At 44.6% G+C, this 142,964-nt stretch overlaps 3 protein-coding genes and 1 non-coding gene across 4 annotated transcripts; all 4 read left to right on the forward strand.

The window, feature by feature from the left end:
* The first annotated feature begins 1,218 nt into the window (after positions 1 to 1,218).
* On the forward strand, positions 1,219 to 69,894 carry OXSR1 (oxidative stress responsive kinase 1). The gene is made up of 18 exons (XM_090284516.1): positions 1,219 to 1,582; positions 14,602 to 14,714; positions 19,547 to 19,655; positions 26,038 to 26,179; positions 33,718 to 33,773; positions 41,960 to 42,069; positions 44,308 to 44,409; positions 48,835 to 48,968; positions 50,959 to 51,007; positions 51,848 to 51,913; positions 54,588 to 54,710; positions 59,634 to 59,666; positions 62,545 to 62,691; positions 63,979 to 64,043; positions 66,187 to 66,239; positions 67,926 to 67,994; positions 68,839 to 68,903; positions 69,316 to 69,894. The coding sequence occupies exons 1-18, from the start codon at positions 1,513 to 1,515 to the stop codon at positions 69,388 to 69,390; spliced, it is 1,581 nt and encodes a 526-aa protein (XP_090140642.1). The 5' UTR covers positions 1,219 to 1,512; the 3' UTR covers positions 69,391 to 69,894.
* Positions 42,825 to 42,961, forward strand: LOC150005265 (small nucleolar RNA SNORD94). The gene has a single exon (XR_016512568.1). It is a non-coding gene; the product is annotated as a small nucleolar RNA SNORD94 (small nucleolar RNA).
* A 7,300-nt stretch (positions 69,895 to 77,194) lies between the features above and the next one.
* On the forward strand, positions 77,195 to 85,727 carry LOC150005266 (solute carrier family 22 member 13-like). The gene is made up of 10 exons (XM_090283046.1): positions 77,195 to 77,592; positions 81,786 to 81,889; positions 82,091 to 82,245; positions 82,467 to 82,635; positions 82,864 to 82,984; positions 83,071 to 83,165; positions 83,409 to 83,623; positions 83,818 to 83,926; positions 84,495 to 84,710; positions 84,955 to 85,727. The coding sequence occupies exons 1-10, from the start codon at positions 77,215 to 77,217 to the stop codon at positions 85,046 to 85,048; spliced, it is 1,656 nt and encodes a 551-aa protein (XP_090139172.1). The 5' UTR covers positions 77,195 to 77,214; the 3' UTR covers positions 85,049 to 85,727.
* A 13,236-nt stretch (positions 85,728 to 98,963) lies between these two features.
* On the forward strand, positions 98,964 to 136,872 carry XYLB (xylulokinase). The gene is made up of 19 exons (XM_090284517.1): positions 98,964 to 99,084; positions 100,393 to 100,475; positions 103,804 to 103,873; positions 105,627 to 105,707; positions 107,731 to 107,817; positions 108,352 to 108,480; positions 109,235 to 109,300; positions 110,585 to 110,657; positions 112,664 to 112,782; positions 115,797 to 115,878; positions 117,426 to 117,466; positions 118,020 to 118,135; positions 118,863 to 118,978; positions 120,514 to 120,587; positions 123,033 to 123,129; positions 128,093 to 128,151; positions 129,531 to 129,618; positions 132,262 to 132,356; positions 136,564 to 136,872. The coding sequence occupies exons 1-19, from the start codon at positions 99,028 to 99,030 to the stop codon at positions 136,639 to 136,641; spliced, it is 1,611 nt and encodes a 536-aa protein (XP_090140643.1). The 5' UTR covers positions 98,964 to 99,027; the 3' UTR covers positions 136,642 to 136,872.
* Positions 136,873 to 142,964: the final 6,092 nt, after the last annotated feature.

A 142,964-nucleotide genomic window follows, 5' to 3' on the forward strand; every position in this document is an offset into this window, starting at 1 on the left:
ACCACCCAAGTGGAAACCTGCCAACAGTTTCGTGCCCACAGATCCTAGTGACGGCTTTGGTGTCGTGGTCAGTGGGCCTCCGACAGCAGAGATGGGCACAGGGCTCCCAGTGCCTGGCAGGGCCTTGGGGAAGGTCTCTTCCTTTAGTGACTGCAATGGGTCTGAAAGATGTTCCACTAAGAACAGTTTCGCACCTAGCTCAATCCACATTCCTACACTTTCTTCCATTTTGCCAAGTGCGTTCAATGTTCACCTCATTCATTTGCCCGTGAACCTAAGTGGTCAACCTGAGAAAACTGAAGTTCTGTGAGGTTACACAAAAGACAAAGCCTTTGAAACGGACCAAAGCTCACTTGTTTAATGGGCCAAGCTGCTTCAGGGCGAAGGGAAATCAACTTTCGACAGATGCTTATTTGAGCTCTAGATCCAAAGTAGAGAAGGGGCGGAATTCGCTCCCACCCCAGTGAGGTTGTGGAGAGAACCCCGATGGGCGCTGCACAGAGAACTTCCGCCTGGGAAAAAGTGTCGTCACGGGGCAAGCCTCCGGTTCCACTCCGTCCGTAGCCCAGGGCCTTTTATCCTAGTTGGCAGTCTTCCACACCCAAAGGCTACCCCACCCAGCTACTCCCTCGAGCTTCCCAACACCCCGCGGAGCCGTTTGCACGTCTCGAGGGTGTGACGGTTACGCTGTGACGTCGCTTCGGAGAAGGGCAAGGGAAAAGCTACGAGCGAATTTGGGGGACTGGAGCCCCAGCGCTGACGAGCGCGCTGAGAGCCTGGAGGCAGGACTAACACAGGACGGATATACACACACACCCATAGCCTTTCTGATTCCTTCTCAAACAAACCAATGAATGCGACAATGGAGACGTCAACGTGCCCCCGCCGCCAGAAGTGGCCCCGCCCCCTCCACTAGGCAGCCCTTGGTCGCCATGCTTAGTGTGGCTACCACCTCTGTGCTACTTTAGACTCTTCTCTGGCTCTCCGATGTCCTTGCTGACCTTCTTAAGCATTCCTTTCCTTGCACTGTCAACTTCCACCTTCTCGGGCTTCTTGCTTACTCGCTGCTAATCCAGCCACACTTGAGATGGCGGCGGTGGGGGGGGGCGGGCCCGATGAGGGGCGTGACCGGCGCGGTGACGTCAGCGCGCTGCGTGTCGGCAGGTGAAGGGAAAGTTTGGCCCGTGCGTGGGGCTGGGGTGGAGGGCGGGACAGAGGGGCCGGGCCCTAGGCAAAGCTCCTGTCGCTGCTGCAGCTGAGGCCGAGGCCGGGACCTGGACCGGGCCGGGCAGTGCCGGACGCGGAGGAGCAGGAGGCGAGGTCCGCCGGAGCTTCGAGCCCCCGCCGCTCTGCCGCGCTGTGACCTCGCACCAAGGCGTCGTCCGGACCCGTGGCTGTTCTTGAGGAGATTGTTGGGGTCGCGGCGGCAGCGGTTGGGGGTGGGGAAAGGCGCGGCGAGGAGAGAAGAGAGGTCAGCGAGTTTGAAGGAGGATCGAGAGCTTTCTTGCCGTCATGTCCGAGGAGTCGAGCGCCCTGCCTTGGTCCATCAACAGGGACGATTACGAGCTGCAGGAGGTGATCGGTGAGAGCTGGCGCCACTGAGTGGGGAGGCGCTGCTCTGGGCAGCGGGTGACACGCGGGAGCTCGGGGAGCGCAGTTCTCACAGATATTAATGGGCACTCGTGGGGCCCAGGGGTTGGTACGGCGCGTGGGTGAGGCTCCGGTTTTGTGCAGCGCGAGTGAGGCGGGAAGGGAATTTTGAGTGGCGCGCCTATGGGGCGGGGTAGGATGGGTTTGAGGGGCCCAGGAGAGATTGGTGTAGTGATAGATGTCTGAACCTGAGCGACAGATGTGCCTTGGAGAGGAAGAAAAGTGCGGGCGTGGGGCAGGCCTTTACAAGGTTGTACCACAAAAGGGCTATTAGTTGTGGCACAACCACCTATTTGGGGGATTATGGGACAGGGTGCTGTAGTTCATTCCCGCATCGGTGCGAGAAACCGTGCGTGCCCAGGAAATGCCAGGCATTGCTGGGGTGGAGCTGGGGAGCTGCGGAGCGGCAGGTACCGCGCCGAGTAACGTGGACGCAGCTTCCGACGGCTGCAGACTGACTTTCTAGTCCGGAGGGAGACTTCCAGTAAGTAGATAACGAAAAACAACTGCAGGTTTTGGCAAGTGCTGGGAAGGAAATAAGATGTTCTGATAGGGAGTAACCTGGAGACCTCGCTAGGGTGACCTCAAGGAAGAATCTTTCTTTTGAGGCCTTTAAGTTGAGCACTGAAGGATGAGAAGGAAGCTGAAGAGCCCAGGGGAGATTTTTCCTACTGAGGGATGAGAAAATGCCAAGGTCCTGAGGATGGAAAAAGCTTGATGTGCTTTAGGAGCTGAAGGAAGACTGGCAAGGATTAAAAAAAAAAAAAAAAAAAAAAAAAAGTAAGGGAGAGGCCAGATCTTAGGGACCTTCTCAGCCCTGGTAAGGGTTTTGGGATTTTAAGTGTTATTGAAGGGCTTCACGCGGGGACATCTAGTGGGTCTGGCTGTTGGTGTGGTGTGGACTTGAAGGTGGTCCAGGAAGACCCGTTGGCAGAGGCCAAAACTTGCACGAGCATAGATTTGTAGATTTGTAATTCTAGGAGAGGCACAGTGATTGAGGGGACGGTAGGGACTGGGGATGATGAGGGGAGTTTTTATTTATTTATTTTTTAAAGATTTTATTTATTTATTTTTACAGAGAGGGGAAAGGAGGGAGAGAGGGGGAGAAACATCACTGTGTGGTTGTCTCTCGCACGCCCCCTACTGGGGACCTGGCCAGCGACCCAGGCATGTGCCCTGACGGGGAATCGAACCACTGATCCTTTGGTTCGCAGGCCAGTGCTCCGTCCACTGAGCCACACCAGCCAGGGCATGAGGGGAGTCTTTGTTGACATGAAGATCCCCGTGTATTGGAGGAAGGAGACTGTCTCCTTTGCTCGATCAGCATCCTGTCCTAAAATTAGTTTTATAACAAAGACTGGCTGAAAAACTCATTAGCTTTCTTGGGGGTGTGAATGTTTATTGTACGGTATCTGTGTTTTAGAGAAGCTTTGTCATATTTCTTTTTTTCTTCACTTGCCTCTTGTTTCAGAACAAATCTGTGCTAAGTTTTATCTGAAAGACATCACATCTTTTTCCTTAAGTCACTTCATGGGCCTGTGTTCTTGCTGCATGCTGAGTCTTGACATGTACTGGTTGGTTCTAAAGACAGCCAGCTAGGCCTCTGTCTTGATTGATTGCTTCTGGGCCCCTCAGAGTTTCACACTGAAGAAGGGGATTAAGTGGGACATTCCAGAGTGATGTCTGAAAAGTAAAGAAGAGTCCCCGTGATGGTTTCAGAAGAGGAGTTTTGCTTTCCTATTTGGTGTACATCTTTCCAGGGTGAAGAGGATGCCTGTGGTCATTCTTCCTGCCTTTGCTGTTAAGGTGGCATAGGACTAGAAATTTAGAGGCCAGTGTCCTCAGACCAATAGGGTGTCTGTGAGCGGAGAAAGGGAAGTCTGAGTCGTCTGGGGTAGGGTTAGTCTGTGTCTTATTCTCAGACTGGTCCATGGGCAGAAGGTTAAGAACTCCACTACTGAACACCTTATGTTTAAAAGTAACTTTACTGAGGTATAATTTAATACCATAAAATTCACCCATTTTTAAGTATAGAATTCAGTGATTCTTTTTTTTTTTTTTTTAGTAAATTTACTATGTTGTGCACCAATCAGCATGATCCAGCTTTAGAATATTTTCATCACCTCATTGAGATCCCTTCTTCCTGTTACAATTGATCCCTGTTCCCACCCTCACATATCTACTTTCTGTCTATAGATTTGCCCTTTTTGGATATTTCATATAAATGGGATCATATAACAATGTGGTCTTTTGTGTTTGGCTTCTTTCAGTTAGCACAGTATTTTTCATTTTTTCATTTTTTATGGAGGTAGAAGTTATATACCATAAAATCCACCTGTTTTAAATGTATCATTCTATAATTTTTTAGTAAATTTACAGACTTGTTCCATCATCACCACAATCCCGTTTTAGAACATTTCCATCATTCCAAAAAGCTGCCTCATGTCCATTTGCAGTCACTCCCTGTTTCCACCCCCTGCTTCAGGCAACCACAAATCTGCTTTCTGTCTATAGATTTGCTTTTCTGGACATTTCGTATAATCATATAATATGCGATGCTTTGTGTTTAGTTTCTTTATTTGGGATAATGTGGTATTTTTATTTTGAAGTTTATTCATGTTGTAGCCTTTAGTGTGCATTATATTCCTTTTTTTTGTTTTTGTTTTTTTTGGACACCACTTGATGGACATTGGGTTTCTGCTTTTTTTTTCTTGAGTGGAATTGCTGGGTCATATGGTAAATTGATGTTTAACTTTTCAAAGTGATTGTACCATTTTACATTCCCATTAGTGATGTATGAAGGTTCCTGTTTCTCTATACCCTTGCCAGCATTTGTTGTCTGTCATTTTGATTGTAGCCATCCTAGTGGGTGTGAAGTGGAATCTCATTGTGGTTTTGTTTTGCATTTCACTAATGACTAGTGACGTTGAGCATCTTTTTATGTGCTTGTTTATTAGCTTTCCATATATCTTTGCTGAAATGTCTATTCAAATCTTTTGCCCATTTGGGTTGTGCTTTGGGAAATATTAATGGTGTCCCCTTTCTCACCAAAGCTCATACATTTATTTGAACTGAATTTTTTTTCATATGTGCTACTTAGTGCTGTAATATTTGTGGGGTTGATATTTCTTACATTCTTGTTTGCTCTCTCTTTGTGGCAAAGTCCTATAGAGAAAAGAAAATTTCCTTCCTTGAACAAAATCAAAGTGTGTGGGCTGGGAATTTAAAGGACTTCCTTAAAAAATTTTTTTATTGTCTTAAACATGCTTTGGCAAAATTTGAAGTTCTTTAAGTATAATTACTTGTAAAAAAATGTTAGTTTTGTTCTCATTATAAATTATTCATCTTTTCAGTGTTTTTGAGCTCCTTTCTAACCCCTGCTATTGTATTAGAATTTCTGACCAGGTACTTGTACTGTATTTGGCGTGTTGAAGCAATAGTAAAAATATGGGCTTCGGGGTTACACTGACCTGGATTCAGATTCTGGCTTTACCTGTTACAACCTGTGTGATCTTGGACAATATAACTGGTTTTAATGTCAGCTTTCTGTCTGTAAAATTGGATAATGGTACTATGTCATTGGGGCTGATGTGTGGAGTAAGTATAGTTGTTTGTAGTAAGTGTTTAGCTTATATTAAATGCTTCATAATGCTGTTATCTCTGACTTTCTTTTCCTGCTGGTCCTTACATTTCCTAATTTTTGATATTACCATGAAATATTGAGATACGATGTGATTTGAAATCTTGCAACACAAATATTTTAGATCTGTTTTAATGCTATTAGGACGTCATTGGATCTTTTTTTGTTACTTCCAGATCTCATTCAAGTTTAGATGGATTTAAGGATTTATGTTGGACGTGGTGATACAGCTGTCTGTGTAAGGCCCTGCCACTCATGGTGATGCCAATAATACAATATGACGGCCAATTGTGAAACCAGTCTGTCAAGGGCTGTGCCATGTGCCCTTTATTGGAATGCATCTTGAAAAGTCTCAATAAATACTTACTGTTTACCTCAGACTAGGTTTAGAAAATCTTTAAGGTCTGTTTTTAGTTAAGATGTGATTCATCTAGCTTTGACACTTGGGTGAAGATGACCCACTCCCATGATTCTCTACTTCCCCCTCTCCTTTATTTTCATTAATTATTCACTAGACACACATTTTCATGTCTAAAATAGTGGTTTCCAAATGCAGATTCCCGGATCCCACCTCTAGCCCCTCCATAAATGTGAAAGACATCATGTGCTATCAGTAGTGATGCTTAACAGCTCGTGTATTTTCTTCCCCTGATTGGTAGACTTAGCTGTAGTGACACTTTCAATAAGGCCAGCTTTGGGCCAACAGCTTTGGGCCAACAACCTCATAGGATTGCATTTGGCTGCTTGTAATGGAACATAAGTACTAGTAGCTTAATAAAATACTTCTTCCTCCTTTATATAACGAGAAAACTGGAGTGAAACCCAGGCTTCTAGTTTTTTCTCCACCACACTTAGCACATGACTCTCATTCTCATAGCTGCAAGATAATTGTTCCACCTAGAGCCTCGTGCTTGTGTTCGAAGCCGGAAGAATATGGCAAAAGGACAAAGGCATGTGACAACTTAGTTGGCTCCCTTTCAGAGGACTTTCTTTCCTGGAAGCCTTCCTCAGTGACTTCCATTTCTGTTTTATTGGCCAGAGCTGTGTAATTTGGCCATTTGCAAGGGAGGCTGTGAAATGAAGCTTTTTAACTGGGCACATTATTACTTCCAAGTTAGCTGGAAGTTTTATTATTAAAGAAGAAGGAAAAATTGTATATTGGATAGGCAACCAAAAATGTTGGTCTCAGCTGTTTTATTTTTTTCTTTTTTTAAGTTAAAATAGTTAAATAAGACATTGCAAGTAAATAATTTAACCTGACACATAGTAATCAGTTAATAAATGTTAGCTTTAACCTAAAGAGGCAGCTGCCTACCAATTAAGAGCATGGTGTTGAAACATCATGTAGTTCTGGTTTCTAGGTCCTACCCTGTCTCTTACTAATTTATGACCTAAGTCTTACACATGCTTACATTGCTCTTCTTACATTGCTTTGTAAGATCAATAATACCTAACTCGTGAGACTGTGAGGATTAGATGAAAAAAAGAAACACAAATAAAGAAAGTGTCCAGCACAGTACTTGGTACACAGAGCTAGTATTCAATAAATGTTAATACTCATGGGGGTAATCATGAGATACTGCCCATAAATATCGGGCTGTTTCTGTGTTTTTTCTTCCCCAAGCAGGTGGTTTTTTTTTTTTTTTTTTCTTCTTGAAAATGTTAATATATGCCACTGCTTGATTGATTAATTTGTTCAACAGATATTGAACTCTTGGCACTGTTCTGGATGCTGAAGATCCAGCAGTAAAGCAGACAGATAGAAATCCCTGCTTTTTTGGAATTTATAATCTAGTGGCGAAGGACAAAAATAAAGCAGGGAAAGAGGTTGGGGGAACTGCTAGGGATCGAGGTGAGCTTTAAATAGATCAGTGAACGCCTCACCATGCAGGTGACAGTGGAGGAAAGACTAGAAGGAGGTGAAGTGAATGTGCTGGTTATCTGCAGGAAGTTTGTTCCAAGCAGAGCAAGGCGCTGAAGTAGAAGCATGCTTAGTCGTGACTAAGGAGTAACAAGGCGAGAACGGCCTGAGCAGAGTGAGACCGGGTGCAGAGGCAGACAGGCAGGCATGTGAAGCCTCGTAAGTCATTGTGGGTACTTCTTTGGCTTCGAGTAAGCTTGAAAATCATTGCTGGGTTTTGAGCAGAGGATTAATATGATCTGGCTTATGTTTTGCAAGGATAACTTGGGCTGCTCCGTGGAGAATAGTTTTGTAAGGGTTCAAGGGTGGAAGGAGAGGTTATGCAGGAGAGAGATGTAATAGTTGGGGTGACAGGAAGCAGGCAGATGCTGGATATGATATATTTCAGAATTAGAGCTGTGCTGCTGGATTCGATGGTGAGATTTGAAGATTTTTGGCTGGAGCATATGAAGGATGGAATTACAGTCCATTGAGATGGAAGATCACCAGAGTGAACAGGAGAGGAAGGGATGATTCATTGCAAAACCGTCAGGCTGCTTGAATGACTACTCAAAGCATATGGCAGTGTGTCTTTATTTTCATCTTTGTGTGGAGAGGATAGCATGATATTTACGATGACTATTCCTACAGCTGTTTCCCCAGTTCTAGGAGCTTTAATTTTCAACTTGACTCTTGACAAGATGCCTTATTTATTGTAGAAAAAGGTTTATAAAATTGTAAATTCTAGTATTTTCCATGGTTCGGGTGACAATACCTTAGTCATCTTTCATAAAGAACAGTCTGGGCTGGCTCTTTAGTAAATGCAAAACCTTACTGAAAAATACTTAAAAACAAAATCTTTAGAATATGTATCTTCTATAATGATGGTTGGTTAAAATTTGGGGCAAAAGATCTTCAAATGATTTGCTTCATTTGATAGGAATAATATCCATTTTTTACTTTCTCTTTTAAATTCCTGGGTCTCGTAAAGTGGAGAGAGACTCTCGAGAGAGTTTTTAGTTTCCGTCATGCCTTTGGGCAGCTCCTTTTCTGTCTCAAGAGATGAAGTCACCCAGTTTCAAGGCTTTCAGGAGAAGGTTCATTTATATTTTTGTGCATTAATCCATTCTGGTGTGGAATGTACGCTAATTCTGCAGTTAAAGAATAACTAGCAGGGGACAGAAGATTGGAAGAAGTGGGGGTGTAGGGAATGGTGCATTGAAATGCACAACAGTGTAGAACAGTGAAAGCCTGAATTGGGACGTTTGATTGGAAATTGTCTTATACTTGCCATTACATTATTCTTCCTATTGGGTTAACACTTATTAGAGGCCATTGGAGGGTAGCTTTCACACCTTGGCTAAACCATTTCTAAGAGATACGTTTTACACATTTGCATGTGTATTTGTACTGAAGGGAAAGTTTTATAAAGTAACATTTTCTTTTATTATGTGCAATGCTTACAATCTTTTTCTGTTTGATTCTATTTAATCTTAAGAAAAATGATAGTTGAAGCCAGTCAGTTCACTGGTAGTTTGAAAAATTCCACATGAGGGCACCTGCTTTAAAGAAAAGATGAAATATTTTCAAAATTTGTATCTCTAATCCTGTTTGGTGCAGCCACTGTGGAAAGCAGTATGGAGTTATCGCAAAAAATTAATAATGTAACTGCCTTATGACCCAGTGATTCCACTTCTGGAATATATCCAAAGAAACCTGAAACACTAATATGAAAGAATATACGCACCCTCTATTCATAACAGTGTTATTTACAATAGCCAAAATTTGGAAGCAGTCCAGGAGCCCATCAGTAGATGAGTGGATAAAAAAGCTGTGGTACATTTACACGATGGAACACTACTTGGCTATAAAAAAGAAGAAAATATTGCCCTTTGTGACACCATGGATGGACCTGGAGAACATTATGCTAAGTGACTAAGCCAGTCAGAGAGACAAGTGCCGTATGATTCACCCATGTGGAATCTAATGAACGAAATGAACTGACAAACGAAATAGAAACAGACTGACAGCTCTTGGAGGGGGCGGGTTGTGGGACTGGATGAAAAAGGAGGGGATTTGGCAAAACAAAGAAATTCACAGACACTGGTAACAACAGTATGGTGATTCGCAGAGGGAAAGGCTGGTGGGGGAAAGTAGAAGAGGGTGTAGGGTGGGTAAACGGTGATGGAAGGAGACTTGACTTGGCTGGTGAACACAATATACAGACGATGTCTTACAGACTTATACACCTGAAGCCTGTAAGATGTCATTAGCCAGTGTCGCTGCAATAAATTCAGTGAAGTAAATCTTATTTCTTAATTACAATTTGCATTCAGTATTATTTTGTATTGGTTTCAGGTATATAGCACTGTTTTTAAATTCTTGCAAAAATTGATGAGTAATAAAAATCATAATAAATAAGTTTTTAAGGTAGTCTTCCCTGCTCTTATATTTACATGATTAGGTGTTATTTTCTGTGAAGTAAAATTTTTTCTAATAAAAGATAGAACACCACTGGCTGTTCTGAATCAGTGGTGTTGAAAGTGGCGAGTTTTTACAGTATTACCATAATCCTTTATGTTAATACCTTAAACTTTGGTGGCATACTTGAGAGCTTTATTGAGATATTCACATATCATAAAATTTTTCCTTTTGAAAATGTACAGATCAGTATATCACATAGTTGTGCAACCATCCCCGCTGTCCACTTCCAGAACATTTCATAGCTCCAGGAAGAAACTCCATGTCCATTAGGAGCAGTCCTCATTCCCCTTTCCTCTGTCCCTGCAGCCACTAATCTCTTCTCCGTCCCTGTTATGTTTACTCTTTCAAGAGTGTTATATAAATGGGATCATAAAATACGTAACTTTCTGAGATTGGCTTTTTTTCACTCAACATAATGCCCTTGATGTTCCTTCAAGTAATTGTGCATATCAGGGGTTCGTTTATTTTTTATTGCTGAATAGTATTCCTTTGTATGGATTTACCAGTGATTGTTAAACCATTCATCTGTTGAAGGATATTTGGGTAGTTTCCAGCTTTTGGCTGTTATGAATAAAGCTGCCATGAATATTCATATACTAGTTTCTGTGTAAACAAATGTTTTTATTTCTCTGGGATAAATACCCGCGCATACAAATGCTGAGTTCTACAAGTCCATTTTTAGTTTTAAAAGAAATGGCCAATCAGTTTTCCAAAGTGGCTGTATGAGTGGTCTAGTTTCACCATATCCTCACCAACATTTGGTGTTATCATTTAAAAAAAATAAAATGTTTTTTGCCATTCTGATAGGTTATCCCATCTCCATTGAACTGCTTTTGCACCTTTGCCAAAAATCAGTGGGGCACATTGGTGTGAATCTGTTTTTGGGTTCTCTGTTCTGCTGTGTGTGTGTATGTGTGTAGTTATCTGCCAATACTACACTATGTAGATTACTCTTAAGTATGTAGGTCCTGAAAATGGGTAGTATGACTCCTTCAACTTTGTTCATCTTTACTATTGTGTTGGCTATTCTAGGGCCTTCCCTTTTTACGTGAACTTTAAATATTTTAGAGAGAGGGGAAGAGAGGGAAAAGGAGAGGGAGAGAAACACGATGTGAGGGAGAAAAATTAATTGGTTGCCTTTCACATGTACCCCAACCTGGGACTAAACCTACAACCTAGGCATGTGCCCTGACCAGGAATCCAACCGACGACCTTTTGCTTTGCAGGATGACACCCAGCAGGCTGAGCCACATCGGTTAGGGTTCAGTTTTTATATAAACTTTAGAATAAGCTTTTCTGTGTGTACAAAATACTTTGCCAGGATTTTGATAGGAATTGTATTACAACTATATATAGTCAGTTTGGGGAGTATTGACATCTTTACTGTGTTGAGTTTTCAAATCCATGAACACGGTATGTCTCTTCAATTATTTAGGCCTTTATTTTATTGGAATTTTGTAATATTTAGCATATAGATTCCGTTCAGGTTTTATTGGATTTGTGCCTAAATATTCATTTTGAGGGAGTAATTATAAACGGTATTGTGTTTTAAATTTTTGCTTTCCACTTGTTTGTTGTGAGTTTACAAAAGTGCAGTTGGTTTTCATGTGTTGATCTTATGTCTTGCAACAGCTCTCTTTAGTCCTAGGAGCTTTTCTTGTACATTCCTTGGGTTTTTTGTTTTTTGTTTTAAATTGACAATCACGTCATCTACAAATAGGGACAGTTTGATTTCTTCTTCTCTGGATGACTTCTCTATTTATTAATTTCTTGTTTTTGTTTTTTTTTTTTAACAATAATGTTTACTTTGCCCATGAATCTGCAATTTAGACAGTTTTATTTTTTAAATTATTTATTTATTTGTTTTTTTATTTTATTTTTAGAGAGAGGGGAAAGGAGAAAGAGAGGGAGAGAAACATCACTGTGTGGTTGCCTCTCACTCACGCCCCTAACTGGGGACCTGACGTGCAACCTAGTCATGTGCCCTGACTGGGAATCGAACCAGCGACACTTGGCTCGCAGGCTGCCGCTCAATCCACTGAGCCACAGCAGCCAGGGCTAATTTCTTGTTTTATTGTGACGGCTAGGACTTCCAGTACTATGATAAATAAGAGTGATGAGAATGAACACATCCTTGCCTTTTCCCCAGTCTTCCAGGGAGAGCATTCAGTCTTTTATCATAAAGTATGTTGCTAGCTGTAAAGCTTTTTTGTACATGTTCTTTATGAAGTTGAAGAAGTTTCCATGAAGCTGAAGTTTTTCTCTATTCCTATTTTGCTGAGAGCTTTTTATCATGAATGGTGTTGGATTTTTTAAAAAGTATTTTTTCTGTGTCAGTATGATCATATGACTTTTCTTTCTTAACCTGTTGGTATAGTGCATTACATTGATTTTGATTTTTAAAAAATAGGGTACCAGCCTTTCATACCTGGAATACATACCACTTGATTGTGGTATATTACCTATTGCTGAATTTGATTTGCTAATATTTGTTAAGAATTTTGCAACTAATTTTGCCTATAGTATTCCTGTGATGTCTTGGTCTGGTTTCGATCTTGGTAATTAACACTGGCTTCATAAACTAAGTTGGGAAGCGTCCCACTTCTTCCATTTTTGGAAAACATTGTATAAAATTGCTATTGCCCTGGCTGGTGTGGCTCAGTGGACTGAGTGCCAGCCTGCAAACCGGAAGGTCGCGGGTTTGATTACCAGTCAGGGCACATGTGTGGGTTGCAGGCCAGGTCCCTAGTTGGGGGCATGGGAACGGCAACCAATCAATGTATCTCTTGCACCCTGAAGTTCCTCTCCCTCCCTCCCCCTCTCTAAAAATAAATAAATAAAATATTTTAGAAAAATGGCTATTAATTCTTTTTTCAGTGTTTGGTAAGATTCTCCCTTGAAACCATCTGGTGATTTTTTTTTTTTTTTGAGAACTTTTAAATTACAGATTTGATATTTTAAATAGTTAACAGGATTATTCAAGTTACCTACTTCATTTTGGCTGAGTTTGGTAGTTGTTTTCAAAGACTTAGTGTATTTTTTTCTAAATTGTAGAATTATGAGTTAAAGTAACATGTAGTATTTCTTTATCTTTTTTAAAAATTGAGATAAAAGTCACATAACATAAAATTTACTACTTTTAAAAGAGTACAATTCAGTGGATTTTAGTATATTCACAGTGTTTTGCAACCATCACCATTAATTCCAGAGTCTTTGCATCACACCAGAAAAGTCCGGGACCCATCAAGCAGTAATTGCACACTCTCCTCCTCTCCCAGCTCCTGGCAATCATTAATCTATATTCCGTCTCTACGACTTTGCCTATTCTAGACCTTTTACGTAAATTGAGTCATACACTATGTGGTCTTCTGAGATTTTTTTACTTGTCATAGTATAATGTTTTCAGGCTTCATCCACGTTGTTTCATGTGTCAGTACTTGCTCCTTGGCTCATGGCTCTTCCCATCCTGACCCTTCGGATTACATTGGGCCCACCGAGATAATCCGGAACAATCATCCTTCCTTAATGTAACTTGATAACACACACAAAGCTTTTGCCATATAAGGTAACATTCACAGATTTCAAGGATTAGGACCTGTACAACTTGGGGAGGGGCATTATTCTACCCACCACATGAACTTCAGATCTTTTGCTGTTATCGCACTGTTCCCTGAGGATCTGTGGGATTGTTTTTTGTTTTTGTTTTTTGTCTGTTTTTTTTCTCTGTTTATATTGACTGAACTCTTGGAAATTGTATGTTTCAGTTGTCTAATTTTCATTCGGTACTTTTTTATAACGTCTGTTACCTTGCTGAGATTTTTCATTTTTTAAATTTGTGTTAAAAGAATTCCTAATTGTTGAAGCATTTTTATAACTGCTGCTTTAAAATTCTCCGGCATGTGATTCATTTTGGTGTTGACATAGTGTGAATGTCTTTTCTCATATAAGTGTGTTTTTCCCGGTTCTTGGTATGATATATGCTTATAATTATTATTTTTTTTAGTGTCCTGGACATTTAGGACACTAATGTTAGGAGACTCTTGATTCTGGTTAAGTCTTTTGTTTTAGTAGGCAGTTAATCTATTAGATTTAGTGTGCAGGCCCTGGCCTACTTTTGTGAGCTGTGTAATTCCTATGATAATTTAGTTTTCAGAGCTCTTGCAAGTGCTAGTCTCTGTTGCTTTATTCTTCTGGCACCACAGGGACTCCTGTTTGATCTGCACCCGCGTCACCTGGGCTGACTGGTGGGCGTGGGTTCCCTGGTCTGCTACTGCTCAGGGCAGTTTGGCTGGATGCTGGCCCAGGTGTGGGGCTGGACCTCGTTGCCCAGTGGTGACCCTGGCCTGCTGCTGTCTGGGTTGGGTCTCTGCTGTCTCCCTTGGGGTCTCTGCTGAGCTTCCCTTTTCACAGTCCTTCGGCTGGAAAGCGGGATTTTCTCATGTGTTTGTCTGTCTATCCCTGTTGGTAGTTTCCGGTTGCAGGCTGTCCTGGTGCCCGCTCATGGATATGTGGGAGATAAAGGGAGAACCCAGGGAACTCACAGGGGTGCTTTTCCTCACACTCTGAGGTCCCTAGCAGTATGCCTTCTTTCTACACGTCAGAGTCATTTAATGACTGTTGAATTATTTCCAGTCTATTTAGTTGTATTTAGAGCAGAGGAGCAGGGACACGTGGGCCTCCACCATGAAATTATAGAACTGGAAACCGAGCAGTTTTAATTTTTTTTTTTTGTACTGATATTTATTGGCAGTTCTATGAAATGCTTGATGCTTTTGCTGTTATAGACACCCTGCTTTTTAAAGAGCATCTGTTGAGTGTAGGAACAAGATAAGGATTAACTTCTCTTGTTTAAATTGTGTGGGAATTAGAAATGTTATGTTTTTATCTACCCATCTATTTATTTACTCATTTATGTATTTATCTTTAGGGAGTGGAGCAACGGCTGTGGTCCAAGCAGCATATTGTGCCCCTAAGAAGGAGAAAGTGGCAATCAAACGGATAAACCTTGAGAAATGTCAGACTAGCATGGATGAGCTTCTGGTATGCACGTCTTATATTTCTTAAGGGGAGAGGTATAATCTTGTACGTTTCACGTTAGAAGTTTTTGATTCCTTTTTAAGAACACTAACATTTACAGTAATGTTTATTGTAAAATATATTAAAATTCAGGTAAGTAGAAAGAAAATACATTGTTATAATCTTCTCATTCTGAGATTAACAGTTGCTATATAATCTTTCAGACAGCACATTTAAACATCTTTGTATATTTATGGTAATGTAATCATATACTTGTTCTTTTTATTAAAAACCTTATCACAGAATTCTTTTTGTGTATGCATACGAATTACTATAATTTCAATATGTGTGTAGTATCCCATTGAATAGGCAGACCACACTTTATTTACTCTATTCTCTGGTATTGGACAATTACCTTACTTCCTCTTTTTTATTGTTATAAATGATGCTTGCTTACTTCTCTCTTTCCTTAAAATAGTATCATGCAGTTGTAATTCCTGGGTCAAATAGGATATTCTTTGAAGGGCTTTTGTTCCCTAAGAACAGGGTTCGAGTCTGTGTTCTGACCGTTGATGCAAGATGAGAGCTAGAATGACAACAGGCAGCTAGGGAAGAAGAGAAGAAAGGGAGTCCCAGGGACCCACAGCTGCAAGAGATGTTTTGTGGAATTAAAAGCTAGTCACACATGGCTTGTTTTGGACTTCTTTTATGCACCATGACACCCAGATTAGTTTTAAATATGTTATAAGTGCTCAGCAAGGGAAAGAAGAGTGTTTCAAGTCATTTTTTTTAAATGCTTGATTTCTTTGGCTTAAAATGGATTTCATGAGGTTTTTCTTGAAGATCAAGTGACATAGTACTTGAAAACTATGTAAGCTGTCGTACAAATATGAACTAATACTGCTGTTTTATTAAGTAATTTCTCTGAGATCGTATATAGTAGTGATAGAAAGAGCAGGAATTAGGACTGGGATAATCTGACAGTACAGAAGTTTTTTCCAGTGTACCAGATGGGATTTAATTTCTGGTGTATTCTGTACTGAGTATTAGGGAATGATTGGAATAAAAGGAGAAGAGGGAATAGAATTATATATTGAACTTTTAGAAGCTGCGACAAGTGTGTTTCTTCAGCCATTGGTAATGCATGGGCAGAAGCTGAAGAAGTCGGTTGCTGCAGTGACCTTGAGCTGCCTTTGGTAGAAGAACATACACTTAGAAGGAGATGCTGATTCAAATCCTGTTTGATGGTCTTGGGTTTACAGATGCCAGTAACACCTTGGAGCATCACTTGGACATTTGAAGTCTAAATTGTAAACTTCTATTAAAGAAAAGTAGAATTTTTAACTTACATATTAAGCCTGGAATATGAATTCTTATCACTTGCCAGTTATTTTGCATAATACATAAAGATAATATAAAGATGAGTGAAAGTTTTATTTATTACTTCATGACTAAAGAAACTGTGGCTCAAAGTGTCAAAGTGTAAACAACTTGACTAAGTTCACATGAAGATAATAAATAGCAAACATCTTTTCAGTGCTGGGCACTTCCATGTACTTTAACCTCGTAAAGATCTCCGTGAGGCAGATAGTGCCTCTGTTTCATAGGCAAGGAAAGGAAATCATATGATAAGTGACAGAGTCTGAATTAAAACTCTGGTCTTTCTGACTAAAGTCTATTGTTTTCTACTTTATGTAATACTAACAAAATGATTATAATCTTAGTTCAAGATTAGAAAGAACATCGCTTCTGAAATATAATTTGACATTCTTGAAAGTAGTATTTGTGGTATTACTGTAGGGCCTTACTTTTAGAGGAGTGGAAATTTGACATAGCGCTATAAAAGGAAAAACATTAGTTAGACCTCCGTAAATTTTGGCCACATATTCAGTAAGCTCTATGTTGCAAATGTAGTATTTATATATTTGGAAAATAAGTAACTTTTAGTAAAGCAAGTTTAAGATAACTGGCTTTATTTTGGGCGGGTGGTGGGGGGAGCAGGCAAGATCCCACTAAACCCCAGAGACACGTGGGGAGTATAAATAACGCCTGATATTCGTGGTGTGCATGGTGTCAGAACCAGAGGTCTGGGTGCCAAGGGCTCCATTTCTGCGAGAGAGGAAACCCTTCAGTTTACCTTAAAAAATCCAGAGAGCGCTGAGGTCGCCCGACGACAGGTGTGTAGCGTGTGTGACAGGTATTACTGAGGAGGCAGGAGATGGCTCCTTTCTCTTGTCAAAACATGTTCTTGTCTGACAGCCTTTGCTAAGGGTGGTGGGAAAATCAGCTGTCAGATCTTACTAAGTTTGTTTTCCCCAGAGATTTTACTCACAGGCATTTTTCTAAGAAAGGTGCACAGTGCAGTATTTTGAGATTTTTCCCTCGTAGGTGCTAGGACTAGATTCACTGGACAAACCTCTGAGGGGAACATTAGGAGGCTGCAAATGCCTTATCTTCCGCCAAGAGGCTCACAGTGTAGTCGAAGACTAGGTGCTCTGCTGTCCAGAGCAGAGCTTGGCAGACGCCCAGGAGGGGTATCAAGTCCGGCGCACGTGAGAGGGGGCAGAGAGCGCCCAGGTGCGGAGATGAGACCGTTGTGGGGACCTGTGCGTCTTGGGCCACCTTGGGCCACCAGGACAGCGGAGGCTGAGCGGTGTCGGCGGAGTCAGACCTCATAGGAAAGCCTCCCTGCCAGCTGCTCCTCTGGTGATGATTTGCCTCTCAGAAGAAGCCCTGGAGTATCTTCCAGTCCCCCTGTCAAGCTGTTTGTCAGCATGTGTTGTATATTAGTATTTGTCTAACTTCCTCACTGGCCCGAGTCGCATGGGGGCTCCATCGTGGGCGAGCCCCTCGCATTGAGCCTGGCACACAGCAGGCTCTTCTTGGTAAACTCTGTTGAAAGCATGAACTGTTTATTCCAGACAGGTTTATTCATTGTTTCCTATACCCGCTCTTGCATATTCCATCCTTTTTTCGTAATTATGTATGCCTTTCACCCCATACTGCTGTCAGATCTTCACATCCAGCAGAATTAAACGTGGTCCCTGCCTCCTGGGTGAAGACTTTTACCTACCTTAACTGTTTCCTGTGGATTTCTGTAACATTTGTTATCTTTACTACCCACTTGGCATGCAGGTGCTGTGCTCTGTATTCTCTCCCATACACACTTATCTCTTCGAATCCTGTAGAGCTCTATCAGCAAGCAGGTGCTCGTTTTAGTTCCTTCTTCCTTTTCCTTCGTGTTTACTTAGCTTCTAGTACCAAAGATTGTGCTGGTGACTTTGGGGGTTGCAAAACTACAAACAACAAGGTCCTTGCCATAAAGCAATTTACATTCAAATAGAGATGATGAGGAAAGAAACACTGGCATTTACTGAGTACTTTGTATGAAGCAGGGGTTATGGGCCACTTTTGCACAATTGATTTACTGGACAAATACCAAGGTCATATACATGAATCAGTAAAAAAGGCTATAGGATTCACTCATTCAACAAATATTTACTGAAGGTGTAGTGTGTGCCAGGCACAATGATAAGTGCCAGAAGTACAGTCTTAGCCCTCATTGAGCTTACGATTTTTGGGGGACACAGGAAAAGGAACAGCAATTACAGTACAGCATGTAAGTTTCACAACGTTTAGAAATCCACTTTTTTAAAAAGGCTGAGTCTTTATTTATTTACTTTAATCCTCAACTAAGGATATTGATTATTAGAGAGAGAGAAAGTGGGGAGAGAGAGAAACATCCATCTGTTGCCTCCTGTACATGCCCCAACCTGGGATGGAACCCATTACCTAAGTATGTGCCCTGACCAAGGATCAAACCTGCAACCTTTTGGTGTATGGGATGACACTCCAACCAGCCGAGCTACCTGGCCAGGGAAGGAATGGACTTCTAAGTACTTGCCTTCGTGGAACTCTGTGTCTTGGAAGGAGAGACAGACAAACAAGCACCCAGGCTACTATTTAGTTCATATGTGCCATGATGTAAGGATATACACAGGGAGCTTAGAAGCCAAGAGAAGGAATACCTAACTCAACCTGAGGAGCTGGGAGGAGATGATACTTCAGGTGAGTTCAGAAGGAAGAATTGGTGTTTTTAGCTAGGCAGAAACAATGAGGGAAGTGTGTTTGAGGCAGAGGGAACAATAGGGTGAAATGGCCATGGTTAGAAGGAGCATGGCTCAATTGAAGTTACTAGGACTGGGGTATGCTGTGGTGTGGGGTGTGAAGGAGTAGGAATGAGGCTAGAGAGGTAAGCAGGGCCTGGTCACACGGGGCTTTATAAGGCATTTTATCATACTTAATCTATTTAAATTTATTAATGAAGATGGTGTAAGCTTAGACTTTGGCACAGGTTTCTACTTTGGATTTAGTTTATGACCTTGCCCTGTTTTCAGTATGTTCCTCTTTAGTGTGAGAATTGTTGATCCTTTCACAAAAATGGGATGAGACAATATTTTGAAAGGACTAAAGAACCAACATAAACCACCCTTTGCTGATTGGTAATTATCCTCTCTGGCTATAAAACCAGATTCCCCAAGATGGTTTCTCAAGGGCACCTTGAAGTCCAAACGCGTGCTTGTGGCGGCCTCTGGTGCTGTGCCGGGCCAGGGCGTGATATGTAGGGCATGTTTCTAGTTTCAGAGATTGCTAGTGCAGTGAGTGGAAGACGTAAGGCCTGGGTGGACCAAGGGAAACCAAGCGGTTTTGGCTTTAACCGTCTGGAAGAGGTCAGAACCATGGAGATCTCAGAAGGGCTGTGACATAGTCTTGGGATCCCCAGCCTGTATTCACTAACTTGTAGTCTCGCTTTATGCTTGCAGATAATGAGTGATCATGTTTTCTCTTCTTTGTAGAAAGAAATTCAAGCCATGAGTCAGTGCCACCATCCTAACATTGTGTCTTACTACACGTCTTTTGTAGTAAAAGATGAGCTGTGGCTAGTCATGAAGCTGCTCAGTGGAGGTGAGTAAAATACAGTGGAATACTAACTTCCATGGGTTGGGAAGTTAATAAAAATGTTCTTTCTATTCTGGTCTGGTTTTCATGGACATTTGCTTTTAAGGAGATACTGAGAATTTAGTGTCTGCTAACAGTGCTAGTGTGTGAACTGAGACAGCTGTCACACTTTACATTTGGTTGTCACGCCTCTTGAATTTCTCCTCATCTAGGATGGTTCCCTCCCACTTCCTGTCTTCCATGACACAGATTTGTTGAAGGGTCTGGTCTGAAAGGTCTGATTGGAACTATCTTTCAAAATGTCCCACATTCTGGGTTATTTCTTTATGGCGATGTTTAACTTGCTTTATATTCCTCTGTTCCTTGCGAATTGAAAATTAGATCTAAAGCCTTGATTAGATTTGTTACCCTTTTTTTTTTTTAAGGATTTTATTTATGTTTTTTAGAGAGAGAGGAAGGGAAGGGAGCAAGAGAGGGAGAGAGACATTGATCAGTTGCCTCTTGCACACCCCCAACCGGGGACCTGGCCTGCAACCTGGGCATGTGCCCCAGCCGGGAATTAAACCCACGATCTTTCAGTTCATAGTCTGGCGGGTGTCCAACCAACTGAGCCACAACAGCTAGGGCTAAGTTAAATATTTTTGACACAAGATTTTGTAGGTGATGCTGTGTACTTCACATTGCATTATGTCAGGATGTATTTATTATCTTATTTTATCTTTAATGGTGATGTTAATTTTGATTGCTTAAGATTATGGTAGCCAGGCCGCTCCATGGAAAGGTTAACGTTTTTCCCCTTTGCAGCTAGCAAGTAATGTGAGATGGTACTTTGGCACTGTATCTAGTTCCTCCTAAGTCTTTTGTCCAATGATTTTAGCATCTATTAACAATTGTTTGAATCAATTGTTTTGCCAGGGACTGCAGAGCGAATGGTGGTTTTTCTTATTGTATCCTCTTTTACACTTATAAACTGTACTCTTCTGTGTAAAGGAACTTTACCTTATTAACTGGACTCTTTGATTAATCAGTATTGTAGTTCCTACTGAAAAGACAGGATAAATAATTGGTTTGTTTTTTTTTTTTTGTCTGCGGCGCTCCGGGAAGGTGGCCACCCCTCACCTCCCCGCACACCCCACGCCCACCTGACCGAACGCCTGGTTCTTTTTTTAAGGACCAATTTTTAGAGTAAAGAGTTAGTTTAATAATTACCAGTGGTAGCAGAAGGGAGGGTCCCTCCACCCCCAGTGGGTAAGGCTGTCATTTTTTTGAATATAATTACATAGATTCAAGGATTTTTATATATTCAATGTCTTTCAATCAATTATACTCTATTCCTTTGATGCTCAGGCTGGCCACAGTTTTGTCAGTGGGAGTCCCATAATTTAAGCTTACTGTTGTGTCCTTTGGACATGATTCATCAATCTTTGATAACTTGCTTGTTTTTCGGTTCAGGATTTCCTAGGCTTATGTTTCTATTGCTCTTCCCAGACTCAAACCAGCCAGTGTTCTATGGAGCTCTGATCTTCTTTATGGCGAATGGTATTTAGAAAGCATATCTTGGATGCTTGGGATGCTCTTTGCTGCTCCTTGTTCATTGCTTCCAGTTGAAAGAGCTTGGAAATACAGTGTATTAAAAATAAGTCATGATTTGACATTAATACTTCCAATTCAAGTTTAATATTACAGACCTTTAAAACGTTCGAATTACACTTGAATCTCATTTCTTACATAGAAAATCTTGGTCCCCAGCATTAACATGATTAATTATGTGCTTTATCCTGCAGTAAATATGCAAGTTATTTCTGCTCTAGTCCTTAGAATAAAATGTATTGTGATTGCAAACAGTGGGCCCTTGGCATGTATAGATCGGACATTTTTTATGGTGTCCTGAAGGCCATGCTGTGTAATAAATCAGACATTGTGCTGAGGCATGGATTTGAATCACGTGGCAAGAGGGAGAGGGCGAGCGAGTGACGGAGCCAACTGACTTTCCTGTCACTGTGCTGCTTGGTTTTGTTTGCATATGTATTTTGTGTGGGAGCATGATTTTCCATCTTAGAATGCAGGGTTACAGAAAAGAGAGTCCATATTTGTTTGCAATTGTAGTATCATACCTTATTAAACTCTACTTCCCCAGAGAGGTTTAAAGGAAAGAGCATAGGCTTGAGAATTAAATTCTCACTTCCTTACTTAGCAGTTATATGTCATCGGACAAACTGTTTCAACGCTTCGAATCTGCTTATTTGCTTGTGAAATGAGGATACCTTTCTGCATTTCGGGGCATTGGGGAAGAGTAAAGGAGATTGTATTTGTAAAGCCTCCACCACTGTGCTGACATGTAGTAAGGTGCACAAGAAATTTTAGTCATTAAAAATAATAATCCCTTGTTATTTGATGCTTTTCAGTGTAGCCAGAATCACCTTTTTGTTTCAATCCCATTAGTGACACACTGGAGAAACTGGATTGCTTTGTTAAAGGCCCTGTTCATATGATGGTTGGAAGCCTTGCTAACACCAACCACCTTTCAAGATGGTGGTCAAGCATGGTTCTTTCAGTATGGACAGATATGGGAATATTAGGTAATACTGTATCTTTCGTTATTGATCATTTATAGCATAATTTTATTGTCATTTACAAAAATGTATAATACAAAGTTTTCAATGTTTTGCTAACAAGTCCTCTGATGAATAGGAATAAACTGTCTGCTTAATTTTCTCATCCATACTTGTATGCCAGCCTATCCTTTCTGCTACACTCCTAAGCAGAATAATACATATTTTCAAGAATCCATATTCTCTTAGTGAGTATATGTCCTGATCACGGAAGGGTAAGGACATGTATCTGGGTGGTGTCTTTTAAATGTAGCTCTCTGTCCCTCCTGGTCTTAGGACAGTGCCAATTTTTTTAGCCTAGCATTCAGAAGATTATCTAGGGGATAATTTTCAAACATGTTTCATGCATTAATTCTTTTTGTAATTATTTATGTTTTTATGAGTCAGCATACTCTTACATCTAAATCTTTTAAAATATTTAAAAATTTGCATTTTTTTAAGGAAAATGAAATCTTGCTTTTGCAGTTATAGAGTTAATACATATTTAAACTTGAGATGTACATTATGCAATATTAGAAAACAATAGGTAGAACTAAGCACAACTTTTAATTTTTTTAATAGGAGGAAACTGTCAAGGTAGCTCAATTAAAATTTCAGTCATCAAATACTTATTGACCACCAATACATTGGTGACTCAAACTGTTGGTTCCTTGCTCATATGGATCTCATAGCTAATAAAGGAAAAATTGCACTTAAATAACTGTAAGTTTGTAGAGAGCCATGAAGAAGTAACAGGATCCATAGGAACAAGTACCAGGAGAACGGAACCTTATTGAGAGAGAGTGAACGTGATGGTGTTAATGAAGACTTCCCTCAGGAGGTGATATTCAGCTGAGATCTGAAGAATAAGTAATAATTAGCCAGGTGAAATCGGAGGTGGAGGTGCTGTCGGGGGAAGAATTGAGAAGGGGTCCAGACAGAGGGAACGCTGTGCAGAGAATTGTCTGGAGGCAGGATGGAGGAGTGTGGTGTGTCTTGGGAATTGACTGGGGAATCACAGCTGGAGCAGGGATGGTAACGGGACCTTTGAATAGTTATAATACATATAACCAGAGTTAAAAGGAAAATGTATAGGCTACCTTCTTTCAAATCAACTTTTTCAGCCAAAATATTTAAAACAAGAATATTTTTTGATTTAGCAACATTGTATTGATGTAAAATTTAATGAGCTAATTAAATCGTAAAATGAATTGCAGCTGTCACTCTCAAACCCATCAATCAGGTAGACATCATGGTTAAAATAAGTGTGTGTGTCAACATTATAATTATTCCACAGTGCTTCCTTGTAACTATGATATTCTTACCTTTTCCTAATTAAAACTCTGATATTGAATAACGAGATTTATCAGTATAGGAAGTTAATGTTTAGAAATTACAAGCACTTTTGATCTAAATAGATATTGCTACAATTTATAAACTGCAATCTAAGATTTTTAGAAATCAAAGTATTAAGAAAGCTTTTAAAAGGAAAGAGAAAGAAGTACCTGTAGGATTAGATATTGCAACATCAGGACCAATATTTTTTCAGTCAAGGATGATGATCTTCGTGGAATGATCATCCTTCCACTTATAAAAATTATATTGTTGGGAGACCGAAGCTGAAAAGACCTTGTTATCACAGGGGCTTCTTACATAGCCTTGTTTAGCACGTCTGCTCTGGATGTAGACTGGGGATGTGCATTGCTTAACGTCCCCATTGATCATCAGATGATGTGAAATTAATAAAAATCTTCTAAGATTTTGAAAAGGAGTTCCTGCTTCAAACATTTTTATGTGCCCTTCGGTCTTTGCTGATCGGTTTCCTTGGTCCACCAGACTGAAGTTTCTTGGAAGTCAGCAGTCATCCCATATATATTTTTTTGACATATTCTGTGGCACTCATGTCTAGATCTTGCATATAATATGGCTTAGTTCTTGAATGAATAAATTGTGTTAATTTTTAGGTCCTAGTAGGAATTTCTCCCTTTGCATTCCTTGTTTTAGATCTTATTTACATTACAAACGTGTAACTCAGTTGGCATTTATACAGATGTCTTCCTACTAAGCAGTTCTTACGTGGGCTGGATTTTTCAGAAGAATGAATTATGTGGCCTCTTAGTGTAGTCACTTTGCTTTGGGGATTAATGTGTGATTGGTTAAAACAAAGCAGAACAAAGGGTATCCCTTAGGCCTCCCCCTTTGTGGAGATCAGACACCTTCAGGGGTGGTATGGCCCACCCGTGGTGTCCCCCTTTGTGGATCAGTCTTGTAAATCCCAGCAGTAACGAGAGGGGAGCGGAAGTACTAGGAGAAGTTACCTGGTATCTGGAGCCCCCCTGATTCTTTGTCTAGGGAGAGTAGACTGCCTCCTGCTGGGGGTGCAGAGAGTGGCCTGGCTTCCACTGCGGGGAGGCTAGGTCTGCGAATCGCATTCTCCCCTCAACTTTCAACCAGTTTTCCTGTTGTCAGCCGTTTCCTTCAGTTCCCTCTCATTTCCCCTTCTGTGGTCCTTACATTCTGAGCCTTTCTGAAGATCTGGGTAGAGATCTTTTTTTCCTAATTGGCGTACCTCCTCTGTAGATGTTCAAGTTTCAGGTTTCTCCACTCTGCTTAGTCAGTTACTTTTTCTTTTTCTGCTTTTCTTCTTCCAAAAAATTATTATCTCTCTTCTGTTATGATTCTTGTTTTCTGCTTTGTTCTGGGCTTATGCCCTTTTTAAAAAATCAAGTTTATCAAATTAGTGGGTTTCAAATGGGCGCTGAAGTAAACATGGGGTTCAGTCCTCTGATATTTGCAAAGATTTCATCTAGACTGCTCTTTTCATCTATTTGGAAATACGTTTTTCTTTTTTAAGTTTGTGAAATGAAAGGGACCCGCCAGGGCAAGTTTTCAACAGAGTTGTGTGTTTGTTTTAATTTTAGTCCTGATCATTAAGGTCTTGTGCCAAGAAATGAGCATCCAGTCTTTTCAGTGTGGTTCCAGAGTTCTTGGTACAGTTTCTGACATTGGAGGTTGTTTTGTTTTGGTTCTGTGATCTTAATGGGCCATTGTACTGACAGAAATCTTACAGATTTCTAGCAAACTGTTAAAAATTAAATAATCAGTTATGATACTCAACTTTCTATGATTTAATTACTATATAGGTAGCTTTTCCTTCCCTTTCCCTAATTTTTAGTAGGAGTATTATTTTCCATCCTGGTAAGAATGGGATTAATAATACATCTGGGTTGCTATTTAAAGAAAATTGCCATTATAATTTTTTTCATATTCTTCTTTCCCCTTCCTATTTTATTTCTATTATTTATCAACCTGAAACAATTTCAGTGCTCAAGTTAGTTTGAATACACATGTGACCTTTACTTTTCAAGTATTTCTTATATAATCTGACTTGTATTTCAATTGTAGTTTTCTGTCTTTATTTGCATAATGTTGCATATTTTAATTTGGTGTTAAAGCCTAAATTGGTTTGTGATATCTTATATTAAAGTATTAATTGATGGGCCTGGTTAACCTAGGTATTCTTCAGAGGTGGTTAAAAATTCTCATTAGAAGTCTAGAAATGATGCATGTGTAACACTGCTATTTGGATGTTAGCAGTCTTCTTTCTGTTTCAGCTAGGCATTGAGAATAAATTATGATTAATTTTAAACTTTTGCATTTCCTTTATTTTCTATTTTTTCCTTTCTTTCCACACAATTACATTTATCAAAAGGTTTACAATGTGTTTTGATTTCAGAATGATTCTGAATCATTGAATAAGTTAAAAATTTATGGAAAACTGTGTCTTGTGTTTTCAGGTTCTGTTCTGGATATTATTAAGCACATTGTGGCAAAGGGGGAACACAAAAGTGGAGTCCTAGATGAACCTACCATTGCTACTATACTCAGAGAAGTGTTGGAAGGCTTGGAATACCTGCACAAAAATGGACAGATTCACAGGTATGTGGAAGATTCCACTCTTGCCTCTTGGTAAGTGCAGTGGTAGTTGTGCTGTATCATTGCATTGAGACCATTTCCCATTCATTTGCAGAAGAGTGTTAATAACATGGTTTTTTGTATTGCTCATTTCAGTACATTGTGGTTTGGGTTTTAATTACACAGCTAGTAAGTGTTTTAAAATACAAAAACAGGAAAGATTCCCAATTTCTTATCAAGAGGCAGTCATTGCAATCACTGATAACATTTTGGTTATTTTTGTTTTTTAATTATTTTTTATTGATTATGCTATTACATAGTTGTCCCAATTTTACCCCCTTTGCTCTCCTCCACCCAGCAGCCCCTACTTCCTCAGGCAATCCCACACCATCGTTCATGTCCATGGGTCATGTATATATGTTCTTTGGCTGCTCCATTTCCTATACTGTACATTACATCCCCATGGCTATTCTGTAACTGCCTATTTGTACTTCTTAATCCCCTCATCTCTTCACCCATTCCCCCCATACCTTCTACCACCTGGCAACCATCAAAATGTTCTCTGTATCCATGATTCTGTCTCCATTCTTCTTGTTTGCTTAGTGTGTATTTTTAGATTCAATTATTGATAGGTATGTATTGCCATTTTATTGTTCAATTTTGATCTTCTTTTTCTTAAATAAGTCCCTTTAACATTTCATATAATAATGGTTTGGTGATAGTGAACTCCTTCAGTTTTTTTCTTGTCTGGAAAGCTCTTTATCTGCCCTACGATTCTAAATGATGTCTTTGCTGGTAGAGCAATCTTGGCTGTAGGTCCCTGCTTTTCATGACTTTGAATAGTTCTTGCCAATCCCTCCTAGCCTGCAAAGTCTTTTTTGAGAAGTCAGCTGACAGTCGCATGGGACTTCCTCTGTGGGTGAATAACTGCTTTTCTCTTACTGCTTTGAAGATTCTCTGTTTATCTTTAACCTTTGGCCTTTTATATGATGTGTCTTGGAGTGGGCTTCTTTGCATCCATCTTGTTTGGAACTCTCTGTGCTTCCTGGACTTGCATGTCTTATTTCCTTCATCAAATTAGGGAAGTTTTCTTTCATTAGTTTTTCAAATAGATTTCCAGTTTCTTGCTCTTTCTCTTCTCTTTCTGGCACCCCCGTGAAGTGAATGTTAGAATGCTTGAAGTTATACCGAAGGCTGCTTATACTGTCTTGATTTTTTTAATTTTTTTATTCTTTTTCCTTATTAGTCTGATTGGTAGTTGTTGTTTTTTTTCTTATATTCCAAATAATTGATTTGATTCTCGGCTTCATCCACTCTACTGTTATTTCCCAGTAAATTATTCTTTATTTCAATTAGTGTATCCTTCATTTCTGATATGATCTTTTTTATGCTGCTGAGGTCCTCACTAAGTTCCTTGAGCATCCTTATAACCAGTATTTTGAACTCTTCATCTGATAGATTGCTTACCTCCATTTTGTTTAGTTCTTCATCTGGAGTTTTGATCTGATCTTTCATTTGGGCCATGTTTTTTTGTCTCCTCATTTGGCAGCCTCCCTGTGTTTGTTTCTGTATATTAGGTAGAGCTGCTTTGACTCTGTGTCTTGGTCGTGTGGCCGAATGTAGTAGGTGTCCTGTAGGGTCCAGTGGCACAGCCTCCCCTATCACCTAAGATGGGTACTCGAGGTGCGCCTTTTGTGTAGGCTGGGTACACCCTCCTTTTGTAGTTGAGCCTTCATTGCTGTTGGCAGGTCAATGGAAGGGATTTACCCAGGCCAGTCAGCTGCAAGAGTGGCTTGGGTCACTGTAAAGCAGTCTAAGGTGGCTTCTACTTGTGCTTGGCTTGGAGATTCCCAGGTGAAGCCAAGCTGTGCACCTTGGCTGGTTGCTGCTAGTGCTGGGCCAGGGGTCACTTAGCAGGAGGTACGGAGACTAGGGGCTCACTGAGACTGGCTGTTGCTTCTTTGAGTTTTTAAGGACTAATCAGAATATGGAAGGAAAAAGCAAGGTCCCTGCCCCTGATATACATGCAAACTTTTGATTAGGTTACTCTAAGAATAGCAGCATTTTAAAGAAAATTAACACAAAATACGTGAAATCAGCCATTTATATGAACATCTCATTCTAGGAAAAAGTGGGTGATTCCTTCTGGTTGTCTAAATTGCCCAACCTGCTGTAAGTCTTACAAGGAAAACAAATTTCTCTTTTTATGGAGTTGAAGGCAAACAGTTAACTCTAAGGAATAATAAACAAGCTGGAAATCTTGGAAACACTGGAAGTATATTCTTAAGACAGTAAGATTTTTTATCTAAAATTGTACCTAATCAATTGTTTTGTACAAAATTAAAGTAAGGTATTAAGAAATGACATAAAAAAGGGTATGAATAAAGAGTAAACATTTGGGGATGTATTTCCCACACTGTCAAGAAGAAAAGGTGCCCTCAAAACGGGGTTTCTGTCCTTTGGATGGTGACAGTCCTGTGAGTATATACCTTGATTACTAGCTAGCAATGAACATAATTCAGTTAATACCTGTGTTTTGACTCTATGCTCATTAACCAGTCTTCTCAAAAGAAATATGCCAGAGGCTGCTTATTGGCCCCCAGTATGTCTCTCCTTCTTGAATTAAAAAAAAGACAGAAGGGAAGACATTTTTACTGGGCACATGAACATCCGTAAGAAAGGCAACGTTTCACAGCCACCCACGCAGGCCAGATAGGACCATGAGACTTAGTTTCCAGCCACTGTGGTGAGAACGGAAGTGTTGCGTGCTGCTTACCAGGTCTTATCGATCCTAGTACTACTCACATTTGTGTTGGGCGGTTCTTTCTTGTAGTGGCTGTCCTGTGCATTGTGGGATATATTTAGCAGCATTTCTGGCTTCTACGTATCACATCAGTAGCACCTCCCCCAAGTACCCATTGTGACAACCAAAAATGTCTCCAGATATTGCCAAATGTCCTGAGAAACCACTGCTACCAGAAAGTGGCATAACCTGTATTTCCCCTTTCCTTTCAAAGTCCCACTGAAATGTGTATGTGGTAGAAAGCCATCTGGACTGTGCATCAAGCACTCAGAGATGGTAGAGCAATAAAATGGAAGGGGCCCAAGTCCCTGACTCTGTGGAGTACCATATTGGGCATATGGACTGATGTCACTTATGTCTAGACTATTATGTGAGAGAAAAAATTGTTTTTCTACAGCCATGGAGATCATTTGGGGGCAGTGTCTCTGTTCTGTCTCTCAAGGCTCACTGTTGTGGTTCTTAACTGTCCCTTTTTAATTTCTAGAATTTTCTTTTTTATTTTGTGTTCAGCTGTGTGACATGTTTTCCCCTAATCTAGCCAGCATTTCTTTGTTTGTGGCCGGGGAATGGTGTGTTTGGGGGCAAAGGCCTGTGCAGTAGTGATGAAAGCCTGTTTGCCGTGCATCGTTTGCCGTGCTGCTGGAATGGATATTCTCTATGTCACTCTTTAACTCAGAGTCTCTCAACCTTGGATACACATTGGGATCACCTGGGAATTGTAATAAATACCAATTCCTGGATCTACTGCCAAAAATTCACTAAATTGGTTTGGCATGAGATCTTCGCACTGGAACTTCTCAAAGCTCCCCAAGTTATCCTTATGTGCAGCCAAGGCTGGGAACTACTACTATCTGAGCTGAGATACACTGAGACTTCGCAGGCTTGGGAGAAAGCTGTTCCACTGGGAAACAGAGATGGCTCTTTTTAGTAGGTTTTGATACTTCTTATATCTTTAAAGTCCAACTTTTTCAGGTGGATTTGTGTCAGCCTGGTGAATCAGGTCAGATGGTTTTCCTTTACTTCTGCTGTGTTTTCCCTTGACCCTCTGGACTTTAGAGGATTTTGACTCAGGCGAACACGTCTCTAAATTAGATTTTTACCTTTTTCTCTGTACCTACCCCAATATTTTTCCTATCAAAAGAGTTAGCTGTAATAGAAATGTTACTTAGTTTAAGAGGACCAAATGTAGTGTTTGCCAGCTTTTGTTTTGATTTGTTTATTCTTTTGACCTTTTTCAAGTTTTCCATAAACTGTTGATTAATGAGTCATAGAAATGTTATGGGGAGAAACTTGTGTTCTGTACTCATGAGAAAGTCAAGCATGTCTGTAATATTCCTTCTAAATTTAAAAGGAATTTGTAACATTGGTGCAGTAGTGACATGTTAGAAATGGCATTAAGCTGTGAAAAACAGAATTCAGCGCTCTTGCTACTCAAGAATGCATGGAGGCTTTAACTGTTGGGGCTGCTGGGTTGTTTCATGTTCTTTGTGGCAGAGTAAAAGCAGTTCTTGCCAGATACTTAGTTAAACTCTTTTTCTTGAAAGGTCAGTTATCTTGTCTTGTGTAAGGACAGAGTGTGGTGTGTTTGATTGTCCAATGAGCCATTACACTGCGTGATATTCCTCTGCTTTTACTCCTGTAAGCTGTTCTACAGATTGTACTTTTGGTTTCAAAAAGGGAAACATGAATTGCTCAGGAAAGGTGAAGGTTCTACTGAAAATGGATGACTGTCTCTTCACTTATGAACGATAAAGACTTAGGAAACATTATTTAAATGTACTACATATACATGGCTTAAAAAGTTCAAACAGCACAAAACGATATATGATAAGAAATGTCTTCTCTGTATCAACTGTGGCTAAATTAGGTTGATACTATGTACTCTTGCTCTGATGTGATAAAATGGCACTTTGCTTCTGTGGTTCTCCTTCCAAGAACTCATAACATCAGTCTAATACAAATTCCGTTAGATGGTCAGCCTACAGAATACTAGACCATTATTCCTCAAAACTCTGAAGGTCATCAGAAACAAGGAAAGTCAAAGAAACTGTCACAGACAAGAGGAGCCTAAGGAGAAATGACAACTAAATGTAATATCATATATTAGATGAGATCCTGGGACAGAAAAAGGGCATTAGGTAAAAACTTTAAAAATCTGAATAAATGATGGGCTTTAGTTAGTAATAATGCATCAATACTGGCTCATTAATTGTGGCATAATTACCATACCAATGTAAGATGCTAATAATAGGGGAAACTGAGTACAAGGTATATGAGAACTCCTTTGCACTACCTTCTCACTTTTTATGTAAATCTAAAACTGTTCTGAAAAATAAAATAGTCTTCTTCCTCCTCTAAACCTCTAGTACCCTGGTCTAAAGATAACTCGCTTCTTACCATTTTCTTGTGACTCCTTTGAGAGAGGTTTTGGTGAACATAAAAATAATGTACATATATTCCCTTTCCCTCCTGCTTAAAAAAAAAGAAAACCAAGCCAAATGGCAACATACTATATGTAATATTCTTCATTTAAGAACATATTTGGAGATGGCTCCATGTCAACACATATATTCATTAGTATTCATAGTATTTCATTATATAGGTATACCATCATTTAACTGGTCTCCTACTGATTGGTAGTTAGGGCTGTCCTGTTAGATTGCATTGTATTGATTTATAACCCAAAGATCTGACACGGAGTTAGGAGGTGGGAGTTGGGACAATGGGGAAGGAATAATCAAGTTTTATTTTGTTATTTAGTTAATTACTTGATTTAACATTCCACTTCTCTCCAAAAACAATCAAATTTTATTTTAGTGTTTTGTTGGAATTATTTATTTATTTATTTAACAGCACACTTATCTCTATAAGAGGATTTGAGACAGGTTGTGTCCTATTTGGTTATTTAAATCTATTTGATCAATATCTGGGAGATGCTCCTATGTTCTAATCATAATACAAATAAATGCAGGTGATCCAAAAATGTATTATTATACAGGCCCAGATATGGCTCATAATGAAATGAGAGAGCAAGATCACATTTCCATGATCTGTATTAACATTGTTTCATAGCCTGCTGTAAAAAAAACAGGAGGAAGTGACTAAACTAAACATTATTTTTTCATTGAGTTTTAGGTGACATTCCAGATGAACTGAGAAAAAAGGGGAGTTGAAGGTTCACGGTTGACTCAGTCGAATAGCCTTTGTCACCAAGGAAAGGGAATGTCCTCAATTTTTTTCTCTTTGTAGTATCTCTAGAGTCAAAGACTTCAGATGTGGAGAACAAAGTGAGTTAGCCTCCACTGAACATCAGTCAGCCTCTGGAAAGGTGTCCTGTAAATTGTTGGGATTTATAAGCAGTACAAAATAGTAACATAGTTTTCTTATGCTTTAGTATACATTGGGGAAAGGCATTGTATACTCTGGTGTGGTGATGCTGCTACACACAGTTGTGAAACTGTTGTTTATTATTTACCAAGTATTGGTTATATCTGAAGATGGAGGAAAACCAGATGGACAGGAAAATGGGAAAGCAGCATGCTTTTTACTGGGCTCTTTTCATGACAAAGAAGGCCTTCCTCCAGGAGCTAGCCTTGCTTTTCTTTCTTGTCTAGATCCGAGGGCTGGCTCTCTTTTGTTTATTTAATTATATTTATTTTTAATTACAAAATAAATAGATGAGTCTATTCCCATTAAATATTCACACGGTTCCCCTTGACTCCAGTCCTATTCCTCTCCACAAAAGAAACCCATTCACTGCTCTCTGTTTGGTGTATATGGGTGTGTGTGTGTGTGTGTGTGTGTGTGTGTTAATGGTGTCATGCAGAATGCACTGTTCTGTTTGATTTGTTCCATTAGCAGTGTGTATTAGAGAGCATTTCATGTCGTAACATGTTGATTGACCTTGTTCCATTTCACGGATATAACAATTAATTTAACCTTCCTGCTGTTGTTGGCTTTCTAGGCTGTTACCATTTGGGGTTGTTATTACAAATAATGCTGCAGTGAACCCACTTGTACATTCCTCTTGAGAGTTTCTCCAGGTTATCAAGAAGTAGATTTGCTACTCGTAGGATTTGAGGATTTTAAATTTTACCAGATACTACTAACATGTTGTTGAATGAGAAGAACAAGTCGTAGATTGGAATGGATAGTATGATATCATTTATGTTGAAAGAAACACCCAAATATGTTATAGGAACATTCATTAATCAGACTGATAACAGTTGAAAATTAGGAGAGAATAAGAGTGAAAGGGACTTTGGCCTTTTCAGTGATATTTTAGGTTCTTATAACAAGAATGTATTCGTGTAGTTCTTGAGTTGCTATAGTTACCAATAAAATATAGAGCTGTTTGAATAATTTATATCTGTTTTTGTGCTACAGCCATAGAATAATCCCTGTTTTCAGGAACATATATTAGGGTGAAGAAAAAAGTAATATATTTTACAAAGTAGAATTAGGTGAGGGCCACATTCTTTGGCCACTATTATTATCCCAATATGATAATTAGTCACCTTGGGTTTTCTAGATTTTATCCTAAAATGCTATATGTTATTCTAGCTGTTTGTTTATAATGTTTGGATTCTAGTACAAGTGAATAAAATTTTTAAAATTTTACTACTGGCCTTAATAACATTTAATGCCAATATAGCACTTAAATGTTGTCATTTGTATGAATATAGTAAACAGTTGTTTAAATTATGTGACTCCAAAGAATACATGTTATTTTAATATGTAATTTTTGTTTTTCTTAAAGAGATGTGAAAGCTGGAAATATTCTTCTTGGAGAAGATGGCTCAGTACAGATTGCAGGTAATGATCAGTAGTTCTTATTTTGATTTAATGGTTAATAGAACCACATTACTCATGTTCATGTTTCTTAGTCAATTTGCTGTTTTATGCATCCTTTGTTGGCACATCCCTCCTGACTCTCAAGATATTCTTCACTACTCAGTCTTCATTTTCGATCTCAGATATTTTTCTGACTATTACTCATTACTTTCTAGTTATTCACTACTTATTCCCCATTAGGGTCTTCTATGGGTTCTCATAGCATTCTGTACCTTCCTTTAAAGGAGAAGTAGTCAAGAAGCCTCATTGTGTTTAAGAATACATATGCTACAGAAAAGTGATACAGAGCTGCTTCTGTACTGGGGGAAATGGGGTATTTGCCAGTTAGGAAGAGGCATCTGACAGGTGAAAGTGCACTCTTGGGAGATGCAGAACTGAAGTGATAAAACAGTTGGAGTCCAGAGTCTGCCAAAAGTGGCTCTCCTGGTGAAAGAACCTTTGCTTCAGACTGAGACTCCAGAATGATGGAACGCAGGATTGTAGAGCAAGCAGATGATCTGAGAACACCTCAGCTTAGTCCCATGAACACTGTTACAATAGTCAGGTGTTTGATAGGAGCCAGATAATGATCCAAAACTTAATTATTTCTTCAGCTTTAGAAGATAACTTAGATAATTTTCACATCCTAAGGTAAGGGTTGTCAGTATATGAATATAGGAAACAATTGCTTAAATTATGTGACTCCAAGCCACATAATGCTCTAACATAAGGGAAAAGATTGATAAGTTTGACTCTTAAAATTAGCAACTTATATTCATATCAATAGAGGGACCAATAGCTTACATTAAGAAAAAATATCTGATTAAAAAATAGACATAGGACTTCCCAAATGAAGACTATCAAAACATAAATATAAAAAAGGTATTCAACTTCACTAGTAATTAATTAAAAGCAAAGTAGAATAACATTGGGATACCATGTTATACTGACTGAGCTGGCAAAAACATCTAACAATACCAATTGTTTGTTTGGATGTAAAGCAAGGAAAAATTTCATACTCTTAATTGCATGAGTGTAAATTAGTACAAACATTTTATTAAGTTAAAAATATACATATGCTAAAACTTTGGCTTCTAGATGGATGGCCTAGGAAACTCATGTGTGCCATGGTGCTCATAAGCACTGAAAGTTTGAAACAGCCCCAAGCCCTTCATTAGTAGAATGGATAAATAAATTGTGGTTAATTGATACATTAGAATACCATCTAGTGATGAAATTGAATAGAATTACAACTATTTTCAAAAGCATTAATAAATAATAAAAGCATAGGGTTAATTAAAGCAGCCAAAATAGAATACAAGGTTGGGCAAAAGTAGGCTTATAGTTGTGAAAACGTGAACAGAGTTTATTCTTTTATTATTATTTACTTACTAATTATTACAATATTTATTATTATAATTATTAACTTATTTTTGCTCACCCCTGTATATAGCATGTGATTCCATTTATATAAGTTCAACAACAGGGACAATTATGCTGTATTGCTTAGAGAAGCAAAATGAAGTGGAAAAAACTTAAGAGGATTCTGGGAAAATGGTGAGTAGGAATCACCAAGAATCTGTCTTCCCACTTAGACATGAATTGAACTGACAGACTCTATCTGATGTAGAGCAGGGTCCTCAAGTAGCATTTTGTTCGTCATCTCATTTTATAACATTGATGAGATGCCGTAGGCACTTAAGTCTTGTTTATATCAGTTAGCTTATGGTTAAATTGGTTTCATTATACATTGTTTCACTTAAAGTCACAGATGTTAAGTGAGGACTTACTATAACTGTTTTGGAATTCTGTAGAACACTGAAGACTTGAAAATTCTGGGGAAGGTCTTAGAAAGTAAATTATAGTTAATTGGTCAATTTCAGAGCCACTCATTCCTCACCCATCAGCCACATTGTAGGCAGCTGTGCATACATTTTATGTTTTTGGAGCAGTTTGCACACAGCTTTCGAGAACCATGGTGGGCAAAAAGGATTCTGTTCTCCAAATATCCAGCATCTGTGCTTTGATCACTGATTGCTATTTCTGATCTCAAAGGTGCAGGCAACAAGCCAAGTAGCCATTATGGTTGCATTCCCCCCACACCCTCACCCCCCTCAAGTGACTTCCAGGAGACATAACAGGCCAGCACCTTTTTTTCTTCCCTTCGTTTTTCTGTTCTTTCCCCTTTTGGAGCCAGACATTAAAGACCAGGACATTTAAAAACTAAATTTACAGGAAAAATTAGAAGGTGACTGTACATGCCAAGGAAAAAGAGCTGAGGAGAACTTAAGTTTATACCTCAGGCTGATGCTTGACACAGACACAGTCTACAACAACCGCCACCTGCCCCCAAAAACACCCCCAAAACATTAACAAAAAACAGCAAACCCTAGAAAGGGGGTAGAATCTAATCTCCACAGTTGCCATATTATTAGATTCAAATCTCCAGTTTTCAACAGAAAAATCACAAGGCCTTCAGTGAAACTGCAAGTATGTCCCGTTGAGAGGAAATACATAAGTCACTGCCAATGAAAAAGACCTGATAGCAGATCTACTACAGAAAGATTTTAAAACAGTCATCTTAAAGAGGCTTGGAAAAGTAAAGGATGATGTACAGAAACCAAAGGAAACAATGTGTGAACAAAATGAAACTATTAATAAAAAGAGAAAACATAAAAGAAACCAGAAAGAAATTATGAAGCTAAAAATTACAGTAACTTGTACTGCAAAATGAAAAACTCACTGGAAGATTTACTTGCACATTTGAATTGGCAGAAGAAAGAATTGGTGAACTTGAAGATAGGTGTAAATGGAAATTAACAATCTGATAAATAGAAAGGAAGATTGAAGAAAAGTGAACAGGGCCTGACGGCCTAGTTGGACACCAGTCAGTGGACCAACATACACATTATGGAAAGCCCAGAAGGAGAAGAGAGACGGGTACAGAGAGTATTTGACGAAATAATGGCTAACAGCTTCCCAAATTTGTTGAAAGACATGAATATAAGCATCTAAGAAGCTCAACAATCTCCAAGTTTAAAAAAAAAAAAAAAAAAAAAGCCCTAAGAGACTCACACAGAGACACATTATAATCAAACTTATAAAAACCTGGGACAAGAATCTTGAGAGCAGCGAGAGAAATGACTTGTCACAAGGAATACTGAGTAAGGTTGTCAGCAGATTTCTCATCAAAAACTTCAGAGGCCATAAGGCAGTGGGCCAATATATTCAAGTGCTAAAGGAAAAAAAAAATTGTCAGCCAAGAATCCTATATCTGGTAAAAACTCCATGAAAAGTGAGGAATAAATTAAGACATTCTCAGGTAAATAAAAACTGAGAGAAAATGTTTCCACTAGGCCTGCCCTGCAATAAATGCTCAAAGAAGTCCTGCAAAATGAAATGAAAAGATGCTAGATGGTAACTCCAAGCAGTATGAAGAAATAAAAGATCTCAATAAAGGTAAATACATGGCAAGTATAAAAGCTATTATTGTAACAATGATTTGTAGCTCTACTTTTTGTTTTCTACATGATTTAACAGACTAATACCATACTAAAAACAATTACTGGCCTAAAAGTTAGTATTATAGTAACATTGGTTTGTAACTCATCTTGTTTTCTACAAAATTTAAGAGACTTAATACATTTAAAAGAATTATTTATTTATGTCTTTAAGCACACGGTGTATTAAGATGCAATTTTGTGATATCAACAACCAAAATGGGTGGGGACAGGGCTGTAGAGAAGAGTTTTTCTATGTATTGAAGGTAAGCTGGTATAAATTCAAATTAGAGTATTATAACTTTAGAATTCCTGTGTAGCCACAAAGAAAATTAACTATACAATATAGACAAAAACAATAGCAACAAAATGTTAGCTTTCACAACAACAACAACAACAAAAAAAACACAGCTAAGCACAAAAGAAGTAGTGCAGGAAACAAGGAACAAAACTATAAGACAAAGAAAATAACACAATGACAAAATCCTTATCAGTAATTCCTTTAAATGTAAATGAGTTAATTCTCCAATCAAAAGACAGAGATTGGCAGAGTGGATTAAAAATAGATAATCCAACTATATGCTCTCTATACAGGTTTCCCCACTACCCTGAAGAAGAGAATTTCTATGAATTTTTTATAAGCCATAATGGTGTAAAGCAAAGAATATCTCTTGCTTTTAGAGAACTGATTTTAAGCCACTTGCTTTCACAAGAAACCTACATTGGTATAGTAATGCCTTTGTTTTTGGAAAAGTGAAAATCCTCTTCGAGTTTCTTTTGGTTAGTGAAAACAGGTATTCATGTAGATCTATTGTAAAAGCACAAACTAAAAGCAGGGGATACCTGTATTGTTAATATGTCAGTGCTACAAATTCAGTGCAATCACTGTCAAAATCCCAGTGATATTTTTGTTGTGCAGAAATAGAAAAACCCATCATAAAATTTATATGGATTCTCAAGTAACCTCAAATAATCAAAGCAATCTTGAATAGAATGAGCAAAGCTGGAAGATTGATATGTCCTATTTTCAAGACTTAATGCAAAGCAACAGTAATAAAAATAATATATTGTGGACATAAAGATAGACTGATGGAATAGAAAAGAGATCCCAGAAATAAACCCTCACCATCAGGGTGTGACAAAAGTAGGTTTACAGTTCATATATAAAATAATGCAATAACTAATAAATAATAATTCAAGAATAAACTCTTATTTTGTGTATTCACAAATGTACATCTACTTTTGCCCCACCCTGTATATGCTGATATGGTTTTGACAAGCATGTCAAGACCATTCAGTAGGGGAAAGGACAAATGACGCTGAGAAAACTGCTTATTCCCATGAAAGAGAATGAATTTGGACTTCCGGCCAAGATGGAGGTGTAGATAGACATGCTGTGTCTCCCTCACAACTAAGAAGGAATTTACAACTACCTCAAAACTAAAAAGAAACAACTAGAAGATTCAGAAAATTGAACTACATGGAAGTTCAACAAACGAAGAAATAAAGAAGAAATACTCAGCCAGACAGGTAGGAGGGGTGGAGCCAGGGCAGAGGGGATGCAATGTGGCAGCAGTAGCTGTGGCGCAGGGGATATAGCCGTGGTGAGAAGCACAGTCATACATTTAATTTAAAAGTAGGGAGGGAAACCTGGGAAGCCATCACAGGCTAGACTGTGCAGCTCACGGTTCCAGTGTTAGGGAAAATAGAGCCACATCGCTTCTGACTGCAAACCAATGGGGGTTGGGGTGGAGGAAAAAACTGCTGGTCTCAATAAAATCAGCTTGTTTAGGACAGGAAGTGGGAGAAGTGCCTGGAAAAGGGGCGAGTGCGGGGGAAGCAGCATTCTTCCCTCTCAGACCCCTCCCCAACATACAGCACCACAGCATGGTGAAACGAGTCATCCGCACTGATGAATACCCAAGGCTCCACCCCTTACAACGTAACAGGTGTGACAGCTCTACCTAAGACACAGAAGCAAACACAGAAAGCTGTCAAGTTGAGGAGACAGAGAAAGTGTGGCCCCAAAGGAGGGGTGGATCAAGGTTCCAGTGGGAGAACTGAGTGATGAGGAGATAGCCAACCTAACATGTGCACAGTTCAAAACACTGGTGATAATGATGCCCACAGACAACAGAAGATTAAGCATGACAAACACAGAAGAAATGAAGTTTATGCTAAATGAAAGGAGGGAAAACCAACACGAAATGAGTGGTGAAAGAAAGGAAACCAGGATTCAAATCAGTGAATTGGAACGTAAGGAAGAATTAAACAGTTAACCAGTACAGAAGAAGGAAACAGAATTGAAAAAAATGAGGCGAGACTTAGGAACCTCTGGAATAACTTTAAACGTGCTAACATCTGAATCATACAGGTGCCAGAAGGAGAAGAGGAAGAGCAAGAAATTGAAAACTTATGTGAACAAATAATGATGGAAAACTTCCCAAATTTGGCGAAGGAAATAGACATAAAGCCCAGGAAGCACAGAGAGTCCAAAACAAGCTAGACTGGAAGAGGAGCCCACACCAAGATACACCATAATTAAAATGCTAAAGGTTTAAGATAAAGAGAGAATCTTAAAAGCAGCAAGAGAAAAGAAGAGAGTTACCTACAAAGGGGTACCTATAGGACCATCAGCTGATTTCTCAGGAGAAACTTTGCAGGCAAGAAGGGACTGGCAAGAAGTATTCGAAGTAATGAAAAGCAAGGATCTGCAACCAAGATTGAAAGGGCAGATAAAGTGCTTTTCAGACAAGATAAAGCTAAAGGAGTTCATCATCACCAAGCCATTATTATATGAAATGTTAAAGGGACTTATTTAGGAAAAAGGAGATCAAAACTATCAACATTAAAATGACAACAAAATTAAAACTGTTAACAACAGAATCTAAAAACAAAAACAAACTAAGCAGACAACCAGAGGGGGAATGGAATCATAGATTTGGGGAGCATGTGGAGGGGTGTCAGCTGAGAGGGTGATGGTGGAGAAGCGGGGAAATGGTGTAGGGATTAAGAAGCATAGTAGGAGGGTGCAGAATAGACAGGGGGATGTTAAGAATAGTACAGGAAAGGGTGAAGCCAAAGAACTTACATGCACGACTCTGGGACATGAACTCCATGGAATTGCTGGAGGTCAGAGGGGGTGGGTGGAGGGGAGCAAAGGGAAAAGAAATTGGGACAACTGTAACAGCATAATTAATAAAATATACTTAAAAAAAAAGAATTTGGACCCTTATCTAATAACACCTTGTACAAAAATTAAGTCAGAATGGATCAGAATTTTAAATGTTAAGACGTAAAACAATGAAATTCTTCAAAGAAAACATAGGGCAGAATTTCATATAATTGGATTTGGCGATGATTTCTTCGATGCTATGCCAAAGGCACAGCCTAACAGAAGAAAAAGTAGACAAATTGGCCTTTATAAAAATTAAGAAATTTTGTGCATAAGACTCTACTAACAGAGTAAAAAGGCAACCCATCAAGTGGGAGAAAATATTTGCAAGTGATATACTTGATAACGGACTAATAATATCCAGAATTTACAGAGAACTCCTAAAACTTAACAAAAGAACAAGGCCTTTAAAAATGGGCTTGAATAGCTAGTTCTCCAAAGAAGATATACAGGTGCTCAATGCGCACATGAAAAGTTTCTCAACATCACTAGTCATCAGGGAAATGCAAATCAAAACTAAAAGCACATGCCTCACATCCACCAGGATTGCTACTATCAAAAAACCAGAAAAAAAGGATGTGGAGAAATTGGAACCCTTGTTCACAGTTAGTGGAAGTGTCAAATGGTACAGCTGCTGTGGGAAACAGCATGGCAGTTCCTCAGTTAAAAATACTGTGCGATCCAGCAGTTGCACTTCTGGGTATATAACCCCAAAGAACGGAAAGCAGGGACCTCAGCAGGTATTTGTACACCTGTTCTTATGAAAGCATTATTCACAGTGGCTAAATTGTGGAAGCAAAGCAAGTGTTCATCAGTGGATGAATCAGTACACAAAATGTGGTACATTCATACAACGGGATGTTATTTATTTTACAAAGGAAGGGAATTCTGACATGCTACAACATGGATGAACCTTAAGGACATCATGCTAAGTGAAATAAGCCAGCTATAAACAGACAAATACTGTACGATTCCACTTATATGAAGTACTTAGAGTAATCAAAACCACAGAGACAAAGTAGAATCCTGGTTGCCAGGGCCAGGGGGAGGAGGCCGTGGAGAAGTATTGTTTAGTGGATATGGAGTTTCTTTTGGGAAGAAGAAATGAAAAGAATGGAGTGGAACAAGGAGGAAAATCTGAGGCGATGATGATGTGTTAGAGTGGAGAGAAATGGATAGAGGACCTGACCTGTTAAGCTGTGTTTTATTTTTGTCTAGACGTTAAGCAGAGGCGCCACTCTCGAGTTGGCCCATGTCCGTGTCCACTGAGACATGTACTTTTCGCTTCTTGCACAGCAGCACCTGCGCCCTGGCCTCTTTCTTTTTCTACCTGAATAAAACTCGCTTTGTTCTCACAAGAAAAAAAAAAAAAGTTCAGCAGAAAGAAGAGGTCACGTTGTTTGTATATAGAACTATAACTACATTATATTGCTTTCCTGTTCATTTATGTTACTTACCGTACTTGTAATAGTTTGTGTTGCATTCTATTTCAGACTTCGGTGTTAGTGCTTTTTTAGCAACTGGTGGTGATATTACCCGAAATAAAGTGAGAAAGACCTTTGTTGGAACCCCTTGCTGGATGGCACCTGAGGTTATGGAACAGGTACTGTGTCTTTGTAAAATGGTGTAGGGTTTTGTTATGAAATTGAAAACCACCGAGTAGTGTTTGCTTCTGTTTGGTATATGACCTTAGCTTCAGGAAGTACACTCCTGTTCCTCGGTTAAGACTTTCATCCTCTATTTGAAAAAGACTGGAACTTTACAAAGGACATATGAAACTCAGGATTTATGCAAAGACAGCCTGAGGAATAATATAATGAAGATTGGTTTCGTAATATTTTCTTCAGTACAGGCTATGACCAAATCTTTTTACACGTAGTTTTGCTGCTGGGTTTTTGAGGAACTAGTTTTCTCCGTGTGCCCATTTCCCGTTTCCTCTCCAACAACTGCAGTCTGATGTCACTCGTCCCATCACCTTACGGAAACTGCTGTTCCCATTTCTTGTTCCTTTTCTTTGTGGCATTTGACACTTTTGGCCATCCCCACCTTTCAGTTCCTTAGCTTCCCTGTGGTAGTTTTCTTACTTTTTTCTGTTTGTCAGGCCAGTTCTCTGACTTCTTTTTGGCTTTCCTTCTACTTCTAGACGATACTGCTTCCCATGACCTTGATCTTGAACTCCTCTCTTCTCTCACATACTCACTGACTATTCTCTTTGCTTCCCACTTACTAATTATTTCTAAATTAGATCCATTCCAGTCTTGTTTCCTAAGCCTCTAAATAGATGTTTTCAACTCTCTATATGTGTTTTGCAGAAATGTCTTATTGGTAAATCAAATTTAGTGCGTAGAACTGAATTTACGGGCTGTGATGATTGGCGCAGGGGTACGGACCTCAGCTGAGTCATGGGAGCTGAATGTGTGTGGTTCTCCCTTGTCCTGCATGTGGCAGGATGGTGGCGAGCACACGCATGAGACTGATGCCTTAATCTGAGCCTGAAAAAAAAAAAAAAAAGCACTGAATTTACGTTTCACTCTGTTATGATGCCTGTATTCCCCCTGTTGGTGAGGGCAGGATTCCCACCCTAGGGCTCTGTGAATGGTTGAACACACACACCTGACACTAGGCTGAGAGACTGACAGTTTATCAGTTGCATACCCGCATAGCTTCGGGGAGGACACTGCATGCCATACAGGTTTGATTTCAGGAAGATAATGAAAAAGCAGTAATTATGGGAGACAGGCTTTATAGTATCGAGAGTGAGGTGCCCCTTGGTTTCTTTGTGAAGACGTGATTAGTTTGTTTGAATAATTCCAAGGGCTGGCATGGAATGGAAACCTGCTACTCAGGAATAAGCAGAATTGTTGGGCTAGGAGCAGAGAGTGGAGGGGAAATTGAGCTAAGGTTTTTCTGGTTGTTGTTGTTGTTTAAGATTATTTATGTATATATTTTTTTTTAGAGAGGGGGAAGGGAGGGAGAAAGGGAGAGAAACATCGGTGTGCAAGGGGAACAATCGGTTGCCTCTTGCACACCCCCAACTTGGGATGTGGCCTGCAACCCAGGCACGTGCCCTGACTAGAAGTTGACCAGCGCCCTTCAGTTTGCAGGCTGGTGCTCCACCCACTGAGCCACACCAGCCAGGGAGAGACCCTCTTTTTTAACAAATGTCAAGGCAGCACAAAATATGGAACTTTAATTTTAGGTCTCATTTGTTCCAAAAACCTATTTCTCCTCCATATATATTGCTTAGGATGGAAAATTAAATAAAGTAGTTTTATAATTTTTCTGGTGGCGGTATAAGAGGAGAGGAATTTGGCAATATATTCACACCAACAACTTTAAAAATATTCACACCCTTTGTAACTTTTTTCATTATAAAAATTAAGATGATGAAACAATACTATAGGAAATTTTGAAAATAACTCCATTGTCTAACATTTAGTTCCAAATAAATAAAAAAAATGTATAGACTATATACCTGTTTGTAATAATAGTATCAAAACTTAAGAAAAAGTTTGTATTTTTTCCTCATGTTTTATCACAGGTAGTTTTTCATATTTTCATAAGAAATTCATTAACTTTGCATTTGGTTACCTATATAATATTCCTTGAAGTGAATATCCCATACTTAATTTCTTCATTGTTGGTGAATATTTATTCAGATTGCTTTTTTTTTTTTTTTTTGCTGTTCTCAAGTATATTTAGCTTTTGCCTACTTTAGATTATTTTATTGGTTTAAAGCTTATAAATACTTTCATGTTTCTTGATGCATATTGAAATCTACTTTTTAAAAGTGCTTTGAGGGTGTTGAAAGTAATTGTGTACCTCTTTCTGTTCTTTACAGGTTAGAGGTTATGATTTCAAAGCTGATATCTGGAGTTTTGGGATCACCGCGATTGAGCTGGCCACAGGGGCAGCTCCTTATCATAAGTATCCACCAATGAAGGTGAGGCTCGTATTCAAAATGCTACCATGTGTCAGTTCTGTTTCCAAGCCTTTCTTTATTTGACATTTTTACTCATAGAATTCTGCCCTGCATTCTCTCTTAACTCGTATTGCAGTTAAAGTCTGTATTAGATATTTGGTGTTTAGTATTGAACAACTGTACATTATAGTTGACCTTTTTAGATGGTGACTGTCTCATCTCCTGATTCTGACAAGTTTGATATTAGGGTCTGATGTCTCATTTTAGTGTGTGTGCCTTATAGGCACCTTTAATGGGGATGAGCAGCCTTAATAGGGATGATGATCACTTCTACTTCATAAGGTGATTGGAAGGGTTACATATTAATATAATAATCATAGCTAATGTTCATTTGGCACTTATTTTTCCAGGCACTGTTTTAAGTAATCTTCCATTTCTAAAATAAGATAATCTGTGCAAAGTGTTCATGTGTCAGATGTGTACATTATTCTAATTTTATTAATAAAAGTTCAAATAAAAGTTTGCTTTGTGGTAGGACACTAAGAAGCTTTTAAAAGACCTATTATTACTTCCTGAGATAGTAGTTACCTAAAATGTAGTTGTTAATCCTGTCCCCAACATTAGTAACACGGTGCGTTTTGTGTGTTTAAGATGATGCTTCCAGCACTGCTGGTAACAATTTTTATCTGTGTGACCCCTTAGTTATGTTATACATACGAATTCTGTTCTCTTCATAGTTGTAGCAATTGCTTATAGTTCTTCTTGCCCACTTTACCAACATATCCTATCACTGTTTATTATTTTATTGATTATGCTGTTACAACTATCCCAATTTTTCCCTGTTTGCCCCCCTTCACCTAGCACCCCCAACTCCCTCCAGCGATTGCCCCTCCTTTTTTCATGTGCATGGGTCATGCATGTAAGTTTTTTGGCAACTCCATTTTGTATCCTTGCTCTTAATGTCAACCTGCCAATTCTGTAACTGCCAATTTGCACTTCTTAATCCCTTCACCTTTTCCTGCATTCCTCCAGATCCCCTCCCTGCTAGCCACCATCCCAGTGTTCTCCATATCTGTGATTCTGTTCCTGTGTAGTTGTTTGCTTGGTTTGTGTTCTATATACAGTTGTTGATAGTTATGTATGTATTGCCATTTTAATGTTCATAGTTTTGATCTTCTTTTTCTTAAATAAGTTCCTTTAACATTTCATATGATAAGGGCTTGGTGATGATGAACTTTTTTAGCTTTACCCTGTCTGGGAAGCACTTTACCTGCCCTTTGATTCTAAATGATAGCTTTGCTGGAGAGTAGTAATCTAGATTGTAGATCCTTGCTTTTCATCACTTTGAATACTTCTTGCCAGTCCCTTCTAGCCTGCAAAGTTCCTTCTCAGAAATCAGCTGACAGTCTTACGGAAACTCCTTTGTCTCTTTCTCTTCTCCTGGCACCCCTATGATGCAAATGTTGGAATGCTTGAGGTTATCCCCGAGGCTCCTTACTCTATCCTCATTTTTTTTTGTATTCTTTTTTCTTTTTGCTTTACTGATTGGATGTCTTTGCTCTCTTAAGTTCCAAGTCATTGATTTGATTCTTGGCTTCATTCCCTCTGCTGTTGTTTTCCTGTAAATTGTTCTTTCTTTTTTAATTTTTTTTATTTCCTTGATTCATTTCTTTTTTTATATATATAATTTATTTGTTTATTTATTTATTTATTTTTAGAGAGGGGGGAAAGGAGAAAGAGAGGAAGAGAAACATCACTGTGTGGTTGCCTCTCACTCTCGCCCCCAACTGGGGACCTGACGTGCAACCTGGTCATGTGCCCTGACTGGGAATCGAACCAGCGACACTTGGCTCACAGGCAGACACTCAATCCACTGAGCCACAGCAGCCAGGGATTGTAAATTGTTCTTTATTTCAATTAGTGTGTCCTTCATTTCTGATTGGATTATCTTTATGCTGTTGAAGTACCCAGTGAGTTCCTTGAGCATCTGTATAACCATTTTTTTGAACCCTGAATCTGATAGATTGCTTATCTCTGTTTTGTTCAGTTCTTTTTCTGGAGTTTTATTCTGTTCTTTCATTTGGGCCATATTTCTTTGTCTGTTCATTTTGGCAGCCTCCATGTGTTTGTTTCTGTGTATTAGGTAGAGCCGCTACATCTCCTCGGCTTGGTTGAGTGACCTAATGTAGTAAGTGTGCTGTAGGGTTCAGTGGCACAGCCTCCCCTATTCCTCAAGCTGGGTACCCAAGTTGTGCTCTCTGTGTAGGCTGAGTACTCTGTCCTCTTGTAGTTGAGTCTCAATTGCTGTCAGCAGGTCAATGGGAGGGATTTACTGAGCCCAGACAGCTGGTGGGACTGGCTGCAACCACTGGCCAGCTACCACCTCCCGCCATGGTTTGTGGAAGTGACTGGGTGGTGGTGCTTTGACGTGGTCGGTGACTGCTGGGTGTGCGGCTCTGCCGTTTACCAGGTGGTGCAGGTCAAGGTTAGCCACCACCTGTGTTCTGTCTGGGGCCCCTTGGCATGAGCCCTAAAGTGATCTGCTGGGCCTAGGGCCACTCGATGAGAGGTACAGGGGCTGGGCTCAGTCATCACTTTTTTGAGTGGATTTAGGAATGTCTGAAGCCTGTGCCTAGCCCAGCCATTCATGTGGCAGAGCCAGTGTTACCATTTTGGGTGGGTCCATAAGTTGGATGGGGCAGAGCCTTAGGTAGTTGTCAGTACGGGGCTAACCATGTGAGCCAGGTTGATGGAGACTCAGATATGGTGCCACTGCACTGTGGCTCTGTGAGGGGGAGGGCTCAGCAAAGAAGCAATGGCTGCTGTCTGCAGTTCTGTCCAGGAGGAAGCTGTCCCCTGCTCTAGGCCTGATGGCAGATACTTCGTTCCTCCCCGTGTGCCAGTGGCCCCCTTCAAGGTGCTGCCCTGATGCTGGAGCCTACAAGGAGTAAGTCTGTGTGCAGGGCCACCCAAGAGGAGGTGCCAGAGATTCCTGCAGTTTCTTCCGCCAACCAACCCCCCACTGGTTTTTCTAGCCAGCTGTTAAGGGGACTTATCTTCCTGGCACTGGAGCCCTGGGCTGGGTGGCCTGGTGTGGGGCTGGGATCCTTCACTCCTGAGATGTCCCTCTGTTTTCTATCCACCGCATGTGGCTTTGGGACCAGCCTGTTGCATCGTCTCCGCATCGCTGCCCCTCTGCCCCTCCTATCCATCTGGAAGGATGTGGTTTCTTTAATTTCTTAGTTGTCGGACTTCCACACAGCTTGATTTTCTGACAGTTCTGAGTGATAGTGTGCTGCGGTTTAGCTGCAATTTTGCTGTGGTTGTGCGAGGAGGCAAGCCACGTTATCCTCTGCTTCCATCTTGACTGGAACTTCTGATATCCTGTGACTGTTTATAATGGCAAATCTCTATTGTGAATTGTTGTCATATTGATGGTATTTACATCTATATGAGTGTGGTGCGCTTTAGAGCCTTTAAGTCTCTAACAATGTAGAGGAGGGACAAAACCAGTAAACGTATATTATGAAAAACCTCTTAACTCGCCGTATTCAAAACGTTGCATACACACCCCACACACCCACACACACACCCCTACATGTTTGATGGATGAAATTTTGATTCTGTGAAAGGTAAGTAATATTTTAAGGCCATGATATCCCTAAAGGTTAAGGACTCCTAGGAGAAAGTGGATATTCACAAGATTTTAAAGAAGATTTTTTTATAACTGTAAGATCAAGGAAATGGCTCATTTTTAAAAACTAGGTTGGTAGGAAGAGGATGAGGTTTACTTTTAATCCATTGTAGGCAGTGACTCCTACAATTATTGACAGATATACACAAGTTAACCTATTTGCTCAAAATAAGAACTATCACCAACCTTAGTAATTTTGTTTCAGTAAGTGTAAATCTGAAAAGCAAGTAATAATTCTCATTGTAACCCCCTTTTATTTTTCACTGTTGACCTTATGCTTAGTAAAAATGGTTGATGCTTTTATAAAAAAGTCCAACAGTAGAGAAAAACACAAATCACCCTAAGTCCTATCATTAAATGCTACTTTCATTACCTCCATCTCTGTGCATTAAGCTAGTATGTTGCCAGATTCCAAGGCGTCAAGTTGAAACAGAGCCATATATAGGTAAAGCCAGCAAGTTTACACTCTTGAGTTTTGCTCTGGTTTTAATTTTTTTTTTACAATAGGTTGGTGGTCTAGGAGTGGGGATATGCACTGTGGATACAGTTGAGTCCTGGGAGGCCCATCATCTGGGAAGCCAACTTTTTGTAGGATATTGTATATGTGAATAACTTGGTTCAGAACAACTGGTCTGGATGTGAACTTTTAGAAAATAAAATCTGCTTGTATGTTGGGGGTTGTTTATATTTACAAGTCTTGGCCACAATATTTGAGTCTTCAGAAGTTATTATTATATTGAAAATCCTTACAGGTTTTGATGCTGACACTGCAGAATGATCCTCCTTCTTTGGAAACTGGTGTTCAAGATAAAGAAATGCTAAAAAAATATGGAAAATCATTTAGAAAAATGATTTCATTGTGCCTTCAAAAGGATCCAGAAAAAAGGTAAAATATGAGATAAAACTTACTTTTCACTTCATCTAATATGCAACTAGAATCACATGCATACATGCACAGGAAATATTCAAAGGAACTAAATATAAACTATAAAAAAATATACAGAGACTCTAGATTGAAAATGAATAAATTATTTTCTTCTTTTTAGTATACAATACACCCTAAATAGTTCAGCTATTTCCTGGTAATTTCTTACAATTATATATTTGTATGTTGTGAATTCTCTATTAATAAAATATCAAGTTAAGGATTGGGGTCATGTTAAATGTTCATTTAAGAGCTATAAGTAAACAAATATCTTAATGCTGTTTATAATTTTAATAAGAAAAGAAAGATACATAGTAAATATATGTCAAATAATCTCTCCTTATTGGGAAAATATTTTAATAAGTGGGCCAAAACTTCAAAGAGCTTATCTTCTTAATAGTAGACATATTGGATGACAAGCAAGTAATAAACATGGTCATCTAATGTGCCTATATTTAGGAATTAAACAGAATCATAGGATATTGAAGATCCTTGAGTACAACCTTTTGTCTGAAGTCAATCAGCTACCTAGTTATAGAGGTGGGACTTGAGTCCAAAACTGATTCTTGGACTCTGTTCCCACTGTCTTCTTTTTCTGCTTCACATATATATTCTACTCAGTTTCTTAGCACTAAGAGTTCTTTAATTTTGCTTTCTCTAATGATCAAAAATAAATGATTTTAAATGACTTTATATTTAATGAGTCTGCAGAATTTACTTTTGGAAATATTGGACAGTGTAAGAAAAACAGGGAGCAAAGTTCAAAGCTGTGCTTTTAGGACTTTTCTCCTGTTTCTGAATAAATTAGTATAAAAGATAGGGAATACTTTGATTCTGCCAACTTAATTGACTAAAATAACAGAATTCTCTTATTACAAATACCCAGAAGTTCTGGATAAATCTATAGAACTTAAAAAAAAAAAAAAAAAATCCAGAGATGGGCATGCAATAAAGGGAAGTCCTCAGATGCCAGAAAGAATGAGGAAACCATAAATTAGAGAAGAAAAATCATGAACTAATTCTGCAGCTGTCCACAGTGGGACACTTTTCATTCCCACTTCCACATAAGGATTGGAAATGAAATACTGGGCTAGCCCAGGAGGGATTTCAAACTGAGTCTGCACCTTGAGTGAAAGGATAGACCAGAAAACAGACAAACAAAAAAAATATGTTCATCATCACAAAGACACAACAGAAATCTCTCCTGAATAACCAAGTCCTCCGACCTGGGTATTCTTCAGGTGTACAGTCTGAATATATACTAGCCATGTCAAGGAAACCACAGGATTAGAAAGTAAAATTATTACCAAGCCAGATCTAGTCTTTTATGTATAATATTGTTTATTCTATATTTTCATACACATTAAAAAATTTGTAAAATTGATAATGATGTCTTTACTCAAATAAAAGAAGTAAGACTTTGCACAGTTGAGTTAAACTTGACTTTAGATTAAATTTGGGGAATATCCATTACATTAGAATCTTCAAATTTTTAAGGGAAATGGTGAGTTCTATTTTTAAGACTACGTATCTGATAACCTAAGTTGATGGCTAACAGGCAGCCATAGAGCAAGAAGTAGCGAACTTTGTGAGTTTAGGTGTATTTTTATGCATTGTTAAAGTAAACATTGTTTAGCCTACTTCTTAGGAAATAATATTAAATAGCAAATATATTGGAAGCCACTAAGAAATCATGCTTCCAAAGAAACATTTCACTAATGATTTTGTTAAAGACCTACAATAATTATTATCAGAACATTTCTATATGAGTTTTTATTCTATTCAATGTCTTGTACTAAGTTTATAATACTTTTTTCTTTTTAGCAGGTTAAGGAAAATGGAGTACACTGATCTTTTATCTTACTGCTTAAGAAATCATTTTCTTACTTTTGAAGATAAAAACCCACATTACACTTGAATTGACTATAAAAAATTTCTTTTCTGGTTTTAGACCAACAGCAGCAGACTTGTTGAGGCACAAATTTTTCCAAAAAGCAAAGGTAGGAAATTCTAACTTAAAAAAAAAAAGATTTTATTTATTATTTTTTAGAGAGAGGGGGAGGGAGGGAAAAAGAGACGGAAAGAAACATCGATCAGCTGCCTCTTGCACACTCCCATCGGGGAACTGGACTGCAGGCCAGGCATGTGCCCTGACCAGGAATCAAACCAGTGACCTTTCGGATCACAGGCTAGCACTCAATCCACTGAGCCACACTAGCCAGTGCAGAAATACTAACTTTTGATTTTATGTATTCATTTGATCTTCCTCAGTTACCTAAATTAGATTCACTGCTCAGAAGTTGTATTACCTTAAGAGGATTATGTTTAGAAGAATGATAATAGATCAAATAATCACACAATCTGTAGTCTTTGATAATTAAGATACATTCTTTAGAATATGTAAATTTATTTTTAATTATCAGTAGGGTAAACTTAGAACAATGAATATTAAATTTTGCCATTATAATCTGTAAAAAATACTGAGCTTTCATTTCAGGTAAAAGAGTAAACATCTCATTTCCCAAAGATATCACATAAGTGGGATGTTACTGTAGTTGGAAGTATGGGACCATTATCCCAAAGGACATGTGGTAAACAGCAGACCTTTCTTAGATAATGATCATAACAATACACTAAGGCTCTGTCTCGGTTTATAAACCCATGGTAGCAATGTCTTAAGAGAGCTTCAGAATAAAAGAAGGGAAGCTTCTCTCAAACTTCTTTATTGAAAAATTACTTTGTCACATTTTAATTTTGGTAAACATTTCTCTATCAGTTTTTTTGGTTCAATAAAAACTCTTGTAAAAACTCCTGTAAAAACACTTCTTTTTCCTCTCCAGAATAAAGAATTTCTTCAAGAAAAAATATTACAGAAAGCACCAACCATTTTTGAAAGAGCTAAAAAGGTAAATGGGTATTGAACTCAGTTTTCCTGGGACATTGCTTAAAGTAACTTTATTTTTGCATTTTGAAAGTATATGTTAAGTAATACTTTGTTAAAAGTATGAGTATTACTCAGTTTCTTTCAGCCCTTTCTTTAGCATGCTTTGATACATTCGTTTATCAGATATCATTCATTGCTATCTCCTAGAAGGAAAAGTATGTTAGACAATTGATGAATTAATTCTAAACTGTGTTAAATCACTGTTTGCAACTACCAGAGTGAGCTATGAAGCTGGGCCCTTTCTTCACACCATACAGAAATGTTGAAGTGACCACTTCACGCCCATTAGAATGACTAATAAAAAAGACAGACAATAACAAATATTGATAAACATGTGGAGAAATTGGCACCCTCACACATTAATGGTAATAAATATAAAATGGTGCAGCCACTTTAGAAAATAGTCTCGCAGTTCCTCAGAAGTCTAAACAAAGTTGCCGTATGACCCAACAGTTCCACTTCTAAGAGAACTGAAAACGTGTACACACAAAAATATGTACACTTATATTCATAGCAGCATTATTAATAATAACTAAAAAGTGTAAACAACCCGAATGTCCATCTGTTGATGAATGGATGTATAAGATGTCATGTATCTATATAATGGAATATTCTTTGACAATAAAAGGAATGAAGTACCAATACATGCCATAACAAGTTTGAGCCTTTAAAATGTTATGCTAATTGAAAGAAGCCAGTGACAAAAGACAACATGTTATATGATTCTGTTTATTTTAAATGCTCAGACTAGGCAACGTATAGAGACAAAATAGATTAGTGGTTGCCTAGACCTAGAAGGATTGTTGAGAAATGATTAGTTATTGATCATGGGTATGGGATTTTTGTGGGGGAAGGGAGTGGGGAGGGAGTGATTAAAATAATCCAAACTTGATTGTGGAGATAGTTTCACAACTCGGAATAAACTAAAAATCATTGAATTGTGTACTTTAGATGGGCTAATTATATGGTATATGTATTAAAATCAACAAAGTTGTTATTTTTTTAAAAAGCATTTAGAGAATGGCAGCACCACCAACAAAAAGCTCTTGGAAACCGAAACATATAGAAGAAATGAAAAAATTCAATGCAAAGGCTGTAGAGTCAAGTTAAGGAAATTTCCCAGAAAACAGAGCCAAAAGGCCAAGCAATAGGTACAGGAGAGAAAAGACAAAAATATTAGAGGATCATTTGAAAAGGTTCAACAGATAGTAAAAAGAGTTCCAGAAAGGGAGAACAAAAACCAAAACCAAACAAAAAACCAAGAGAAAGGAAATCATCAAAGAAGTAATTCTCTCTGGAAAAAAAAAATTGAAACTACTGGTCATGAATTTCTAGGTTGAAAGAGCCTAAGTACCCAGCACAGTCAATGAAAATAGACCAACACTAAGGCCCACTACCATGATAACCCAGAACTCAGAATCCTGTAGGCAAAATGTAAGAGAAGGCGGAATGATCGCAGACAAGTCACAAGTCAGAATGACCTCAGTAGCACCTCTGGAAGCCAGATCACAGTGGAGCAATTACGTTCAACATTATCAAAGAAAATGATTTCTAACCCAGACTGTTTTTTACCAGGCAAACTATAAGCGAAATGTGGAGATGGAATAAAGCTATGATCAGAAATGTATGGCTTTAGTAAGTGAGCCCTGCTAATAGTGGAGGAAGTGCTTAAACTAAGAACAGAGAAGTTACATGCTCCAAGAGGTGTGGTCCTCTGGGTAATGGCAGTGCAAGATCTGAAGTAGCAGACCTGGTGTGAAACCTTTTTAGGGTGCAGTAGATTAGGAGGCTCTGGTGGGAGGCTTCCTCAAGAACATAATACTGACGCAGAACACCTAATGTATACTAATGTGTTGAGAGAAGATTCACATAGCTGGGAGAGAACTGGGGGGGGGGGTAAATATTGACAGGCACATTGAAATAAGCCAATATTAACTCCAGGGGAAAATAAATGTTATGCAGGAAAGGAAGGTAACTATAATATACAATAAGGCTCAGTTGTATCAATTATATACTTGTTATCAGGTTATGTAAAGACTGAATATTGATTTAACCAAAATTACAATGCATCTTGAGAAAAGAGTAGAGGGTTGATAATATGGTTAAATTCTCATTTTCCACGGTGGGAAGTTCAAGAGGTAATTCCTGAAACAAAAAAGAAAACCCAAAGGGTAATAATGAGACCATGTTACATAGAGAGATGAATATAAATTCCAGAAGAATAAGATAAAATGAGTTGAAAATGATTGCTTCTGGTGACAAGGATGAAAATCAGGAGATTGTTGTTTTTCTTAAAAAAACTTACACAGCTAAAGTATTCTTAAAACTGGACAGGTATAATTGTGATTTTTAAAAATTAAAAAGGAAAAAGCAGAATATTTATTTGACATGTGATTTCACATAAGGAGAACTTGGATGTTTGAGTTCAGAGTCTAGAGGTACAGGGAAGTCAGTGGTTGTGAGTGACGAAAGCCTGGAGGCTGTGAACAGAGCCAGGGAGAGGGAGAGGGACTTCCAGGGTAAATTATTATCTGCTTACTGTGTTGAAGTAGTAGAAGGAAAGGAAAATATGGTTGACTTTTCTATATAGTAAATGTCAACATTATCATAATTGACATCTCTTTTCCAATGAGTAGGTTCGGAGAGTACCAGGTTCCAGTGGCCGTCTTCATAAGACAGAGGATGGTGGCTGGGAGTGGAGTGATGATGAATTTGATGAAGAAAGTGAGGAAGGGAAAGCAGCAATTTCACAACTCAGGGTAAGTTTTGTTAAACTGTGTGCTTTAGCTAGAACTCTTTTTATCTGAAGCCTCTGAGATAATACTGTATTCTGTGATTCTGGTCAACCTACCCAGCTAAAATATAAAAAATGCAAGTGTTAGTGACAGAATTTCCTTGATCAACTTATCAACATCGGGAACTGAATTAATTTTACGTGGAAAAGTAGGCTGGCAGGTCTGTTTGAATATGATAATATTTAGGGCACATATAAATGATCCAATCTAGAGATGCAAACTACAGTTTCTGAGAGAATACACTGGGTAGGGTTAATGCCTGATTATGCATTGTGAAGGAAAGATTAGTTGACTTGAAAGACTTAATAATAATAGAAACTTTGTCCCTGAAGTCTGCTAAACTTCTGCCTGAAGAATAATAGTGCATCTCTTCTTGAATTGGGATATCCTGGATAATGATGATGTGTGTGTTAGTTTTTGCTAGAAGCAGTGAAGACGGAGGTCTTATTTTCGCTTGCCTAAAGTGAAGGCCTCAAGTTGATTGTTAGGACTCTATCCCAAGAATAGAAAACACACACAAAATCAAATTTATAGAATATTAACAATGTCTGAGGTGGAAAATAAGTTGGATGAGATTAGCAGCAAATTATACCCTGCGGAAGAAAAGATTGATGAACTTGAAGGCTAGCAATAGAAACTGCAAAATGAAACTGAGAAAAAGAATTTTTATGAATGGAAAGAGAATCAGTGAGCTAATACAAACATTAAATAGCTTAATACACGTGTTATTAGAGTCTCCAATGTGTGTAGGAAATATTAATGTTTGAAGTCATTATAGCCTTGAGTGCTCAGATCCTTTTGTGTGGTATCTTTGCCTGTTTTTAAGAATTAAGGCTTCTTGGAGAAACGACTGAATCTAGGGCTTACACAAATAATACAAAGATGAATCTGGAATACCTTCCTTTGTCAGAAAGGAAGTATTTTTTATTAAAACAAAAAGTTATAATAATACAAGAGCCCAGCTGGTGGATCTCCTAGTGGCCAAATTAGCGAGAATTTAAGCATCAAAATCATTAAGTGCAGTAATAAATTATAAATAATTTGAGAAATAGGAATTTATGAGCCCGTACCAACAAATCAATGAAAGGGATGGTTTTTCGTTTTAGTAAACTGCCAGTACTGACTGGTAAGTGTTGAGGAGTGCCGAAGAGGGAAAACAATAATTTTACATCCATCATAAAGCAATCATAAAGATTAGATCCGGCAAGGATCATCAACATATGCTAAGTAGGACTTCCGGCCAAGGTGGAGGCTTAGACGGACACGCCAGGTCTCCCTCTACAACTGGAGAGGAATACAACTACTTCAAAACAAAGGATAACTAGAAATTCCAGAAAATAAAACTACACGGAAGCCCAACATATGAAGTTATAAACCAGCGGCGCCCTTTGGGCAGGTAAGAGCGAAAGGGGGCGGCGCTGTTTGCGGTCGCACCTGGGACAGCGGCGGGGAGAACAATCCCAGAAGCAGGGAGGACAATTCTGGCTGCAGTCGAACCCCCGGCAGCTCGCCACCCCAACGCTGGGGAAAGCAGCCACCACATCGCCTTGAAGAGTGAGGCCCAGGGGGTCGGGAGGACAGATCCCAGTCACCTAGCGGAATAACTGTGTGAATCCATCTTGGACCCCCGCCCCCAAAGAAAGCGCCACAGGGCTGCGAAATAGGTCGCGGACAGGCACCGGTCGCTGGATTGTGACGACAAAGCACCACGGCGCAGCAAGAAAGGTTGCGGAACGGCGCTGGTCGCTGGGTCATTACGAGTACACAGGCACCGCCCCCTATAGCCGGCCCAAGAAAACAAAACGCATCTGTCAAAATGAGGCAGACAACTATAGAAGTCTCGGTGGCACAGCTCACCAGGCAACAGATAAAGAACCTGACAGATGAACAAATAAGAAACCTGTCAGAGGCTCAGTTCAGGGCCATTGTTATCAGGTGGTTTACAGAATTAACAAAAAATCTGGAAAAAGATGAGAAAGAAGCGAAAAACACTCATAACGAAAGGAACAAAACCACATACGAGACAGATGGTGAGGAAAAAAAATCCAGAGTTCATTTCAACAAACTGGAATATGGAGAAGGAACAAGCAGTCAACCAATGCAGAGAGAGGAAATGGGAAGCAACAATGAGAGGATCAGAAACCTCTGGGACAGCTATAAAAGGCCCAACATAAGAATCATTGGTTTGCCAGAGAGCGAGGAAGATGAACTAGAACTTGAAAAATTGAGTGAAAATATAATAAAGGAGAACTTCCCAGACTTGGGGAAGGAAATAGACTTACAGGTCCAGGAAGCACAGAGAATTCCAAAAAAACTGGACCCAGGGAGAACCACTCCAAGACACATTATAATCAAAATGTCAAAAATTAAAGATAAAGAGAGAATCTTAAAAGCAGCAAGAGAGAAGAAAAGAATCATGTACAAAGGGGTCCCAATTAGACTATCAGCTGACTTCTCAAGGGAGACCCTGCAGGCAAGAAGGGACTGGCGAGAAATATTCAAAGTAATGAAAATCCAAAACCTACAACCACGAATACTCTATCCAGCGAAATTGTCATTCAGAATAGAAGGACAGAGAAAGTGTTTCCAGGAAAAATAAAACTGAAAGAGTTCATTAGATCCAAACCACTGTTATATGAGATGTTAAAGGGACTGGTTTAGAAAAAGGAGGATCAAGACTATGAAATCTAAAATGAAAACTGCATCACAAGAAACAACAACAGAAGCTAGGGAATTGAAACAAAGGCAAACTAAACAGGCAACGAGAGTGGAAAAAGAACTATAGGTACGGGGAACATATTGGGGGGAGGTCAACAGGGAGGGGGAATGGGGAGAGGGAGGGAGATGATATAGGAATTAAGGATCATGGTAGGAGGGAATGGAATAGACAGAGAGGTTGAGAAGAACTATATGCACAACTAATGGACATGATGTAAAAGGGGGGAACAACTGGAGGGAGGGGGGGCACCGGGTGGAGGGGAGCAGAGGGAAGGGAAATTGGCACAAATGTAATATTATAATCAATAAAACACATTAAAAAATAAATAAATAAATAAATAAATAGTTTTAGAATATACTGGTAAAGTCAGTTGGGCCTAGAATTCTTGTAGAGAAGGTTTTAATTATGAATTAAATGATACAGGACTAAAAAAAAATAAAAACATATGCTAAGTATAGGGGAAAGTTTTGATGAGCAGTATATTTACATGGTTTTAGAGTGTCTCCACAGAGTGGCTTTTAGTTGCAAGGGACGAAATAGTTCCTTCATACTGGAGAAATCAGAAAATGCCTTGAGTAGATGATTAAAATAAACATCACTAATGAGGGTCAGACGTGATTCCCTAAGATATGATACCCTAGGAAGGATACACTGTGTAGAATTCCAGCTGGGAAGTCATATAATAGTCTAAATGAAGAGGAAACCATCAGACAAACCACAAATCAGAAGGATTCTATTCAAAGTGTGTAAGGGAGGGGAGATCATCTTAAAAAGTATTTATATGCCAGATAGAAACAATCTAAAGAAGCATGACAGCCAACTGCAATACATCATCCTAGAGTACATCCTATACTAGGAAAAAAACAAAGGGCTATAAGTTGGATTACGGATGATAAGTATGATAAAAAGTATTATTGTTATATTTACTGATGTTGGTTACTTCAGTAATGTTATGTAAGAGACCATCCCTAGTAAGAAATACAAAGTGACTATTCAGTGGTAAACAGCTATGACATATGCAACTTACTCTCAAATGGTACAGGAACAATATGATTAATTATATATTTATATATATATTTATAAATATAATACGTATATTATATATTTAAAAAGATAGAAAATGAACCTTGTAAAAACAAAGCAGATGAGGAATAAAGACTATTAATGGGTGAATCTGGATAAAGGGTATACTGGTGTTCTTTGTATTGTTCTTAATGTAAGTTTGAAACTTTTTGTAAATATAATGTTAAAAAAAAGGTTTAGGTTGGCTATATATTTGCTGTGATACAAAAGCTATTACCTAACCCTTGTTTCTCCTTAATAAAATGGTGATGAAAACTTTAAAACAAACCTAAGCTGACCTTTTAAGTAGTCTAAGTCCATACTTGGTAGAATTTACCATAAGTTGATATTTGTTTAGAGATTATTCCCTAATAGTATCCAGAATTACTACTAACTTTTCTGGTTTATTAAATAAGTTTAGCTTAGATTTTCATTTGGCAAATTATAATTGGTTTTTCAATTTTAGTTCAAGAGTTTTCTCCTTTGAAGCCCATTATCACTCTGACTGGTGTGACTCAGTTGGATGGGCGTCCTTCTGCAAAAGGTCACCTGTTCGATCACCGGTCAGAGCACGTGCCTGGGTTGCATTTGGTCCCTGGTTGGAGTGCGTGGGAGAGACACCGATCAGTGTTTCCCTCCTCCTCTTTCTCCCTCTCTCTCCTCCCTCTTATTAAAAATAAATAAATGAAATCCCTTTTTTAAAAAGCCCATAATCAGAATTACTCTGTGTTGAGAATGTATTATATAATTAGCTTAAAGGTTGACATTTGGTGTGGGATATTATGTCCATAATATTTTCATAATTAATAGAAAGAGTTGTACTGGGAAAAATCATTATCTGAGCACTCAGTCTCATTGTGTTTTCTTATAAACCTCAAGTTGTGATGTCTTCCAGTACTGTAAGGACAGGCCACCTGGACAAGTAATACAGTGGTGTCATGAGGGTTTTCTTTTTTCAGAAAACTTGCACTAGAGTTGCCGGTGTGTTAATGTGTGGATCAGAATGAAATGGAGTTGACTTGCATTTCAACATTCCGTACAGTGTGGAACGGACTGCAAGTAACCTCAGTTTTGAGTTAACAAGTCTTTTTTTGTATTTCTTTTAGTCTCCCCGAGTGAAAGAATTAACAAGTTCTGAGGTAAGTAGTTGTGATTATTGAGTTGTTAAAGTATACGGGCTTTTGCTTTGTTTTGGTTTTGATGTTAAGTACATGTTTTATAGGTGCCCAAACGGGAATAAGAATTTAAATAAGCTGAATTTTATCAGAGATTGCGATTCTGAGTTTGAATAAAGGACCTTTGCAATTAATTGGTGCCACTGCACTCATTTTAAAAGTTGGCCTAAGGGCCCGGAATGTTCTTCCTTGCTTGCTTGCCTTTATGAATTACTTGTTTGGCTTGGGCTGCTGGAAGTGAAAAGTAGTATTTTTGCTTTAATCTATTCTGGAATTTGTCATATTGCTACCTTTACTTTTGGACTTTTTTCCTAGCCTCTTCTCTTGTTAAGTAGATTCATTTGTTTGTAGTTCCTGCCTCAGTGTAATAGAAAATCCTACTAAGCAGAATCTTGTTAAGCTGGCCTGAATTATGCTCATTACCTGAAGAGAACAGTCATTTCTTGAGCGCATTCTGTCTGTCATACATTTGTCCATCCGGCAACATCTGCATTGTGAGCTCAGTATTTGGTTTAGTGGCATACTAGTCTTGTTCTTTCCCTTATACTTAAAAGTACCTATTTATGCCACTTCATTTGTGTGCATAGTATATAATTTGGGTACATGCTTGTGTACAGGATTTGTGTACATAGTATCGTATTGTTTAAGACTGAAAATGCTGTACTTTTTAGCATATTAACAGGCCATATGTAGTCATTTATACTAGAACTGCAGCTCATTAAGATTTCTGGCCCTTTTTCTTCTTGGTACATGATAGAATTGCATTTCCCTGCCCCTTGAAGTTATGCATGGCCATGGCACTTACTTTGGCCAATGAAATGTCAGCACAAGGAAGAGCCACTCTTCCGCTCCCTGGGTTCCCTGGCCTTTGCCGCCATGATCTGCATTCCTGAATGAAAATGATACCTAACTTAGCCTCTACTGGCGGAGGTAGACATGAAGTGTGTGCAGGAAAAAACTTTTGTTCTTGTAATTACTTCGAATTTAAGATTATTTGTTATTCTCTAACCTAACCTACCGTGACTAGGTTTTATTTTCTCTGAAATTGAATGAGGGGATACTTTAGGGATTATCCAGAGTTTTTCTTTTTAGTCTTCTCTTTGTACCTTTATCTAAATAGCTTCTTCCATGCTCATACTTACATTCTCATGCTCATTACTTTGTTTTTGATTTTTACATTATGGTAAAATACACATAACATAAAACTGACCTTCTTAACCCTTTTTAAATGTACAATTCAGCAGCATTAAGTACATTCACACCATGACGTACCTGTCATCACCATCCACCTCCAGAACTCTTTTCCTCTTACAAAACTGAAACTCTGTACCCAGTAACTCCTCATTCTCTCCTCGCCCCAGCTCCTGGCAACTCCATTCTACCTTATGTCTCTGAATTTGACTATTTTAGGGACCTCATACAAGTGGAATCCTACAGTACTTGCCTTTTTGTGATGGGCTTATTTCTCTTACCATAATGCTCTCAGTGTTCATATTACGTAACACGTATCAGAGTTTCCTTCCTTTTTAAGGCTGAGTGATATTTCACTGTGTGTACATAGCACATTTGTTTATCCATTAATCTTTTGGCGGATACCTGGTCTGCCTCCATCTCGTGGCTATTGTTAATAAAGCTGCTATAAGCGTGGCTGCACAAATTCCTAAGTTTCTGCTTTCAGTTCTTCTGGGTCTGTACCCAGAAGAGAATTGCTGGATCCTATGGTAATGCTATTTTTAAGTCTTTGAGGAACCACCGTACTGTTTTCCATGGTGGCTGCACCGTTTTATATTCCCGCCTGCAATGTACAAGGTTCTGATTTTTCCACATCCTCTCTTTACTTGGTTTTATATATCTTTTCTATCTTTATTATTGGTAAACATATATGTATACGCTTCTTTTTAAAATGGTGTTATTAATTTTATTAACATTTTGAAAACTGATCTTAAAGTTCTGTTTATCAAAATCCAGAACTGATGAGTAACTTTTGATTTCCTCTATATGAAGCTAAATTAACACAAAATTTTGCTTCCTTGTGTCCTTGATTTTGCATATAAATTATGAGCTGTTAGACCTCTCTTATTGCCCTTCTAATTCTTTTGCTCTTTTAACTAAATTTTGACCATTGCATTGATTTCTTTTAACTAACTTTTTTCTTCAAGTTACATAACTAAAATTTATGAAATATTTCAAACATGCAAAATAGTATAATAATGTGTATGTTAGTTATAAAGTTTCATATCCATTTTGAAAATCATTTCAGATATGTTAAGGAATTATTTGTTGATTGCCTTACTTTATAAGTAATAGGAAGTCCCTAGACATAGGAAAATGTAGCTTCCATAAGTTTGTATTGCATACCTAAATCTGTATTTTGGATGTGCTATTTTGTCGGGCAAAGGAGACAGAATAGATGTAGTTAAAAATAAATATAAGCGCTGACCGGTGTGGCTTAGTTGGCTGGGCATCATTCCACAAAGCAAAAGATTGCTGGTTTGATTTCCGATCAGGACACATGTCTGGGTTGCAGGTTTGGTCCCTGGTTGGGGCACGTATGAGAGGCAGTTGATTGATGTTTCTCACATCGATGTTTCTCTCCCTCTCTTTCTCCTTCTCTTCTCCTCCCTCTAAAAATAAATAAATAAAATCTTGAAAAAGAAATAAATATGATATAATGAACTACTATTCTGAAGAAAAAAATATGAACTACTATTATATGCTGTAGCATCACTGAACCCCCAAAACTATGCTAAGCGAAAGAAGCCAGACACAAAAGAATGCATAATTAAGTCACATTGAATGAAACTTTATTCAAGGCTGTGCATTAAACGCGCTTTTGTTACAGCTGTTTCCAACAACTGATCCTGTGGATACTTTACTTCAAGTTCCGGAACAGACTCCTGCTCATCTACCTCAGCCAGCTGGGCAGACGCCTGCACAGCCCACTCAAGTCTCTCTCCCAGTCCCCGCAGAGCCAGCAAAAACAGCTCAGGTAAAGCAGGGGTGTGCGTTCATGGTTAGCCTTCTGGGAAGGTGGAGAAGGCAGAGAGTAATGTAGAGCCCATCCTAATGTAATGAGGTCGATATCTTGGTAGATTTTGAAACAAGTTGGAATTCTTTTTTCAGAGTTTTAAATGTATGCAGATAAGAGTTTTACAAGGATCACACAGGTTTTTAAGCAAAATAATAATAATAAAGTTAACAGTGAAAACATTCCAAACATCAAAAATTTGCAGTTAATGTCTTACTTTTTTATTAGACCCTTATTATGTTTAACTTAAGAATGCATCTGACAGTTGTCTTGACGCTAGGAAAGTTGTCAGCTGTTCTCTTTGTGTTCACTTATGTTTGTGTTATTTATTAATACTGTTTCCAGTCCATGATTTTCCTGTATTAATACTCTTTTTAACATAGTTGTCAGTTTTGTGAGGGTTGATTCTCTTATAATGAGGTAATGAATCTGTAAATCCACATAATCAGGCACACAGAGACTAGGGAATGAGGGTACCGCTGTGGACCCCCCAGGCTGTGTAGCTCCCATTTCCTCCTCAAGAAACCTCAAATACTCTATACAACATGGGACCTTATGTTCCATGGTTAAAGTAAGGGTTTCAGAGTCGATTCACTTATTAAAGATTAGAGATTTCATTTTTCCCCCTGGTATTTTAGATGACAAGAAACAAAAATGGAAGTTGATTTTTTTCTTTGATACGCCTTTCAGGACCACTGAGCGCTTCCAGCTCATCGTGGTGCTAACTTCCTGTAACCTGTTCATCGCCCAAGCTAAACAATTTACAAAGAATGTGTATTATCCAGTAAGCAGGAGACCACTGTCAGATTTCAGAAAGGATCAGCCGAGCCATTAAAAGACCAGGCACCTCCAGGTTGGGTGGCTTTCTGAGGGGCAGCCAGTTTATCCCCTACCTGTGTATTGCCATGTGATACACTGAAAGATTTTTTAAAGGGAAAAGCCTAGCTTTGTGTTTTTCACCCTTGTAGAGAAACAGGGATCTGAAAAAATACAAAATGTAAATGTGGCTCTGTGGGTTTGAGAATCATCTTTTTAATTGTGTTTGACTCGGGCTGACATTCAGCTCTTGTTGCTGCCTTGGAGTGCATGTCCTCCCGCAGCAGGGACTGTCCTAGGGACTAGGATGGCCTCACCTGGAGATGAAGAAAACTGCTGCCAAGTGGACGATTCCTCTGCAGATGACCACTAGTCACTGACCTCCACGCTTAATAGTCAGGCAATGACTGTCTACCTTTCAATGCTTTTTAGGCTCTGTCTTCAGGAGCAGATTCACGAGAAACCAAGATCCCCATCAGTCTAGTACTAAGATTAAGGTAAGTAGGCATTTTTGTTTTGTTTTGTTTTCTGAACACTACGAAGACACTGTGTTCTCTTCAGAAGTTACTCTGTGCCTGAGAGTAACCGGATAGAAGTGTGTGTCTTCCCGGCAGCAAGTACTGTTTGCTGGCAGGTGCGTTATTTCCCACAGAAATAATAGGAGCATTGTGAGGGCCTGGGTGTTAACAGATCAACTGACACAGTCTCTTAGTTGTTTCTCCACTAATAGCGACAGATTTGTGCATTTGCAGCACAGGTAGTATAGGTTAAGGAATATGGTCTGTAGTTGAGGAACAGTTTTTATGAGAGAAGCACTAGGTTGGCTTATCTGCAATTAGTCTTGAAATTGTGACCAAATAAATATCATGGACTCTTAAGATAACTGTCCCAAGAGTGGAGTGCTTTGTGGTTGTGGTAGATCCAATAAAGGCCTTATTCTTAAAAAGGAATGGGGAAACCACTAAGCCTGTTTTTGGTCTGCTTCTCTGTTTTACAGCAAGTGCTCTAAGTTGATGCTTCTTGGTGGGGCCATGACAGGTCACTCACAGGAAGTGCTGTAGGTGGCAATCTGTTCATTCTGACGCCCCCTGTCCTTTTGCAGGCAGTTGAATTAGGGTTCCAGAGCATTCTTATCAGAATGGCTATGGGGGTTGTATTGGTATAAGGTCGCTTTCTACTCATAAATGCACTTGAAAAAAGATGAGTTTTAAAAGCATCGCCTGTGACGGCTCAGGCCTTCTTTAACTATTGCTAACATTTAAAAAAGAGTTTTCATTAAATTATATTGACTCATTCCTCCTTCCGCTTATGAATGCGTAGTCTTCTCAGTATGACCATAATTAGAGACAGAAGTAGCAAGAGCTGTTTTGAGAATATTTTGACTTTACCGCTAAGAGCAGTGAAATTATGTCATAAATGTGAAGAAAGCAGATTTGGTTCCCTTTCCTCTACAGAAGCCTACTCAGTACACTTTGTCCCATCTCAAAGAGTTCTGAGTTAATACAATGTCTTAGTAATCTCCTCCTGTTTTAATTGTACATAAAGAATTTTACTTGTCTCTGTTTAAAAATTTGTTTTGACATATTATAGCAGTCAATAGACAGTACAAAAATTCTATTTCACATGTGCTTCAGGAAGGTGGAGAAGAGACTTGTAAGTGAGGTAGTTAGCTTTTTGAGAGGGTGGTTTCTTAATGGACTACATGGCAGTCCTGTGTATGGAGGGAGAGGTTAGGTTTTATTCTCACTGATCAAGACTTTGAAGTTAAATGACCAAAAGAGATTTAGACAGTTAGCATGTAATTGTCTTTAAAGGTGTGTGTGCTTGGTATATCAGTTAAATTACCAAAGGAATACTGAACATTCGATCTTAATTTTAATCAGCTTTCAGAAAGAATAGGATGGGCAGTTATGTAGTCTGCAGACTGTGTGTAGCACGCTTAGCTGTTGTGGGAGGTGCCAGGAAAAGAGGATGTAAAATGCCTCACTTGATAATCAAGTCTAGGTTGGAAGTTGGTTTGAATTATGTACTAACATCAATAAAAACAAATTTCAGGCAGTATACGTGCAGAGGTGTAAATCTGGATACAGGTGCACAGAGAAGGCTGTGTAAGTGACAGTCACTTGGGGACAGTTGGTGTTGGAGATGGGTAGCTGTATCTTCAGCAAAATTTCAGTAACATGCTCAAGTATTTGTCAAATAGGCCCAAGCCCTCGGTGTTGTTTAGGTAAAATTTGGGTCCTAAGTGGTCAGACATGTCCGCCTTTAGACATACTGTTCTAATTTCTCCACTTTCAGGCAGAACCTGCAGGGGCCTGGTTGGTCTCAGTGCATGCTGTGTGTAGTGAGTGATTGCTACCAGTCACGTGTTTGACTCTGTGAATTTATGTATTAACTCTGCTGCCTGTACGGGCCCAGTTGTTTTCCCTTGTTCTCAGACTGCCCCAGATCCTACCTACCCACTAAGGCCTATCTAAAAACTATTTCTAAAGTTTTTCTCACCCCCTTAGGACCAATCATATGCTTTATGGGAACAGAAGAGTCTTTCTTGAGGCACAGCTCTCCTACAGTATGTTGACAAAGTCTGTATATGTAAATTCAAAAATTGATTTTATACATTCTGGCTTTTTTTTTCCATAGGAATTCCAAAAAAGAACTAAATGACATTCGATTTGAATTTACTCCTGGGAGAGGTGAGTTATCAAAAACATTGAAAACAAAATAACTTCTGATTTCATTAGTGAAATCAGTTGTGAAGTTTTTGTCCTTAAGACATATTTTACTCTGTTAAAAGATGATGTAGTGTTCCTGATTTAAAGGAGTTTGGGGGCATATGAATAAAATTAAAACTCTATTTATTTACTACTAACTCATTTGGAAAACCTAGTACAGTTGACCCTTGAACAGCACAAGTTTGAACTCTGTGGGTTCACTGATACAGATTTTTTTCAGTAAATACTATAAACGTATTCTGTCTTCCTTACGATTTTCTTAGTAACATTTTCTTTTCTCTATTATTTGACTACAGCATATAATACATATAACATACACAATATGTAATTGACTGTTTATGTTATTGTTAAGGCTTCCAGACAATAGTAGGCTGTTAGGAGTTCAGTTTTGGGGGGAGGCCAAAGTTACACACGGACATCAGCATCCTCTCGCCAGCCCCTCGCATTGTTCAAGGGTCAGCTGTAGAACACAGACCAGTAATGAACATAGCTCTAAATTTACTGCTTACTGTAGGCCAGGCATATGTATTATCTCATTAAATTCTCAAAATAACCCCCTAAATAAAGATGATGATTATTATCCATGTTGTTTGGATGATGAAATCTAGAGGGAGGTGAAGTAACTTGCTACAGTTCACACAGCTGGGAGGAGGTGTGGCTGGAATTGCAGCCCAGATCTGTCAGAGTGCAAAGTTCTTGCCCTTATCACTGGACATGGTTGTCCTCCGTGATAATAAAGGAAGAAACAAAGCTTCCAGTCTCCTCTCCTGAGGCTGAAACTGAGCCTATCGTGCCAAGTTGCGGGCCAGGAACTTCTCCCTGGAACAAGGCTCGTTGCCTTTGTTACTCAGAGTTCAGCTTTGGGGTGTGGTCAGCAGCAGGCAGATACCTGTCCTTTGTGTCACGCTTAATCTTCTTGCTATCTTAGTAGCATCAGCAACTATTAGAATAAATGCAGGTGTAGAGAGATGTATTTGCTTTACTTTTTAAAAACCAGGCAGAATCACATGTTCAATAACTAATTCAAGTCAGTGGTCATTGGCATAAGAGTGTGCACACCCCCTCCTGGGTCCTCCCGTTCCCTGTGAGGGGCTCCGTGCCCAGTCCTCAGGAGAGCGCAACACTGAGTCAGTTGGAGGTGAGATCGGTTGGGGATACTCTTGTCTTCATCTTTTTAGTTTCTCATTACACCCGTTCACGTTAACACCACCCAAAATAATTAGATATGAAGAAGAGCCCTTCATAATAAAAAATGATCTTAACAAAAAACTTGGCATGTGATCCTCAAAACAAAAGATTACATTTACTTTTTCCAGATTTAATTGAGGGAAAAAATCACGGTTTTGTTAGCCCTGGAGACATCACATGCTTGTCATCATGTCTCCGAGCTCACGGGGCTCAGGGGCATGGTTGCCCTCGGAGGAGGAGTCCCCGCTGCAGCATCCCTGTCAGGCGCTGTCCCAACAAGGGCCCGAAACCCATCTAAATGACACCACTACTTAGGAAGTTATCCTCACATTGGCCCCCACCTGCCTCCTTGGTTCTGTAGATCTAGCAGCAAAAGTTGGCAGTGCCAACACCTGCCCTGAGAGTTAGCAGCAACAGGTGTGCACGAGAAATGGAGCACGTTCTTCTTTGTCCTTGCAGATACAGCGGAGGGTGTCTCTCAGGAGCTCATTTCCGCTGGCCTGGTCGACGGAAGGGATTTAGTCGTAGGTAACTGTTCTGCTCTGCCCTTACGCCCCTGTGTGTCTGTCTGTGAGCCTGGGACCAGGAAAAGCAGGCTTCAGTTCCACCGAGCTTGTCAGTGATTCTTGGAATGGTTCTTGGCTTGGCTGAAATAATAGGTATTAGGGACAGTTCCTTACAACAAAGAGAATTACACTTCTGAGTTACTGTGTGCCCTCCGGTGATAGTAAGTGAAAGCCACCCAGGTCCCTGGGAGACTCTGGTAGAAGTGATGACAAAATCTCAAGTTAAAGGAAGCTTGGCCGTGTCAAATCCATTTTGGAGGGTGAACTCTGCCCTTGTGGAGCTAAAAGGGAAGCAAGAATCTTTAGATTTTGTCCTAGAAAAAGCAGGAAGTAAGAAAAGGCACCGTCAGGTCATAGTTACTTATTACCGAGGGAAAAGACCAATGTCTAGGGCAAACCAGTAAAGTTTTTCTTTAAAGGACCACATAGTAATTTAGGCTTTGTGGGTCACATACAGTCTGTCGTTTTTAAACCATCCTTAGCTCACAGGCAGAACAGAAATAGTCCTCAGGCCACAGTTTGCTGCCTTTCAGGTCTGTGAATAGGCAAATCATACCTCTTTAACCTGAGTGTCTTTTCTAAGTTAATACAGCATCCTGAAGAAAGTTCATTTGACAGTGGTTCGAGATTTATTTGTGCTACTTGGAGTTGAGTTTAAAAGATCCTTTCCTTTGGGGAGTGATTTGATTTTCTGCTTCCATTTTAATGGTGCACAGAAGATTCTAAACTACATTTAAGCTCTTAAAATGTGGTAGAAAGTGGATTTACTACGCTTCTTAATTCTTTCTCTGCTTGTGTGATTACAGTGGCAGCTAATTTGCGGAAAATTGTGGAAGAACCTCAGTCGAATCGATCAGTCACTTTCAAACTGGTATTTGTCTCTTCCCCTTTGTTAAACCGTCTTAGTTTTCACATACCAACAGCCCCTGCAGACCAGCTGCCATATTCTCTGGGTGATGAGAATTTTAAAATATCATAATTGTATTCACTTAGTGCCCCCAGGGCCCTGGGCTGAAGTCTCCCTTTGAGTGGCCTCCCTTCTCTCCCCCTCCCAGGCAGCCTCCTGCCCCAGGCTCTTGACTGTTCTCAGTAGAGGATGGTGAGCCAGTCTGGCTCTGGCTGTGTGCCCAGCCCCCATCCTTTCTGGATGAGACACCTTCATCTGCCTCCTGTGTGTTTCCCAGGGACCTGTCCCCCACTGTCAGCCTTCCCCTATTAGTTTTAATTGCTCCCTGCACTTTGTTTATAAATAGCCACAGCCTCTTATTTTGTTTGGTTCTCAGGCATCCGGAGTCGAAGGCTCGGACATTCCCGACGATGGTAAACTCATAGGGTTTGCCCAGCTCAGCATCAGCTAAACGACAGCCCTGGAAGGGGAGGCCTCAGGAGCGTCCACACATGCGCATCTCTGTTGCTTCTGTCGGCCTAAGCCCACTACTGCCAAAGAACCCAGCGACAAACCTCCTAGCTAGGAGCTGTAGAGGTCTTTCTGTATGTCCTTCCTGCCATCATTCCCCCCTTTCCCACAGGGAAAGGAAAGTTGGATCACCAGTGGCCAGCACCCCTTTAAAGAGTTCCGTTAGTAAACTTGCTGCGCACGTCCTCTGTGCTCCATCTGAGAAGCGGCCCGTGCGCCCCCAGGCCCAGGGGGAGATCTTGCAGCTCACCTTGCCTTACTCCCGCGTGGGCACGGCTGGAAAGGAGCGGCTCCCTGGGGCCTTGTGCGGCCAGTTTTCCCACACCTGACAGGCTGTGGGCACCTCGGCCTATCTCTTTACCCCCACCCAAGTAGCAATTAAAAGTTGATTGTTCAGCTGGAACCCAGAGAATTTAATTTAGGGACTTTTTTTTTTTTTTTTTTTTTTTTTTCTGGTATCTGATGTGAATTCTAGCAACCTTTGTTAGGAAAAAGCACAGCCTCGGATGGAGGCAGCCTAAACTGTCTTCTAGTTTTGTTCCTGGTGTTTGTAAGCGTTTTGCTGAAGCTGCTCTCAGGCACCCCTCTTCATTACTCCCTCCAGAAAGGGTTGCTCGCCTTAACTTCAGCTGGTGCAAAACTTCTGACTGTCGTCGGACTTCAGCCATCGGATCCTTCACAGTGGAACTTTGAATTGTCTTTAGAGAAAATACCAAGTATTGGCTTGTAAAAGTGAATTTTCCCAGCAGTGGTTTTGGACAGAAAAATCATAACTCATATCATTGTGGAAGTTATTTATTTTCAGAATTAAAAAAATTAAACTGAAGAAAAACTGCTCCTCAGTCCTCCCACGAAAATCAGTTTGCCTGGCCTCCAAGTCATGAGGAAACGCAAGGCCGAGATTTCTACAGCAATAAAGGAGACTCACACTGGGCTGGCGAGGCCTGCCTCTGCCCCTCGCCGGCACTGACCCTTTGGAGGGGTCCACGCTGCCGTGCGCTGAACCTGACCCCCGACGGAAAGTGAAACCACATGTGCCGTGACTTAGGACTTCTGAGTAGACAGTATTCATTTGATTTTCTACAGAAATAATATAAATTATTCTTTAGGTTTTACAAAAGAGCACTCATAATGCAATATGTGAATAATCAGTGGGGTTGATTTCTTTTTTTCCTACTGTTTCACAGTCAGCCTTTGTGTAGCTGCAGACAGCCCTCACGCGTTTTGTATATGAAAGGGATCTTCCATCTGGCCTTAAAACGACACACAAAGAAGCGCTTTGGCCCGTTGTAAGAGGAGAGTTGCCTCTCACAGAACGGTGCCAGCCCTTCCCAGCGCTGGTGGTCTGTGAATAACAAGCTTGCTTCACCTAGTTTTCTCTCGGAGCATCTCTGGAAGCTCTCCCACGATTGACTTGTCACAGTTCTGGTGTCATCCTGAGCTTGTAGTTTTTAGTCACCGGCTTTCTTCTCCTACCTTGGATGCAAAGGCATGTTGAGAAATGGGTGGATGGACGTTGCGCAGTAGGAGACGGGAGGGGCTTGAGGTGGGGGATTGTTAACAGGAGGGAGCCTGCTGGGCCTGCAGAGAGGAAAGGTTGACCAGTTTGCTGGAGAAAAAAATACTTAGCTCTTTTTCTTTTCTTTTTCTTTTTTCTTTTCTTCCTTTAGAGGCAGATAGAGGGAATGAGGACAGGGAGGTAGGAAGAAGTTGGAAAAGGAGATGGTAGTACCCTCTTGGGCCCAAGACTAGTGGCTTGCCATAGAGTCTATTTTGGTGTCAAATAAGCCTACTTATTTATGAATCCCTGGGGTGTGGCATCACTGTTCTAGCTTTCTGTTTGGGGGCGATCTGTAGCTCAGGCTGGGGGTACGTAGCAGCCCATCCTTTAGCTTCTCCAGCCAGCCATTACCCTTGAACTGCAGTGGGACAGGCATGGTCATAGAAGTGAGCTGGGGCTTTCCCTTACTTTCAGTTCGTGTTTTGCCCTGCTGGGAATTAGGAGTCAGTCACCCAGCTGCAGGACAGTGTTGTTTCTTCTTCATGGTGGTGGACTCCCTCTGGTGACTTGCACAGCGATGCTGAGAAAATCAGTGAACAGAAACTTCCTGGGTGGGACAGCACATGACCTAGTGAGAGATCTCTCGCTCCTTTCCAGAAGTGGTGGGTGACTCAGGGTACTCCTCTGTCCTGAGGTCCCCAGGAGTCCTTGGTCCCTGGGGTAGGGGCTGACGTTAGCACAAGGTAACATGTGCCAGTGCTATTTGTGAAATGTATAGTCTTTCTAAATGACTATTGGATTTGTTTGGGGGCGTTTTTTGCTTAAGTTTTAAACCAAATCCTAGAGCCAGCTGATAACTATTTAATAATCTGGAGGGTAGAATAATGGTGTATCAGTAAATGGAGGTTCCTCCTTATGACATATGCTAGATTATGGAAGATGTAAAATATTTGACTCCTCCCCCTTTTTTGACTTTGTATTTTGCTGCATGTTTCTTTCATTTTTAATCAATAAAGAGTAAATTGTCTGTTGTGGTGTAAGGAATCTTTAGTGGTGGGTAATGGGGAGTGGGTCAGGGAGTCACTACTAAGTTTAATTTTCCATGCAAATACAGAAAAGCCAAGGGGCACAAAAACTAAAGAAAAAGGAAAAGTGCATAGCAATTTACAGATTAGAACATCTTAAAAATTATTCGACAAACAGGGAGATCCAAATCCCAAAACGGGAGAGAGAGCATCTGCCAAGGAAATTTGACAGGGTGGGATAGAGAGCTCCCTGTTTTGATCTCTTCTGACTGATTCTGCTTGTGGACTGGGCAGGAGAAAGATGCTTGATTCAAGCTCTTTGGAATTCCTTCTGGAAAGTTCAGAGCAGGTTTGAACTTGTCTCATTTGCCTTTGAAATTGCAATGGTGGGATTTCTTGGAAGAGTCCAGGCCCCCATTTGTTCCTCCACCTCCTGGATAAGTAAATCTCCACAACAATTCCTTCCCAACAGAAGGTGGCCTTTGACCAATGATAGGACTGCTTGTAGGTCTTGGTAATCCAGAGCTCAAGTACTGGAGCCTTGGGATTGGCAGTATCAGATCTGATTGAATTTGTTTTTAAGATAAGCAGGTCATAAAAGTAGACTATCGTGGGGACAGAGGAGGCACTGGTTTTTTAAAAGTGACCGTGATGTATGTGGGGACAAGGGACACTTGCCCGTTATCTCTGGCAAGATCAAATCTTGTCAAGAGTCCTGATTCCCTAGCTCTACCACTTATGGTAACAATGCTCAGTGCAGCAGCTCATGGATTCCTTCTTTGGGTCAACTCGTCTACCCCTTTATATTTTAGAGCAGTTTTAGTCCCATAGCAAAACTGAGCAGAAAGTATACAGAGTTCCCATAGACCCCGTGAATCCACACATGCGGGCTTGCCCACTGTCAGCATCCCGTACCACAGCAGTACATTTATTACCGTCGCTGAACCTACATTGATAAGTCATCACTCAAAGTCCATAGTTTATAGCCAGGTTCACTGTTCCTGCTGTGCATTCTTTGCTTTGGACGAATGTGTAAGGGCGTGCATCCATCATTACAGTATCGTACAGAAAGGTTTCACTGCCTTAAAACCCTCTTGTGTTCTGGCTGTAAATTCCCCTCTCCCCTTTAGTCCCTGGCAACTGCTGATCGTTTTACTATCTCCATACTTTTGACTTTTCCAGAATGTCATATGGTTAGAATCATACAGTATGTAGCCTTTTTAGAATGACTTCCTTCACTTCGTCATGTGCATTTAACATTTCTCTGTGTCTTTCCATGGCTTGACAGCCCATTCCTTTTTAGCATTGAATAGTGTCTGGATGTATTATCCATTCACCTACTTAGAAGTTTGGGCAGTTATGGATAAAACTGCCATAAACATTCATTTTAATGTAGATACGAATTTTCAACCTCTTTGGGTAAATACCAAGGAGCTCAGTTGTGGACTGTGTGGTAGGAGTATGTCTAGTTTTGTGGGAAGCCACCAGCTGTCTTCCAAACTGCCCAGGATGAGTGAGAGTTCCTGTTGCTTCACATCCTTGCCAGCATTTGGTTTTGTCAGTGTCCTAGGTTTTGTCATTGCAGGTGTGCAATGGTGTCACGTTTTAAATTACAAGTCCCTAATGACATGATCTTGAGCATCTTTGCATATGCTCATTTGCTGTCTGAATATATTCTTCAGTGAGGTGTCTGTTAAGGTCTTAAGCCCATTTTTGAGCAGGTTTTTTGCTTCTTATTTGCTTTTAAGAGTTCTTTGTATATTTTGAATAATAGTTCTTTGTCAGATATCTATTTTGCAGATATTTTTTTTTCCAGTCTGTGGCGCATCTTGTCGTTCTCTTCAAGAGCCAAGTGTTTTAATTTTAATGAAGTCCAGCTTATCAATTACTTCTTTCATGGGTCATGCCTTTGATGTTGTATCTAAGAGGCCATGTAGATTTTTCCCCTGTGTTATCTTCTACGAGTTATATAGTTTTGCTGTTTACATTGTGGTCTGTGATCCATTTTGAGTTAATTTTTGTGAAGAGTCTAAGGTCTTTGTCTAGATTTGGGGTTTTTATTGCCTGTGGGTGTCCAGTTGTTTTACCCCCACTCATTGAAAAGACTGCCTTTGCTCCATAGTATTGCCTTTGCTCCTTTGTCAAAGATCAGTTGAATCTGTGAGTCTATTTCTAGGCTTTCTACTATGCTCCACTGATACACCTGTTCTTTTGCTAATGCCATACTGTCTTCAGTATTGTAGCTTTACAGTAAGTCTTGATGTCAAGAATTGTCAGTCCTCTGACTTTATTCTTCTTCAATACTGTGTTGGCTGTCCTGCCTCTTTTGCCTCCCTACATAAACTTCAGAATCGGTTTGTCAGTAATCACAAACTAACTTGCTGGGATATTGATTGGGATTGTGTTTAATTACTAGATCAAGTTGAGAAGAATTGACATTGTGACAATATTGAGTTTTCCTATCCCTGAACATAGAATATCTCTGTTTATTTAGTTCTTTGTTGTTTTTCTTCATCAGAGTTTTGTATTTTTCCCCAAATAGATCTTGTACATAGTTTGTTAGATTTATACCAATATTACATTTTGGGTGCTAATGTGAATGATATTGTTTTTAATTTCAAATTCCTCTTGTTTATTGTTGATACATAAGAAAGTGATAGCTTTTGTGTATTAACCTTATATCCTGCAAACTTGCTATCATCACATATTAGTTCCAAGAGTATTATGCTGATGATTCTCTTGCGTTTTTCATATGGATAATCATGTCATCGGTAAATAAAGACAGTTTTATTTTTCCTTCCCAATCTATATGCCTTTTCTTTCTTTTTCTTGTATCATTAAATTATGTAGGAGGATGTCCAGTACGATATTGAAAAGCAATGGTTAAACTGAATGCTCAGCCTTCTGTGAGAAAGGAGGAAAGGAAGAGAGGAGAGAAGGGGAGGAAAAGAAAAGAAAGGAAGTGAAGAAGGAAGGGAGGGAGGGAGAAAGGAAGGAAGGAAAGACAGGAAAGAAAAGAAAGGGAGGGAGGAAGGGAGGAAGGAAGGAAGGAAGGAAGGAAGGAAGGAAGGAAAGGCAGGCAAGCAACTCAGTTGGTCAGAGGGTTGTCCTGATACACCAAGGTTGCAGGTTTGATCCCCAGTAAGGGGCATATGTAAGAAGCAACAAATGAATGCATAAGTAAATGGAACAGCAAATCAAGGCCTCCTCCACCCCCTCCTTCCTCTCTCTTAAAAATATCAATTAAAAAATTTTTTTTAGAAAAGCGATGGTGAGAGATGTCCCTGCTTTGTCCCTGGAAAGATTCTAGTTTCTCGTTGTTAAGTATGATGTTCGCTACTGGCTTTTTGTAGATTTTTTTGTTGATGTTCTTTACCCCTAGTCCTCGCTTGCTGAGAGTTTTTATCATGAATGGGTGTTGGATTTTGTCAGATGTTTTTTCTGCATCATTGATGTGATCATGTGACCCCACCCCCACCCCCTTAGCTTGTTGATGTGAAGGATGGCATTTTATTTTCAAATGTTGAACTAGCTTTGCACACCTGGGATGCATCCCACATGGTCGTGGTATAAAATTCTTTTTATACATTGTTGTATTCAATTTGCCAATATTTTGTTGAGGATTTTTGGCATCCTTGTTCATGAGAGAGACTGCCTGGTGGGGAGTTTGGGATGGGTGGTAGAGAGAAACGGGCTCTCCTTGCGCAGCGCCATGCACCCTTACCTCTGCCTGCCACAGCCTGCCCCCCTTAAATACATGCTGACTGGTGAACAGGCAGCCAGAGGCTGTGCGAGGGAGATAGAGGCACAGTGCATCCAGAACTTCTCTGCTCAACCTGGCTTCCTTGTGTTTCCTCACCCCCTGGTCCTCTGCCTATCTCTTACAATGGTTCAAAATTGAAAATATGAAAAGGCTTTTATTTTTAAACTTCACCTAAGAATGTATTTATTGATTTGAGAGAGAGGAAGGGGAGAGAGAGAGAAACATCGTTGTGAGCGAGAAGCATCGGTCAGCTGCTTCCCGTATGTGTCCCGACTGGGAATTGAACCTGCAACCTAGGTATGTGCCCTGACCAGGGATCGAACCTACAACCTTTTGGTGTACGGGATGGCTCTCCAACCAACTGAGCCACCCAGCCAGGGCTGTAAAGGCTTTCTTATTCATACACAAGCAAATACGTGAACGTGTGTGTATATATACACGTGTATTTTTTTTCCTAATGTTCTCTTTAAGCCATCATTCCCCGGCTCCCACAATTGAACTAGACACCTTCCAGGGGGTAAAAGATAAGGGCCTTTATCTCTGGGAGACTCCTCTTTGGAGGTAGTTCCCAGTCCTATAAGAATCCTGACTCCAGCAAGGTTGGGGTGACCACCAACTGTGCTTCCACAGCCTGTGGTGGAGAGAGACTGTCCTGTGTTCTTCTGTTGTCATGGAGATTGCCTAGGGTCACTTGGGCTACTCTGGGAAGCTGGCATTTATTTGTAATCTTGGCATCATCTTTGTGGTTGATTCTTTGATCAGAGTAAGGATCATAATGCAACTCTTGGGTCCTCCATAATTTTTCTGCATTCTTGAATTGTCCTTGGTGCTGAAAAGGAAAGGCATTTACACCCTTGGTGGGCCTCCTGGCCCTCGGGCTGCCCCTGGGACTCCCCGGGATTGCCCACCACCAGCACCAGGACCTAGAGGAGAGAGGAGATCATCGGAGTCAACAGGCTGGCTGCATGGGTCCGGGGACCGAGTTAACAGATAATGCAGACTGGGTCCTTGCAGCTCTCCTCACTTACGCCCCATGGCCTAGCATGGGCTGGTTGCTAGAAGGGACTTGTGTGTCCCTTTGGGTATTGCGACGATGTTCAGAATTTGGGTTCTATTGAACTGGGTATGAATTGTCTTGGGTGTGGCAGTTGGTGGAGGGGGGTGGGGGGATACGGTCTAATGTTTGGGTAAAGCTCTGTCCTGTGTGCTGGGCCTGAGGTTTTCTTGGTTCTTGTGATGCCTGTATCTGTTTGTCACATAGTCAATAAAACATCCTCTGATTCTGCAAGCCAGAGTGGACTCTTTTTTTCATCATAGTCTGTTCTTGCCAGGGAGCTGAGGTGTGAAGGTGGAGCCAGGCAAGGCTGGATTAAACATTAAAGCAGCTGTTATCACAGCCATGAGGAGCCAGTAACCCAGGGCCAAGGTGCATAGCTCTCCGCTGGTCTCAGGCTGAGGACGTGGTGACCAGTAGTCATGGCTCAATTTTCCCAGGTCCTGGATGAAATAGGCAACTTCGGTCGCTTTCAGGTACAGCTGCTGCTGCTGCTGAGTATCCCCAACTTCCTGAGTGCCTTCTACATGTTTGCCCAAGTCTTCATGGTTCTGGATGAGACCCACCACTGTTCAGTGGCCTGGGTCAAGAATAACACCTTGAACCTGAGTGCTGCTGAGCAGCTGTCCCTGAGTGTGCCTCTGGATGCTGCAGGCAACCCTGAGCCCTGCCGCATGTTCCGGCCACCCCCTGATGGTGCCAGTCTGGAAGACATCCTCAGCCACCGCTTCAATGAGACCCAGCCTTGTGAGACAGGCTGGGACTATCCTGAAAACAGGCCCCTGTCCCTAAAGAATGAGGTAGGCTGCCTTTGGGGCTGTCTGTCCACCTGTTTCCGGTTGTCAGTTCCTGAGCCTATGCTTTGCCCTCTGTCCCTGGGGTTGCTGCCTTTGTCTTGCCCCCATGCCCCTATGCCTGAATGATTGACCACTGATACACCTGCTTGTCTTTTCACCAACCATCCTGTTTCTCTCTTTGTCCTCTGCTCTCTAGCCCTGTCTACCCCTCTGTCCATTTTCTGTGGTCTCTCTGCCCATCTGGCCATTCATCTTAGCCTGTCTTTTTGTCTGTCCTTCTGCCTGTCTACCCAGCTGCCTGCCTTTCTCCCTGTCCCCTGCTGTTTTACTGTGTGTATGCTTTTCTCTCTCTCCCATGTTCTCACCGGTCTGTTCATTTCCCTTTGTGTTTCAGCCTGCCCCTCCATGAGTGCCTCCTTACCAATCTACCTGTGTCTGCCTGACTCTCCAGTACTCTCTCTTGCCTTGTCCACTCATCTGCCTTTCTGCTCACTTGACTTGGGCTTCCTGCCTCTCACCTTCACTCTCCCGGTCTCTGCCTGCCGACCTCTGGGATGCTGGAAGACACCCATGACTTTAGGACCGGTCCCATTATATACTGGGCATTTGCTTTTGCTAATAAATTCATTCTCGTGGAGGGATCCAGACAGAGAAGCAGGAAGATTCCCACTCCAGCTGCCTCAGGTTAAAAAGACGCCTTGGGAAGCATCTAGGCCCACTCTGTTTCTTCCTAGATGGTGGGATGAGGCTCAGAGTGGGCATAGGACTTTGCCAGGGTGACATCATCGACTGACTGTGGGTCCGGGGCTCTCAGTGGGCTCCTGCTTCCCAGGTCCCTGCAGGAGCCGGGCGTTCTTGAGAGGATCTGTGGGGCTCTAACCTTTATGGTGGCAAATCCTGAGCCTTTGTGGAGAGGGTAATCTGGAGTCAGAGATTAAACAGTTATTTTTCCCCCTGTGGGTAGAAAAAACCTTTTTCTTTTTTTTTCATTTTTAAATCGTTTTTATTTTTCAGTTACAGCTGACATAAAAAATATATTAGTTTCAGGTGTATACCCCGGTGATCATACATTTATACAACTTAACTACATTATCATTCTAATAAATCTTACACCCATCTGATACCATACATGTTTATTAGGATGCGATTAACTGTCTTCCCAATGCTGTACTTTATTTACATCCTCATGACTATTGGGTAACTACCAATTTGTACTTCTTAACCTTTTACATTTTTCCCCCCCAACACCCCTGCCATCTGGCAGCCATCAACATGTTCTGTGTATCTGTGATTCTGTTTCTGCTCTGCTTGTTTATTTTGTTTTTTCGGTTCAAATGTTGACAGATACGTATTTATTACCATTTTATTGTTCATTTTTTAATCTCTTTTTTCTTTTGTTTTTCTTAAAGAAGACCCTTGAACATTTTATTTAATACTGGTTAGGTGGTGAACTCCTTTAGTTTTTTCTTGTCTGGGAAGCTTTTTATTTGTCCTTTTATCCTAAATGATAGCTTTGCTGAGTAGAGTGATCTTGGTTGTAGGTCCTCACTTTTCATCATTTTGAATACTTCTTGCCAGTCCCTTCTGGCCTATGAAGTTTCTGTTGAGAAATCAGCTGACAGTCTTATGGGAGCTGCCTTGTAGATAACTAATTGCTGTTCTCTTGCTGCTTTTAAGATCCTTTCTTTGTCTGTGACCTTTTGCATTTTAATTATGATGTGTCTTAGTGTAGGCCTCTTTGGGTTCATCTTGTTTGGGACTATCTGTACTTCCTAGACTTGTGTGTCTATTTTCTTCACCAAGTTAGGGAAGTTTTCTGTCATTTTTTTCAAGTAAGTTTTCAATTTCTTGCTCTCTCTTCTCCTTCCAGCACCTCCATGATGTGAATGCTAGTACGCTTGAAGTTGTCCCAGAGGTTCCTTACACTATCCTGATTTTTTTTTTAAATTACTTTTTCTTCTTGCTGTTCTGATTGGGTGTTTTTTGCTTCCTTATATTCCAAATCACTAATTTGACTCTTGGCTTCATCTACTCTACTATTGATTCCCTGTAAATTGTTCTTTATTTCAGTTAGTGTATTCTTTATTCCTGGCTGGTCCTTTTTTATACTGTTGAGTTCTCACTAAATTCTTTGAGCATCCTTATAACCAGTGTTTTGAACTCTGCATCTAGTAGACTGCTTGTCTCCATTTTGTTTAGCTCTTTTTCTGGAGTTTTGTTCTGTTCTTTTTTTGACTGTTTGTTTTGGCAGCTTCCCTATGTTTGTTTCTGTGTATTAGGTAGAGCTGCTACATCTCCTAGGCTTGGTCGAGTGGCCTAATATTATAGTAGGTGTCCTGTAGGGTCCAGTGGCAGAGCCTCCTCGTTCACCTGAGCTGAGCACTCCAGGTACACCCCCCATGTGGCTTGTAGTCAAGCCTTGATTGCTTTTGGCACATCAATGGAAGGGATTTACCCCTGGGCCAAACAGCTTCAAGAACTGGTTGCAACCACCAACCACCATAGAGGATCAGCTATGCAGGAGCCCACCCCACACAGCTGGACTTACTTAAGTGGGGCTCTGGTGCCCATTGAGTTCACCCCTTGAGTGTGTCACTTGTAGAGGTGGTTGAGTGGTGATGTTTCAATATGATCTGAAGCTGTCCATGAGGTGCACTGGCTCTGGGGCCTCCTGGGAGGTAAAGTCCAAGGACAGCCACCACCTGTGTTCTTCCTGAAGCCACCCGGCATGAGCTGCAAAGCGATCTGCAGGTGGCTGCTCCTTGTGCTGGGCTTGGAGGTGTCCAGGCAGGCCCAGGCTGTGAACCCAGGCCGGCTGCTGCTGCGGGACCTAGGATTAGCTGCTTAATCTCTCCCCCACCTTAGGGGAATAGTAGTAAGTCAAGGATTGTTATCAAAATGACATGAGATAATGGGAGTAAAGTGTTAGGCATAGTACCCAACACAGATTAAGCACTCAAAGGGCATTAGTCACTGTTGTGAAGCTATCTCTGTGAGCTCTGGAGGACAGTCACATGTCATGTTCCCCCACAGACATTTGTGTATGAACCTGAGCTGTGTGCAGAGGGCACAGAACTCCCTGAGGGACCCCCAAACCAGTGGGATTAGGGGTGATCACAGGTACTTACTGTGTGGGCACATGCAGTAGACATAAGTACAGTTATATGGGCACCCATCTTTCTCCCAGGGGTTTCTCAGTCCGTCTGTCGGATTTTCTGTGTGTCTACGGGACCGTTGCCCCCAACACCACCCCCACACCCCCATATGCATGTGCATATGCACTCCTCTGTCCCAACTTCCTTCCGCAAGGGGTGTGAGAGGACCCCTTCGTATTCTGATTGCCTGTGAATGATGAGTTTCAGGGGGATTTTGCTTCCAGGTGTGAAAACTTGGGAGGCCCAGGTGGGTCACAGGGGTGTCCTGGCTGTGCAGAAGAGGCCCCATTTGTCAGGGAGCAGCAGTTAGTGCTCTGCCACAGGTCCCCAAGCTCTGCATCCTTAGTGTGTCCGTCACTTTCTGTGGCATCTCCAGACCAAAAGAAACACGTAACAGTTTTATGTGTGCAGCAATTTTTGACCCTGCAGACAACTTAAGCATTTATGTCCTAACAATGTAATAGCTGTTTTTAAAAAATAGGGCACATACATTAAAACTTCACATTTTTATTTCATTCTCCTTTTAAAATTTACTTTTTATTGTTTTTTTCCGCCGTCCCTATTTATCCCCCTTAAATCGTCTTCTACTTCCATGCCCCCACCCCCCATATTTCATTCTTAAGTAAATACAATTAATAGGATGTGTGTGTCTTGGGAATGGCACAACTTCTCAATCCTTGAACACCATCACCCTCGTTTTCTGATCTACTTTGATTTTTCACAGCAACTGTCAAAAATACAACTTCCCACAGATCTGAGGTCACTGAAAGGGAAGAGCATGATCTCACGTTGAAACAACAATCCTGAGCTAGGAGTTGTTCATGTGGTATCAGACAGATGTTGAGGACTGGCTGTATTTTCCTTCAATATTTTAAACATCATGCTATGCCCCATGAGTTCACTCCGGTTCCATGGGGTAACTTGGCACACAGTTTGGGAACTGAGGGCATCTGCCCTGGGACGTGTACAGTGGGTGGCCTGGACAATAAAGGACTTCCCCCAAGCTGTCCCAAGACTCACACCTGCCTGTGTCTGCCTCAGTTCAACCTCGTCTGTGATCGGAAGCACCTGAAGGAGACCTCGCAGTCGGTGTACATGGCTGGGCTCCTGGTGGGCGCTCTCATCTTCGGGCCCCTCTGTGACTGGTGAGAACCTTGACCCCCTCATCCCTTACCTGGCGTGTTCTTAGGCGTCTGGCACAGGGCTGAGCTACTCCCTCACGCAGTTCCCCCACGGTGGCACCCTGCGTCCTCCCTCCCACAGAGAACCCAGGGCAGGGCTGGGTCTCCCTTCCTTCCTGCCCCACCTCGAGATTCCCTCCTGGACATGTCCCCTTGTTACTTTAGGATTGGTCGCAAAGTCAGTATCCTGATACAGCTGCTGCTCTTCGCCCTCATTGGCCTGGGCACGGCCTTCATGCCCAGCTTTGATCTCTACATAGTCATGCGCTTTGCTGTGGCTACGGCTGTCGCTGGTTATGCCTTGACCAATGTCACCTTACGTGAGTAGCTGGCCCTGAAGCTTTCAGCTGCAGGGTGAGGCCTTGGGCACTGGCCTCATTCCCCGCACTGCCTGAGGGGCCTTGTCAGGTACCCACAGCTAAAGGGGTCACCCCTGCGCTTCCCGGGCTGGGACTGAGGCTTTAGCCTTGACAGGGGGCTCCTGGGGAGACAGGGCCTGAGAGGGCAGGGTCTGGCGCAGCCTCAGCCCCTCTGTTCACAGTTGCAGAGTGGGTGGGGCCCTCGCGGAGGACTCAGGTCATGGTCCTGGCCCAGTGCGGATTCTCTGTCGGGCAGATGGCCCTCGCTGGACTTGCCTATGGCGTCCGTAACTGGAGGCTCTTCCAGATCGCTGGCACTGCACCCGTCTTGCTGCTCTTCTTCTACTTCTGGTGAGGAGGTACCTCCCGGAGCAAGCCGCCCTAGGTTAGCCGTGCCCCCGTGAGGTCGGAGTGGAGCCCTCACGTTCGCCTTGTGGGACCCTCAGAGCCGCGTCTGGGAGAGGAAGCCTGCTAGGGCTGTGGGGTTCCATGTGCACTCAACAGCCAGGAAGGCTCCTGGGGGACTGAGCAGGCTCTAGGACTCCATGGCCCTCGGTCACGGTCATTCCTGACCCACAGGGCTCTGCCGGAATCTGCCCGGTGGCTCCTGACCCGGGGGAGGGTCGAGGAGGCTAAACAAGTGATCCAGAAGGCGGCCGCAGTCAATAGACGGAAGCTCTCCCCAGAGCTGCTGAGCCAGGTACCAGAGCAGGGGACCCTGCCTGCCCTCTAATCTGCCCCTCACTGACCACTCTGCTGGCCCCTCACACGGCATCTTCCTCCCAGCTGGCCCCAGAGAAGACAGGCCCCTCAGGGAATGCCCTGGATCTGTTCAGACACCCCCAGCTGCGGAAGGTGACCCTGATTCTCTTCTTCGTCTGGTGAGGGCACTGGGGCCCATGCCCCTCCCCAAGGCCACAGCCAAGCGCTACCCCTTCCGTGGTGTGTGTCCATGGCATGTGGGATGGTGGCCTCTGGCTGGGATGGGCTGTGCGGGAGTGACGGGGGTCTCTCCCTGGCTCTGCTGCTCTCTCCTGTTGTGACTTCTGGCCAAGGCAGGCTCTCTCTCTGAGTGTGAAGATCACCTCACCCAGAAGTGACAGGGATCCTTGGATACTTTGTAGGTTTGTGGACAGTCTGGGGTACTTTGGCCTGAGCCTCCAAGTGGGGGACTTTGGCTTGGACATCTACCTGACGCAGCTCATCTTCGGAGCAGTTGAGGTCCCCGCCCGCTACTCCAGCATCTTCATGATGCAGCGTTTTGGCCGCAGGTGGAGCCAGCTGGGGACTCTGGTTGTGGGTGGCCTCATGTGTATCACCATCATCTTCATCCCAGCAGGTACCAGGACTGGCTCTCCCCTGTCCCCACTGACCCTCACCCAGCAGTGGCCCGTTGCTTCTCTTTCCGGAGGGAGGGCTTCCCTGGGGCTCGGGTACAGAAGGGGTGAGGAGTCCGGGTGGACAGGGCAGGGAGCAGGGCCCGGGCGATGGGGCCGTCCGCCCTCCGTGTGGCTGACAGGCATCCCCCACCAGATCTGCCCATAGTGGGCACTGTGCTGGCCATTGTGGGGAAGTTCGCCACAGCTGCCGGGTTTACGATCTCCTACGTCTACTCTGCGGAGCTCTTCCCCACCATCATCAGGTAAGACTGCTGGCGCGGCTCCCGCTCCGCTGCTGCCGAGACACTGATCTCGGTCATCCCTCTTCCACCGTCACCACCCGTCCTCAAATAGCTTTCCAGGCTGGCTCTGGGGCAGTGGTGCTCACTGGGGTCTAGCACCCCAATGCAGTCTAGACCCCAGGGTGTCCCCAGGCTGGTGGAAGACAGATAGGGAAGTAGGCCCTGTCCTGGCCATGTCAGGACGGGAATATGGAGTAAGTTTAAGAATGAATGGTTCAGAAGGAGGAACTGTTTTGGGGTGGGGGTGAGGGCGGTATTCAAGAGGTGCAACCTTCGACCTGAAACTGGACATATGAGCAGGAGGGCAGCTGGCTGACCGAGAGGCCTGGAGGCGGCAGGAGTGGGGCCCTTGGCTGGGCTCTCAGGAGTTCAATGTGCAGGAGGAAGGCTGGGTGGGCTGGGTGAGCCAGGAGGCCCTGTGGCAACTGTGGGGCCGTCCCAAGGGGTCTTCTCCCGAGGAAGTGCTAAGGCAGCGCTGTGGGCCGGCGTAGAGGCCGGCTCTGCTCAGGTCGCGCTGGCCTTCCCCCAGGCAGACAGGCATGGGGCTGGTGGCCATCTTCTCGCGGATCGCAGGCATCCTCACGCCGCTGGTGATGCTGCTGGGCGACTACCACGAGGCCCTCCCCATGGTCATCTACGGCAGCCTCCCCATCGGGGCAGGACTGCTCTGTGTGATGCTGCCGGAGACGCGCGGCCAGCCCATGAAGGACACCATCCAGGACCTGGAGCAGGGGCCCCCCCCACGGTGAGATGCTGGCTTTGTCTGAAGCCCAGGACCCTGGCTTCCCATCAGTGGCCCCTATGTCAGAAGCCCAAGCCTCTACCTCCCCATTTGTCCACCGTCACTTAGAGACCAATGTGGAGGGGAGGTTAGGAACTACAGACGTCTGACTGGCTTTGGGGAAGATTCTCCTCCTTTGGGGCCGGGTGCGGAGGATGCTGCTATGGGACCAGTTGGTCAGCCACTGATGGCTGTTTGCTCCCTGTAGGGCTCAGAAGGTAGCACCCTCTGAAAAGGACACGGAGGCCTCAGGAAGAACATCCCGCCTGGGGGTGGCTGTTATGAGCAGCACGTACTTCTGATTTCATCCCCCGGACACAGCTGGGCCCTGCGCACCAGACCAGCTTTGCCGACGGGGGCGACACACCAGGACCTGACTCCAGCACCAGCACTGACTGCCCAGCACACTCCTGGGGCATCTGGGACAGGGCCTCCATCCTTCCATCCCCTTTCTGATCCCCAGAGCCTCACCCCCAACACCCTCTTCTGGGTTAGGGCCTTGGTCTTAACTTGTTCTCTGATGGTCTTGTGGGGGGTATGGCTCCCTGATCCCCTCAATCCAGGTTCCGCCTGACCTCTATAAACACTGTCAAACCCAGAACAGAACACCGAGGCAGGGCCTTTCCAAGTGTATATGCAGGAGGTGGAGAAAACCTGTGAAGTTGAGTTCTCTGTCCCAGCAGGAGACCGAAAAGGCTGAGGGTCAGGAGAGGTGGCAGTTCCTTCTAGAGGCCGGACAAGGCCCCTCTGGCCAAGGCGGGGGTCCCCACAGGACATTGGATCCTGCTGAGAGAAGACTCGATGTCCAGTGGAAATCAAAGCTTCTGTCTTGCGTTTTCTTCAAAGATCCTCCACCCCGCTGCCCACACTCAGCTCACACCTTATCCACGTGGCTCAGGGACCAAGGGGAGGTGGACTCTGTTCCTCTCTGTGCCCCTCCTCCCTTTCACAGTCTGCTGCTTCTGGCTCCTAAACGGCCCAGACAGGTCTTTGGGCTGCAGCTGGGTGGAGTTCCTTCCAGGTCCTGCTTGCTAATCATTAGCATGCGCTCACGGCATCTGGAAGTCTGCTCTTCCACGGCCATATTTGCGGCTGTCCAGCGACCCTCTCGGGACCTTTGTGTTGTTCCTTAATTTGACCCGTGTGCGTGCCACTGACTGCGGGACCCTCTGCAGCGCCTGCTCCCAGCATGGCTCCCCCATCGTCTCTGTCAGGTCTGGCATACGTCACCTTCCAGGGCAGCCCTCAGGTGTGGTCCCTCTGGCCAGGCTAGCTTGCCCAGTAGCCACATGGCCCACAGGAAGACCATATATCCTTGTGCCACCAAGAGTATGGAAAGAGCTTGGTTGGCCACCACCCCTTCCGTTGCCCGGCCTTCGCCGGCATCTCAGCTGATCCCTCTCCTGAGAGAGAGGTTCCGGTCCCGTGTCGTCTCAGGCAGCCTGGTCCCAAAGAGGGTTCTATCAGAACCTCCCTCCCTCAGCTCCCCTTTTCTTATGGCGCCTGGAGGTGGTGGCAGGGGCCGGAGAAGCTTTCTTGTCTTGGTAAACCCAGCATGGAAGCGTCCAGCGACTCTCTTTCAAATACATGGGTAGTTGTTACAGTTCTCCGCTCTGAAGTGATGGACAAAAGTAGTGTTCTGCTTCCTGCTGTGTACCCCATCATGGCATCCCAAGCTCAAGTCTTCCCTTGGGGACACTGAAAAGCCTTTCTTGGCACAATGACACCCAGGCTGAAACTGCCAAGGTGAGAAATAAAAAACCCAGAGCGGAGAGAGGAAATAGTCATTTCAAAGATAAAGGTGGTTTTCAGCTCTAAGGTGTGGACACCTGCATCCCTTTGAGGCACTGTGGTCCTGTTTCTGGAAAGAGACCTCAAAGCGACCCTTTTACTGACATAAACAGAAATGCAGAATTCACCTACTGCCTCTGGGCAAGTGTTCAGAGATGTTCGCTTCTTTAGGGACTGTGGCCCACTGGGGAGAAGGACTTCTCTCGGGATGCATTACAGCATGCCCTGAGGCTCCTTCTGGTCCCCGGGTAAAGGTTCGCGTTTTGGCAGCTGCCGCTGGGAGTTCAGCAGCTGCGGCCTCAGAGAAGACATGCAGGCCTGGTGTGGACTCTACTCTGAGGAGCCCCGGGCAGCCGGGGAGGGGCTGTGGCTATTCTCCCTGGGCTGTAGGGGACAGCCCAGCTCTCTGGTCCGCTTTGGGGAGGCTAGTGCAAGGCTCACACCTCAGGCTTGGGTGCGGGAGCCCCCCCTACTCTGGGCCTCGGGCTTCCCGTTTTCAAGTGGATGATTTCATAGTTCCCTGAACACTAACCAGTCCAGGACTCTAATCTTGGGGGCCCCGGCTGGGTGTGAAAGGCATCTGGCTTCAGCAACCTTCCCCCGGGATCCAAGGGGATAGGAAGGGAGGGTCACCCTCCAGCCCTGGGTCATTGCCAGGCATGGGGCTGGGCTGAGTCCTCGCGCGTGGCCCTGACTCAGACACCTCTGGACTTTGCCTCACTCACTGTCCACTCAACTACTCATCTGTCGGGAGGCCCGCACGTCTTACCCTGCCTTTGGGAACATGCTGAACCCAGAGATGGACAATTCTCTGTAGCTAGGAAACTGCTCCCAGAATCTCGGACGGATGCCAGAGATGAGGAGAATGCTATGTTGTTAGACAGGGCAGCCAAGCTCGTGCGCAGGGCTGGGAAGGGAGAGAGCTACAGGCCAGGCGAAGAGAAGGCAGGCTGGGGGTGCAGATGTGCTTTGGGGGGTGTGCAACTGCCTGGACTTCTGGGTTATTTTTTCCTTATTGGGGGTGACCAACAAAATTTTACAGGTTTCAGGTGCACGATTCCACACCCCATCATCTGTACATTGTATTGTGGGTTCACCACCCCAAAGGCTTTCTGGGGGTTGGAGCAACCAGACCCAGGTGGGCATTGTAAGGCCATATCCTTAATTTTGAACTTGTTCTGAGGGCAATAAAAGCCACTTTTTCTGTAAGCATGAGGGAGGCTCAATGAGATTTGTATTTTAAAAATTACTCTCTATCTGAAAAAATGTGTTGGAATGGGCTAACAGTAGAAGCAGAGAAACATGAAATGAATTGCAGATATTTATGACCTCCATTTTTCCTCCCAACATTCCAATGGTGAAATGGGGTGATGGCCATGGGACTGGAGAAAGATCTGGCTCTAAGAGCAAGTTGGGAGGTGAAGACCCTTTGGTTGGTTGCTCCCCTGGCCAGAGCCCTGGGCATACAGGTTAGCTTCTCAGTTTCCCTCGCTTCTACCCAGGAGAAGCCCCCTGACCACTGGGCTCAGTGCCTGCCCTCCTCTGAGAGTCCCCTGAGACTGACCACTGTATGATGCACCTTGTGTTTACTATGTCACTGTCAAATGTCTAAGGCATCCCCAACACTTCCATAGGCATTTCCTGTACTTTGTCACTGTCCTCACTGGCTGCAACCCACTGACCTGGCCCTAACTTCACCCAGTTCCAACCATGGCCTCAACCCGAAGTCTCTGAAGCTGCTGCTCCAAACTTAGCAGGAACCCCATGTCCTCCGTCCTTTAGAAGGGTGCTCTGGCTCCTGCCCCTTCGGCTGGTGACACATCCTCTCCTCGCCAGGGCGCTGGGCTCAGAGCCCCTTCGCTCCCCATCGCTGCTGCTCCACCACTTCAGCCTCTCTTCCTTGTAAAAACCTCCTCTTGTTAAAACCTATTGCTTCCTGGCCCCCACCGCCTGCCACCTGGCTCACACGGCCTCACTCACCTAACGCTACCTGGTTGCGGGTTGTCCCTTCCATGCCAGCTCCTGCCATCAGCTCAGGAAAATTCCTCTCCACCTCCAACATCCCCAAAATGTCTGATGTAGGAGCAAACAAACGAAGGAATCCTCATTCAGATGTCCCATTCTCTGACCAGAACATCACAACCTTCTAAATCTTCACTCCATCATTCCCATCTGCCTTCGCCTGCCCAGGCTGCAGTCACAGTACTGATTGGTGGCTTTGAGCAGAAATTGATTTTCTACCGGGTTTGGAGGCTAGAAGTCCAAGATCAGCGTGCCAGCAGGGCCAGGCTCTGAGGGGGACCCCCTTCTTGGCTTGCAGACAGCCACCTCACTGTGCCCTCTCATGGTGTTCCCTCTGCATGCAGGTGGAGGGATCTGCTTCAAGGGGGCTCCCTCTCTTTCTCTGGGGCCTGGAATTCTGAGCATCTTGACTGGGTAGAATCTTTCTTTGGAATCTTTCTTCTCCCAGATGTTGGCAGTGTGAACTGGCTAAAACAAAATGGGGAAACAAATTCATTATTCAATTTCTATTCCTTGACGTTTTCTGTCTGTTTGTTTTAAGTAGATCTATAATGAGTCAAGCAGAAGTGTTTAAAACTCTCCAATGGGTGATAGAAACTAGGAATAGAATCCCCACTAGATAAAACTAGATCTCTTATTTCAACCCAGAGCCAAGAAAAGCTGGGCCCAGAGTGGGGAGTGGGGATGGGGCAGGGTCCCGCCGAGGTGGACAGAGGAGGCACTGTGAACTCTCAGACTCTGGGCTCCAAGTCCGTGAGCAGGGGCTCCGGCTCGCTTCACTGGGCCCGAGGCATGCTATTTCCTATGAACACATCAGGTCACATGGTGGGGGTGCCTCTGGGTCAGGATGTGGAAGACAGGAGAGAGCCTGGAGGCACAGGTGTGGGCTCTGAGTCCAGCCAAGTAGATGGTGGCCCGAGAGACCACAGGGGTCTCCATGGGACCTCTGACCCCTCTGGCCAGCTCTCCCACCGCAGCCTGACGGGGCCGTGGCACACTGACCCTCCTCTGACCGATGCCTGACTTGGCTGATCAGGCGGTGGGGTGGACGGTTCAGATGCCTTCTGAGAGGGATCAGGGAGGGCTGATGGGCAGGCCTCTCCTATCTGGCCTGATGGGAGGATGGCCCCAAACTCAGGTGGTCATGTTGTCTGGCCACAGAATTGAAATCCATAATGGTCTTGATGGTTGTGCTTGGACAATTCAGCCTGGCTGCCTCAGTCACTATGTTCTTAATCTACACCGTTGAGCTCCTCCCTACTGTCCTCAGGTATGAGCCCAGTGGGAGGGAGCCATAGGGGAGAGAAGGCGGGACAATACCAAGGTGAACAGCAACAGCTAAGACTGGGCATTCACCTGCTGACGGGCAGTGTGCTGAGAAGTTTACATGGATTATTACACCTAAGCTTCACCAAAAAATCTCCCAAACGCCATCATTAGCCCTATTTGAGGCAATGAAATCAAAGCGGGGAAGGTACTTGGCTCAAGGTCAGACAGAGCAAGTGGCAGAACTGCCATTGGCCCCGGGCGTTCTGACTCCAGTTTCTGCCTTGCTGTGACTCTCTGACATGTATCCAAGCCACTCTGAGACTCAGACCCTTCACCGTGGGAGACCTTGCTATGGGCAACAGTATCCTCCTACCCACTCTTCTCCCCACAGACCCCCTCAGTGTCGTGTGGATCCTATTTCTCCCACTCTGACCCCGTGAAGAAATGACTACCTTCTGTGAATCAATGGAGAACTCTATTCTCCAAGGTTGGGACAGGGTGGAGACTGGAGGGTGTGCAGTTTTGGAGAGCTGCTTATTCCACTCTACCCAGGCTCTGGGCCCACAAGGCCCCCTAGACAAGCTCTGACCTTTCCTTCCAGGGCGACAGGTCTGGGGCTGGTGTATCTGGCCTGGGTGGCTGGAGCCATCTCATCCCAGACACTCATTGATCAGAGCCTCACCATCATTTCCAGTTCTTTTTGCTGCATCTCCGCCATTTGCGCCCTGTCCTTCTGCTCCATGCTTCTGGAAACGCAGGACCAGCCCCTTCCCGATCTTCTGGAGCCCTATCCCTCGCAGACAAGGTTGGTGTGTGAGGCCCCTGGGCTCTGGCGCTTAGCACTGTGGGAATGTCAGGTACTGTCCCACCCTGCTCCTTTCCCAAAGGGCCTGGGGCACAAGAGCCACTGTGTCCACCACAGTCTCCCCAGCTCTCCCGGATGCTGCCACCACTCCATCCAGCCCAGCCTCTGCTCTTCCATCCTGCCTGGCTCTTCTGACCCAGCCTGGGCGAGGTCCTCTCCTTCCTTTGCCTCCTGGCTGCCTGTGTGGACTAGAGGGCTGCCTCCCAGGGCCAAGGACACTGGCTGGGAATCAGCTCTCTGAGTACTTCTCCCTTCCTATCTGAACCCAGTCTTGATTCATCACTCTGGACTCTCAGCCTCAGCAGCTCAGGACCATATTTAAGAACTAGGCTGTACCCCAACCCTTCTACGGTCACTCTGGTCCGCGGAGTGCTTCCCAAAGAAGACTTGTGATTGGCAGAACCGTCACTTCTTGGATTTGGGCCAACAGAGAGCATCACTCTCTCCTTGGACTGGAGGGACCCGAGCAACAGTGAGGGGTAGAGGCTGCGTCACGTCTCCCAGGGCCCTCTGCTCTTACTACAGGGGTCACTGCCTCTGGTCTCCTCCCCTCCTCCCCACCACTCCCCTCCACCCCCAATTCCACAAACTCTTGTTGGCACCCCAAGGGTTGGACTCTCCGAGGTGAGAGCAAGCCATGGTTTCTGGGGAGACAGATGTACCAACAGTTATTACTAATGGGCTCTGACAGAGGGATGGACAGGACCTACGGGAGCCCCAGGAGGGAGGAGCTTTGATTTGGGGAGTTGAGGCGGGCTTCACAGAGGAACTGGCATTTGAGTGGGGCTTTGAAGGATGAATAGGTGTTGGCCCCATTGTAGAGATTCTTCATTTACCTCTGAGTTTCCTCATTTGCAAAATGGAGTGATAACCTAGTAATAACAATAGCTAACAGGTATTGAACATGTATTATGTGTCAGGTCCTGTCCTGTACATGCCTTTTCATACTTTGTCCTAACCGCAACTATGTGCAAGCTAGGTCCTGTCGCTGTCCCCCATTTCACAGATGAGGAAACTGGGGCACAGACAGGTTAAAAACATGTAGCCTAGCCGTCCTCACTCACAGGGTTTTGGGGAGGATTAAACCCGCATAAAGTGGCTGGCACTGTGTCTAGCATGTGGCAAGTGCTCAGCAAATACTCATGGTGAAGATGGCGGGCAGACCCTGCAGGAGATGGAAGTGACCTGGTCCTAGAGGCCATCACAGGCGCATGACCCACAGGGGTGGGAAAGCCCCACCTCTCAAGAGCACAGAGCCAGTCCCGGCTGGAGCTGCCCCAGAGCTGCTGCTTTTTTCTGCTCCAAAAAGTATGGCTCACAGCTTGTTCTCCAATGGCTTCTGTAGGAGCAGGAGCGAGGATCTGGTGGCTGAGGATGTCATGTGATGATGAGACTGAGGATGTGGCGAAGAGCACCATTCTGAACACCATGACGAATGTGGACCCAGGCCTTCCCGGCAACACACCTTAGCAGGCCGAAGAAGAGACCACAGACAGAAGGGATGACGGAGGGTCAGGTCCTCAGGCGGCTTCGGTGGGGTGGGGTGGCTGGGTATGAGGCTGTGGATTCCAGACCACACGTTCTGGGCCTAGTCCAGGTTGGGAGGCAGGTCAGTCCTGCTCCAAGGTCAGCCCTCGAGATCCAAAAATGACTCCTTTGCCAGGAGCTAAGGTGTGATGAATTCTAATAAAGGTACCAATTTGGCCTTGAGATGGCTAGGTCAAACTGGCTTTGTCTGGAGAACACAGAGACCCAGCCCCAGAAGATAGTGGGTCAGACAGGCTCATCCAGACCTTCCCATTCCAGTGCAGGCTGAGGACAGACATTGCAGTCCCACTGTGTGCACCTGTCAAGGCCATGGCTAGAATGTGGAGGAATAATGAAAACTCCTATCTGTATTATATGGCACAGGGCTTTCTCACGCAATTTTTCCTTTGATGCTCCTAAATAAGCATGGCCTTGGGGTTTACCCGTCTCAGCCTCCTACCTGATGGCTCCAGGTTGGCTGACCTCTGACCTCCACCACCTTGAGACTAAGCCCTAGAACCTAGCTCACAGCCCCAACTGCCCTGAGGGCTCCTCAGGCAGAGCCCAGGAATCCTCACCCATTAGCCAGACAGAAGCCTTTGGGTCAGGCCCTGGGCTCCACCTCCTCTCTCCCCAGGAAAGGGGTAGGTACCAGCAAGGCCTGGCTCTTTCTGCTGGTTTATTGGAAAATCATCAACTTGTCAGGGAGGAGCTTCTGAGAGGACAGAAAAGAATGTCTATCCTTATGGAGCAAGGGCAGGGAGGCCCTGAGTCTTCTGGGCAGGACTGGAGGTCAGAGCAGTGAAGTGTGACTTCTCGCACCCTGTCCCAAGCGCACTGCTTTGAGTCTGTGCTCCCAAACTTTGGGACAGCAAGAAGCTAGTGCCCACACCTTCCCCATTCGGTGTCGTTTTCTGGTCCCTCTGTTCTTTACCAAGTTCCCCAGGATTGCCCAGACAAAGGGGTCTCACAAAGTACCATATTTTTTGCACTGTAAGATGCACCTGACTATAAGATACACTTGGGTTTGGAGGAGGAAAACAAGAAAAAAAAAATTCTGAACCAAATGGTGTACTAAATTATTTAATAAAATATAACAGAATAATATTTCAACCATGTAAAGTGAATAGCAGTCAACAGCGGTATTAAGAACCATTATCACTGTCATTAACAAATGAGGAGAGACTTTAAGGTTCAACTACTCTTCTAGTTTCCTGGGAATCCCAAGAACTCATCATTGCTGGTGTCAGAATTTATGAAGCTCAGTTGCTCACAATCACTGATATCACTTTCTTCACTATCTTCATACTGACCAGACGCCCTGAGACTCAGCAGTAAAGTGGGACATTTAAGCATCCCCAGGGGTTTCGTGTGGGCCCACCGCTTCCTCTTCTAACAGCTGTGGCCACTGCTGACAGGTCAGGTAATACACATCACGGTCTGTGATGCAATATTTGCTCCATAAGATGCACAGACATTTTCCCCCTACTTTCTGGGGGGAAAAATGTGTCTTACAGAGCGAAAAATATGGTATCTGTTTAGAAGACTGCAGGAGGCTTTAAATGCCCCCCTTGCTTTTTTCTGGGGCACTTATCTGTGAGCTGTGATGGGCGACATGTTAGCCACGATTAAATACCTCACTTCGAATTACTTTGCTGGAAGGATTCAGCCAGCGCTGTGGCGCCTCTTTGATCATGCTTGACATTTGCAATTTTTTACACTTTACCCAATCTTGTGGCCATGTAGTATAGTATCTTAGGGTTACAATTACACTTCCCTCCTTCCTTGGGAGGTTGAGCACCTTTTCATAAATGTATTGGCCATTTGGATTCCCTGTTTATGAAGTCCCTAGTTAAGTCTTTTGCCTATTTCTGTATTGGGTTGTCTGTTCTTGGTTTTTATAGATTTGCAGGACTACGTTACATGTCCTTTACAAGTTCATTGTCAATTATATGTGTTGCAAATATCCTCTTGCCCCTTTAATTTGCCATTTCACTTTACTTAAAATTTTTTAAATGTATTTTATTGATTATATTGTTACAATAGTTCCAATTTTCTCCCCTTTAATCCCCTCCACCCAGCATCTCCCTCCCCCAGCAATCCCCTCCTAAGTCCATACCCATGGTTCGTACATACAAGCTTTCCCACTTCACCCTTTCATATATTCTTCTTCTTCTCTATCTTTTTTTTTAGTAAATATGTGATTAATTATTTTAACAATAAAAAATAACAATCCCTCCCTCTCAGATATTAAGACCCTTTATAATCTTATAAAGGACAATGGGCGAAACTTTACTTAAAATTTTGTTTACAATTTCTTTCTTCTTTAAAAAAGTATGAATGCTTAATTTTTCTAGGATCTCTTGTTAAAAAGAAGCTCTCCTCCCCCCTCCCCACTTTTCTCAATGCCATCGTAAATCAAGTGACTGTATATGGGGGTTTGATTCTGGGTTCTTTTCTGTTTCATTGGCCAGTTTGTCATTCTTGCGCCAACACCACATTTTCTTGGGTACTGTGGTGTATTAAAGCCTTCATATCCAGGAGAGCAAGTTCTTCCACATTGTTTTTCTTTAAGAGGGTCTTAGCTTTTCTTGGCCTCTGGATCCCTGGGGAACACCTGGGATTAGGGACCTGGCCATCACTGCAGGAATTCCTGGGTGGTGCCAGCCTGCAGGGACAGGCCCCTTCCTGGGGGTCCCGGCCCAGCCACCTAGGGGAGTAGTGGGCAGACAGGAGAATGTGACATACCCGTCAACACAGTCCCGTAGCTCCAGCAGCTGCTCAAGTTCACCCAGGTCCACCCCTGGTTCACAAAGCTGGTCCCAAAGTCCACCCAGCAGGTGGAGAGCTGCAGCTCGGTCACAGCCACAGTGGCCCACAGGGGCACCACCGAAGGGGACAGAGCCTTTAACTTTGTGGGGACTAGGCAACCTTACCCAGGGTGTTAGGGGCACATGGGCCCTGCCAACCCAAAGTACTGATGCTTCTGAGAGCACCATCTAAAGCCAGAGGCGGCTGGCAGGATTCTACACAGGTAGAGGCCAGGAAGGTGCTATCTGTTTCCCCTGTCACCCATCCCCTGATCAGGCTCTGTGGTTTCTGCTCCCTGGTTGAGCCTCTTTCCTGCCTTCCTCTCCTCTTTTGTCCAGCCCTGTACTCCTCTTGGGCTCCAGGCCATCTCGCCTTTCCCCATGGCCTCTACAGCTCAGCTTCACACCACAACCCCACAATCTTTTGTCACAGTCCATAGAACTAGGCCCGTGGTGTTGAACCTGGTGCACAAAGCCCCAGAAGAGCCCAAGTCATCCCTTGACTGCCTCAAATGCTCACAGTCCTCACTCATCAGTCCATTCCCTTGGCCTGACTTTGATGTGGTTTCCCTTTTCCTTAAACAGCGATTAAATAGGAGGCTTCACATACCACCTCCTCCAGGAAGCCTTCCCTGATTTTCACTGTATAGGACCTCACCTGGCTCTGAGCTCCCAAGTGAAATAAAGATGAATGACCCTGATCTCTCCAAGGCAGACTGGTTCCTCAGGGCAAGGATTTGGGCTCCTCTTATTTCTGAGGGCCCCTTTGGGATCTGTCCTTCTCTGACCTTACCAAAACAGTCCATCCCAGTTCCACCCTCCTTAGTGCAAGGGGCAGGTCGGGGACTAACCTGAGTGGTGTGGTTGGCATACTCCAGGAGCAGATTCTGGGTGATCACCATCTCCTTCTCTCCACTCGTGCTCTGCTGAACGTCCACTCCGGGCAGCATCTGGTCAGCTGGGAGCCTCTGATAGGAGAGCAGCTCCAGGGACAGTGAGAAAGACACGTCTACCTGAGCAGAGAACAAGCCGTCACCTCAGGCTGGAGTTCTGTCCTCCCGCCCTCCCACGGTCCCTGCAGGCCTGACAGGTCCCAGCTTAGTCCTGACACAGCATGGCCTACAGGGTGCAGACTGACACAGCCCTGCCCAGCAAAGAGCCCAGGAAGGGCACCTCCCCCTCCACCACCCGGAGCCCCTGCCAGGAGCATTCATTCCAGATACTGTCTGCCCTGCTCTGTGCCCAGCACCCGTTAGCACCAGGGACAGTGCCGTGCCTGTCCTTTACCCCCTAGCATGACCATGCTGGTGGGCTCTGTAGGGCCTGTGTTTTTATCCTGAGGACAGTGAGGAGCCTCTGGTAGGTTTCAAGCAGGGTGACATCAGAGTCAACTTTGCCTTCCTTAGAGGTCATGTCACTGGCTGCTGTATGTGTGTCGGGGTGGAGCTCGAGTGGGTGAGTGAGGATACCAGTAAGGGGTCCGGAGCTGTAACTTAGGCCCAACTGGGTGGGGCTTGGATGCATGGCTCCCAAACACAGGTCTGTGGATCTCACTTAACATATTTGCCCGAGGCACTGTTATAAATACAGATTCCTGGGCCTCAGGGTCAAGAGCAGGTGCCTCCTCAACACTTTCAACTAGACCAGTCCAGTTTAATAGGAGCTTCTTTGCGATGTTGTACGTCTGTGCTGCCCCAGTCGGTAGCCACTAGTCACAGGTGGCTGTTGAGCACTTGAAGGGTGGACAATAGGACTGAGAAACTGAATTTTTAATTTTGTTCAAATTAAGTTAAACTTAAATAGCTGGTGGCTTACTATAATACAGAGCCCCACCCAGACATTCTGAATCAGGAACTCTGGGAATGAGGCCTGAAGTCTGCATTTTAATAAACCCTATAGGTGATTCTGGTGCCTGCCTGTATCAGTGTTTCCTGAACAGCTTTTCCTTTTTTTCTTTTTTAATGTCAAATACATGCTCTTGCCTCTCACGTTGGACTTTAATTTGTAGGTTATCACCCCCTTCTAGGATGTATTCAAAGGTGAAAGCATATGTACAGAAGGATGTTCAATGAAGCTTTGTTACATTTGTGGGTGAAAGAAAAGCGGTGCTCACAGGGGGGTCTGATCATAACTTCCTAAGTGGGCAGGTCATGGTGGGGAGTCACACTCCAGGCATATAACTTATTTAGTGAAAGGATTTAGGCCAGACCTGTCCATTGGTATTTGAAATACCAGAATTAATACCCCTTGAAGGGGGTTTCTAACCTTCACAAGAACACAACCTTGTTTACTATCCTATAACCCAATCCCCACCTTGCTTTTTCCAATTTTCCTGGCATCCTTTCCTTAATTTCAAATGCATAAAAGAAGTTGCAAAACTGTTATTTTGCAGAGCATTTGAGATCTGGCTCCCTGGCATGCACCATTAGTTTGGTTCAAACAGAACTCATAAAAATTCTCTATAGGTTTGGATATTTCCTGCATCAACATATTAAAAAAATATGTCTTAGCATCTCTGCTCCAGGTCAGGCCTCCTGCAACCACCTTTGAACCAATTTTCCTTTCTTCCCCTTTACCCCATTACCACATAGCATCTGGAGAGGTCTTCCTAGTATGCAGCTAGGATCACGTGACTCCTCTTCCGTGGGTGGGTGTTGCCTCCTCAGAGCCTGGATTAGGGAAGAAACCTTGCTGGAGACTGTCCACATAAGTGTCCAAACCGAGGGTTCCGCAGATTCCCTCTACTCCTGAGTGCCCCTTTTCAGGACATCAACAAGGAAGACAACACCATTGGGATTTAAGGTGTTTGTCTTCATTTCTTGCTAACGGATCAGATCATGGATATGGAGCATCCTTATGTAAGCAAATGGGCTTTCAGACCTCCAGGTTTCTCTGTTGACCACAGTGAAAGGACCATTGTATCAAAAGAAAAGATGAGTCACCAGAATGGCAGAGGTGCTACAGCCCAAGAAGAAGGTACCTTGAGCAAGACAAGGCCTCCCTGTGCGGGAACTTGAGAAAGAGCCAGCAGCCTTGACCTTCATGAGACAGTTGTATATTGCCACGGGCCTTCTCACAAGGCTATCCAGCAAATTGTCTTGTTTGGTGGTTAAATGTGGATTCTGAAGTCAAACTTAGTGGCTCTGGGCCCAGCTCTGCTGTTGATCTCGGGACCTGGGTCCCAGAGGAGGGCCTGGGCTCAGGCAGTTCAGCAAGAGAGAAAGGTAATCAGACCATTGCAGCAGGGGCTCTGACGGGCTGGGAAGCTCCCGGGAGGAGTGTCTCACCTGACTTCGGGGAGAAGTGAGCCTTAGGGACAAGAAGGACATGGCCAGGTGGAATGAGGGGAAGGGAAGTTGTCCTCACCTCCAGGAAGATAGGGAGTGGGTCTAACCTTGGTCCTCATTCCTCCATCATGATCGGGCCATGAGCCCCAGGTGAAGGCAGGAACAAGCGAGCCCTATATGGGGCGCCCAGAGTTCTGGTTTTAATTACAGAGGTGGGATGTGGCACATGAGGAAGGACTCAGACTGGCTGGGGCAGGACAGGGCCTGCTGGAGCCCAGTGCTCCCCAACCCCAGGGCACATTTCCCTGTGACCCGAGTCACCACCGTGAGTGGACAGTTATTCCAGTATCCAAGACACGGTCATGGAGATCTCCAAGCTCAAGGCCATCAGAGAGGTAGGCAGGGACAAGCTGGTTTCAAGCTGGATGTGGAGGAGGGACGGGGCGGGGGATGGGGTGTTGGGAGGGAGTGGGCTGCGCAGAGGGATCCTGTCTCTTGCGCGGGATCGAAATCCCCAGCTCCTGTCGGACGCGCATCCGCGCCCCTGTCGCCCGGCAGGCGGAGCCAGAGCACAAGCCTGCTGGTGACTCCGGTCCTGGAGTCCAGCGGGGCGGGGCGAAGGGCGGGCCCCTGCGTCTCCGGCGTTAGAGCGCAGCGACAGTCACGCCGCGGGAAGGACGGGCGAGCGCGCCACCGGACCCTCCGTAGCCATGGCCATGCCCTCCACTCGCCGCTGCTGCCTGGGCTGGGACTTCAGCACGCAGCAGGTACAGTCCCGGGCCCCCGCGCCCAGGCGGGGCGGGGCCGTCTCCTCCGCGTCGCTGGGCAGGCTGGTGGGGACCCGGTGTGGGGACACCCGGGCCAAGCCGCGGGCGCACCTTCCTCTCGAACTTCTCAGGGACCCCGTGCCCCTGTCCGACGATGCCTTGCCAGTGCCGCCCTCTCGAAAGATGCAACAGCGACACGGCCTGTACCCCAGCCCTCCCGGAAACGACGTTCCCCTCCAACCTCCTCCCCCCAGCGGCGGGATCCTGGGGGCACTTGGCGGGGAAGTACCCAGAGGGGCGTGGGGACCCGGCGGGCTGGCGCGCTGTCATAACCACCGAGTGACAGGAACCCGAAGGAACTCAGCTACTGTAGCTGCGGCACGGTGGGGGAACAGACAGACGGGTAGATGAACACTCAGGCATAACCAGTGACCTGGAACTATATCACCGCGTGAAACTTTTTTCAAGTGAAATGGGCACAATATACCCATGAACTTTGTTCCGCCCTTGTTTGCCTCCAGCGCGCCCGGGTCAGCGTGCCCAGCGCTGCTGGCCACAGGACAGCTGGGCTGCTCCCAGGACCCCGCAGACAGGCGAGCAGTCAAAAGTTGCCTTGACCCTGGGTGTGGGTGCCAAAGTGCTTCCCCTTAACTTGGGAAACCAACACAATTGTAATCAAACCCCTCCTCTCAGTTGGGCCAGGGCTGCAGGCCAACCCGTGACCAGGAAGTCCTGTGGGACCCTGGACAAGTCAGGTTGCCTTGCAAGACCTCAGTTTCCCCATCTGCCTAGGAAAGGAATTGTACCCTTGGGTTTGGAGGTCTGCTGCACTGGGACACTGTATGTTTCTGGATCATGGCCATGGCCTATGGGAACAGCCCAGGGACCTTGCCTGGTCCCTGAGGTCCCTGCAGACATGGTCCTCCAGAGACAGCTCCAAACCTTAGCCTGCTATTCCTTCCCCTCTAGGGCTTTTACAGGCCTCCGGGCCAGTGCAGGAGCCAGGTCATCTATGAACATCTGTCTCTGGAGGGTTTGGCTTTTTGGCTGTTTGATGGGCAGAGATTCTTTGAGCTACCTGGGTGTTTCAACTGAGTCTCAGCTTCCTCATTATGCTCGGTCTTTGGGTATGTGCCCAGAGGAGGCTGTGTTACCATGGTTACGATGATGCACCCCAGCCTTCCAGGAGGTCTCCAGGTTGAACCGCTCACTCCTAGGGGGGCTGGGCTTCACCTGGTGATGTTTGTCCCCGGACCAGTGTCTAAGCTGAGGAAAATGCTGTACACCATCTTTTCGAATGCCTTCCAGGTAAAAGTTCTTGCTGTTGATGCAGAGCTGAATGTCTTCTATGAAGACAGTGTGAATTTTGACAGGGACCTTCCAGAATTTAGGTATGTACTTAGTGGACATGTTTCTGGATGTGGGGAGGGCTTGGTTTGGGGGGTCTTCACTCAACCTTTTACATTCATAAACACACTCTTCTGGCCTCATCAGATTGTAGGAGTGATCAGAATGGTGGTCTTGGTAGAACTCTCAGCACTTTTTTTTTCTATGCCTGGGAGGCTCTCTCCTCCATTCCTTCCCAGTTCCATTCATTCATTCATACATTCATGCATTAATGCATTCTGCGTGCATATATACAGTGGGTACCAGTTGAGACTGAATCAGGTACTGTGCTGGGTGCTGAGAATTTAAAGGGAATCATAATTATATACTTTTTAAAATATGACTTTTAAAATTCAATATAGTCATTTTGAGATTCATCCATGTTAGAAGTATCAGTAGTTTGATCTTTTTATTGCTCAGTAGTATCCATTATATAAATGGATCACAATTAGTTTATCCATCCACTAATGAGAGAGGCATTTGGGTTGTTTCTAGATTTTTATCATTATAAATAGAGAGGCTGTGAACTTTACATAGAAGTCTTTGTGTTGATATAAGCTTTCATTTCTCTGGGAAATACAATACCCAGAAATGGCTAAGTCGTATGGTAAGGTGAATGTTTCACTTTTTAAGAAATTGCCAATTCTCTTCCAAAGTGGCTACTTTAATAAAAAAATGTCTTAATGGGCATTGCATGTACTTGGTACATAATCCAAAAGGAACAAAAGGCCTACAGTGAAAAGCCTTAATTCCTCTGTGATCTCATTTCTTCGCTTCTGCCCTCCTGGACTTCTTTAGTTAGTTTTTTGTGTGTCCTTCCAGTGTTTCATATTGAAATATTAGCAGATAAGAATATTCTTATTTTCTTCCTTTCTTACACACACTGCACATACCATTCTGTACTTGGCTTTATTCATTTCTCAGCCACTTGGCTATGTTTCCATATCAGTACATAGAAGTTCTGTGTTCTTTTTAGAGATGCATCATATTTCACTGGGTAGATTTACCGTCTCCTATTTAAGGATATTAGGTTGTTTGCAATGAAAAATGATGTAGTGAATGACCTACATATGCCATCACAGACACGTGCCAGTTTATCTGTAAGATAAAATTTCAGAAACAGCATCGCTGGATCAAAGAGCAAATAGATTTGTAATTTTGGAAGATGTGGCCAAATGGCCTCCCGTAGGGATTGTATTGATTTACACCCCATCAGCAATACATGAGAATGTCTTGTTTCCCACAGCACTGCCAATTCAGTGTGATTGTAAAAGAGTTTTTGGTTCTTTGCCAGTCGGAGAGGTGGAAAGTGATATCTCTATGTAGCTTTACCTTGCATTTCTCTTACTGTGAACGAAGCTGAGCATCTTTTCACATGTTGAAGAGCTACTTGAATTTATTTTTCTGTGAAGTTATTTTTCATGTTCCTTGCCCATTTTTCTGTTGGCTTGGTTATCTATTTCTTATTAATTTCTAGGAGCTTTTCATATATTAGAGGATTTGTCTCTGTTGGTACATGAATTGCAAATATGTTTCTCAGGTTGTTATTTGTGTTGACTTGTGTGTGGATTGTTGCTATTGTTGCCATCTTCGTTTCTATTGGCTCTAGATTTTGAGTCATACTTAAAAAAAAACTTTTCTACTCAAGATTATAAAGGAATTCACTTATGTTTGCATCTAGTTCTTATATAAAAATACTTGGCATTTAGTTAGGTACATAGCTGGACATTTATATGTAAATTTAATTTTTTCCAAATGACTTCAGTTTTAACAGAATTTTTTTTTTAGAAGTCTACTTTTACCTCACTGATATGAGACGCTGGTTCCATCATAAGCTAAATTCTGGGCATATTTAGGTCTATTTCTGGACATTTTCTTTTGCTTCATTGGTTGGTACATCTGTTCACGAGCCAGTAACACAGGGTTTTAATTATTCCAGCTTTGTAATAGGATTTAATATCTGGACTTGCTGGTTCCCTCTGATCTTTTATTTTTTTTCTTTTTTTCAGTTTCCATCACCACTCCTTTTTTTAAAAATTTTTTTTATTTTCAGGGAGACACAATCTTCATTCTTTGGTGGAAAATCTTCATCACCACTCTTTCTTGTTCTTTGTTACCATGTATTTTAGAATTAGCATTTAATGTTCCAGAATGCAAAATTGTTAATTTTTTTATTGAGATAATATTACATTTAGAAATTAACTCAGAGGGAATTGACAAGAGATCATGTCTTCCTGTCTAAGCACATGCTCTATTTTTCCATTTGTTCAAGTCTTCCTTGGAGCACTTCATGTGTGTCTTAAATATATTTAACATATGGACTTTTCACATTGTAGTATATTGCAAAAATGACCGTAATTCTCCACGCCTCCCTGTACCCATGCTCTTTGCAATGGGACTTTGCAGCTCCTTTCATCAAGAGATGGAGTCGTTTCCCAACCCGTTGATTTTAATCAGGAGAATATGGGGGAAGTAACATTGTACCAATTCTAACCCTAACCCTCAAGATGCTTGGTGTGCCTCTACCCTCATTCTTGGAATCCTGTACCACCGCCAAACAAACCAGCTCAGGTGACCCTGCTGGAGAATGAGACACGTGGCCTAACTGCCCCATATCCCCAGCTAAGAGAGGCCAAATTCAGCCCCCAGAAGCAGAGCCCTCTAGTTACACTTAGATGACCGCAGATGCTTGAGTGAGCCTAGCTGAGACCAGAAGAACCACCCAGCTAAGCCCAGCCCGGTGACTGACCAATAGAATTGTGGACTAAGTAATGTCAAGCCACTACTTTTTGAAGTAACGAGGCAAAAAGAACCCAGTGCACATAGTTATTTTAAATCTTATTTCTAACTATTTTATCGTTTTGCCCGAGGGTCTTCTAGGGGTGAGGAGGGGAGGGAGAGGGTTCCAAGGAATCTTCCATGGCTTGTAAGCCAAGGACTTGGTCTGAGAGCCAAGAACTTTTCTTACAGATGCAGCACCTCCTGTAGCCACACCTCTACCTCTCCAAATGCAGTGGATTTGGGAGGCCTTCTTATCCAACCCCGTCACCCCCATCCCAGTTCCTTCTCGGCCATTGCACCGAGTGACACCGTGCCTGCCTTCCAAGGCTGGTTTTTGCCGGTGCTTTCTGAGCATTGCCACCTCTGGGCCACTCTGGGCAACTTCTGTGCCTTCTCTTTCCATCACTCAGCATTCGTACCTGTTCAGTCTAGGGCTCCCCCTTCAGGGTGGGGGAGGGGGTCGCTTCTGCTTCCATTGGAGGTATCCAGGATCTGCCACCGCTGGGCCCCTGCCTGAGCTCTGTCCTTCATTCTCTCTTGTTCCCTTTGTAGAACTCAGGGCGGAGTTCACGTTCACCAGGATGGTCTGACAGTGACTTCTCCAGTCCTGATGTGGATCCAGGTAAGCACCAGGGTTCCTGTCCCTCTCCTGTCCAAGGCCTGTCTTGCCAGCAGACCTAGCTCATGAGAGCATCTGTTGGGACCCAGTGCTCATGGGGACACAGAGTCCATGTGGTTCCTTGGGCCATGCTCAGCCTCAGCTGGTGTCAGTCCTCCTGAGCTGAGAGAGCTCACAAGCGGCTTCCAGGTTCTGGGGCCATAGAAGCTAGAAAGTCCAGTCAGTCTCCATCTTTAAAATGCCACAGAACAGACTGTTCCCAAACACTCTGCAATCACCCTTATACCCTGAGATCCAAACACAGCCTTGGGTTCTTAGTGCTCAGTCCCTGGACCCCTCATCTCCCAGGGTAGGGGCCCTCTGAACGGTGGCACATGACCAGCCCCATCGGGTTCAGATTGATCCCAAGTAGTCCTGCCCACTCAAGACCAATGAGACAGGAAGCTCTCTGTTGCTAGATCCAGGTGACCCGTGGGGCCACAGGACGGGGGGTGTGGACTCCACAGGCAGGCATGATAGGGCTGGGGGCTGCCTGATAGGCCACAGGGAACCCAAGGCCCTGACACTGGAGGCCAGGCAAAGGCAGAACCTAATGTGTCTGTCAGACACTTTCTCCGTCTCCCAGTACCTGTTTAACTAACTTCTTGTAGTGAATTCTTTCTGTTGAGATAACTAGTATGATTTCTTTTTTATCTGCCTGACCCTGACTCATCCTGGAGGACTGGGGTAAAGGATGAATTTCCACCAGGCAGGCGAGCTGCAATGAACTTCAGAGGTCTGAGCCAGACTGAAGGGTAGCAGTGGTGGGGATGGGGATGACAGGCAAGAGTCGGTGTCTCAAGGTCCCAGTGATGATGCCAAGACCTAAACTTGGGGGGGGGTGGTGAGCCATGGGTCGGGAGCCAGGCTTGGGGTTGGGGCCAGGGTGGTTTCTGTAATCATTCTGAGCAGTCCCCAGAACTGGACCTGTTCTAGTTTTGCCAGCCCCTGCCCCAGCTGTACCACACTCCCTGCATGAGGTTTGGCAAGCAGGGTTAGAGGGCAGAGCCCCAGCCAGGACTATGAAAGGAGTCCCCTTGCGCAGGGTGGGGATGGCAGGTCAGCCAGAAGCTCAGGTGGCGTCTCTGCCCACAAGGAAATCCCAGTCTGGGGACTCAAATTTCTGCTGTGAAATCCTAGGGGAAATACTGAGCTCTGCTGGGTACTGCCCCCCACCCTTGCTCCCCCCTCCCCCATAATGGGGTCTTGCTAGAAAGAAGATTCTAGCCGGATGGTGGGTGGTGGACGGTGGAGGGGTTGAGACAAATGGCCACCAGCTCTGCCTACTCCCTCTCCAACCTTGTACTCCTGGACACGGGGTTGTGGGCTTGGAGCCCCATTCTGGTGGAAGTCCTCTACGTTGCCCTTCACTTCCCCATTGCAGTGAAGTCACATCACTAATAGGGTAGGTTGAAAACGCAAATGAAAGAAACCAAAATCGGAGCCACTTTGTTTTCTCCCTTCCTGAGTGCGTACAAGTCACAGATGGGAGAAGCAGAATTTAAGCATTAGTGCTTTGCGCTTTCATTTATTTAAAATATTTTTAGTATTGTTCACCGTTTTTGTTCGATTGATGCCCCTTGTTTAATTAATGTATCTGTTCCTCCTTCGTCACCTCCGCTGCAGTGACAAGCGCTTCCATTTCAGTGTTGGGGCTTGTGTGGTCGCCTGGCTTTTGGTTCAGGATTGTCATGGTGGATTCTGTTTTTCTGCTCAGGCTTTGGATATCATCTTGGAGAAGATGAAGGCTTCGGGCTTCGACTTCTCTCGAGTCCTCGCCTTGTCCGGAGCGGGCCAGGTTTGTCTGCAGCAGGCGGCTGGGACCGCACGAGGGCCGCTGTCCTGGACAGCGAAGCTGGTGTCGAGGTGCCGGCCCCACGAGAGGGAAGATGCTCGTTCTTGAGACGCACTGCACACACTTTGTTGTTAGTAAACATCCCCATAAGCTGTTCTGCCTCGGAGGGTGTACGGTTAGGCTCCGTGCAGAAGGATCTGAGACAGTTCTTACCACTCAGCGCCGCACAAAATGGGGCAGCGGGTGAGGACGAACTGGATGGAGGGGTGGAGGGAGCATTTGATGTGAATTTGTTATAACCGAGGCACTAAAATTGATTTTTCTATTTCCTGGAAGTAAAGCAACGTCAGAAATGACACTAATCACGATAGCAGTTTTATGAGCAGAGACGTTAGTAATAATAACAATGAACACTGAGCACTTAGTGTCGGCCGGGCACTGTGCTGAGCCTTTTGTGTAAGTTATCTGAGTCCTCATGCCATTTCTATGGGTGGTTGACATGGGGTTCTGGGCACGCTGCCTAGGTTTGACCCCCAGGTCTGCCGTTCCCAGCAGTGGCCTGGGTGACCTCAGTCCAGCTCTGTTGCCTCCTTACCCTCATCGGCCATAGGCTCAGTGTGAGTGTTAAATACATAAAATTGAACAATATTTGCTATGTACAATTCTTAAGTTTTGGCTACTGTTTTTAATTATCATTGCCATTTGCACGAAGACTACAAGGCACAGAGAGGTGATGTCACTTGTCCAAGGTCACATAGCTGCTAGGAGGGGAAATCAGGATCCAAATCCAGTTTCATCCTCAGAATCACTTAGCTCCGTGCCGGGTCAGCCCTCGTTAGGGAGAGCTCACTAATGCTTCTGAAGATGCCTCTTCTTCCCCCTGACCTAACAGGAATTTATTGCTTCTGTCCTTGTTGAACTAAACAGATTCCCTGGGTGATCTTGTCTGCCTCTCATGTGAACTCAGGCCTAGACACCCTGCCTCTCCCTCCTAGCATCCCCTTCATCCCCATGGCCGGGTGTCCTGTGAACACCCCAGACTTAGCATGTCCCAGGCTGAGCACCCATCCACCCCCAGACCTCTTCCTCCTCGGGTTCCCTTTCTCAGGGAGTTCCCCTACCCACCCAGTGCCACACACAGGGTCCCCACGTGGGTTTGTACATGGTTCTTGCATCTACCACCGCTTCTCCAACTCTGCTTCTGTTGCCCAGGCCTGGTGCCTTCATCCTCGTCCAGTCCATCTTCTCTGAGGCTCCCACAGGCCCACTCATTACCTTCAGCCCTGGCCACAGTCTCCTGATCAGAGTTCCTGCTGCCTCCCGGGTAAACCCCAATTCTCTAAGCCCAGACATTAAGGCCCTGGTGCTGCCACCTCCCCCTCCTGCCCCAGCTTTAGCCCACTGCTTAGAATGCCACCCTTCCCTACGCCTGCCAGGGTTTCTCTCTCACCTGTGGTCACGCTCTGCCTGGAGTGTGCACACACTCACCTCTGGGATCCCTTCCTAATAATCACGTCTCCTTCTACCCATCTGTACTCCAGCTGGTGAGATGCCCCTCCTTTCTGTTCCCACAGCCCTGTCGCTGCAGCTCCAGGGTTTTGTAATTGCACATTTGTGTCTTTTCCCTGACTCAACTCCAGTGTCCTGCAGAATAGGAATGCTACTATACTCATCACTCCCATGCCTGGCTTGATAAATGTTTGTTGAATGAATGGAAGGGCAAGTGAATGAATGAGTGACTTTCAGGTAATATTATGAGCCATGTGTTAAATGCAATTTTACAAAGGCACCAGACTCTAGACCGGTCAGTCCTTCTTGGAGCCTTCCTACAAATGGTGAGGTGGGCAGGGCAGAGTTCCTCCCCGTTTTATAGCTGTGAAAACCACGTCTCGTGAAGAGGATAAGCTCTGTGACTGAGAAGGGCAGGGGAGGCTTTGGTGTATGGTCTGGAGTCCTTCTGTGTCTCCGGAAGGCTGTGACACCGGTGTGTGGCCTAATAGACATGTACTTGGGTTTCCCTGGACAGCAACATGGAAGTATATACTGGAAAGCTGGGGCCAGTCGGGCGTTGACAAGCCTGTCGCCAGACCTCCTGTTACATGAGCAGCTGCAGGTAAGTGGCCCGCACGGGGGAGGCAGGGAAACCTCTGCAGAGGGAGAAGAAAGGCCCTGGAGTCTGGGGCTTTTTGTGCATTGTCAGGGCATAGGAAGTTGGTCCTGTGAGCCTGGCTGGCCCTGTCCCCCTATGGTGGGCACACCTGGTGTCTGGACAAAGGGTCAGGTGCTAACAGCCCTCTGTGCCCTGCTTGACTCTGGCCCAGTCCCCCTTTGGAATCTCCCCTTGGGGCAGGGTGCCCCCTCCTGCTGCTGGAAGGCCAGCTCTGGCTTTTCCTCTTCTTTCCGGCGTCAAATGCCCCTGCCAAGCTGCACGAGTCCTCTCTTACCCACCTCTAGTGTCTCCTGCAGTGCTCAGGCGTCCTCGCCAGAACCTTCAACCTCGGGCTTCCTGGGAGAGACCCCAGCGGGCGTGAAGGGCTTGCCCATGGGTCTTCCAAGGTCACCTCCAGGGGAGAGGTGCCCACACCTGCTGTGATGGGCAGTGTGACCGCCTGTCCCGGAATCAGCAAGCGGAGCCCCTTCTTTCCAGGCCTGTTTCTCCATCAGCGACTGCCCGGTGTGGATGGACTCCAGTACCACAGCCCAGTGCCGCAGGCTGGAGGCCGCCGTGGGCGGGGCCCAGGCTCTCAGCCGCCTCACCGGGTCCCGCGCCTACGAGGTGGGCAGGACCCATGGGCTGGGACTGGGTATGGTCCTGGGACGAAGGTCTGGTTGTTGGCTCTGGGTGCCTTTTCTCTGGGTGGGTGTCGCCTCAGAGGAGCCAGGCCCAGGCCCTATGGCCCCTGGTACTGACCCAGGCTGTCCGGCCTCTGTGTGCGTGTCCCCAGGTCAGAACCAAGGTATGAACATGGCTGTGCTCCTCACATTGAGCCGAGCTGGTGACGGGACCCCATTTCAGCCTCTCTAACCTGAGGGGAAAAGGAGCACTTACATTTTGGGTAGTTTTGAAGCTGAAAGAAATCAGTGTATAGAAGACACAGTATAGTGCCTGGCAGAGTAAAAAAAAAAGAAAGTGCCCTTTTCCTGCTCGCAGCCAGGGTCCCAGCCCACTGCACAGGTGGCTGGCACCCAGCCAGTGCCGGATTGGGTCATGTGGCCCTCACTGGAGTAAAGGCGTTTGGGGATAGGGCCAGCCCTACTTGGGCCACCTGAAGTAAGAAGGATGTGGGTGGGGAAGACACCTGAGTCCCCTGCACAGGTGCCTGCGGTCAGAGCAGTCCCTGGGCTGTGTGTAAATCCCCAGGCAAGGCTTGTTCACGGAGGGTGGCCAGAGACAGCCAGCCTTTCCGAGGCCTCGTTAAGGCCTTTGTTATACGAACTGATGTTCAGAGCATGCTACACTACCCTCACTTTATGGAGTTGATCATTCCATGTAGGGTTTGGGTTTTTAAGAATTTGCCATCTTTTTCCAGAGATTTACGGGAAACCAAATTGCCAAGATTTACCAGAAGAATCCCAAGGCCTACTCACACACGGAGGTTAGTTAAATGCTCCTACTTGATTGAAAGTCGCTGTTGAATTCCTTTTATAATAATTACCTTCAACAGAAATATACCTCGTGTGCGTTGGTGAGAAACCATTGATTAGCAGACATTGAAAAAGACGTTGTCCATTTGCTTTTTTTCTCATTTGGAAACAATTTGCTTGTTTCCAAAGAGGAGGGAAAGAGTGGAATCGTGGGAAAGGGAAGTCAGGGGCTCTCCTGTTCACAAGGGGTGGAGGTCAGGGTCAGGGTGGGAGCCGCAGGATGGGTGTCTCCCTGGGACCAGCCGAGTGAGAGATCTGGGTGCCCTTTAGGCTCTGTCCACTCAGTTTCCTGAATGGTCAGTGCAGTGTGGCTACCAGGCTCTTGATTGGCTTCGGGGTCACTGTTTTCTAAGGAAATTTATAAAGCTGGACTGATGTCCCCACCTGTGGCCCTTTAACCTGAGGCTGCATCCCAGGAAACCCAGATTTACTCTTGATCCACAGCTGCTGAAAGTTAGCACTTAATGCCACCTGAGAAGGCGCCTGACACCCTTGGTAGTGATTTTCCATCGCTGAGTAATTAGACAAGGATCAGCTCGTGTTAAACCAAAGGGCCTTTTTAATCTTGGAAGTTAATACCCATTTATTATTTAATGACTCAAGATTACTTTGTAGCATTAGCCATGTAGGTTGGGGGTGGGGGTAAAAAAAACCCTCTCCAAATTCCATGTGAAACAAAGGATGAAGGTGTCCTGATGGGGACAGGAGGTGCCATCTTTCTCTGCCCTGGTCCAAGGGCTCATGATTCCTGTGTGGAAGCACAGACCCTTGGACTGACATTTGAAATCTGTTATCAGTTCCTCCAGCTCATGTCTGGGGTCTTCGGCTTCCGAGGGGCCAGCTTTCATGGATACTGACTCTGAAACGCCACCCCCCCACCCCCAGCGCCTTTGTTGGTTCTGAGTCCTGTGGCCACACCTCCCGCTTCCCTTGGGACCAGGAATGAAGACCTCAGAAGTGGAGGAAGGGCGCCACACTCCCTGGGTTCTGGGTGCCCTAAGCGTGGCTTTTTCATAGGGCCTGTGGCTCCTTGTCTCTGTTGAACTTGACAGTTTTATGATCTGCAGAGTGAGATGCCACTGCCATTAATGCTCACAGTTTCCACATTCCTCCCAGTTTAAACCTCTTTTCCTGTGTGTGTGTGTGTGTGTGTGTGTGTGTGTGTGTGTATGAAGTATTCAGTTGCTTAGGATAAATGGAAGTGAGTCGTATCCCACTGTTTCCTTCTCTTACAGAGAATTTCCTTGGTTAGTAGTTTTGCCGCTTCCCTGTTCCTTGGGTCTTACTGCTCCATTGACTACAGTGACGGTAAGCCTTCCGAGTCCTGGGCGTGGGCCTGTGCTTGTGCCGTGGGCGTGCAGCAGTGTGAACTCGGCCTCCTGGGTGGGTGCCAGTCTTTCAGCTCTATTATCCTTTGCCGAGGAGGGAGGGCATTAGTTATCTTCTGCTGTGTAACAGATGACCACAGCTCTTAGCAGCTGAGAATCGCCAATGTTTCTTATCCCACAGAGCTTCTGAAGGTCAGGAATCTGGGAGCAGCTTAGCTGGGTGGTTCTGGCTCAGGATCTCTTGTGAGGGGGGGCCATCCAGCTGGCGACCAGAGCTGTGGTCATTGAAAGGCTTGTCTGCGGCTGGAGGATCCAGGGTCACACACATGACTGTTGGCCAGAGGTCTCCGTTTCCCCCCCTGTGTGGCTCCCGTGGGGCAGTTCATGACAACACAGCCGGATTCCCCCAGCACGGGGTGGGAGAGGGAGAGGGCAGCCCAGCAGAAGCTGCAGCGTCCACACACTAATCTTAGGAAGTGACACACCATCACTTCTCCCCCAGCCGAGGGGTTCTACAGACCTACCCAGGGACGGGGAGGCGGGGACCTCACAGGTGTGCACACCTGGACTCCTGGGCGAGCAGGGGCCATCTTGGAAGCTGGTGCCCACAGGAGTTATTTATTGAAGTTTTTGTTCACATTTGGGGAACTCATGAGAGTTGCGAGTTTCAGGAATCAACACTGGACAAAAGTAAAAGGAAATGGTGCCAGTGAGGAAGCAAAGCTGGGAGGAGGTATCAGAGGAACTCTTGGGTGAGCCTAGATTAAACGGAGTGACCAGACGCAGCGGGGAGAATGTAGCACAAGACCCCAGACCCGGAAAGTGGCTTCAGAAAGAGTGAATACTCTGAGCCTCCTAGAATTTACCTGAAGTTTTGTTTTTGTTTTTTTTTTTTAAGATTTTATTTATTTTTCTAGAGAGAGGGTAAAGGAGGGAGAAAGAGGGAGAAACATCGATGTGCAAGAGAAACAATCAGTTACCTCTCTTGCGTCCCCAACTGGGAACCTGGCCCACAACCCAGGCATGTGCCGTGACTGGGAGTTGAACCAGTGATCTTTTGGCTCGCAGGCCAGTGCTCATTCCACGGAGCCACACCAGCCAGGGCTACCTGAAGTTATCAGGGACATAAAGTGAGGTGACTGAGGAGTGGTCACCAAGCTTCACTCGCAGCCCGGCGGAGAGAAGGTTCCTGCAGCTAATTGCATGGAACTCAGAGCAGCAGAACCCAAAGCTGGACTGGCCTGAGTGTCCACCTGTGCTCTCCCCCGCTCCATGGGGCTGTTACGTGCTGCTGGGGAAGGTCACACCACTGCTCCAGCAGGCATGCCAGAGGGTCACAGCCTTCAACCTCCTCTGGGTCCTCCACGCCGCTCACCTGAGGAGCCACCTCCTAATTTTCCAGCCGTCTGACCTCCTCACATGGGCACATGACTCCATCGCTGACCCAGGCCCCCGTCTGCCTCCCTCCACCTGTTCTCTGGGTTCCGTCCCCTTCCCCGTCCTGTCCCGAGGAAAGCGCTGGGAGAACAGATGGCTTGCGGCAAGACTTAGTGAGCTGATCTTAGTGACAAGCAGGAGGACGGCTGGCGGAGCCTGAGAGTGCTCCTTGAAGCTAGGTGTGATTGCGAAGTCCCCGCGGGCTGGCCCACATAGCAGCAGGCTGCCCCGGAGTAGACACCTTGACCGGCAGGGGACATAAAGAGCGGTTCCTTGTCAACATACTGCTGGTAGTTCCTGTCCCCCCGTCAGGTCTCAGAGCAGTAGCCATGCAGGCTAGCGGTGGCGTTCCAGCTGGTGAGGAAATACTCGGAGGAAGGGGTGGGGCCACGTGTTTCCCACGGCCATGCTGGCTCTGTGGTTCCAGCGGGACCCAGGCACATGGTACACATTCCATTGGCTCACGTTTGCGGGGACAGAATGAGCTGCTGTGCCAGGCTTGCGCATTTTTGCAAGATGTTTCTAATTCTTATTTCCTTCCTTCCTTAGGCTCTGGAATGAATTTGTTGCACATCCAGGACAAAGTCTGGTCCCAGGCTTGCCTTGCTGCCTGTGCACCTCACTTAGAGGAGAAGCTCGGCCCCCCGGTACCGTCATGTTCTGTTGTGGTAGGTCCTCTTTCCAGTGATGCGGCCTCTTTAAGAGCTGGCAGCTACGGGAGAAACAGTGCAGCACACACACACACACACACACACACACTCACACTCTTTTATACGTGGCATTTTCAGTCTAGTATAAGATAGGTAAAGTAACATGTCTGCGTCAGTGCCTTGCACTTAGTAGGTACTCCGGTGCACGTACAGATCACTGCCTTCTGACGGCAGAGGTGGAGGGAGATTTGGAAAATTCCACTAGAGATCTGTTGGAATAGGAAAAAAATGAAGGCAAAGTTTTGGGTGATTGCACACCCCAGGGAAAAAAAAGCACAGAATGTTGCAACTCTGGGGTTAGGGACCACCACCGAAGCTTGCGGCGGGCAGCCTGGAGAAAACAGAAGTACCAGCGAGCCAGGCACAGCACAGGCCCCGGTGCCACACGGCCTGGGACGGACTCCTGGCTCTACCACTGAGCGACTCAGGCATTATTCTGTGCCTCAGTGTCGTCATCATTTCCATTGTCCCTGGAACAATTAGAGTAATACTTTCTATCTTATTGGGCTGTTGTGTCCAATAAGTGAGTTGACACATTTAAAGTGCTTAAGGATAGTGCCTGGTCCCACCGTAATAGTAAAACATTTCAGCATTAGTGTGACGCCCCGTTCAGAATAGACGTGGCCATGAACGCCCTGGTGTCACCTACCTAGTTGGCTGGCTCAGTTTGTGACTGTTCTGAGGGGACAGTGGAGTTGAGAGAGACTTGGGCCGTGTCCCCAGGGCCCTTTGGTGAGGAGCCCAGGCCACACAGTCAGGACAGCCAGAAAGCCCAGGTGGGACAGTGACGACGGAGGAGGGTCCCCAGGCCTGGCGCGAGGCGTGGAGCTGGGAGAAGTGGGCTGCGAGGGGACCTCGGCTGTCACGAGCACTCCCCCTTGGGAGTCCCAGCCACAGAAGCACTTGTCTCAGATCAACACTGACAAGCTAGAGCCAGCCTTTGCCACCATGAGCAGAACCACAAAGCCACCCCCTTGCCATCCAGAGGGCTCTGGAGGCCAACACACAGAGCCCAAGGAAGGGCGTCCTGGCCCCCAGAAGCAGACAGTTTAGGACCCAGGCGCAGTGCTCCCTGGCAGAAAGGCAGGGGAAGGGTGGACAGAGCGCAGACCAGCCACTGGGGCTGGTGTTCCGTACATGGCTTAGTTTTCCATGTGAGTTGGAGAGCGATGTCTTGTCTGGGGCGGCAGGCCCTGTCTGCCTCGCCTGTGCAGAGACTAGCAGCTTGGAGCCGGGAAAGGACTGATTCTGAAATGGTTCTGGACTTTCAGTTGTAACATATGCCCCACGCGATGGTGATGGGGAAAACAAGCAAATCCCATTTTTTTAAGTATATTTTATTGATTATGCTATTACAGTTGTCCCAAGTTTTTCCCTTTGCCCCCCTCTGCCTGGTATCCCCTTCCCTCTAGCGTTCCACACCCCCTTAGTTCATGTCCATGTGTCATGCACATCAGTTCTTCGACTTCTCCATTTCCTATACTATTCTTAATGTCCCTGTATGCAGAATCCATTAAAAAAATTTTTTATTGATTGATTTTAGAGAGAGAAGGGAGAGGAAAATAAAACATTGATTTGTTGTTCCATTTATTTATTTACTCATTTATTGGTTGCTGCTTGTATGTGCCCTGACTGGGAATCAAACTCGCAACCTTGGCCTATTGGGGATGATGCTCTAACCAGCTGAGCTACCCGGCCACAGCAGCAACATCCATTTCTGTCATCTATCTTTTGGAAGGTAGTATCCAGGAAGAAGATACTTGGTGACCAGCTGTATCAGACACTCCTCAGGCCCCACCTTGCATCCTCCAGCCAGCCTTTGTCACCTGCCATCACTCCCTGGCAGCAGCCTGCCCAGGCTGCATCCCGTTCCCCGCACTCAGCTCATGCTCCAGGGCTTCTGCGACTGCACGTGTGTGCTCTGCAAGCCTGGAGGCGCAGGGAGTGACCCTCACCAGAGGGAATCTCTGGGGAGCTGCTCCTCTGTCCCATCTCCAGGTGGACAACCCCAGGTCCGCTTCCCACAGCACCTCGGACGTTGCCCCGTGGGTGAGCCCGGTTGCGGACAGCGCTGACCAGCTCGACCTTGCGCTGCAGGATGGGCTTTCCCTCCTTCCCTGTTTTACTCCTCCGGTTCCTCTCTTGTGTCCTGGGATCACTGCTCCAAAGAAGCCACCTGCCCACAAGCCCCAACTCAGGCTGTTTTCTGAGGCACCCGAGGCCGAGACCTGTGTGTCTCCTAAGAGATAGCTTATTCGAAATTTTGCTGGAGGAAGCAAATTTTTCTTCCCAAACACCAGGAAATCTTATCATTTATTTTAAACTTTGAGAACTAAGATAAAGTCAGAGAAAGGGAAAAAATAGGGTTTTTGTACTTTAAAAAAAATAACTATGCTTTCTAAAGACTCTACATCTGTCTAGGGGGGGTCCCTGCTCTCTAGTCCCACAGCAGCTCATGGAGGGGCCTGAGGGCCATGGTTCCTGGAGGAGTCCCCTCCCCCACAGTGCCTTTTTGGGTTCATTTTCTTTAGAATGTTGACCTCTGCATTTGTATGTCAGGTTATTTTTAATCCGGTTGCTAGGCTGATAGAGGGTGTGTGTAAGGGTTTATCTACTCCCTTGAGTTTGCTTACTGGTGTCCTCCAGTTATTTATTTATCTTTAATGCTGTGTCCAGAATTTGGAGCTCATGTGGCAAGTACAAGTAGGGGATTGGTTTGCTTCGGCGGCCTTGCATCTCCAAATCAAGTTGGTCTTCGAAGACCGCACATGAACATGTGCTTTGGTTCCAAACGTGTCCTGAGCTCCTCTGACCTTCAGTGAACGGGAGGGGCATCCCTGGTTTGCCGCAGGGAGCGGTGTGACTCCAGGTTCCGGGACCCAGAGCCTGTAACTGTCCTGTGGCCTGAGGGGTAGAGAGCTGTGCTGGGCAGCAGGACTGGCCTCATCAGTGGGCTGTCTTTTCCTCCTCAGGGAGACGTTTCTTCCTATTACGTCCAGCGCTATGGATTTTCTCCAGGATGCAAAGTGGTGGCCTTCACTGGGGACAACCCAGGTGAGTTCCTGCAGGGATTTCGCTGTCCGGGTAGTCTGACTCGGTCCATACCGGACACTTGAGAAAGCCAGCCTGGCCTCTGGGTGAAGCCCTTCTGTGGTGGGACCCTTCCTTCTGGACTGTGGGCTTCACTCTTGAAATCTGATTCCTTGTGCCTGCCCTACATTGGCCCTGCCTGTCCTCAGAAGCCACTCAAGTCGGCCTCCCTACCCCAGGAGGAAACTGATCAGCGTAAGGAAAGCAGTCCTATGTACCCCTCCTTGACCTGCCATTTCTGTCCCACGCTAAACATCTCAATTCCTCTAACCCTTCCTCTAGGACATGGTTTTGAGTCCCTATGCCATCATTTGATCTGTAGGTAGGACTGAGTCCTCTTCCATTCACTGTGTTTTCCTTTCAAAATGAAAATAACAGCATTGTGTCTCATTAAGAACATGTATTAGTTCTTACACCTACTCTAACAACTCAAAGAACATCAGGGGGAATAATGGGCCTGCTTTTTAACCATTATTAAATGTCAGGACATGTGGGATTCTGGGCGTATTTGAGTGGCCATGAAAATGAAGCAGCTTTTGGTTTTTTTTCTTGGACTTCGGTTGCAGGCTGACTGCTGAAGCTACCAGGCAGGTAACCCTCAGACAGTCCCTCCCTGAGTCTGATCTTCAGTTTGCTGCTGCTTTAAATAATATATTATTTGCACCTTCATTAAAATAACCATAACAATAACAAACAGACTAACAAAGGCTCATGCTCTTTTTTTTTTTTTTTTATTCACAGGGGTACCTCTTCATTGCAGAAAAAAAATTTTCAATACTGACAATAAAAGTAGTTCATAACCCAGAGATAACCACAGCTAAAATTGTGATGACTATCCTTCCAACCTTCTTTTTATGTCCAGCCAACATGGACAATTTTTTCGTCCAACGTTTTCATGGTTGTCTGGGGTTCAGTTGTGCCAGCATTTATTTTACCATCACCCTATGATGGAGTCAGAAGGGGTTCCTGGACCCAGGGCTCTGACGCACCTCACCAGTTCCCACATTTCTCTTTTCATTCATTCATTCTCCCGACGTTTAGTTTAGTGAGCACCTACTACATGATAAGCCTTTCAGTTATCAGTAAACAAGGCAGATAAAGAGGCCGCATAACCTGGCCCCTTTCCATACCGCTGGGGCAGGGGAAGGTCCCTCACTCCTGCCGCACCTTTGTTTCTCTCTGCCTCGTGTGTCCTGGGGTCTTGACCTGGCTCCCTCATTCTCTGCACTCCCGGGAGCACCTGACAGTGAGTGGGGAGTTTGGACTGTTTTTGGGAAGGGGTCCCATCCCAAATCAAAGTCCCTGACCATAGAGCTTCTATCCTCTGACTGCTGGGACCTCCTTTTGGCACCTCCTGAGCCCTCAGCTCACCCTGTTCCTGCCTCTACCTTAGCATGTGGATTCAGGTGGGAGGTGGAGGATGTGCTCCCATCTGCAGGGGGTGGGTGGGTGATTATTGTTTGTTCTGTGGCTTCCATGTTGCTAACCAGCGTCTCCCCTGCCGTTCTCAGCGTCGCTGGCAGGCATGAGGCTGGAGGAAGGTGACATTGCGGTAAGGTAACCTCTCACACCCACAGTGGAACGTGCTCTTTCTGCCCCAGGGGCATCCTTGCTGCCTATCAGGGTCTGCTGGCCCCAAAAGGCAGCTGAGGGAGGGGATAGGGAGACCCAGGCCCCAGGACCTGCCCACATTTTCTCTCCGAGAGGGTCATTTGCCTTTGCTGAGTCCTCTGCCTGCCTTCACAGTGACCAGTCTTGCTGGGCACAGTGGCAGAAGGTTCAGACATTGGGACAAGGGCCGTGAGCTCCTAGGTGAATGAGGAAGACATCACCTATGCCCTCCTGGGTTTAGTGGGAATGTCACTCGGGGGGGCAGGCCAGTCCTCACCCACACCTTTAGTTAAACGTGGTTGTGGTAAGTGCTGGAAAGTCAGTCCATAGGATCCCTGACAGCCAAATCAGGGGAGCTGATCTTGGACTCCCCTGGTATGGGAGGGTCAGAAGAGGTTTCTCCGAGGAGGTGGCATTTCATCTGAGGTCTGCAGTGTGAGGAGTGGCGTGAAGGAGTCAGGGCACCTGCCTCACCTCTGCCCGTCTCCCCCCAGGTCAGCCTGGGCACCAGCGACACCCTATTTCTCTGGCTCCAGGAGCCCACGCCTGCCCTGGAAGGCCACATCTTCTGTAACCCGGTTGACCCCCAGCACTACATGGCCCTTCTGTGGTAGGTTGGGTGGGGAGGAAGGAGGTGTAGGCAGGTCTGCCCCCCGTCTGCCCCCTATCTGGAGCACCTGAAGGCACCCCACTGAGCAGGCTCTTGTGAGTCGCCTGGGACTGATCGGGTGTTGCGGACAGCATAGCTGGGTGGGGAAGAACCTAGGACCTGGAGTCCCCCAAACCCAGGTTCCAGTCCCAACCCACATCCTGTGCGGACTGGGGCAGATGCTATAGCATGTTGCTCATAAAATAAGAATAAGAGCATTTACTTTGTACTGTTAGGACATGTTTGGCACATGGTACATCAACAAACAGTAGTAAGGACATCGTGCTTCCTGACAGTTCTTCTATAAAGGGTGCGTGTGCTCTGCACCCTGTGATCAGAGGCCCTTGGAGACTTGCTGGAAGCTCCTAAAGGAGATTTCTGAACCTCTCAGCCCCAGGAACCGCTGGAGAATATGTAGGTCTAGTAAATCTAGCTGGCACCTCCCTACATGTTGCCCTGGTCATACAGTCTGCGGAAACCCAAGCTCCCTGTCCCTCTCTGGGCTCCTCTGTGGCAGCCTCCTCTGTAAACAGCCCAAGACAAGTGCATGTCCCAGTGATTCCCGGGACCTGAGCTGGGCCTGATACCTGAGGGAGAACCTGAGATCCCTGTCATGCAGTGGCTGGGGCTTGTGGGTCCAGTCAGCAAGCACTGGGACCCTCCCTCAGGGTTGTGTGCACTTCTGCAGCTTTAAAAATGGCTCTCTCATGAGAGAGAAGATCCGAGATGAGTCAGCTTCCTGTTCCTGGAGCGAGTTCTCTAAGGCGCTACAGTCCACGGAGATGGGGAACGGCGGGAACTTGGGTAGGCTGTTTGGTGACCCCCAGGCCCATGAAGGGGCAGCGGCTGCTTGTGGGAGGGGCAGGGCCTGGCGCCCCATCAGTGGGGGGAGAAGCCCAGGAGAACCCTGTCTACACTTCTGCTCCATGGGCCTTACAGCTGGTGTGAGGCCCCATGTTCTGAGTGAGGCAGGGCTGAAAGCTGCTCTTGGCTTCCCCTCTGTGCCCTGAGTGGAAGATTAGGCCATCACTGTGTCTTCTGTCCCCCTCGAAGCCCCTGGTGACAGCATCAGAAATGACAGCTACAGCACCTGCTCTACCCTGGTGCAGCATCGCTGTACACAGCCTTCTGCTGCAGGCACAGGGTCCTGCTAGGAAAAGTGCCCAGCGTCTGGAGCAGGCCTCTGAGCAGGGAGGGCATGTGCCTCCCTTGGTCCAAGTGTTGGTGGCAAGAATGGCACCAGGTGTTAGACTGGCGGGGTCAGATGGGACCTTGGTTCAGCAACCTTGTTACATGAGTTCTGCCTAAGAAAGAATTCAGAGCCAAGCCTCAAAGTATTAAGAGAAAGTTTATTTAGAAAGTCACAAAGGTAGAAGAAGTTGGCTGCAGAAGGAGTGGGCTCAGGAAACAAGTTACAAGAGGCAAAAGAAGGGCCCTGGGAGCTCAGGAGAGAGAAAGGCAAAGGTCATGCATCACGGGGGGCGGGGGGCGGGTGGAGGATGGGAAAGGCGAGGGCATATTCCCCAAAGGTAACGCATACTGGGTCCTCCTCCTAAGGACTTTGAAGGGTGGAGATTTTAGGGGAGGTCGCCGGGGAGGATCTCAATAGAATATATTCATCAGCTTTTCAGGTGTGTCCTTTTAGGGTCGTGGTTGCCAGTGATTGGTTGCACCAGGACAGGGGGTCACTAGTCACTGCAACTGGTCCTCAGGCTAGTCTGGCTTTGCTCCTTTTCTGGGTCTGGAGCTGAAACTCAACTGAGGCCTAGATGTATTTGATGCCGGTAGGAACTTCATTGTCCTGGGGCTTTAGTGCCCAAGGGCTACTCTCCAGCCCCCATTTTCGGTTCCCCTCTAAGGGGGTCTAAACCGCATGACCGGCAATATGAAAAGTCAGGGGTTCTAAACTGCGGAACCCGCAATATGCTAAGGGAAGAAAGGTTACCCTGTGGGCGAGGTCCTTGTTTTCCCATTGGTAGGCACCTGGGGCTTTCCACCCTGGTGACCTTCCGTTCCTGGCCCATCGTACTTCCTCTGCTCACGTCTGTCTAACTGCCTACCATGAAACCAGCACAGGTATTTCAGGGATGGTGGGGCAGCTGCCCCTGGTCTCGCTGCCAGGTGGGCGTAGGAGGAGCTGCCTAAGAAAGCTAGGCCTTTTCCAATTGTCCTCTGTCCTGCCAGAGAGAAGGAAGTGAGAGTGTTCGTGATGTCGTTGGGTGGATGACTGGGATGGGGGTGGGGGGGGGAGTCATTGCACCTTGCCCTTTTCTAAGTCTTGGAAAACCTACCTTGTGTTTTTGACCACTGACAGGTAGTCTCTTCCTGGTCTGTCTCAGGTTTTTATTTTGACGTAATGGAGATCACCCCTGAAATGATCGGTCGTCACAGGTTCAGTGCAGAAAACCGTGAGGTATGTGTGTTAATGATATTGGAACTATGTTGACTCCTTTTCTGAGTATTGAATTTAACAGTCGCCTATCAAATTGTGCTGCTTTTAGGGGCTTCATTCATTCACTCATCCATTGATAAAACAAACATTTTTGATGTGCCAGGGTGCATGCTTGACGCTGGGGGGTCAGCAGGATCTAAGACAGATGTCATCTTTTCTCTCAGAGAAGAGTGAGAACACCTGCCACCTAAGGGGTCTGCCCTGAGCGCACGCACGCACACTGATGACCACTGAGCTCACAGACCTCAAGATCATGAATTTCTTCCTCTTTGAAAGAGCCTCTGGGATGGGGTGGGGGAGCACTCACACTTATTGAACATTGTTTCCTTCTTGACACTGGCCTGGTTGATGTTTTTTTTAAATTTTTTTATCCTCACCTGAGGAGATGCTTATTGATTTTAGAGAGAGGGGAAGGGAGGGAGAGCGAGAGAGCAAGAGAGCGAGAGAAACATCGATCGGTTGCCTCTTGTACGCACCCTGACCAGGGACCAAACCTGCAACCTAGACATGTGCCCTGACCAGGAATTGAACCGGTGACCTTTTGGTTTATGAGATGATGTTCCAACCCACTGAGCCACACTGGCCAGGGCCAGGTGGCTTTCTTTATTTTTCTTACTTCTCAAAGGAACTCTGTGAGACAGGTATTGCCAACTCCTTTACAGATGGAGAAATTGACACCCAGAGAGGCTAAATAACCCAAGTATGAGGGCCTAGGTGGTGGAAGGGCTCAAACCCTGTCTTCTCTGGCCCTGAAGCCACTGTTTTTTTTTTTTATTTTCCCCTCCACCATGTGGCCTTTCCCAGGAGAGATTTGGTCCTTACTTGCTGCTTTGAATGGACTTTTCTATAAGATAGCGACCAGAGTCAGCGCCACGTTGTGGGCTGGACCTGAGAGATGTTTCTGACCCAAATAAATGCCCGAGGGCCTCAGTCAGTCGCTCCCTCTGAAGTTGGCATCAGATCATATGGCCGAAGGTGGCGTTACATATTAGCTCGTAACTAGAAGTCTAGGGGCTCATCTCTGCCTTCTGATGGAGGGTCAGTTTGGGTTCTTTTGTTCATAGGTTTGTCCAGGGAGAAGGCAGTTGTCTTCATTCATCCTGTCAACAGCTGTATGATTGGGGCCAGGCACTGGGGACAGAGTAGCAGGAGATACCATGGTGCCTGCTCCACGGCGTCTGTCGTCTGGGAGAGGGGTGGACAGTAAACAAGGAGCAAACACAAAGATGACGACAGTGTGTGACGTTAGGGAGGAAAAGAATCAGGTGCCATGCGAGAAAGCAGGGGGTGAGCTAGATGGGGTGACCAGGTGTGGCCTCTCCAAGGAGGTGGCCTTGAGGTGGGCAGATGTCCAGGCAGAGGGAGCAGTGTGAGGCACTGAAAGTAGGTGTGTCACGTTGGGGTAACTCAGGAGGGAAAGAGCAGGAGCGTCCACTACTGATCTCAGGGACTAGAGAAAGGGGCCAGGCTGGAGCGGCACCCATCAGCGTTGGTCTGAGGATGCCCCACAGCTGACACTCCTGGCTCTCAGTGAGTGTCAGCTATGTAGACCAGGCTCTGTTGTCTACTTTGATTATTGTAACAGCCTGAAAACCCAGGTACTGCCCTGGCCAGGTGGCTCAGTGGGTTGGAGCTTCGTCCCATACCCCAAAGGGTTACGGATTCTATTCCTGGTCAGGACACAGACCTAGGTTGTGGGTTTGATCCCCAGTTGGGGCCACATATGGGAGGCAACCAATCGATGTTTCTCTCTCTCACAAATTTATGGGCATATCCTTGGATTAGGATTAAAAAAAAACCAGGCACTGCTATTATCTCAGTTTTGTTAGGAAAGAACATGAGGCTCAGGAAGATGTATGTAATTATTCACAGAGCTGGATGGCAGAGGCAGACCTTTAACCCTTGGCGGCCTGAGCTCTCTGGTGCTCTGACTCCCCAAAGTGATACTCCCATAAAGCTGTGAGCACGTGTGTGAGTTGTGTGTTTGTGTGAATATGTGTGATAGGCAGTTAGTGGTTCAAGAGCCCAGCTATATATGAGCTCCACTGGAGGCTTGAGTCATGAATTCTGAATCTGGGTTATTGTTTATTTTACTTATATTTTTTAAAAATATTTTATTTATTTTTAGAGAAAGGCTCAGGGAGTGAGAAAGAGAGGGAGAGAAACATCGATGTGAGAGAGACAATGATCGGTTGTCTCTCATACGCTCCCAACCGGGGACCTGGCCCGCAGCCCAGGCATGTGCCCTGACTGGGAATTGAACTGGTGACCTTTTAGTTTGCAGGATGATACCCAGCCTGCTGAGCCACACCAGCCAGGATTGGGTTATTGTTTAAAATGATAATACACACATGTGAATGGACGATGAAAGTTCTTCACTCTGTGCTCATTTCCCCCTGGAGACAGGTCTCAGCATTCCCCAAGGACGTGGAGATCCGAGCACTGATTGAAGGACAGTTCATGGCCAAGAGGATTCACGCAGAGGGCCTGGGCTATCGAGTCAGTAAGTGAGCTGCTGGCGGGCTGTGTTCCAGGGTGGGCGTCCAGGGTCCTGCACACACTGAGTTGCTTGAGACCCTTGTGGGCCTTTAGACACATCCCAGTGGGGCACCATCTGTCAAAGCTCCATTGCAGGGCCTCATGCAGGAGGCACCAGGAGCCTGGTCTCTGGTGGTGGCTGAAAACAAGTTGACTGGCACTGGTGGGCAAGTTTCCACCAGGATACAGGTTGTTCCTGCTTCTCTGCTCTGTACTCAGTAGCCTGATCTCCTGGCCAGGAGCTGTAGGACTTGCAGATCTTCCTCTAATTTTAAGCTCCAACCAGCACACTGCATGTTTCAAGCTCTGGACCCTGTGGACATGGGCAAAGCAGTTGGGAAAGGGCAAGGCTGGGGCCATGACTGAACCTTGACCTCCATCTAGCCTGGCCAGGCCCCATCTGCCGGCGGGGCACAGTTCTGGGCATTTCAGTTTGGGTAGGGAAGAGCGGGGCTGTATAGCCACTGTCCAAACTGAGGGGCCTGGAATGGAGTGGCAGAACCAGGGCTGTGGGTGGGGGGTTGGGGGGGACATGGGGAAGAAAGGAATTTCTAAGAACTCGGGCTAGGGAATGCGCAGCTTTCAGAGGTGAGTATCCTATACTGATGGCGTTGGTATGGTCTGGGGGGGGTTCTGCAAGGAAACCAGGTTTTTTGTTTTTGTTTTTTGTTTTTTTTTTTTTTTTTGACATATTATGCTTTATTATTTCTAGAAAGGTAAAAACACAACTGAAATGCAATAAAAGATCTTTGCAGTGAATGGAGAAGGTACTGTGACAGATTGAACATGTTAAAAGTGGTTTGCAAAGGGAAACCAGGTTTTTAAGTTGTATCTGTCCCTCTGTTGTCACTAGAGAGGATAGAAAACTCCTGAAGCCTCTTTGCTTGATGGCCTCCTCGTGTTACTTTTATGGGCAATCTAAGTTCTGTGTAGTGTTTGTGTTCTGTTTTGAACCCACCAAGTAAAAGAATATAAAAATAAGCTTCAGGAAAACCGTTTGAAAACCTGTTAGGCAGCATCCACTAAAGCTGCACGAGCACCTCTCGGTGAATGTGTGTCAGAAATGTGTACACATGTTCTCCAGAGACGTACAGGAGACCATTCCTCATGGCTCTGTCTGTGCTTGATAGCCCCACACAGGAAACAACCCAACACCCATCGATAACAGACAGGATAAGTGCATTGTGGGTATTCTTGCAATGTGATATTACACAGAAATGAAAATGAACCAGCCTCGACTACATGCAACAGAATCAATGACTCTCACAAATGGAGCTCTGAGCAGAAGAAGCCAGACACAAAGTACATATGGCGGGATCCCATGTATATCAAATTCAAAAACAGACAAGACTGTTTGCTATTTTCAGAAGTCAGGACAGTTAGCAGTTACCTTTCAGGGGTGGAATGGGCATGAGAGGGCCTCGGTGCGCTGGTGATGTCCTGCTTCGTGGGAAATGTGGGTGTTTCACTTGTGAAAATTTGTCAGGCTATCAGTTTATAATGCGTATGTAGGTTTTTCAGGATGTGTGTGCAATAAAAGTGTTAAAATGTCGTCATGTGCCACATAATGACGTTCCAATCAATGACAGACCCCATATAGGACAGTGGCTTTATAAGATTAAAATGGAGCTGAAAATTCCTATAACCAGTGACATCCTAGCTGTCATAATGTTGTAGCACAATGCATTACTCATGTGTTTATGGTGATGGTGGAGTAAACAGACCTACTGCAGTGCCAGTCATATAAAAGTGCAGTACCTTTTCTGTACTGAGAGATGTTTAGATACACGTATACTTAGCATTGTGTTACAGGTGCTCACAGTATTCAGTAGGTAGCATGCTGTACAGTAGCTTTGTAGTCTAGGAGCGTAGCCTAGGGTGCAGTAGGCTAGACCGTGCAGGTTTGTGCAGGTGCGCTCTATGATGTTTGCATGACAAAATCGCCTACCAATGCATTTATCAGAACAGATACCCTTGTGAAGCCACACGTGCTTGTAAATAAACGAGCGTTTATAAACATACTCATTCTTCTCCATCCTTTCATTCAAACTGGAAAAAGAAATTCTCCAAATGTCTCCAAGACTTCAAAGTTCCCTGAGAAATGAGATCAGGTGAGCAGGGCAGAGAGGTCCTCCTGAGTTCAGGGGGGGTAATGTGATCATGTTGTCATTCCCAGCCTCTAACGCGGTTCCTGTACAAAAAAGCATAATGTTACTTATCCTCTTAGCAAGCTTAATCAGACCTGGCTTGCTAGCTCTGCTGGGTTTCTCTCAAACATCATATAAATGAACATGCCCAGCTTAGGTGATAGGGGAGGCTGTGCCACTGGACCCTAGAGGACACCCACTATATTAGGCCATGTTACCAAGACACAGAGTCAGAGTAACTCTACCTAATACATAGAAAAAACACAGGGAGGAGACAAAGAAACATGGCCCAAATGAAAGAACAGGTCAAAACTCCAGAAAAAGAGCTAAACGAAATGGAAATAAGCAATCTATCAGATGCAGAGTTCAAAACACTGGTTATAAGGATGCTCAAGGAACTTAGTGAGGACCTCAAAAACATAAAAAGATTTAATCAGAAATGAAGGATACACTAATTGAAATAAAGAACAGTTTATAGGGAAACAACAGTAGAGTGGATAAAGCTGAGAACCAAATCAATGATTTGTAACATAAGGAAGAAAAAAAAAACCAATCAGTACAAATGTAATAACATAATTAATAAAATATAATTCAAAAGGAAGAAAAAGAACTACTAGGTTACATCTGCTTCATTTAAAGAACAATTGCGCTCTTGATGTTTAGACACCATCAGACATGCACCCATCTGTGCTGGGCTAAAGCTGTGGTCCCTTTTCCCCTTATGTTTCTATGTATTTTTCATTTTGTTTAGGTTGATTTGTAAAAGCAATAAAGCCTTATCTTAGCGAGTTTGGAAAATAAAGGAAACTACTTAGAATTCCATCCCCTCTTCCCACCACTTGTACCATCTGGAAGCTCTTCCATTCTTCTTTATGAGCTTAATTTTAAATAGCTATAGCCCTATTCCCTTTGTATATACAAACCCTAAGATTTATGAAAAGCCTTCTTCATGGCGCTTTACCTCACTCCCAGTTGACTTTCTCTGCACTCAGGCACGGAGGCTGTTTTTGATTTTCCAATGTGGAATCACATTGGAACATCTTCCTGGCCCTAGATTGTTTCCTCAGGGGACTGACACCTGTTTCCCTCTTCCAGCCGAGATACTTTCTTCATGGCCGAGAGTGATGATGGGGCAGGCTGAGCGGCAGCAGCAGGGGCTTAAAACATGTATTTGTTTTTAAATAGACGTGTAATAAATGAAAGCTCTTTCATTGTAAAAGAGTCCTGGAATGCAGACTTTTACACGGATCTCAGCACTGTGAGATTACAGAGATCTCTGCCTTCCTACTCTGCCCCAGTTTCCTACCACCTCACCCATTAGCAGTCCATAGGGGAGAGTTGGTCCATGGGGAGGACCCGCTCTGCCTTGGGGGCTCCGCTGGATTCCAGTCTGCCACACCCCAGCCCAAGCGCGGTTGCTAAATGTTGGGGAGATCTCTCTCTCTCTCCTGGCAAGGTTTATCTGCTTCTGGAAACTTATTATTCTGCCACTCTGTCCTACCCAGATGAGCCAGCAGTTAAGGGCTCATCCCATCCCAGAATTTAATTTATTTAGATTCTTTGCATTTACAGCTTTTTGATAGCTTTAAATAAGAATGTTTTTGTGTGTTCGTATTTTCAGAGTTCTCTTGTTACACAGTACAAGTAAAGTTCTTTCTTGACCATCGCCCTTTTAACCGGAAGTGGAACTAAGTGTCTTTTGTTGGGCAACCTTATTAAACTTGTATTCATTTGCGTGTATTTAATTTTTGTAGATGGCCCATTGTCTGTAGATAATGGTAGTTTTATCTTTATTTCAATTCTTACATATTTTATTTGTTTTTCTTGTCTTACAGCATTGCCTAGAATAGTGAGTACTATGTAACAGTGCATTGGGTGGTATGAATCTTTGTTTTGTTCTCATATTAATTTTCTGTTGCTGTATAACAAATTATCCCAAAACTTAGCAACTTAAAACAACAATGAATATTTGTTATCATACATGGTTTCTGGGGGTCAAGAATTCAGGGTTAGCATAGCTTGGTGGTTCTGACTGAGGTCTCCCCTGAGGTCTTCCCTGAGGATCCATCTGGGGCTGTAGTCACCTAAAGGCTTGACTAAGGCTGTAGGATCTGCTTCCAAGGCGGCTGTTGGCAAGAGGCCTCAGATCCTCCTTTCAACTTGAGTGTCTTCAAGATGTGGCAGTCCGCTGCCCTCAAAAAAAGCCATCTGAGAGAAGGTGGTCTACAGCAGAGCAAGATGGAAGCCTCTGTGTCCTTTACGACCTAGCCTCGGCATCCAAACTCCAGAATTTACACAGCATCTTTGTGGTCACATGAGTCAGTCCTAGTAAATATAAGAGGGGACTACATGAAGGTATGACTCTCAGAGGCAAGGGTCATTTGGATACATTTTTTGGGTCTGACAGGCACACCAGTCTTAAAGGGAATGCTTCTAAATGTTTCTGTTAAGAATGGTGTGTGTTGTAAATTTCGGATATATGCCTTCATCAATTTAAGTGAGGTCCCTTTTATTCCTGGTTTGTTGAGAGATTTTGTTTTTTAATAATTAAAAAAAGAAATGAAGACAGTAAGAAGTGAGTAGGGCAGCAGCCTCAGCAGCAAGTTACATGTGACAAGCCTGCAGGGACAGAACCCACTTTGGATCTCTCCCTCTGTCCTCTGCAAATAGCAAGAAGCACTGGGCCAACACAAGCCCTTTGGTGGCTGAAGAACTCTGGAAAACAGCCTTTCCTGCCTTGGAAATTGTCACAGCTGTTCATTTTTTCCTTTTTCATTGCAGTGCCCAAGACAAAGATTTTGGCCACTGGAGGGGCATCTCACAACAGAGACATATTACAAGTAAGTGCTAGTAGGACCTTTTCCATGTCTGTTACCTCTGAGAGCCAAATACTCAGCAGTCGGTTGCCTCTGTTCCCACTCCTCTCCCAGGAAGCCAGTTCTGTTGCCCGACAGCTCACACTGTGAGCAGGTTGTCTTAGACTCAGGTGAGTCCACTGCCCTGTAGAACGACACTCTCTGATATCAGCACTGGCCTCTGTAGTCCCATAGAAAGCGCCTGTCCCACACATTGCATGCCAGTGTTCTTGCTTTCCTAAAAGTTTCTCCCTTCCAATTTAAAGAGCTCTGATTTCCACAATCGTTTCTCTTATAATACAGTTGCCAGGCTTTGTCATTGTCTTTCTGGTCCTGCATTATGCTAAAAATATGTGACCAAAATTGGAATCAACCTGCAGATGTTTGACAGTTGGGCTATTACATCTTGGGGCTATCAGGGTCTTGTTGGGACACTGAGTATTTTTTGGATGTAGCCTGAGGCTGCCTTAGCTGTTTGAATAACTACATCAACTCTTGACTTATAATACACCTGTCTTAGCTAAGATTTCCTAGAAGCAGAGTCTGAAATGGACATTCTGTGTTAGTGAGGTGTTGAGAGAGTTCTCCAGGGAGAAAGGGAGTGAAGGATGCTGACAGAGCAGGGGAAGAGGGGCAAGCAAGGATGTGGTGTTGGCTGGCATCGACTTCAGCTCTGTCCCATGGGGAGATCGGGAGCATGAACTCTACCACAGACTTGCTTCCACCTTGGGGTTAGGGGGCCAGCTGGCCACCCTAGGGACAGGTGGAAATAACACCCTGTGAGAGGAAGCCTCTGTTCAGATGAGAGTAGTTCTTTTAAGGAGGGGGCAGCTGTGAGCTATTAGCAGCCAACAGTCATAGCATCCGGGGAGGGATGCACACTGGCCCAGTCAGGGAATCAAGATGGGGCATCAGCTCCTTTTAGTACAAGTCCTCCATTCTAAATGTATGCAATTTATTTTAGGGGGCCAATATCCTATATGGAAAACTTCGTCTTTATCCCTATAAAACATGCCCTTTAGTTGGGTTTGGGCTTGTTAATATTTGTCTGCTACCCAGCTGTCTCCACCTTGATCATTTGCTAAGCACATTTCCTAAATCTTCCTCCTTGTCATTGATAAAATGGTTAAACAGTGCCGGGATGACCTGGAGAGCGGTGGCCTCCACTAAAGACATCCCGCGGGTCATCCTGATCCTTTTATCACCAGGGTGCATGGCCAAGTATTCATCATTTAAGGCAGCAGAGGTGGTGTGGGAGGCAACGGAAGTTGGTTGAGGAAAGAGAGCCTGGATAACCTGTGGCGGAATGTCCGTGTTCCCTCTGAGGAATGACTCACCCCAGTAAGGACCTCTGTCCTTTGCAGGTGCTTGCAGATGTGTTTGGCGCCCCGGTACATGTCATAGACACGGCCAACTCAGCCTGTGTGGGTTCTGCTTACCGGGCTTTCCATGGTAGGTTGGTGGGTGGGGGAAAGGTGCCTCTGAAAGAGGCTGGGGCACTGGCTGGGCTGAGGAGCTTGGAAAGGGGAGATTGTAAGATACCCAGTCTTTAGGGGCATCGGAGTCTTGTGGGCTGGAGCTTCATTATTCTTTCTCCCAGCAGGCGAGAACCAACTCCAATTCTCTGTTCCTTTATTCTATACTTAATGTGGGGAAAGAGAGGCAGGGTCCTAACTGAGTGAGGACTTAGAGTCAGGCTCAGCACAGGGACATCGGGAAAAGACATAGGGCATGCTGAGGACACACGGGCTTGGGTGTGGACTGCTAGTGGGTGAAGTCCAGAGCCATCTTTTCAGCAAGAGCAGGAAGCTGAGACAATAATGAAGACTTCAGAGCCCAGCACTTCAGGACCCTGGACAGCATCCAGGCTCTTTGACTCTCATGGAGGACTCCCTGAAACTTGGGGTATTGCAGCAATCTCCCCACCTAGGAAAGTTCTGGCAGGAGCAGCACGTGCCCATGTGGCCAATTTGCTCTGCCCTCTGCCCACTTGGGTGCTCCTCTGACTGCCCATGTACGTTAGAGGCTTTGTCTTTTCCCTCTAGAGGTCCCATTCTTCACACATTTGCTCTTGACTTTTTAACGTGCCTTTCAAAGCTTATATTTTCTACCAACATTGAGCATTAATTTGGGCCATATCCTTCTCTTAATAATTTACCTGTTTTTTATTCCCCTGCCCACCTCACACCACTTCATATCACTTCCTGTATCATATCATTGGGCAATGTATGTGCAGATTGTCATTTCAGTTAAAATCACATTGTATTGGGTTTTACTTGTGCTTACCTATGAGATTTTCTTTTTTTAAAACTCATTGAAAGTTCTTTCTCTGTTGTGTCTCTGCTAGTTTTGTTGCAATCTACAGCCTAAGTATGTTTTATTTAACTTAATTTATTTATTTATTGGAGAGAGCAGAAGGAGGCAAGAAAGAGAGAGGCATCGATGTGCGAGAGAAACATCTATCTGCTGCCTCTCCCATGATCCCAGCCGGGGACCCAGCCTACAACCCAGGCATGTGCCCTGACTGGGACTCGAACCGGCAACCTTTCTGTGCACAGGCTGGCACTCAATCCACTGAGCCACATCAGCGAGGGCCTAAATACGTTTTTAAGAGGTAATTCAGTAGGTGATACTTTTCTGAGGCCTCACATGTACAACAGGGCTTTGCTTTGTTCACCCAAAGAATGTGACCTTGGATGGGCAGAGGACTCTTTAAGATCAAAATAGTTTTCTACACTTCCAAAGCTGCCAGCCTTCAGTGTTGCCCATGAGAAGCCAAAGCAGATAAGGAACTCCTCTTTAGGGAGGGCCTCCCCTGCTATGGTGCATCACGTTTCTTTTTCATTTTTCCTTTTCTGTGCCCAGTTAGTTGCCAAAGGTTACCTAGGGTGCTTCCCTACTTTGCCCCCCAAAAGCAAAGCCTAAGCTAAGTCCTACCACACCAGTTCCCACCCTGAGGCATCTTAGTCACTTTGTTTAGAGATCTGTTCTCCCCAGCTGGGTCTGGGGATGAATTTCACATGCAGCCAGTCTGTACATGAGTGGAAAGGGAGCCAGATCTTTGGATTAGTGTCACCACTGGCCACCCTGCCACTCATCCTATTCGCTCATCCACACAGCTCCGAGCTGGGGTGCTCCAGCACTCATGCCAATAAAAAACTGGGCTTTGTGCTGGCTGGTGTGGCTCAGTGGGTTGGACATCATCCTGGAGACCAAAGGGTTGCTGGTTCGATTCCCAGTCACGGCACATGCCTGGGTTGCAGGCCAGGTCCCCGGTTGGGGGCTTGCGGGAGGCAGCTGATAGATGTTTCAATCACACTTCGATGTTTCTCTCCCTCTCTTTCTCCCTTCCTTCCCCTCGCTCTGAAAATAAATAAAATCTAAAAAAAAAAAACAACAAAAACTGGATCTCACCCCTTCAGTGGGCGCTCCTTCACCCCTGGTGGTGGTGTGTTCCCTGTCAGTCCGATACTACTCCTTAAATTGCCTAGAAATTCTTTGCTATTTCTTGCCCACCTGTGGTAACCTTCCCTCTTTTCCAGCCTGGCCACTCACTTGGTTGGTGAGTATTTATTAAGTGCCTCCTGTATGCAGGTAGTGTGTGAGGTACCAGGGCTCTAGTGGAGCCAGGCAGGGACCTTCAACAAGCCTGTGGCCACAGACAGGGAGGAGGGTTCTGAGGAAGGTGGATGGTGCAGTGAGGGATGGGGGAGACAAGGGGGGGTGAGGAATGTGAAGGAGGAGAGGCAGGCGGCCTCCTCTTTGGTTAGATGCCAGGGCTCAGCCGCTGGTTCTGTGACAGGTGCTCTCAGTGAGCAAGACAAACGAGGCCCTGCTCAAGAGGTATGCACTTGACATTTTTCTTTTCTCTCTTTCTCTTTTTTAAATGATTTTATTGAAGCACGATTATATGACGTAAGAATCACCCCATTTTAAGTGCACAATTCAGTGATTTTTAGTAAATTTACTGAGTGGTGCAACCATCACCGTAATCAGGTTTTAGAACATTTTATCACCCCAGAGATAAAAATGCTATTTCCGGTTAATGTCCTTATTTGCAACATACACTGCCGTGAAATGAGCTTTCCTTTATAGGCCTTGCAGCTGGGACAGATGTGCTCTTTCCTGAGGTTGTGAAGTTGGCCCCGAGCCCCAGATTAGCTGCTACCCCAAGCCCAGGAGCTTCTCAGGTGAGAGACCATCAGAATTGGCTTATTGCATTTGCACTGTGAAAACCAACCAGGTTCTTTTTTCCCAGGAGGTAAGTTTTTCTTTGTCACCTACATTAACATTGATGTGCTCAATGAAAGAGAAATCCTACTCCTTTTTTTCTTTTTTTTAATTGTCAAAGAACCAGAGCAAAAGAGGCCAGGTTGTCAACTGAGAATCATAGATAATGCTGATATTACAGCCCCAGGTCAGATAGGTCCCTGGGCACATCTCCATTGCTGCAAATGCCCCAGGGCAGACTCTTCCATGTCCAGTTCCAGAAGCCACTGGGAGGCTGTCACTTAAGCACAAGACACGCTGGGTTTCTAGCACTCAGATCCGAAGTCTGGGTCCAAGACAGCTGTGTAGTCCCTTGGGCCAGGAAATCCCTGGGAGGCAGCCCCCACTGTGATAGACCTGGTTCCCTGGAAAGCAGACTCTAGGATGTCGATTACAGAGGCAGGAGGCTTATGAGGGGGTGCTCTTGGGGTCTAGCCTTGGGGGCGGAGGGGGGAGGTGAGCTGCTGTGCAGGCTCTGTGGACCCCTCAGCCATCCCTACAGGAACTTCTGAAGCTGGGATGACCCTTTAGAGTTTTGCCAAGTTGGGGCACGGGGGCCAGGCCTTTATACCCCGTGTCAGTCAGTCATTGCGTGCAGCCTGCGGGCCACCCCAGGATGGGGCAAGGCAGCTCTTTAGAGCTGAAGCCATCCCCGATGAGGGCTGTCCACTGGGGGCCGGGAGAGGAAGTTCTCCGTTCCCGAAGGGCAGTCTGGGTGGAATGCCACAGCTTCCACTGCACCATCTTCTGTTTGCAGAGGGTTTTTGCAGCCCAGGAGCAGGGTCGGCGCAAACAGAGGGCCTTAGTATTCACAGTGGTCCAGCAGGCAGCGTGAGCTTAGTGCTCACCTTGGTTGCCCTGGGCCTCGAGATGCCCTGGGGTGACGTGGAGTGGGCGCAGGTGGCTGCTGTGCACACACTGTGTCTGTGACACAACTGAGGGACTCCGAGCTTAGGAAGCCCCAACTTTACAAAGGAGCAGCAAGCAAAAAGCTGCCCAACCTTGGTCCCCAAAGGAGACATTATTTTTATTACCCCGGTCTGCAAAAAATAAATAAATAAATAAATAAATAAAGTTCCTTCTGCCCCCAGAGGGCGACACTGTCTTTACCTTCTAAAGTTGCTATATCCAAACATCCTTGAAAAGATAGTTGGGAGCAAAAGCTGTCACCAGACATATAGAAACACCACGGAGAATTGTTCCCAGCATATCTCGGAAGCAGAAGCCCACGCCTTCCAGGCGACGGGGAAACCCACACACATAGGTCTACCCAAGACTTTATTGTTTACTCTTGTGTGTCCGTATGTTTAAGACCCAGCTCAATGCAGTAGAAAGCTCCTGCATGAGATGAAGGCCCTTTGGGTTCTGAGCTTAGTCTTCCTCTCCCTCCCCATCTGGCCTCCATGCGACCTTGAGCAGCACTTCTCATCTCTGAACCTCTGTGTCTTCATCTGTGAATTGGGGACATCTGTCCTGGCTGCTTCTAACCTGCCAGTTGTGAGGCCTGAAGAGCACCCTTGACTATAGTGGCTTTATTATATAACAGGAGGTCTGAAGCTCATTGCCAGCGTGGGTTCAGCGGTTCAGCAGAGGCAGGGCTCCGGGTCATGCTCCCTGAACTTCTCCAGATGAGCAACGGACAGGGGGAACCTCCTGAGAGCCACAGAAGTCATTGCAGATTTTCTAGTAGTCTCATTTTTTTTAAGTAAAAAAAAAAAGAAATGACTACTTTTAATAATATTTTGTTTAATCCAGTATATCTAAAATATTGTCATTTCAACATGTCATCATTAAGAAAAAGTGCTAATGTGATATTTTGCTTCTTTTTTGTCTGGAGCTTTTGAAATCTGGTATGTACTTGGAGCACTGGTTACATTTCAAGTGCTCCAAGGCCCATATGGCTGTGGCTACTATATTGGATCCTGCGGCTCTAGGCGTGTTCCAGATGGTCGCAGGGTGTTGGCAGCTGCTCCGAACATCACGTCCCCCCAACAGCTGCATTCATTGGGCAGAGAGTTTCTCCTCACACACTTCTTAAGACATACTGGTGTGTCCCCTAAATTCCCCAACAGACTACCAGTGAGTCATAAGGTCAGCCTTGGTTGTAAGAAAGGCTGGGGCAGGGTCTGGCTCTTTCCTCCTTTCTAGAAGGAGGCCAGCAGGGAAGAAGGTAGTTGGGGAAGCAGGCAGCTACACCTGCCTCATTACAGGTAGCCAGTCCTCAGTGTGGGTGCCGTCACTCTCCCTGGCTTGCCCATGGCTGGTCACTAATACCTCGAGGAACTCTTTACCATCAAACCCAGGTGTAACCTCAGAATCCTCAACACCAGGTTGCAAACAGTGACAAGTCTATGATTGTTGGCATAGTGACCTATTTGAGGACTGGATTGTAAATCCCTTGAGACCAGGGTGACATCCTGTTTTCTGTCTGTGGCACTTTTGGCAGGGCCGTGCTCAAGTGGAAATTCAAAACAGTAACTGTTTTCTCTCTGGGCTCAGCTGAATGTTGCAATTTCTTCCCTGGAGAGAACATCAAGGCCTCCTTACTTTCTCCATGTTCGCAGACAGAGATGCACCCGCTGCTCCAGGTGTAGGCGCTTACTGCATTATCTGTTATTAAAGTACTTGACTTTGGAGCTAATTAGGCCACATTAAGAAGGCATGGGATTGGTGTGAATTCGTGGTGTCTGTGAGTCCCAAGGAAACCTGGGTCCTTTGGTCCTACCTGTGGCTTGTCCGTAAGACAACACGCACTCACTAGAAGTGCACCTACGTTTCTCAGGCAAGGCTTTTATTGCCACAGGGAAAAAGAGCTTTAAAAAAGTTACTGAAGGGTAAGAATGTGGAGTTGTATTTCTCTGTGGTCCTTTTTCCCTTGTTGGTTTTTTGGTTTGAGTTTATTATAGAGCACACTCTATTTATAATTTTGTAGTCCACTTAAAAAATTCTGCATCACCCGCGTAAGTATTCACATTCCTCAAAATGCACATACACATTATTTTTAATGGCTGTATAATATCCTCTCTGGCTAATGAACCATACTTTACTTGAGCATTTTCTGGGTCTTAGAGAAATGGCTTCGCATTTTTCAGTTATTATAATCATCTCTATATGGGTGAAGGGTTAACAAAATCTTTTCCTAGTCTGTTAATTTTGTGGCTCTGTTTCCTTTGAGACTTAATAAAATGGAATGTCAACAGTGTTACTAGGCAACACTGATTATATAAAAATGGCTTTTAATTGGGAAATGGCATCTGGAGTGGGAAAACCATAAATACCTGTTGGGAAGTCATACATAGGGCTTCCCTGAGCGCAGTGACTTCTCCTGGGCATACCTCTTGCCTGAGGAGTCGTTGGAAGAGATGCCCCTGTGGGACATGAGGTTTTAAAGCCTGGGTGGCTCTTACACCTGTTCAGTGTGGATTTCGTCTCCTTGCATTTGAGCTGTGACCTCGGGGGGCAAGGAAGGGACAAGGCAGGGAGGCAAAGAGACTCTTTTCTGGACACCTGTGCGAACTGCTGTGTGGCCCACTATTTGGTCTCCCATTGAAGAGAAGCACCTGCAGCCACTGTGCCAACAGGTATGTCTCTCCAGTGTACACTCTTGAGAACCAAGGTGTGGCCCATGATAGTCTTATGAGTCTGAATGTTTTGTGGTGTCTAGGAAGACCTTTGGTGGGCCTGGCACCCTACATTTAGGATTATTTCCTTAGGAGAGCTTTGTAGAAGTAGAATCACTGGGTCAAAGGCTATGGGCATTTCCAAGCTCCTTAATACAGGTGTAAAGTCAAGTCGATTCCCAAAAGAGTTGCCCCAGCAATGGTCACCAGCTGTGCAATGAGACAGCCTTTTCTAGGTCTCTTCACCAGCTTTTTAAAAAAACTTGATAGATTTGATAACAAAAATTGGCTTCTTGTCATAATTTGCATTAAAAAAATCTTAAAACTATAGGTTTGAGAACTAGTAGCATTTCCCTTTATTATGAGTTGACGCTTCCTTTCTTTTGCCCAGCAAAAAGAAAATTTAATTGCGAGTAAATGGGATGTAAAGATTTTAAATTGCAAATTGCAGAGAGATGGAAGCAGCACTGCCCCTCCCCATTCTAAACTGCTCTTTCTGCCCATGCAGGTCTATGCTGCCCTCCTCCCAAGGTATGCCCAGCTCGAGCAGAGAATCCTGTCCCAGTCCCGGGGGCTTCTGGAGTGAGTTCTGCAGGCCCCGGAGGCCCGCTGACCCTGCCTGCCCGGACCTGCTCATCCCACATGGAGACATGGCCCTGGACCCCAGGGATCTTCCGCCCTGTTCTGGGAGCCTGCCACCTGACTCTGAGGTCCTCCAGCCTGTCCAGGATCCCCTGGAAGTCTGCCTTAGCACATCTTCCTGAGCATAAATGGGCTGCTTGTGTCCCTGTGTCCTTGTGCTCAGGGCAGGAAAGCATCTCTTGTCTTTATTTCAGGAGGCAGGATAACACTGATCCTGTGATATCTCTAATAAAAATTGTGACTTCTTCCTTTTCAAAGGCAGAAGGGAAGCTAATCCAGGAACCTGAATCAACAGACTAGGGGAGACAAAGCCATGTCACATACCCTGACCCCAGCCCCCCCACCCCTCCAGTCAGGACTTTCTGGCCACTCTCCCCCCAGACTCTAACCCACAGCCACCCCAATCAAGTCTCTCCTGCACCCTGACTCTCCTGCTGCTTCCTCTTCATTTCACCTGTCCGAAGTGACTCCCAGTCTCCCGTCCTGTCTTCCCCATGCTCAGCCCTCCTTTATGCTCTTACCCTTCTTTCAGCATCGGTTCCTTCTCCCTCCTTGATCTCTCCTCCCTCCCCTGCCCACCTGGTGCACCACCACTTCTCACTGCAAACACCCGAGAGGCCTAATGAATGTGCTTCAGCTCTGCCCACAGCTGCCTGACTCTCAGGCACAGCAGAGCAGTGGAGGCCCAGGTAGACATTCTGAAAAAAACTGGGTCATTAGGAGAATTTCCCAAACTCTGGATTTTGTTGATTCTATCCCTGCAGTGTCATTTAACATATTCTCTATTGTCTGTATCCCCTGTAAATTAGTGATTGGATCTAATACAGGATTACCCAACCTCAGCACTATTGACATTTTTGGCTGGTGAGTCTACCCATGGTAGGATGTTTAGCAGTATCACTGACCTCTCTCAGGGGCAACTTTGCTCCCTCACCCCACTAGGGGATATCTGGCCATGCCTGGAGACATTTTTGATGGTTACAACTTGGGGAGTGGGTGATAAGGGTATCAGACTTCTCAAAAAGCAAGTTGCAGTGGAGCAACATTGTCAAGAAACTCAAAGAAAAAATATGAACTAGGCGTTTAGTATTCATCTAAGCTGTCGGCAAGTATCAAGAATAATTTTTTTAAAAGTTTTAATTGTTCAAAAGCTCAGGAAACAACCCCTTAGGCTTCTACTAAAAGACAAGATTCATCCAACTAGGAGATGATTGGGGACCTGAAGCAAAAGGACTACAGTGAGCACTGAATAGCTTTAATTTTGGATCTAAGACCAAATAAGGGTGGAAGGATAATATCAAATGGTATATGCTTTGACAAGGTAGAAGAAAACAACTAAACAAATGAAAAAGGAGGGAGGGAGGAAGAGGGCAGTACAAAGCCCTTTGTGGCAAAGGTGATATGTGTGAGTCAGTATCCTTTAAAGTTGACAGATCAAATAGTTGAGGCTCAATAAGGGAAAAAGGAGACAAAAGGAGATAAAAGTAGTAGGAGAGTGTAAAGATAATCACTAGGATAAAAATAGACATCTCCTGCAATGCCCAAACAGTAATAACGGTGATAGATCATATGGTGAAACACATGCACTAAATGTAGCACCATATATACAACAGACAACAAGGAAAAGCATATGAGTCAAATTAGTAAATGGAAGGACTCAAAAAAAAGATCTAAAAGTTCAGATTGGCTCACAAACCAATAATCTTATTGTCTGTTATTTACAAGAGACACACCTAAAATAAGTGATCCAGAAAGGCAACAATATACCAAGCAAATACAAATTATAAAAAGCAAAGATTACAACAGTATCTGTTGTCTGACAAGGTGGAATTCAGGAAAAGAATTAAACGTGACAAAGGACATTATAATGTACTTTTTAACGTTTTTTAAAGGTATTTATTTTTAGAGAGGGAGAAAGAGAGAGAGGACCATTGATGTGTGAGAGAAACATTAATCAGTTTTCGCTCTTACGCCACCAACCAGGGACTGGCCTGCAATCCAGGCACATATCCTGACTGGGAATCAAACGGGTGATCTTTTCTGGCTTTGTGGGACGCCACCCAGCTCACGCTGGTCAGAGTGACATTATAATGTTAAAAGCCACTGTGTACAGTGAAATACACTAGTTATGAATGTTTCAGCCTCAACCATTTGGTTTGTCAAACACCCCCTATCCAGGTATCCAGAGGTACTGTTTACACAAGAGAATCAGGTAAAGTTGACCTCTTCTTTTTAAATTGGTTTCTTCTTTAATTCCATAGTTGTAGGACTGACTTCCATTCAGCTTGATTTCTGATAGTTCTGGGTGATGGTGGTTCTATAGTTTAGTTATAATTTTGATGTCTTTGTGTGAGGAGGCAAACCGTGTTTACCTATGCCACCATCTTGACTAGAAGTTCCAGATTATTTTTATGAAGCAAATATAACATTGAGCTCTATACTAGACTGCAAAATGCCCCAATTTTTCACTTCTCTCTATATCCACATATTTTGCCATGGAATTTTGTTGTGCCTTCCCCTCCCTGACTTGGCTCAGCTATGTGAGTTTGGCCAATGGGATTTTCACAAATATGATGTAAGCTGGGGCTTCAAAAGCCTTATGCAATCGGGGTTGCTCTCACTTTGCTCTCTGCCTTTTTCATGGAAGTATTGTGCCTAAATTAGCCTGACCAAATTCATCCTGGATCAACTGTAGGGTGACTGACCGGCTCAGACGACATGTGAGTGAGTCCACGTGTGACAAGAAGAACTGCCCAGCCAAGCCCAATCTAAATCATTAGCCTATACAACCTTGGCCTGGTAGCTCAGTTGATTAAAGCATCATCCAATACAATCCCTGTTCGTGGCACATAAGGTATTAAACCAATGAATGCATAACTAAGTGGAACAATAAATTGATGTTTCTCTCTGTCTCTCTCTCAAAATCAATCAATAAAAAAATAAGTCACCAGCCTACAGATTCATGACCCAAATAAGTATCATTTTAAAACATGGAGATTGAAAGTGATTTATTACACAGCAATAGGTAACTGATATAAAAATTGGTGCCAAAACAACAACAACAAAACTAATATATGTGACATTGAAACTGGGTGGAGACAATAAAATTGGTGAGAAAATCATAGGTCGCTGAAAAATGTGAGGAAGCTGAGTACCTGTGGTACCCTGGAAAATAAAAAGTGTTCCTACTGAACATCTGGGCTTGAGAAATTTCTAGGCAGAATGTAGAAAATGTCAGCTGGTTATTACTCAGAAAAGAACGAGCCAGATTTCAAGAAGATTTTAGAGGGACTATAAAGATGCTAGAATGGGGGTGGGGGACTCATCTTCATCCCCTTAAACCAATAAAAGATGATCAAATATAAGATATGGCTTTAAAAAAAAAATCAAAGCCTGAAAGATACTTTGCTAAGACCTCTGAAAGATTCAAGGTACTAAGGAGAACCTTTTCCAGCTGATTAAAACAACTTTCAGGAATCAAGGTTTTTGTTTCAGATCATCCTTTTATACCTAAAGTATCAGGGATTAGGTTGAGATCTCAAAAATAATTATGGGTATGGCTTTTGTTACATAAAGTGAGTTCAAATCAGACACAAAATCCACAGAACACTATAGGGAGCTATACCAATAAAAGTGACATCAATCTAGATAAAAAGGGACTAAATGAAAAAGGACTCTGGGCCCCCAACTTTGTATGGGCAGGAGGCAGGCTGAGGATGTTGCTCAAATGGCATATTTTCCAATGCCCTCTTTAGCAAAATCAAAGACGTAGTATGCAAAGCCAAGAACCGTGGAGCACACTGGACTGGGATGCCACTTTCAGTGTAGCAGACACACTCCAGCACGGCCTGCAGTGATCCCTCCCTCTGGTGTTCACAGCCTTGTGTAATTCCCTCTTGAGTGTGGGCAGTACCTGTAACTTGCTTGTAATAAATAGAATATGGCAAAGGTGATGGTATCTCACTTCTTTAACTGTATTACATAAGATCATAACTCCCATCTTCCAAGCAGGCAAGAGTATTCGGGGAGTGGCGATTGTGGGGGCTCTAAGAAAGGAACAACCTTCATGTGTCTGAGGATAGAAAGCAGTTACAGGATGTTCTGGCTGATAACGGTGAGATGGGAGAGGAAAAGGGCTGATTCTACAGAGCTTTGCTAGCTATCATAACGGGAAGGATTTTAATAAGGAGTAATGTCATAGGGGTTACGTTTTAAGAAATTTATTTATTTTAGAGAGAGGAAGGGAGAAAAACCCCCCATCAATATGTTGTTCATTGGTTGATTCTTGTGTGTACTCTGACCTGGGATCCAACCAGCAACTTTGGTGTACTGGGTGGATGCTCTAACCAACTGAGCTACCGGGCCAGGTCTTATCTGGTGGACTTTTACATAACATTATTTTTAAAAATAGAATCTCGGCTGTGCAAAAAATGCAAGCACAGGAGCCTAACCTGTTCACTTTCTGTATACGGAAACTGAGGATCAGAGAAGTGAAATAACTCAGACTTCCAGGCACCGCTTTCCTCCTGGCTGTTCCTGTCCTGCTCCTGCCCTAACAAAGGCTGTGACAAGTCAGAAGAGGGAGGATAATTTCTGTATCCAAGTATCCTGCACTCCTTCCCTGAGCTGTGACGCGCTTTCCCTCTTTAGCTGGAAGCCACATCCTGACCCTCCTAAGCTCTGGTTGTCTGATAAGGAGGGTGGAATCTGAGATGCAGTACAACAGTCCCCAAGGAGGAACCTGGGGGAGGCGAAGAAGGCAATAGGGGGTTTGGGAGACAAAATCTTCATCTGGGGGCACTGGAGGCAACTGAGAACAGTTTCAATGGTGCAGAGTGAAGCGCGGGGGTGGGGTGTGAGTGCCGAGGACCATTTGCAGTTAAGGGTGGGAAGCAAGTTGCAAAGGCCCTTTTTTCGTCTGCTTCTGCGCTTCTGCTCGGCGGGGCGAGGCTCTGTGCCTTCCTTCACGTGCATGGGTCCAACTTCAGGATCCCCAGCTGTGCTTTTGTGAGTGTGTTGGGGTGCGGGCTGGGGGTGTAGGCGTGGGGGTACACTTGTCATTTCAGAGAAGACAGCCTTTTCCTGCCGATTAGTTCACACGACTATGGGTCACTGTGACCCTCATTCACAGAGGGGTAACCAAGGCCCGCAAGGATAGCCAGGCCAGAGTTCGGGGGCTGCCCCCCACTGCGGGGTGACAGAGCAGCATGGCTTTGGGAGCGTGGACTCCAGGACCCGGAGCAAGAATTCTGGGTTTGGTGGCTACAGGGTCCAGGGGTTCCGGGGCAAAGTGGTCCAGGACCCAACTTGGACACCTCTGTAAGCGCGCCCTGCCTCGCGCTCCAGTCCGGTGGTTTCTACGCTTCCTCTGGGAAAGCACAGGCTGGAGGCGGGGCCTCCTTGTTGTTGTTTCCCTGAGGCCCCGCCTCTAAGGGGGGCGCGGACCACGCGGCTGGAGGGCCCGCCTCCCCTCCCCCTCCCCGGCCAGCTCACCGCCTCTTTGTATCCAACATCCGGGTTTCCCCGCTGGCTCCTCTCCGCGGCCGCGGCTCAGGAGCCATTTTGGACTCGGTTCAGCTCCCCTCCCCCCTACCCCTCCCCCCGTTCATGGCCCCTCCGGACTCGGCCCCTGCGCCCGGGGCCCGGGCCCAGCCCCGCCGCGTTATGCCTGAGTCGGGCGCACCCTGGCCCGCGCTCCGCCGCCGTCCCCCGGCCCCCGCGTCGCCCCGGAGCCCGGGCCGCAGCCTGTGCCGCGCGCAGCGGCCCTGAGCCCGGCCCCGCCGCCCGGCCCTTGGAGCCCTCACGCTGCCCAGGGACGAAGGCGCAGGAAGCGCGCGGGGAACGAGACCGAAGGAAGGAGCGGGAAGGAGAGCGTGGCCGCCGCCGGGCCCTGCGCGCTCAGGGAGCGCCGCGCGGCCCTGCCCACAGGCTCCGGGTGTCCGCGGGGCGGCGCCGCGGAACATGACGGCGCCCTGGGCGGCCCTCGCCCTCCTCTGGGGATCGCTGTGCGCGGGTAAGGACTGGGCGCGGCGTGGGGGCTGCGGGGAGGGCGCGCGGGGCCGGCCTCGGGCAACGCGCGGCGTTTACCACAAAGGGCGGGCCCGCGGCCTCCTTGCCGCGCCACCTGCACCCGGCTCGCACCTCCCGGGGCGGGGACTGGGGGCGCGCCCGGCGTCCCGCTAGCTGATCTTGCGGGGGACGATGTTGTCTGTGCGGTGGTCTGCGGGGCTCCGGTTAGCGGAGGCGACCCCCCCATGGGGGCCAGGA

The sequence above is a fragment of the Furipterus horrens genome, unplaced genomic scaffold, assembly GCF_987537825.1.
Source record: "Furipterus horrens unplaced genomic scaffold, mFurHor1.1.pri manual_scaffold_7, whole genome shotgun sequence".
NCBI classification, from domain to species: domain Eukaryota; kingdom Metazoa; phylum Chordata; class Mammalia; order Chiroptera; family Furipteridae; genus Furipterus; species Furipterus horrens.

Bases quoted from the DNA above. Each gene is read 5' to 3' on its own strand.
- OXSR1 (XM_090284516.1), top strand. From the start codon at position 1,513: ATGTCCGAGGAGTCGAGCGCCCTGCCTTGGTCCATCAACAGGGACGAT. The intron at 42,070-44,307 runs GTACTGTGTCTT...TGTTCTTTACAG, and splicing joins CACCTGAGGTTATGGAACAG to GTTAGAGGTTATGATTTCAA. The intron at 64,044-66,186 runs GTAAGTAGGCAT...TTTTTTCCATAG, and splicing joins AGTCTAGTACTAAGATTAAG to GAATTCCAAAAAAGAACTAA.
- LOC150005266 (XM_090283046.1), top strand. From the start codon at position 77,215: ATGGCTCAATTTTCCCAGGTCCTGGATGAAATAGGCAACTTCGGTCGC. The intron at 83,927-84,494 runs GTAAGACTGCTG...GCCTTCCCCCAG, and splicing joins CTCTTCCCCACCATCATCAG to GCAGACAGGCATGGGGCTGG. The intron at 84,711-84,954 runs GTGAGATGCTGG...TGCTCCCTGTAG, and splicing joins GAGCAGGGGCCCCCCCCACG to GGCTCAGAAGGTAGCACCCT.
- XYLB (XM_090284517.1), top strand. From the start codon at position 99,028: ATGGCCATGCCCTCCACTCGCCGCTGCTGCCTGGGCTGGGACTTCAGC. The intron at 100,476-103,803 runs GTATGTACTTAG...TTCCCTTTGTAG, and splicing joins AGGGACCTTCCAGAATTTAG to AACTCAGGGCGGAGTTCACG. The intron at 118,136-118,862 runs GTAGGTTGGGTG...GCACTTCTGCAG, and splicing joins CACTACATGGCCCTTCTGTG to CTTTAAAAATGGCTCTCTCA.